Source organism: Garra rufa, chromosome 16 (assembly GCF_049309525.1).
Source record: "Garra rufa chromosome 16, GarRuf1.0, whole genome shotgun sequence".
NCBI lineage: Eukaryota > Metazoa > Chordata > Actinopteri > Cypriniformes > Cyprinidae > Garra > Garra rufa.
Genome location: NC_133376.1, coordinates 19,653,845 through 19,771,444, shown reverse-complemented (window position 1 = coordinate 19,771,444; position 117,600 = coordinate 19,653,845). Strand labels below are relative to the sequence as shown.

At 37.4% G+C, this 117,600-nt stretch overlaps 3 protein-coding genes across 4 annotated transcripts; 2 read left to right on the top strand and 1 right to left on the bottom strand.

Annotated features, from left to right (window-relative positions):
- Nucleotides 1–2,835: 2,835 nt before the first annotated feature.
- ppp2r2ba (protein phosphatase 2, regulatory subunit B, beta a) lies at nt 2,836–85,093 on the top strand. 2 transcript variants are annotated; one of them, XM_073820366.1, is made up of 9 exons: nt 2,836–3,199; nt 67,400–67,497; nt 71,337–71,502; nt 71,981–72,093; nt 76,495–76,672; nt 77,240–77,404; nt 81,314–81,483; nt 83,243–83,334; nt 83,441–85,093. In XM_073820366.1, the coding sequence occupies exons 1-9, from the start codon at nt 3,121–3,123 to the stop codon at nt 83,718–83,720; spliced, it is 1,341 nt and encodes a 446-aa protein (XP_073676467.1). In that variant the 5' UTR covers nt 2,836–3,120; the 3' UTR covers nt 83,721–85,093. The 2 variants fall into 2 exon arrangements, with proteins under 2 accessions (XP_073676467.1, XP_073676468.1); XM_073820367.1 differs by lacking the exon at nt 2,836–3,199 and adding an exon at nt 44,218–44,708.
- Nucleotides 85,094–86,835: 1,742 nt separating this feature from the next.
- On the top strand, nt 86,836–88,662 carry gpr151 (G protein-coupled receptor 151). The gene has a single exon (XM_073821187.1). It carries the CDS (start codon nt 86,933–86,935, stop codon nt 88,214–88,216), a length of 1,284 nt encoding a protein of 427 aa, XP_073677288.1. The 5' UTR covers nt 86,836–86,932; the 3' UTR covers nt 88,217–88,662.
- A 141-nt stretch (nt 88,663–88,803) lies between these two features.
- LOC141288096 (transcription elongation regulator 1-like) lies at nt 88,804–93,943 on the bottom strand. The gene is made up of 8 exons (XM_073820209.1): nt 93,933–93,943; nt 93,682–93,832; nt 92,754–92,918; nt 91,517–91,699; nt 91,226–91,405; nt 91,048–91,131; nt 90,818–90,918; nt 88,804–89,870 (listed from the first exon to the last, which is right to left on the bottom strand). The coding sequence occupies exons 1-8, from the start codon at nt 93,941–93,943 to the stop codon at nt 89,669–89,671; spliced, it is 1,077 nt and encodes a 358-aa protein (XP_073676310.1). The 3' UTR covers nt 88,804–89,668.
- Between the last annotated feature and the right edge of the window lie 23,657 nt (nt 93,944–117,600).

Genomic DNA, 117,600 nt, shown 5'->3' with positions numbered 1-117,600 from the left:
GTGTTTGTGTTAGTGTTTGTTCGGTATCAAAATTTGACATACGTTTCTGTTTACAGTGAAATATGTGACCCTGGACCACAAGGCATATTTGTAGCAATAGTCAAAAATACATTGTATGGGTCAAAATTATCTATTTTTCTTTTATGCAAAAAATCATTAGGATATCCTACCATAAATATATCAAAAATATTTTTTAATTACTAATATGCATTGCTAAGAACTTAATCTGGACAACTTTAAAGGATTTTCTCAATACATTGATTTTTTTGCACCCTCAGATTGCAGATTGTCAAATAGTTGCATCTCAGCCAAATATATATCCAATCATAACCATACATCAATTAAAAGCTTATTTATTCAGCAGCTTTCAGATTATGTATAAATCTCAATTTAAAAAAAATTGACCCTTGACTGGTTTTGTGGGTCACATATTGTAAAAACCTTTTAAGTTGTAACACTGTTGGAAAAAGGTACAAGGTAAAAAGGTGCAAATTTGTGCCATTTAGGTACTAATACGTACACTTTAGATAATAATGTGTACCTTTAAAGTACAAATAGGGGGTACTGTCCCAGTGACAACTTTTGTACCTTTTTTCTGAGAGTGTATAAAATACAAGTCACATTTTAATTTATGGTGGAAAAACAATGTTCCCAAAATGCGAAAAGTCACAGTGATTATGTTTTATTTAAAGTCCAATTTTATTCTTATTTTGTTGTCAGTTGTGTAATAACTGTTAATGTCTTTATGCCATTATATTAGTGTTCTATGATGTTTACGTACAATATAAAAGACCTAGTCAGGTTAGACGCCATCCCAGCTATAACCTTTACTAACCTTTTTTTAAGTTATAGAACTGTTCAGACAAAACATTCTTAGAACAACATTTTCGGAAAGTCCTTATGATTTTTTTAGTGTGTTTTCACGACGAGTCATCAATCAGCCATATTGGCAGCACTGAACATAAAATACCACTGAACTGAATGAAACTCACATATTTAGCTGATTATTGCTGCTGGAAATGGTCAAATATTGTCATATTTTGGATTGTACTAATCGGTCATACTGGGAAAAACATTTGGAGTACTACAGACTGCCAAAAGTTATAACAAACCAAGGACAAGAGTGCAAAAAACTGTCTGAGGAACAAAAGGTGTTTGCGGTTGCCAAACTAACCCAGGGCAAGAATCTTAACAACATTTGTGTTTGTTCTTATTATTTCTGGTCAGATAGGTGAAATATCTTAATTATTACTGCTCATGCTTATCTGTACCACCTATTAACTTTATTTTGTGCCCTTTCATGCTTCTACACATTTTTTCCATGGAGACAGCATAGATGAGCAGAACAACATATGCTGTTGTTTACATCTGAGTATCACCAACATGGCTGTGCATCCAGGTAACTGACCAAACTAAGCTGTAAGTGCAAACCCTCTATGTAAGGGATAATGTACAGGCAGCCGGTAGTTATCGCAGAATAAGCCCCGACAGTGTGATCAGGACCCGACGCGAAGCGGAGGGTCTTGTATCACACTGAAGGGGCTTATTTCGCGATAACTACAGGCTGCCTGTACATTATCCCGCTTATTACACGGCTACTTGCCACATAAGGAAAAAAACTGGAAATGAATATGAATTTGAAACCTTTTATTGGCATATTTGTTTTAAATTAACATTTTTATCCTTCCGCTAAACGATATAGTACCACGTGACTAACATTCAAACTATGTACGTTAGTAAGACACTTTAAATAGATTAATATCGAAATTTTCCATTGTTAATTGTGGTTGTCCAGTGTTTGTCACAAAACGGTAATCTTTGTTGGCACGGAGGGATTTTAAACATACAAGTAGTACCGGCTATGCGTTATTACTTTGGAGCGGTGATTATTTGAAAAGAACGAACCTGCAAATGTCTCAACTGACCAATCAGAATCAAGCATTCCAAAGAGCCGTGTAATAAAGAGAAATAATGAGAAGAATAACAACATGCAGTTAATTTTAAACCTGCTTGCACTAAAAACCAGTGTGTTCATAATTAAGATAATACATTAAAATAATTTGGCAATACACACCAATTTGCAATATCAAGCAGCAAAGCTGTTTTGTACAGCTAAAAGTAGCTGGACGCGATGAGACCGGATTTTACAAATGGCCGCAAAAATAAGGTGCATAACCAAACTAAGACTCGTATTTCCGGCAACGTCCTGAGGTTTAAACAAAACTGCCATGAACAATTAGTTATGCTAATATTGAAAGAAAATGCTCAGAACGTTGTAGGAAACGTTTTGTAACTTTTAAATAACGTTACAATCACGACACGAAAACGGGACAAAAACGTCGACATATTAAAAACATTTCAAAACAATGTCCTTACAATCTAAATTTACCTAGAATATTGAATATTGAATTTAATGCGAAAACGTACATATGACATACATTACAATGGCACACACTATATATATAAAGGTCCTAGTCCAACTCAAACTTTAAAAAAAGTTATCTACTGAGAGGTTTAAAAAAAAAAAAACGTTTCGTCACATGTTTGCTGTTAAAAAACAGTGGATACAATCCATTGAACGCACTCATTCATTGCTGTCAAAAAATAAACATGATAAGCAAACTGATTAAATATTATTACTGAAACTTAGTGTATTTATAATGTATTTATCATGAAAATCATTAGATGGCGCTATTGGACAGCTTTAAATTGAACAGCAAAAAGTTTACAGTCCCTCTCATAAACATGAGGGCGATTTCATGTCATGCTTCGCGCTCATCTAAATAAAGCTTTGTGATCAGTCTGGCAGTGCGCAGTACATTCCTGGTCAGAGAGGGTAAATGTCCATGTAACAGTGTAACTGCCCTCATCATCGCCCCTCCCAACCGAAGCTCAGGAAAATAGCTCAACCCTCCGTCCTTCTGGGAGGAAAACATGATGAACTGTGAGGATGCACAGCACGTCTTTTTGACACACGCGTGAGAAGTGTTTAGGATGCTACCGTAACTCCACACGCATCCAGGGAGCAGCAGCAGCATCCCTCCTCCGGTCCGGATCTGCTGTCATCGCAGCGCGGATGGTGGGAAAAGACCCTCCCAGAGGAAAACAGACGAAAGAAAGATGAAATGTTTCTCCCGGTACCTGCCTTACCTCTTCCGACCTCCGAACACCCTGCTCTCCTCGAGCTGTCACACGGAAGGTAAGAGCCGAGCCGCACAGACAGTTGGACATTGATTTTGCTTGGTCACAGCGTGCTGAAGGGATGCTGCGTAATGACAACTTTCTGTCTGGAAGTGAAAGAGATGATTGTCATAAGCATAGCTTATTTTACAACTCCATGGGGTAGTATGTGATCAACACTGTGTGGAATTTTTTGTTTTATTAATTGAAAACAATAATAATTGGCCTAAAATTATATATATATATATATATATATATTTTTTTTTTTTTCAGGTACATTTAAATTTATGTACAAAATGTGCCCCTGGACAACAAAACATCATAGGGGTCCATTTTTTAAACTGAGATTTATACTATTTATACTTTATATCATCTGAAAGCTGAATAAATTATGTATGGTTAGAATAGGATTATATTCGGCCAACATACAATTATTTGAAAATCTTGAGTGGTGCGAAAAATCAAAATACTGAGAACATCACTTTTAAAGTTGTCTAAATTAAGTTCTTAGCAATGCATATTAATCAAAAAAATATTTTTGATATATTTTACAGTAGGAAATTTACAAAATATCTTCATGACACATGATCTTTACTTAATATTTTAATGTTCCCTTCCGGAGGGAACTCTACACTGCGTCCTGGTTTCAGGACACTTTGGGAACTGCCTTCAGCGTTACCGGCTCTTATAGAACAACGACAATGAACTTGACATTTGCCGGCGCCAACCTATGACGTCATTAACAAGGCACCTACCAGTATAAAAGGGGCGCATGTGAATACATCAACCATCTTTTTGTCTTCAGACTACCGTGTTCTAAGCGTGAGTAAGAATGACGACTCCCGGAGTTAAGCTATTCAGGAAGTGTGTGCATCCATGTCAGAGAAGTCTGACACCGGATGATGCACACAGCCTTTGTGTAATGTGTTTGGGTGAAGAGCACGCGCGCTCTGTTCTTGAGGGAACGGAGTGCGTTCACTGTGAGAGCTTCTCTCTTAAGAAGCTTCGCTCTCGTTTGTCCCTTTTCTCGAGGGAATTGGGACATTCATCTGTCCCACGCGGCTTGGGTCCCGCGGCAGCCGAGGCTGCCCGGCGATTGAGATTGTGGGGTTTGCAGGTGGAGCTCGCTGACGAGTTCAAGAGAGGGGTTTGTCTCTCACGCTCGCCAGCGGCTGACGAGAGCACGCTGCTGGATGAGGATGTACTATCTCTTACATCCTCCGATCCAGCGGCGAGTGCTCTTTTGGCTACAAGCCAGGGCGAGCAGGAAGTGGCTGATATGGACGAAGAGGAATCTTCTGAGTTCCTTTAGCCTGCCTGCCCCGCGTATGAGGAGTTGATGGCCGTCATGGAGCGTGCCGCTGTGTGATTAGATCTGCAGTGGAGGTGCACGCAGGAAGAGGTCGCTCATGGTAGGTTAGATGAGCGATATCTTCCTGGCCATAACAGGCCACCTCCTACGAGCCTCCCATTCCTTTCCGATCTACATAATGAGGTTGAAAAGGCATGGGATAAGCCATACTCAGCCCGCTTTCAAAGACATCAACATGTGAACTATGCTGATGTCGAGGGAATGCGTGAGCATGGGTATGTGTCGATGCCCCCCGTGGAAGATAGCTAGCTATCTTTCAGCGAGGGTAACATCGACGCTTAAGGCTCCGACCCTGCCGTCCAAACCGTTGAAAGAGACGTCACGGTTGAATGGCAGGGCGTACGCGGCTGTGGGTCAGGCTGGTGCCGCTCTGCACACGGTGGCAGTGATGCAGGCGTACCAGGCTGATCTACTAAAAGATCAGGACCGGGGTCTGGGGCTTTCCCCTGACGAGGTGACTGAGCTGCGCCGCACCACTGATCTGTCTCTGAGGGCCACCAAGCAGACTGCGACCGCGGTTGGCCGGGCCATGGCGGCCACAGAGAGACATCTGTGGGTGAACCTGGCGGACATCGGGGAGAAAGAGAAGCTCTTTCTCCTCGATGCGCCGGTTTCGCCTTCCGAATTGTTCGGCACATCCGTTGAGACGATGGTCGATAAATTCAGGGAGGCGAAGGCGCGCTCAACGGCATTTAGATCTTTCATCCCTCGCCAGTCCGCGCTCCCACCCAAACGCAGGGGAAAGCCTGGCACGCCCTGGTCTGAGGGCCAGAGGCAGGGCCAGGCGGCTAGTGTGGCCACTCGAGGCCCTCCTCCGAGTAGGAGTAGGTCTCAGAGGAGACGTGACGTGCGGCGTTGGAGAGGGGATCTTAGGGAAACGATCCAGCGCAGGTGCAGCGGCAGGCCTGGAGCGGGTACCTAGGGTCTCCTCTCCCTTTCCCCTCACGTTCGTTCGGCCGCCTGCCTTTTCCCCCTCCTAAGACTCTGGGGCTGGGCCAATGATAAGATTGATAAGCTCAATCTGATGGCCCGGTACACGAACTGACATATATGGGTGTGTATATATGTATATGTTTGTATGTTTGTTTGTCTACCAGCTCCGCTTGGGTGAGACTTAGTAATGGGCTCCATAACTGAGCCCTACTGTCCCTAAGTGATGAGTGTAGCCAGGTCTCCCCTCGTTTGTGAGATAGTGTTTGAGACCTCCACTTGTATAACTCCTGTAGGAGTTAAGCGTTGTTAGGCTTCCTCTCTTTTTGGAGAGTTATTCTTTGAAGCCTCCGCTGTTTAGAGCTTGGTTTAGGCACTTGTATACCTACATATGCATGTTTACACACCTACTGGGTGTGGCAGACTCCCCGTCCTGGGGTAGAGTCTGCACAGAGACTCCGCTCTTTAAATTAAGTGTAAAACCGCTAGGGTCGGGTTGAGATATCAACCCCTTTCTAAAGAACAGAATGTAAGCAACCTAGGGTTGAGTGTTGTAGGCTGCCTCTCATTTGAGTCAGTGCATTGAAGCCCACGCTCCCCAGGGCTCTCATTCGAATGTTAGATAAGGAAATTTTGGTAAAACCCCCCTGTGAGTAGTTTTTATTCAGGCCTCCTCTCACTGAGAGTTGTGCTGTTGAGACTTCCACTCCTTTAGAGGTTCACGTTTAGGCCGATTTCTCACAGTTCCATCTTGGGCAGTTCTAGTAGCTTGTAGGCTCCTTTGAGCCTCACTATTTATACTAGACGTATTTCTCACAGTGAGATTCGTCTAGCTGCAGCCTTCGCTCTGTAGAGCTCCACTCAGGTAGTTTATGTAGGCTGTGTAGCTTTACTAACTGCCTCTAGTGTTGAAGCCTTACATGTGAGTGTCGTCAGGCCTCCTCTCATTTTAGAGAGTCTTTCTGCTGAAGCCTCCATTCTTAAGTGCTGCTGTTAGGTCCCCTCTCGCCTATGGCGTTTTGCTGTGGACCTTTGCTCTCACATGTCTTCCTTACAGTCTAGACTGAGAGCTGTTAGACCTTTTTCTCATTTGAGAAATCATCTAACTGCAGCCTTTGCTCTTGGGAGCTCCACTTAAGTAGTTCATGTTGGCTCTGTGAGCTTTACCAACTGCTTCTAGTGTTGAGCGTGGCTAAATATCCACTCCTGAGAGCTCTTTCCCTAAGGATTGAGCGTTGTCAGGCCGCCTCTCGTTTAGAGAGTCTTTTTGCTGAAGCCTCCGCTCTCCTTAAGCTCCGCTTCTAGTACATAGGTCTACTGTGAGCCTTGCTACCGTTATGAGACATTGTATGGTGGCCCTCGCTGAGCTTTGGGCCCCTTCTCATTTTCTGAGTTGGTCATAAAGCCTTGGTTTTTCCCAACTTTTGTCTCGGTAGCATAGTGTTTCAGGTCTCCTCTCGTTCCGAGAGTCGTTGTTTTGAGACCTTCACTGTCTAGAGCTCATTTTTAGACCCATTCTCACAGCTGGTAGGCCCTGTTGAGCCTCGCTAACTATCCTTGGTACTGTGCTAAGAGCCCCTCTGCCAAGGCTGAGTGTTGTTAGGCTTTTCTCTCTTTAGAGATTCATTTTCTTGAAGCCTCCACTCTACAGAGTCCTATATGTAGACTCTTAGGTGAGTTTGGTACTTCCTAAGCATTGAGTGTAGCCAGGTCTCCCCTCAGTGAGGGTTATCATCTTGAGACCTCCACTCTTGAGCTTCTCTACAAGTGAATAATAATGCCTCTTGTGAGCAACTGCTACCATCGTAAACATGGTTTCCCACACTAAAAGCCTGGGCACCTCCTCAAATCCACATTAGTGGTGAGTACTCACGTTAAGCTTTGAGCACTCCCTAAAACCCACATGAAGTGGTAAGTGCACACGCAAAGTCTTTGGGCACTTTCTGTAATCCACATGAGTGGTAAAGATTCCCCCCTGAAGGTTGGGTTCTTTTCCAAAATCCTATATGGTATGGGTTACGCAGTATCTCCATTCCCATTCTAGAGTTGGTTCTAAAAACCTCTGTTTTTTTTCCCACTCCATTCTGGTAGCTTGGTGTATCAGGTCTCCTCTCTGTGAGAGTCGTTTGACCGTCACTCTTAGAGCTCACTTATTAGGCCCATTCTCACAGTCATGACAGCTGGTAGGCCCCTTCCTGGCCTCGCTAACTATCCTTGGTGGAGTGCTAATACTACCACTCACCAAGACTGAGTGTTGTCAGGCTTTCTCTCTTCAGAGATTCATTTTGCAGCCTCCACTCTGTAGAGCCCTGCTTTCAGCATGTGAGCTCTCCTGTGAGTCTTGTTACTTCCAAGCGTTGAGTATAGCCAGGTCTCCCCTCACTTAGAGGGTCATCATATTGAGACCTCCACCCTTAAGAGCTTCCCATAGGATGGAGCGTTGTCAGGCTTCCTCTCATTATAGAGAGTCTTCTGTGAAGCCTCCGTTCTCCAGAAGCTCTGCTTCCAGTAATTTCAAAGCGTGAGTGTAGCCAGGTCTCCCCTCACCAAGAGAGTTTATGTTTGAGACCTCCACTCTTACAGAGCTCCGAAGCTCCGCTACCAGGCTTTGCTGAAGCCTGGGATAATGATATGGTGATTCCCTCGCTATGCTCTGGGCACCTCCTCAAATCCACAATAGTGGTGAGTACTCACGTGAAGCTTTGAGCACTCCCTAAAACCCACATGAAGTGGTTAGTGCACACGCAAAGTCCCTGGCACTTTCTGAAATCCACATGAGTGGTAAAGATTCCCCCCTGAAGGTTGGGTTCTTTTCTAAAATCCTATATGGTATGGGTTACGCAGTATCTCCGTTCCCATTCTAGAGTTGGTTCTAAAAACCCCTGGGTTTTTCCAACTCCACTCCAGACAGCATTGTTCATAAGGATCGAGTGTCGCTAGGCGTCCTCTCATCTAGAGAGCCTTTTTTCTGAAGCCTCCATTCTCCTGAGAAACTCCACTTAGGTGGTTCTATTGCTTAGGCTCTGGGAGCCTCATGAATTACCTCCAGTGTCGAGTGTAGTTAGGTCATGGGACCTCCACTCTCAGAGTTTTCCCGCAAGCACAGAGTGTTGCCAGGCTTCCTCTCGTTTAGAGAGTCTTTCTGAAGCCTCCGCTCTTCAGAACCCCGTTTAGTATGAAGACTTAGTGGTAAGCTTCATTACTTTCTGTAGCGGTGAGTGTAGTCAGGTCTCCTCTCGCTTAGAGAATCAGACCTCCACTCTGAGGAGTTCCGTGCTTGGGTAGCCGAGCTAGCTATGACAGACGAAGCTCTGAGCAGACCTAGCAGGTCAGGCTCAGGCTCTTGCCCAAGCGATTCTTGCTGGAAGTAGGGGTGATGTTCCTTCTTGACTCATCATTCAGTCAGTTGATCACTTATCCCTCAGCATGGCAGCGTTAGTATATCGTTCCCAAAGTGTCCTGAAACCAGGACGCAGCGTAGAGTTCCCTCCGGAAGGGAACGTCTCAGGTTACGTATGTAACCCTGGTTCCCTGAGGACAGGGAACGAGACGCTGCGTCTCGTAGCCATGCTTCGAGCCCCACTTACGTCTCCGTCAGACAAAAAGATGGTTGATGTATTCACAAGCGCCCCTTTTATACTGGTAGGCGCCTTGTTAATGACGTCATAGGCTGGTGCCGGCCAATGTCAAGTTCATTGTCGTTGTTCTATAAGAGCTTCAGAGCCGGTAACGCTGAAGGCAGTTCCCAAAGTGTCCTGAAACCAGGACGCAGCGTCTCGTTCCCTGTCCTCAGGGAACCAGGGTTACATACGTAACCTGAGACGATTTTTGGCATAAAAATTGATAATTTTGACCCATACAATGTATTTTGGCTTCTGTGGTCCAGGGTCACATAGTTTCAGACTCTTGGACTAAAATATATCAAAACTTAATTTTTGATTAGTAATATGCATTGCTAAGAATTTCATTTGGACAACTTTAAGGCGATTTTCTCAATATTGAGATTTTTTTTAACTCTCAGATTCCAGATTTTCAAATAGTTGAATCTAAGATTTATTCTTTCAGAGAGCAGAGGAACACATTTTAAGATAAATACAATTATTAAGTATTATTTTATAAGTCCCAATACCTGAGCAAATAAATGACCATGCTGTTCTTCTTACTTAAGGATTCTTTGCTTTTGTGACAGTTTTGTACAACCATAAAAGCAGATTTTATATTGTCTGGTTATGCAACTCTGTGTCATTCTGGCAAATGTGGTAAATTAAAACAGCCTGAGTTCATTTGCATAGAGTCTTATTATCTAGTCCAAGAAACATCCTTGTGAGCACTTGTGTGTATGTGTGAATTTTATGTGCCGGTCAGGCTGCCCTACATCATGTTTACAACACTGTCGAATAGCAGAGCTTGTCGACCATAAAAGTCTGATTTACTTTTGCCCTGTGTTGCTTTTTACCGTTTAAACAGGAAAATATCACTGGCTATTCAAATAATCTTGTATTATTTCTATAGTTACATGTTGTTATTGATCTGCACTGTGTAGGAATGAAAACAGACTCTGAGGCTGCACTTTCTCAGCTTAATACTGTAAATCATTGTTAGATTATTTCTTTGAACACCATTGTCAGATTTAGTACAGCAGAGAGCAAGAAAAACAAAACTGATGCTGTTCAAAAATGATCACCTTCATTGCCCTTATCTGAGAGCAACCTAGTTTCCTGTGAGCAAACAGCCATGTGATGATTTCCCATCCTGATGTGAATATAAAGATGAAAACTGTGAAAGTCTGTGGCACGTTGGCCAGCACGTGTTCATGAGACATAAAGAGTCATTGTGCTTCTTTAAATCCATTTTGCGTCATGTCAAGATCCTATTCCCCTTACCTTCCTGTTTGTTCTTCAGTTTTAATACAATAAAAGGCAAAAAGCCAAAATCAGGACTATAGCAAAGTTCATTCTTTAAAGCACCTGCTGTGTCAAAGTGCACCTCAAACGTTAGCATGTTTCTAGCAGACTAAGCATGAAACTAAGGGGTCAAGGTTTGGCCCGATTAGGATGACAGCATTAGCCAGATGGCATTACTGCAAAGTCTATACACTACATTGTGTATATAATTTCATTCATTCATTTTGTATTTGTTTATTTAACGCATATACTGTATATGGGCCATTCTACAGAATTGGTGCAAACTGCTGTCCGACAACCGAAAAACACATTTAAAAAGCATTTTCAAATCTTAGATGAGTACTAAGATCCTTCTATTATCTATTAAAACCCGCAATAATATTTAAAATATCAGTAAGCTTTATATACAGTCAAGCCTGAAATTATTCATACCCCTGACCAATTCTGACTTAAAGTTACTTTTATTCAACCAGCAAGTTTTTTTTTTTTTTTTTTTTTTGACCGGAAATAAAACAGGCTTCTCTCAGAAGATAATAAGACGATGTACAAGAGGCATTATTGTGGAAAAAACTATCACTCATCTTTTATTTACATTTGAACAAAAAGTGGCATGTCCAAAATTATTCATACCCTTCTCAATAATCAATAAAAAAGCCTTTATTGGCTATTACAGCAATCAAACGCCTCCTATAATTGCTGACCAGCTTTTTGCATGTCTCCACTGGTATTTTTGCCCATTCATCTTTAGCGATGAGCTCCAGCTCTTTCAGGTTGGAGGGTCTCCTTGCCATCACCCTGATCTTTAGCTCCCTCCACAGATTCTCAATTGGATTTAAGTCAGGACTCTGGCTGGGCCACTGCGAAATGTTAATGTTTTTGTCTGCTAACCATTTCTTCACCACTTTTGCTGTGTGTTTTGGGTCATTGTCATGCTGAAATGTCCACTGGTGCCCAAGGCCAAGTTTCTCTGCAGATTGCCTGATGTTGTTGTTGAGAATTTTGATGTATTGCTCCTTTTTCATGGTGCCGTTTACTGTGATTAGGTTCCCTGGTCCACCGGCTGAAAAACACCCCCAAAACATTAGGTTCTCACCACCATGTTTGACAGTGGGGATGGTGTTCTTAGGGTTGAAGGCTTCCCTTTTTACGCCAAATGAAGGCTACATCATTGTGGCCAAACAATTCAATTTTTGTTTCATCTGACCATAAAACAGAAGACCAGAAGTCTTCTTATTTGTCCAGATGAGCATTTCCAAAGGCCAAGTGGGCGTGTGGTGTCCTCCTTGGTCTGCGTCCGTGGAACCCAGTGGAGTGCAGTGTCTGTTGGACTGTCTGCCTTGAGATGTTGCCACCAGCAGAGCCCAGGTTCATCAGAATGGCCTTGGTGGTGATCCTTGGATTCTTTTTTACCTCTCTCACTATCCTCCTGGCCAGCACAGGTGTCACTTTTGGCTTCTGACCACGTCCTCTGAGATTTTTCACAGTGCGTAACGTCTTGTATTTTTTAATAATACTTTGCACTGTAGCCACTGGATCTTCAAAACATTTAGATATGGACTACAGCTTGGACTATTTGGAATGGTATAGAACTTTGGATTTTCCCGTAGACTGTGACAATTTGAAAGGGTATGAATAATTTTGGACATGCCACTTTTTGTTTAAATGTAAATAAAAGCAGAGAAATATTTTTTTTATAATTTTTGGGAGCATATACAGTATATATTATTGTATATCATTGATTATAATATCATTTTCCATTCATTAATTCATCTTCAGAACACAAATTAAGATATTTTTAATGAAATCCGAGAGCTTTCTGGCCCTGCAAAGACAGTAACACAACTATCAGATTCTAAGCCTCAGAAGTCGGTGCCTTGTTTACAAGCAGAGGAATGCACAAACATGCATCAGAAGAGAAGAAATTGTTGAATAAAGTTGTTATTTTGGGGATTTTTGCGCACAAAAAGTATTTTCATAGCTTCATAACATTGTGCTTTCATGAAAATAGTTGCATAGACTATTTTATTGATGTCCTTACTACCTTTCTGGGCCTTAAACTTGTCAGTTGTGTTGCTGTCTATGCAAAGTAAGAAAGCTCTCGAATTTCATCAAAAATATTTTAATTTGTTTTCCAAAGATGAACGAAGGTCTAATGAAAGTATAGACTTCCTTACATAAAACCAGCTACTTTCGAGTTTTTTTTTTTTTTAGTGTGCAGCTTTAAATATGGCACACTATCATCTCATAAGCGTGATGAAATAAACAAGTCACATTAAAGTGAGTCTTCACAGCGATTGTGCAAGATTTAGCTATCATATGCCTCTGTTTAGAACAATGATAGTCACAAATTTATTGGACAGTTTTAAAGATACAACAGCAGATTAATTATTCATCACTGGCTGGCTTTGTTGGCAGTCGTGCCAGCGAGTCTGTTTTAGAGGAGCCTTGAGCTCCTGGTCAGTTTGAAACAGTTGTAACCTCTTCAATCCAGCATTTCATAACAACAAACGGGGTCACGTTGGCTTCCCGGCCCTGACAGACAATTTGAAAGACACTGTATGCTGACCAGCATCAAAAGCTCAGCTGTTGCCTCCAGCAAGCGTGCAGAAAAACTGATGAGTAAATGAGTGCGAGAGCTTGCGGTTGTGTAACAGAGGTCAGAGGCGATGACTCTTGAGGACATGAGCGTGAAACATGGGTGTTATGGATCTTAAAAATGCTTCATCAGGCTAATGAAGTGCACTTTGGCCTTTCCGAGCAAATAAATTGGGAAGGTTGCGAGCCGAACTAAGGACGGTTGGACTGGCATGGTCTGTCAATGCCCAGGGGTCTGGCTGAGCTTTCAGCGTTCAATATCCGGTCGTTCATTAGTGAAATGACCCCGAAGGCCCCGAAGTGAATTTCCTCAGTGCCGCCGCACAAACTTATTTTGAGGATGCTTGTTTGTGTTTGTCGGACTAATGGGTAATGTAATATCAGGGTGTTGGCCTAGAGGCCAGGTAGCAGATCGTTTATTTCAGTATGAAATGGGGCTTGAACTAGAACCGCTGTTACAGCACCTAGCAAACGGGGGCAGAAACCCGAGTGTGTGGCGACTGATAAATTGTTTTTTCCGAAACCCCATTGACTTGAGGAGGAAGCTTAGTCAATGCATGCTTTCCGATGGGTTATTCATGAATGTGTGTGTGTGATGTCTGGACGATCGATAAAGATTGTGATGGATTAACTTTTAAACACGGATGAATTCCACTTTTTTGCTTGTGTCAGGGAAAAACAAGTAGCGGCTTGTCAACATATGTTTCTGCGCACATGCACTTCAGTGAAGCCTCGCTGTTAATAGGAATTATACAACATGAGAGCATGTGTGGCCTGAGCTATAAAGCAGATATCATGATATGAGAGGAAGAGTTGTGAGAGGTTAAGTGGGGGAGGAAATACACCCGAATGAAATAGCAGACTGTAGACACATTACACAGAGAGAGCAGGTCGATCTTTCAAAGTGCTCGCATAACCTCTTAACTAAACAGATTGTAAGACTGTAAGATTATAAGCGAGACAGAGTGTGTGTAATGTTATTGCTCAGAGGATGCTCTTTTATCACTGAAGAGACTGAAGTTATGTTGCAACTTTGTTTCAAATAGAGATCATGATTCTAGGAAACCCGATTCCAAACAATTAGGATAAATAAAGTCAGAATTGTGAGATAAAAACTCGCGATTCTGACTTTTTTCCTCGCAAATGCGAGTTTGTATCTTGCAATTCTTACCTTTTTTTTACAATTGCAAGTTTATATCTCGCAATTCAGATTTTTTACACAGAATTGTGAGATTTAAACTCACAGTTGTTATCAAGTCAGAATTCTGACTTTTTTCCGAGAATTGCATGATATAAACAATTGTGAGAAATAAAGTCAGAATTGCAAGATAAAAACTCGCAATTCAGACTTTTTTTTACACAAAACGGACTTTTTTTTGTGAAATATAAACCGTCAATTGTGAGTTATAAAGTCCAATTTTTAGTGAAAAACTATGTTGTCAGAATTGCAAGTTTATATCTCACAATTCAGACTTTATAACTCGCAATTGTGAGTTTATATCTCACAATTCTGAAAAAAGTCAGAATTGCGAGATGTAAACTCACAATTTCGATAAAAAAAGTCAAAATTGTGTAATAAAAATTACTTTTTTTAAGTGGCGGAAACGGCTTCCATATGATTCTCCCACCATTCTGAACTAAGCAAAATAATAACATGTAAATTACTAGAGGCTGTGACAAAATATTAATCGCTGCAGTCTATTCAAAAACGTTTAATTAATTTGAATGAATTATTTAAAAAATTTTGAAGAAATGATTTAGTGACTCTCATGAATACTTCACTTGTTTCAATACTAATGAATCAGCATTTTTGAACGAATCTCTTGAATGAATGATTCAATGACAAATACCTTTTTTAATAGTCATTTGTCAACACCTAGTGGCGAAACAGTAGCTGCGTTTCCATTACAGATTTGCGCAAAACATTTGCGATGTTTTATAAATGTGGATCAAAAAACTTGTGAAATGACGCCATTTCCATTAACCGATGTTATGCGACTAAACGTAATTTTTTTCTCACACGATAAGTCATGGCGATAGATGTTGGTAGGTTTCCGTATGTTGCAGCCACCGCACTAGCCATTCATTTTAATTGTAGGAGACGTAGGCAACTCTCTTTACAGAAGCAGCGTGAAAAGCCGCTTCTGTGATGCTTTAAAAACAGAAACGAGTCTCTTCGCGCCTGGTATAAACACAAGCATTGACTAGAGTGGCCGCGATCAGTTCCACAGACTTGTGCAGTGTAAATAAGTCCAAGCTTTAAAGGCCAGGAAAGCCCCTGATTCAAGCATTGTGTAGTCAATGCTTGTGTTAGTGGCCACATATGAGGTGTTTTTTTTTTTTTTGAGGTTATAGCACATTAAAGAATGTGCAAGGTGTCCTGTAAATGGGAAAAGCCATTTCCATATTCCGTTTTCGAATTGCCTGAAAAACCACCTCAAGCGAGTGTAAAAACTTTTTTGCAATGTATGGGAGTTTACATGTTTTCGCATATTTTTAATTCACAATTTTAATTTGTGCAACTTGAAGGGAAATGGAAATGCAGCTACTGTAATCAACAAACGTTATTTGAAGCGGCAAATACTTTTAAAAGATGATTTGCTGTATTTTGATCACTACCACAGACATCAGTGTTTATATTACAGTAAAACTATAAATGGTTGAAAAGACTGTTTGTGTAGGTGTTTCATATCTAAACATAACTGCTTATTTTATTTCCATTTTAATTTTAGTGTAAGTTTTAATAATTTTATTATGTGCTTGTTTCTATTTATCTTTAATTTATTTTTATTTTTTAAAGTAATTTTAGTCCTTCAATTGAAACTTATTTTCATCCGATTAGATGCCAAGGCAACATTTTTTAATCCAATATTGATATTTTGTTATATTTCAGCTTCTTTTCAATTAATGAAATTGGATTTTAACAATCTCATTTGGTGACTTTTCTTTCCTATGGGTGTGTGCATGTCCTTGACAGAAATAAGACATGTACCAGGCACCCCAGACAGACCCAGACTCACCCATGGCCTCATGGGAAATGTAGTAAAGTTGAGCTATGACTCTCCTGAGAGGACAGAGTGATCTGTCCAACAGCTGGGGTCCTGTCTGCTTATTTACTCTGTCTAGCTTTTGTTTTTCCAAAATGTGTTTGGACATTTTTAATGCATGAAAGCCTTGTGTTACATAACAGAATATCAAAGAAAATCACATTTATAATAAAAAAAAACCTAGCACAAGCACACTTCCCAAGCAAAATATTTCCCACAAAGGTTTGTAATAGGTTTCAACAGTATAAAGCCTGTAAAAACTGTATAAGTGATCCAAAATCCCAAGGCCTCTAAATTATCAATATGAAACTTGATTTCCTTCTGTCGTTTGATTAATAAAAGTTCATTTTTAAACGTTTTCTGAAGGACCGTGTGAAACTAAGTAATGCTTGATGAAAATTCAGTGTAACATCACAGGAATAAATTACATTTTGAAGTATATTAAAATATAAAATCGATATTTTAAATTGCAATAACATTTTGGAATATTACTGTTTTTTCTGTATTTTTGATCAAATAAATGCACCCTCGATGAGCATAAGAAACTTTTGAACGGCAGTGTACTATTTAAAAAAATAAAAAAGACAAAACAACACTTTTTGATTGCCAGATTTTCAATGTGCTCACTAAATATTGGACCAGTTGGTTAAAAATGACATTCAGACTTTTTTAAGAGTGGCCTACATGCTCAAATATGTTTGGCACCAGTGTAAACGAAACTCTCTCAGAGTAGGCCGTGGTTCATCAGCTCAAAGCTTTCGGATTCTCAGAGCCAGGTGTTTGTGCATTCACACACATGCTCACACACTTTGCCTTTGTCTAAATCCTGCATCAGTTTCCTTTCTAAAGCAGTGGATGCATTAGTCTTCCGTCCACTCTTTCAGCGAGTGAGACGAGAAACCACAGCAGCACAAATCCTGCTTTGTGTTCTCCAGACTGAGGGCAGGTCAGCTGATTCAGATCTGTGAAGAGACTCCAGGAAGAAAGAAAGAGATGGTGGGAGGGGAGCGAGAGAAAGAGACACTCCTCAATGCATTTTACCTATATTTATGCTCGGCTCGCAGACGTTTTCAGGACTGGAGCTTTGCAGTGTTCTCAGATAAGGAGCTCTATTGTCTTGGCTATATTCTGCACATCCAGGAAACACTGAGCAGAAGGGAAGTGGAGCTTTAAAAAGAAACCTGCTGGATCAATTACCTTTTTTCCTTCTGGCACATGACTAAGCAAGGAGAGACAGACAAGGGCCAAATGAGTCAGCACTGTTTCTATATATTTCCTCCTCACATGTTCTGCTATGCTGTGTTGTCGTGCACATTTTTACCTGTCCTTCCTTTCAAAGGGAAGGCAGTGGCATAGACGCCAGGATTTGTTTGAATTATTGATGTAACATACTGTAGGTGAGCGTACGTGCAAGTTGTGTTATTGCATAATGCTGTGTCTGTTCATGCGGGCATACTTGACTAAGTAGGCCAGGAAGATCCATTAGTATGCTATGCAAATAAACATACTTCCTCACTGCCCTCCCGCGCTCCTTAAAATTATTTATACCCAGGATGGCCGTACCAAGTATGCTTTTCTTCACGTTTAATGAAAGTTCTCGGATAGACGCCAGGCTCGTTGTGGCTGATGAATCACGAGCGGCGTGCAGTTTGGAGAAAACAGCGATACCAAACTCCCACACCATTGGAAGTGACAGACTTTAAGGTCATCTCGCTGTACCACCGATCAAACACAGGAAATCTGTCGTACAAGACCCTTCAAAAAGGGCCATATTCTTGCAGAATTTATATATACGGTTGAGGTCAAAAGTTTACATACACCTTGCAGAAATGTTAATTGTTTGACCAAAATAAGAGGGATCATTCAAAATGCATGTTATTTTTTATTTAGTACTGACCTGAATAAGTCATTTCTATGGAAGCCCGTTTCCACCACTGAATAAAAAAATAAAAAAGGTCATTTTTTTTCTCAAAACTGTGAGATAAACTTACAATTGCAAGTTATGAAGTCAGAATTGCAAGATATAAACTCACAATTCTGACTTTTTTTTTCCGCAATTGCGAGTTTGTATCTCGCAATTTTGACTATTTTTCTCACAATGGATATAAATGCAATGGACATAAAGTCCATTTCTGAGAAGAAAAAAAAACTGATATGTTCACAGAACTGCGAGTTTATATCTCACAATTCTGACTTTTTTCTCACAATTGCAAATTTATATCACACAATTCTGACTTTATTTCTGACTTATGTGATATAAACTCGCAATTGCGAGAAAAAAGTCAATTGTGAGATACAAAGTTGCAATTGCGAGTTATAAAGTCAGAATTGCAAGATGTAAACTTGCAATTCTGCAATTTTTCATCATTATTTCCAATAATGACTGTATGATTTTGAGATCACCGTCTTTTCACACTGAGGACAACTGAGGGACTCATATGCAACTATTACAGAAGGTTCAAACCCTCACTGATGCTTCTGAAGGAAACAATGCATTAAGAGGGTAAATGTAACTTATTTAGTCTTCTGGGAAACATGTAGCTTCTGTAGCTGCTTCTGAAGGGCAGTACCAAATGAAAAAAAATATGATATTTAGGCAAAATAAGAAAAATGTACACATTCTGTTCAAAAGTTTTCACCCCCGGCTCTTAATGCATCGTGTTTCCTTCTGGAGCATCAGTGAACATTTGAACCTTTTGTAATAGTTGCATATGAGTCCCTCAGTTGTCCTCAGTGTGATAAAATGGATCTCAACGTCATACAGTCATTGTTGGAAAGGGTTTAAATACAAAAAAAAGTTGAAAAACCAAAGAATTTGTGGAACCTAAAGGATTTTTCTGAAGAACAGCGAGCAGTGTAACTGTTCAGGACAAACAAAGGGACTCATGAACAACTATCACTAAGACAAAAAACAGCTGTGGATCATTCAGGTAACAACACAGTATTAAGAATCAAGTATACGTAAACTTTTGAACAGGGTTATTTTTATAAATTCAACTATTATTCTTTCTTGTGTCTTTTATGTGAAATATCTTATTCAGGTCAGTACTAAATAAAAAATAACATGCATTTTGTATGATTCCTCTTATTTTGGTCAAATAATTAACAATTTGCAGATTCTGCAAGGTGTATGTAAACTTTTGATCTTAACTGTATAACTGGTTAACATCTTTTCGCAAAAGGTAGTCATATGTTAATGTAAACGTGATGATTTCACAACCATGGCTTTTATTTTTGAATGACCCCATTTTTGCAGCTTAGTTTCCAAATGTTCTGTGCGGCCTGGGGATTAGCTTTACATTAGTACATCAAATGGGTTCATTTAAAAAAAAAAAAGCAAGAAAAATCCTGCTTTCTATTAAATATCCACAGTTTCTGGTCAATCAGAACTAAGGACTACATTCATAGCTCAAGCTTGTTCAAACCAGATGCAGAAAGGTGACATATATCAGCACATGTTGCACGTTTGAAGCGTGGAGCTGATCAGACACCTGCTTTTTCATGTCCAATTCATTTGACTAATTGAGCAATGCGACGCAAAAACCTCCATCGGCTCTTTTTATCTAACACGTTTTATGCTAATGACCTTTGGACTGGAGGGCTCAGAATAGATCTAACAGGGCCTTGATGAGAGACCCTCCTCCTCTCTTTCTATCTCTGTGTTAGTGGTGTATGAGTCATAGCCTGGCTGCTGGGGCTAACACACACCAGCACACGAGGGACACAAACACAGCCATGCAGAAACAAATGATTGACAGACGCATGCAGACAGTCCTCAGAGGAGGTTTGGTTTCGCTTTTGGCTTTCTAAACAGAAAAACCACAAACACAAATCTGTCAACAATAAGTCATACAATTTAAATTGGACATAGCATGGATTTATAGACATGCTGTGATGTTCACAAAGTCCATCCAGAACATTGAACCACCTTTTTCTTTAATGCAGAAGTAAGCCTATGGGTGAAACTTTCAGTTCATTATCCATTATAGGGAAATAACGAGAAGAATAACAACGTGCAGTAAACGGTAAAACTGTTTGCACTACAAACCAGTGTGCTTATAATTAAGATAATACATTAAAATAACATGGTAAGACACACCAATTTACAATATCAACAGGGTGAAGATATCACACCAGTGAGGATATTGGCATACAGCCACCCACATTTACACATCAACATCTATTCATTGTTAGGCAAATCGTCCGCCTGCCAATAAATGCTGTTTATTTAAACCAGGAGCCCAACTCCTGTTGCAGAAAACATCCTTCCTTCTCCACCTTTCACTGACTTCTTTACACACTTGGGCTTCAGTCTTGCCTCAGTTTGGCGCCTAACAAGATGTTTCCCATCAGACCCAAATAAATTAAACTTGCTCTCATCACTAAAGTGAACTTTGGACCAGTTCTCTTCTCTTCACACAACATGTTCTTCAGCAAAGATGAGCTTAGTCTTTTGATTCTTTTTGCTGCTGAGATCCTGTCCTGGGACAGATCCTTACCCTGTTCAGCACTGAAGTGGCAAGCAATTCCAGCTGCAGTGTGTTGAACCGAGTTTTTACCTCTGCATTATCCTGTCTTCTCGTGCATTTGTCTTACATGGATGACCAGCCTTTTTGGGGGACTTGAATGAATTAGTGTCATTGTAAATCTGCAATGTTGGAGAAATCACAGATTTGGAATGACCAACTTCTCTTGCAATGGCTGAAAGGTTTGTCCCTTTGGCCTTCATCAGATCAACCTCCTGTCGCAGGGATTTAGTCACCTTAGAAAGGCCCAACATCTCAGAGAAAATTGGAAGAAATGGTGGCAGTAAAAAGGGTTTGTAATATAATGTAGGAAATTAGCACCAATAATGTGGAGGTATCTGTAAGTGTGTAACAATCGGCCCTATTGGTCGAATTACATGGGTTTAAAATGGGGTCAGATTATACTGTGAGAGATTAATAAGTGTTTTAAAAAGATAAGACAATGACAAAAGTAAAGTGAATAAATAAATGTATTTACAATATTCACAAGGAACTAAAACAACACAGTAAAACCAGAATAACTTAGGCTGTTAAAAGCAGATTGTCCATTCAAATCATACCCTAAAACAGTCCTTAAGAATCCTAGTTGGTTGAAAGCTCCAAGTAAAAAGTGTCCACCGGTGTATATACAATCCAAAGAAGTGTAGTCCAATAGAAGTGATGCTGGAATGGTAAGTCCTTAAAAGAAACTCCACAATCCAGTGTTTGGTCAATGACCCTGATTGTTTGACATGCTGCCTCCTTTATACCGTTTAGTTCCTGATTCCTGTCATGTGACTGATCACATGACAGGCAGACCCAGACTCATTTAAAGACATACACACATTAAAATGGTTAAGAGGAATAAAATGGCTAAGACAACATGTAAAACCATTAAAACTCAAATATATAGATATAAGACCATCTTAATATATATTGAGCGGTATAAAACATGTGTCCTTGTGTGACAGTGTCACAAGTGTTCTCTAATTTTATTAAATACTGCCCTTCTACTCTTAATACGATAACTTCAAATAGGACTAAACAGTGACCTTGAAATTAGGGAAATTGTAGGTTGTTCTCTAATATTGATCTCCACTATATATATGCCATTGAAGCTTATCTTCATTTTAATTTATATATTTTTTTAAACATTTTTTACATTTTTGTACTGAAATGTGAATTACAGTTTCTGCAAAAGTACATTTTTGTCACATTTTGTTTTGTTGCAACATTATGTTAAACTGCTTTAAATTAGTTTTCCCCCACATCGATTTACACTCCATACACCATAATAATGACAAAGCAAAAACCAGATTTGCAAATTTTATAAATGTATTAAAAATAAAACACTGAAATAAGTACATTGCATAAGTATTCATTCATACCCTTAACTCAGTACATAGTTGAAGCACCTTTACAGCCTCAAGTCTTTTTGGGTATGATGTGACAAGCTTTGCACATCTGCATTTGGCAATTATCTGCCATTCTTTGCCTCACCTTTTCACCTCTCAAGCTCTGTCAGCTTGGATGGGGGCTGGCAGACATTTTCTAGAGTCCTAGTTGTTCCAATCGTCTTCCATTATGGATAATGCTTCTGTGAACCTTCAATGCAGCAGATTTTTTTCTGAACTCTTCCCTAGATCATTGCCTTAACACAAGTCTGTCACTGAGCTCTACAGGCAGTTATCTTGAGCTCAGGACTTGGTTTTTGCTCTGATATGCATTTTCAGCTGTTAGACCTTTTCTGAGAGGTGTGTGCCTTTCTAAAACATACTCATTCAAATGATTTTGCCACAGTTTAACTCCACTCGAAGTGTAGTAACATCTAGAAGCAATATGAATTTCGAGTGTCCCAGAAAAGGGTATGAATACTTATGCAACGGGATCTTTTCAGTTTTTTATTTTTAAATAATTTGCACAAATGTTAAAAACCTATTTTTTGCTTTGCCATTATGGAGTAGGGAGTGTAGATTGATGTGGGAAAAAAGTAATTTAAAGTAGTTTAACATAAGGCAGCAACATAACAAAATGTGGAGAGAAAAAATGAAGGGGTGTGATTAATTTCGCAAGGCACTGTAGATAAAAAAAAAGTTATTTAAATGTTTGTTTATATATTATTATTATTATTATTATTATTATTGTTATTATTATTAAATTAATACATTTTAATATAATATACCTGGATATAAATTATAATTTAAAAGTATAATTACTTTTGGTCCATGGCCCTCAATCTTCATATTAAAAGGTTTGCAAACCTCTGTTTGTAAAAGTTGTATTTAAATTGTAATATTCCACAATATTTCTGTTTCTACTGTTTTTTGTACTATATTTACATACTGCCTTGGTGAGCATAAGAGACTTCTTTCAAAAACATAAAAAAAATCATATTTATCCACAACTTTTGAACAGAATAGTACACTACCATGATTTGTAATGTAAAGATGTCTCTTCTGCTTACCAAGCCTGCATTTATTTGATACAAATACAGAAAAAATAATACAATTCTGAAATATTTTCACTATTTAAAATACATGTTTTATATTTGAATATATTTTAAAATGTAATTTATTCCTGGGATTTCAAAGCTGAATTTTTAGCAGCATTACTTCAGTCACATGGTCCTTTAGAAATTATTCTAATATTCTGATTTGATTTTCAGAAAACATTTATTATTATTATTATTATTATTATTATTATTATTATTATATTGAAAACAGCTGAGTATAATTTTTCAAGTTTCTTTGATTAATAGAAGGTTCAGAAGAACAGCATTTATCTGAAACAGAAATCTTTTGTAACATTAAATGTTTTTACAATTACTTTTGATAAATTTAAAGATCCTTGCTAAATAAAAGTAATATTTTTTATAATTTATTTTCCCTCCCAAAAATTATACTGACATTTGAATGATATAGTGTATAATGTTACAAATGCTTTTTATTTCGGATAAATTCTGATCTGTGGATCTTTCTATTCATCAAAGAATCCTGAAAAAATGTAACTGTTTTAAATATTGATAATAATATAAAATATTACTTGAACAGCAAATCAGCATATTACAATGATTTCTGAAGGATCATGTGACACTGAAGACTGGAGTAATGATGATGATAATTCAGCTTTGATCACAGAAATAAATTACATTTTAAAATATATTTACTTAGTTACTTTAAACAGTAAAAATATTTCACAATATTACTGCTTTTGCAATATTTTGGATCAAATAAATGCAGGTTTGGTAAGCAGAAGAGACTTCTTTAATAAAAATTAAAAATCTTACTGTTCAAAAACTTTTGACTGGTAGTGTATACAGTATATTTCTAATCATATACTGTATCAGATTGGACAACATAAAAAAGCATGTCACATCATATTATATATTGTAGTGTATTATGTTTCATATATAGTGGCGTATCATATATCACAGACTATATCATATCTTATACACATTTTGTAGTACATCATATATCATATTATATAAAAAAGTAAATCAATGGCTAAAATAAGGTTGTTTTGCTGGAAGTAACAGTCCTACCACACAACTGCTGATTTCTAACCCAATTTTTTTTAGCTCATTTCCACTGGGTCAGACAATGCTGTTTGTCTATTAATCGATTTCAATGCGTGTCAACAGAGATATACTTGTCTGCGTACTGAGGTCGCTTCTTTCCTTCAGAGATTACATTTGTTCAGAAAATGTCAATGTTTGTGTTTTGATATGGAAATCTGGTTTTGGGAAGTGTTTTACATGCAAGGCTTTTACATGCGTCTGATAATCCCCCCCTTTGACTCACCACTTTGCGTGATTTCCCTTCGGCTAGTGGGATTAGGGACTTGAGGATTGTCTTCGCATGATTGAATGGAATCTCTGGGATCAGGAAGAAATGCACATCTGGGTCATGCACTTCCAGGTCAAAGAGCCTAAAACGTTTACACACACATGTACAGAGATAAAAAGAGACATGATGAATTGAGGCAACTCGGCTCTGGTGGTGACGTTCTGAGTCTTATGCTTATATGATATTCATCTCTGCAAACATTGCTTTGTCTGCCTCAGGGTGCTTGTCACATTCATATTTTGGTGTAGTTATGTTATACAGAAACAGAAACAGGGTAAGCAAAAGAAACAAGGCAGAGGAAACCGGGTAGAGCTTTTTTAAAAAGAGGACTACGCTTGTACTTTTTTATAAGGAATAACATGCATTTTGTATGATCCCTCTTATTTTGGTAAAATGATTTACATTTTGCAGATTCTGCAAGGTGTATGTAAACTTTTGACCTCAACTGTATGTACTTGTCAACATGAACCACAATTTTACTTCCATAAGAAATGGAAGAATGAGAATTGATTTCATCAGAAAAGTAAAAAGTGTGAGTGAGAGTGTTCTTTTTTTACCAGAATGAATCGTGAATGTGAGTTTGCAGAGGATGCAAATGTTGTCCCAGGAATCAGGCCATGTTTATTTGAGCCTCCACCTGCTGGGAACAGAGATAGAGACCAGGACAAGATGAAACAGGATATTGAGGCTTAAAGTCAAGTTCACCCTCCAGAGCATCCCCAAAAGATAACACTTCATTTTCTAATCGATGCTGTAATTGTCATTACAATAACTAGCATTACATTACTGTTCATTCATATTATAACTCAGCTCTCTTTAATGCTTAATTCTGATTGGTCAGTCACAGCATTTAGTGATCAGATACTTGACTATTCTGGGTAACTAAAACCGAGGCAGAGTAAAAAAAGACGTCAAAAACATTACAACAATCCAGCGTTATTATGGGTTATGGACTCTTAATTTGTCCAAAAGCGATGGTTTAAAAAGATAGTACAATCGTGGCCAAAAGTTTTGAGAATGACACAACTATTAGTTTTCACAAAGTTTGCTGCTAAACTGCTTTTAGATCTTTGTTTCAGTTGTTTCTGTGACGTACTGAAATATAATTACAAGCACTTCATACGTTTCAAAGGCTTTTATCGACAATTACATGACATTTATGCAAAGAGTCAGTATTTGCAGTGTTGGCCCTTCTTTTTCAGGACCTCTGCAATTTGACTGGGCATGCTCTCGATCAACTTCTGGGCCAAATCCTGACTGATAGCAACCCATTCTTTCATAATCACTTCTTGGAGTTTGTCAGAATTAGTGGGTTTTTGTTTGTCCACCCACCTCTTGAGGATTGACCACAAGTTCTCAATGGGATTAAGATCTGGGGAGTTTCCAGGCCATGGACCCAAAATTTCAACGTTTTGGTCCCCGAGCCACTTAGTTATCACTTTTGCCTTATGGCACGGTGCTCCATCGTGCTGGAAAATGCATTGTTCTTCACCAAACTGTTGTTGGATTGTTGGAAGAAGTTGCTGTTGGAGGGTGTTTTGGTACCATTCTTTATTCATGGCTGTGTTTTTGGGCAAAATTGTGAGTGAGCCCACTCCCTTGGATGAGAAGCAACCCCACACATGAATGGTCTCAGGATGCTTTACTGTTGGCATGACACAGGACTGATGGTAGCGCTCACCTTTTCTTCTCCGGACAAGCCTTTTTCCAGATGCCCCAAACAATCGGAAAGAGGCTTCATTGAAGAATATGACTTTGCCCCAGTCCTCAGCAGTCCATTTGCAGATCAATCTGTCTCGGATGTTTTTTTTTGGAGAGAAGTGGCTTCTTTGCTGCCCTTCTTGACACCAGGCCATCTTCCAAAAGTCTTGGCCTCACTGTGTGTGCAGATGCACTCACACCTGCCTGCTGCCATTCCTGAGCAAGCTCTGCACTGGTGGCACTCCGATCCCGCAGCTGAATCCTCTTTAGGAGACGATCCTGGCGCTTGCTGGACTTTCTTGGACGCCCTAAAGCCTTCTTAACAATGCAGTGGAAAGTTTTTTTTGGGATTAAGTTAATTTTCATGGCAAAGAAGGACTATGCAATTCATCTGATCACTCTTCATAATATTCTGGAGTATATGCAAATTGCTATTATAAAAACTTAAGCAGCAACTTTTCCAATTTCCAATATTTATGTAATTCTCAAAACTTTTGGCCACCACTGTACACTCAAAAATGAAAATTCTGTCAATTACTCACCCTCATGTCGTTCCAAAGTTGTAAGACCTTCATCTTTAGAACACAAATTAAGATATTTTTGATAAAATCCGAGAGCTTTCTGACCCTGCATAAACAGCAACGCAACTGACACGTTTTAGGCCCAGAAAGGTAGTAATGACATTGTTAAAATCGTCCATGTGACAATAATGGTTCAACCGTAATGTTATAAAGCTATGTAAATATTTTCAAGCACAAAGAAAACAAAAGTAACCAGTTTATTCAACAATATCTTCTCTTCCCTGTCAGTCTTCAACAAGGCCAGTAAGGTCTTACGGGTTTGGAATGACATTAGGGTGAGTAAATAATGACAGAATTTTAATTTTGGGGTGAACTAACCCTATAAAGTTAAATACCTTGACGAGTTTGTTTCTTACAAATACGCAGCTTTTCACTTCACTAGACATAAACTGATCGACTGGAGTCATGTGGATTATTGTGATGTTTTTATCAGCTGTTTGGACTCTCATTCTGACGGCACCCATTCACAGCAAATCCATTTGGTGAGCAAGTGATTAAATACCAAATTTCTCAGAATCTGTTCCAATGAAGAAACATTTTCATTGTGGGGTCAACTATTCTAAGAAAGTAACCTGTGTCAGTTTTAATTTCGTCTTGACTTTAAGAGGCATGTTTCTCTTTGTAGTAGCACGGGTTGTCATAGAGACACCGTAATTCTGCTGGTATTGATCAAAGAGGAACAAAATGCCCTTGCCCCATTAGTGCTTATTTACACAGCTAATGAGCACTTTTCCTCTTTTAACCTCAATAACACACCATATCTCCCCCAGCCTGGGCTTTTGTTCTCAGATTAATACATCCGATATATCTCTTCAACAGCACGAGAGTTATGGGCCACTTCTCGTGTCATGAACTCCGTGAGAGGGCTCTAATTTTAAGGTAATTACCTCTCGCTTTTGGTTTTGGCTCAGGCAGGTAATTGGACTGAGGTATCTGAACCCGAGTCCTGCTGTTCTGGTTTATAAAAAATAGTCTTTTTAGATAAAGAGTTCTCTCTTTCAGCGCTCCATCAAAGGTTGAACATCAAAACACTCAAGGTTGGAGGAAGCTGGTTTTGAAATATGTGTAGTACTTATATGTATAGCTGATATATGGAAAAGAGTTATTCAAACAGCAAATGTTATAAAATGAAAAGTAAGCTTTTTACTGTCATTCAAATACTGTCATACTTAAAAACCAACATTTAAAGACTTTCAAGTATATGCACAAAGAGGAATTAAAGAAGTCTGTGTAAGGAACAGAAGTTCAGAATCAATATGCAGCTCTTTAAAGAACTTCACAACTACCTGATTTGTTCCTTTAAAAGGAGTCCTGTAATGAGAAGTCATTTGAGTTCAGTGTGTAACACTTAAAGAGCTCAACACTTCCTCCACAGTCCAAAAAGATTGAAAATAAGCTGCAAAAATGCTTCAATAACATGACCACCCATATTTACATGTCAATGGTGCCTTTTTGGAACATAAGAAGCCACATTTTTGCAGATTTACGCTTATAGCTTTAGGTGAAGCACTGACAAAATGAAGGAGGTTTTAGCAAACATTTTGCATTCAAAGCAGGTAAAAAAAAAAGCAGCTGCAAACAAAATATTAGCGAAAAATCAAAGTAATAGCAAGTACCAGTTAAATAGGTTTAAATATGTTTTCTTACTCTGCTGATGACTATTTGTGAGGTTTTTGAGGAAAATATTCCAGGATTTTTCTCCATATAGTGGACTTCTGGGGGGGCCAATGGGTTGAAGGTCCAAAATGCCGTTTCAATGCAGCTTCAAAGGGCTCTACACTATCCCAGAGGAGCATTTGTGGTTAAAAAGTATATAAATTCAACTTTTTTTAGAAATTGGCAGATCGTTTCACTAGATACACTGTGAAAAAAATCTGTAAAATTTACGGTAAAAAATACGGTAGCAACGTTTTACATTTTAAGATTTTCACATAAATTTACAGGTAAATACCGTAATTTCATACTAAAAACCGTAACTCATATAATGGTAATGTACCAACTTTTTGAAGCACTGAAATCTGTTTTGTAATACAATTATAACCACCAAAAGCAGGTGGTGATGACAACTACATCACATGAACCAAAGCCCATCACAAGAAGATTTTAAATAATAAATTATATAGAAGGTGCACAGTGTCATTCACACAAACATTAAACACCATCATGGTAACACACATAAAACTGAAATAATGCAAAGAACATTAATTTAACAACATTAGATGTAACATACAACCCTAATGTACAAAACTGCCAAGAAAAAACTAAGAAGAAAAAGTTATTTTAACAAAAAAACATCAAATAAAGAAAAATGAAACACAGGGAATTCTGGGAATGTCAATTTACGGTTATTCACTGTAAATTTTACGTTCTTTTTCCACTTCCAAAAATGTTAAAAATGGTATACTACCATAAAACTACATGCACAGTTTTTCACCGTATATAGAAGGGGAACTTACCGTTAACCATTTCACAGATTTTTACCGTAGCATTTTTTTACCGTTAAATTCACTGTCATTTTTTACAGTGAAGACCCTTATTCCTCGGTTTGGATCGTGTAGAGCTCTTTGAATCTGCAGTGAAACTGCAACCCGCTGATCCCCATTGAAGTCCACTATATGGAGAAAAATCCTGGAATGTTTTCCTTCAGGGTTTGTACAAGGTGCTTGCAAAGTGCTTGAAGTACTTGAATTTGACTTTTTGAAATTTAAGACCTGGAAACCCTTAAAAAAAAAAAACAATATCCCTAAAGAGGTACTTGAAAAGTTCTTGAATTATTGAAAGCCAATGTATCTATGATTAATTTTTTCAGAAAGCAAAATTAACGCAATTTAAAAAACATATTTTTTTCGATTATTTCAGTTAATGTCATAGCAGTACTGACAATTCTCTGAGAAAATGGTAAAACGCTTTTCTCAGAGCTTTTGAAGATGCAAAAAGAGGAACAGATGAACCAAATCAATTGAATCATTTATGCTGGAACCACTTCAGTTGATTCAAACTCGTGACTTTGATCATACATTTCAAGGGATTCACTAGAAAAATCTAATTAAAAGAGCCATTCATTTTGAAATTTCGACATGATTTTAAAAAGCAAGTAGTGATGGGTGAAACAAAGCTTTTCAAAACTGAGTTTAACCAATGCGTTGCAAAATGATTTCGAAGCATCATTTGCTTCAGATTGGGACTTAAAATTGTGTATCGCAAAATAATTTGTTTCAGATCGGGACTTTAGATCACGTATTACTTATCATTTCATTTGGATCGAGACTTCAGAGCGGGTTAACGAATCATTTTATTTAGAACGGAACTTCACGTGTTGTGAATTACTTGATTTAGATTGGGAATTCAAATTGCGTATCGTGAATAATTTGATTTAGATCGGGACTTCAAATCATGTATCGTGAATCATTTTACTTAAAATGGAACTTTGCGTATCATGAATCATTTGATTTATACTTTAGAGTGTGTATCCAAAATCATTTGATTTAGAACATTTTGTGAATCATTTTGCGAACTGAATGATTCAAATTAAATGATTTTCCGATACGCAATTTGAAGTACTGATCTAAATCAAATGATCCGCATTCAGTATTCGGATCAGGACTTTGGAGCGTGGATCTTGAATCATTTGATTTCAATCGGAACTTTGGAGCGTGGAGCACAAATAATTTGATTCAGTTTGGGACTCCGGAGTGCATATGGCGAATCATTTCTTTCAAGGATTTCGGAGCGGTTTCACAAATCTTTTTTTATGATTTTCTTTTTTCTTAAACAGTAGAAAACATCAAACAATGAAGGCAGTACAGTTTAAAAAAAACACACAAAAGCAAAATGAACCATGGTTTTACTATAGTAAAAGTGTAGTATACTTTAGTAGTAATACTTTGCACATGCTTCACTTTGTTTTTGCCATTTTGTTTTATTAGTAAATTTATATTATTAGTATATTTTTTCATTGAATAGAATACAATAGAATAGAATTATTATTATTATTATTTTTTTAATTTGAAAGACAAGACCTTGTAAAGTGAGATCTCTGATTAAAAAATAATGCTTGAAAATCTTGGATGACATGGGGATGAGTAAATTATCTGGAAATGTTTTAATTCTGGAAGTGGATAGAGGACTTAAAAGTGTCTTAATGATAAATGTATTACAAACACACAGCTTTTCGCTTCATTTATTCGCTTCTCATTATTGGATGGTCAATTTTTTAAGTTTAGAGAGGGTGGAAAATGAAAAATTATACAGGTAAGTAAAACATTATAATTAGACTTTAGTACAAAAAAAATGAAACCTTTAAGATGGCCAGTTAAAAAAGGTGCATGGATGAATTTGCTGGAGGGAAGTGTGTTTGTGGAAAGGAAAGACATAAAAGGGGAAATGTTGATATAGACGGGAATCTCCCATCTTTACTAAAACTAAACCTTTCTAAAACTAAATCTGTAATAGATTCTGCACTTAATAAGAAACCATCTGCGCTGGACGTGCGCACTGGTCCACCACATGCCAACTTGGCTTTTATCAGCAAAACAAAAGAGATTCAATGTCATCTCTGACGTTTGTGGGTATCTCCGGTACAGAGAGAGTTTTTGATGTTGCTCTGATGCAGTTTAGTGTGGAACAGTTGGAGCCTCAGGACTGCAAACAGTCCTACAGCAGAGCATTGATCCAGCTCTGTTTCCTCTCAAAAGCTCACGCTCCAGGCACTCATGCCCCCGACTGGGGACACAGTCTTGTCTTTTTGTCTAATATGACATAAAATGGGTGTATTTGGAGTTCAGTGCTAGTGTGCATATATATGTGAGAGTATGTGTCTCAAAGAGAGAAAGATTGCTGGTTTGTTTGGGCTTGTTTTAGTTTTTTAGACAGTGAAAACCACATTTGCACAAGCGGGAATGAGCTTAAAACCATCAATGGCCATGTGAGGGGTATGGGCTCTTTAACATCTTAATTGTTTCTGCTAGACAGACTGCATGAAAATCAAATAGAGGTTTCCACCTGAGAACAAGATCCCTGCTTTAGTTTTGAAAGAGATCTCAACAGTGTCTTATGTGCTTGGAATTGCCAAAAAACTAAATTTGGCTATTTGTTTGGCTTCTGGCTATTTATATGTGACCCTGGACCACAAAACTAGTCATATAAGGGTCAGTTTTTTGAAATTGAGATTCATGCATTATCTGAAAGTTGAATAAATAAGCTTTCTAATAAAGCATTGATGTATGGTTTGTTAGGATAGGACAATCTGGAATCTGAGGGTGCAAAAATATCAAAATATAAGTTGTCCAAATGAAGTTCTTAGCGATACATATTACTAATCAAAAATTAAGTTTTGATATATTTACGGTAGGAAATTTACAAAATATCTTCATGGAACATGCTCTTTACTTAATATCCTAATGATTTTTGGCATCAAATAAAAAATGATCATTTTGACCCATACAATGTATTTTCCCGTATGTGTATGTGTTGTATGGCACAGTAAATGTGTTTTGTTTTGTTTTGACCTTTGACTCAAACTGTGAGAACTGTACCAAACTGTACCAGCAGGTGATGGAGATAAATATAGCAGCACTTTTTGAACTCTATTTATATGTGCTCTTAAAATGAAGTGACCTGGAGTGGACTGTAATGTATTTTATTGTGTTACAGCACTCTCTGCTGCTCAGTCTAGGGAATTGATTTTTATTTCCAGGACAAGAGAAAAGGGCTGCTCTACTAGGAATGAGCACTGTGTTTCTGTTTTGTTTTTGTTTGTTGTTTTGTACATGGTAATGCCATGGGTTTTAAAATAGGTACCATGGTAATACCATTGTTTTGTACATGCAGATAGTAGTGCTATAGTATTCTTTGAAGTGCCTAACCGTAGTATTTAAATACCATACCATGCAATATGAATATTAAATAAATAAAACCATAAGTACCATGGCAATACAATCCGCAGCCATTACTGTACCATGGTATCTCCACAACATTGCTGTGTGGAGATCAAACCAGCAGATGGTGCTGTGACATTATATCATCAACCAAGAGCGTTCTGAGAATGCATTATCTGGCTAAAAAAAAATCCCAAAACAGGTAACAAAATAAGTCATTCATTTTTGCTTTTACATACAGTTGAAGTCAAAAGCGTACATACACCTTGCAGAATCTGCAAAATGTTAATTATTTGACCGAAATAATATAAATCATAAAAAAATGCATGTTATTTTTTAATTTAGTACTGACCTGAATAAGATATTTCCCATAAAAGGTCTTTACATATAGTCCACCAGAGAAATATAATAGTTGAATTTATAAAAATGACCCCGTTCAAAAGTTTACATACGCTTGATTCTTAATACTGTGTTGTTACCTGAATGATCCACAGCTGTTTTTTATTTTTTAGTGATAGTTGTTCACGAGTCCCTTGTTTGTCCTGAACAGTTAAACAAATTCTTTCGTTTTTTGGGACTTATAACTGAGGGACTCATATGCAACTATTACATAAGGTTCAAACACTCAGTGATGCTTCATAAGGAATTTGAGGATCAGGGTAAATTTATCTTATTTTATCTTCTGGTAAACATTTAAGTATCTTCTGTAGCTTCTGAAGGCCAGTACTAAATAAAAAATATGATATTTAGGCAAAATAAGAAAAAACACATTCATTCTTTTCAAAAGTTTACACCCCCGGTTTAATGCATCCTTCTGGAGAATAAGTGAGCATTTGAACCTTCTGTAATAGTTGCTTATGAGTCCCTCAGTTGTCCTCAGTGTGAAAAGATAGATCTCAAAATCATATAGTCATTGCTGGAAGGGGTTCAAAAATACACAAAAGTGCTAAAAAAAAACAAAGAATTTGTGGGACCTGAAGGATTTTTTTTCTGAAGAACAGTGGGCAGTTTAACTGTTCAGGACAAACAAGGGACACACAACTATTAAAAATAAAAATAATAATAATAAAAAAACAGCTGTGGATCAATCATGTTTCAATATTAAGAATCAAGTGTATGTAAACTTTTAAACGGGGTCATTTTCATAAATTCAACTATTATTTTCTATTGTGCAATATCTCATTCAGGTCAGTACTAAATATAAAATTACATGCATTTTGTATGATCCCTCTTATTTTGGTAAGATAATTAACATTTTGCAGATTCTGCAAGGTGTATGTAAACTTTTGACTTCAACTGTATTTTGCTAAAGCATGGAAAAATTTCATATTTGAATTTCAGTCAACCATTTTAAATAAACCATGTGCCCATTTTATTATCTACTAGGCAAAAATCAGACAGATTGCTTAAAAAATAATTCACAACTGTTCATGGCAGGGTGAGTTTATGGGTTGAATTATCTATATGATGAAAGTAAATTAGATTGTACAATGGGAATTCATTTACATGCAAAATATGGTTTGAAATAGGCTTAAATCTCTCTCACGCTCAGGTCTGTCTCAGTATAAATGACAGGATTGTGTCTCTGACTGCCACATGGCCATCACCATATGTTACCGGCCCATCCTATCAGCCAGACTCGCTGTAGCGTGCAAAGCCTGCTTTCTCTGGAGCACCTGTATCCTCCTCATGCTCTGCTGTCACAAGCAGCTCAATGTCTCTCACAACTGATAAATTACACACAGTGTGTGATCAAAACCATGCAGCATACACTGAGCAGATTACTGGGTCAATGTATTGATGTGACCTTCAGAGAAATCAATAATAGCCTCGCTGAATTACTTGAAACATGCTCTGTAAAGAAACTATTATTATTATTATTATTATTTACACAGACATAAAATTTATTACAATTCTATATATGAGAAAAATGCATGTGACAACCTGGGTTAAATTTGGCTTAAATTCTACACTGTTTAAAATATTTCTTTCATCTTTTTTTCTATAATAATAATGATAATAATAAAATTAATAATATTGAATTAAGGAATTATTATTATTATTATTATTATTTACACACACACACATATATAAAAAACAGTAAAAATTGTTTAAAAAACAAATAAACAAACTGTAAATATATATATTTAGGCATGTGACAACCTACCCCAACCTGACATATGGTTACATTTAGGTTAAAATCTACACTGTAAAAAAATATATTTTTTTTGATATTGCAATTTAAACAAATATTACTGGAGTATGTTTTACAGAGAAAAAAAATATATTATTATTATTTACACACACACATTTACATATAAAACTGTAAAAAAAAAAGAAGTAAAAATTGTAAAAAAATAAAAATAAATAAATAAATAAATAAATAAATAAATTTAAAAAACTGTACACAAACTATAAAACAAACTTAAAAAAGATCTTGTTGGTATAGAGCAGAGATGCTGAGTAATGGTGCAAAAAAATGGTACAAAAAATGTAAAAATATATTTTCAGAAATTAAAGAAAGAAATTAAAAATTAAAAAAAATTAAATTAAAAAATGTAAAATTATATTTAAAAAAATGTGCACAAACTGTAAAACAGAAAAATAAAAATGTATCTTGTTGGTATATAGATGCTAGGTGATGGTGCAAAAAAATAAAAAAACAAAAAATGTAAAAATATATTTTAAGAAATTAAAGGTTTAGGTTCAAATGTACACTGTAAAAACAATATATATTTTTCGATTTAGCAATTTAAACAGATATTACTGGAGTATGCTTTACAAAAGCTACTAGTTTTTCTGCTTCAAAATTGTACATTTAATTTACTTGCGTTCTAATTAAAGTATTTGTCAAATTTTGTCAAAACACACAGAAGAGATGATTCTTACTTTGAACAAGATCTTTCACAGAATTTTACTATAATTCATTTCATAAATCCATAGAATCTCTGTCATAAATATAATTTTTTGTCAAACCACAACCCCACTGAGTCCAATTTCTTGTGTGATTCACTTCGGTCAGTGTTTTCTCCGCATATAATGGCTCTGTCATCACACTATCAGACGCAAAGCCTAGATCTGTGCCAGAGTGCAGGGACAGTAAAGAAGTCTACAGTCCTAAAGCGCCCCTGGGTACAGAAGCGTGAAAGGGGGGAAGGGGACGTGAATACGTGAGAGTGAGAGATTTGAAGACCAAGAGAGAGAGAGGACAGAGTGATTGAAGAAGACAGGCAGAGAAAAAGTGGGAAAACAGAGCGGGTGGCCCATGTCGGGCTCTCCGTGGACAGCTTGGCATCCCCGCGGGGGAAGACTGCTGCAGCCTGCCTGCGATCAGTCCTGGCAGCTGCTCGGCCAAATGGGATTGTCCTGCAGATTAAGGGTCTGTGTTGGGGCAGAGAAGAAGGGAGGGGCCCGGAAGGGAGGGGAGGGGCTCCGGCTGTGTAAAAAACCTGCCGGTAACTCTAGTGGGGCTTGTTAGGGCTCTGGCAGAGCACGCTTGTTGAGACAGACTCAAGAGATCTAAACCCCTGTTCTCTCCCAGTCTCTATTAAAATATTCATCATTGGAGTAGAGTTATTCCAGTCATGCCAGACAGAAAACCCTGGAGACTGACTGCCAACATGAAGAGCTATGCTTTTTATACCGTAATTGGCTGACCGAAAAATAGATCCTGTTGGTATAGAGCAGAGACGCCGCGTGATGGTGCAGCCATTGTAGATAATTACTACAGGCCACAATTAAATGATTACACATAATTACTATTATGGCGCAAATTTGGACATCATTCAGACAGGAAAGAAAAAAAATCTGACCTATAAGCCTAGTTTACGCTCTTATCTCAGCTCAAGGCTATTTTTCACTATTATTTTTTATTTCTTTTTTCCAGCGGCGCAGATTTGTAATGGTCACTGTGGACCAATTACAAGTCTAGATGACAATAAAAAAGAGACAAGAGCAGTTTCCAGGTCTGCACTAAATGAGTCACTTGGATGGTTGTATCTCCTTGTAGTTTAAAAAAAACAGTGCATCAAATAGTCTCGACTAATCCTTAATGTGATTAGCGAAATCATATTACTCTACATATACTGTAGTAAATCAGTTCTTCACCTAAAACAGGTAATTTCAGCGCTCATTCTTGTTTGGGCGATTAACCTTCATGTTAGGCGTGCTTGAACTACATTAGAGCAGCTATGGTTTAAATTATGACGTTTAGGATTTTTAATGATCCAATTATACAGACAGCTGTTGTGCTGCATAGCAATGTTTTGTTCCATAAGCAGTTTCCTAGCAACCGGTATGATGGTAAAGGATTGAACGGCTATGCTTTTCTTCCTTTCAGTCGTAACAACTGTGAATGGCTGTGGGGGTTTTTGTATTCTTATTCTGGGATTTATAGTATTACATTCCCTTGGAAATGAGTGGAAATGTGGGCTTGGGTTACTGGGGTGCAAACACATCATATTTGCACACGTCTTTTGAGATCAGCACACATGCTTGTGTTTGCTCTTTTCTTTTCTTTCTTTTCTTTTACTTTCGTTTTTGCTCTTCCATTTATCTTCCAGTTTAAACATAATATGTGACCCTGGACCACAAAACCAGTCATAAGGTCAAATTTTTTGAAATTGAGATGTATACGTCTTCTAAAAGTTGAATAAAGAAGCTTTCCATTGATGTATGGTTTGTTACGATAGGACATTTGGAAAATCTGGAATCTGAGGGTGCAAAAAAATCTAATTATTGAAAAAATCGCCTAAAAATTGTCCAAATGAAGTTCTTAGCATGCATATTACACGGGAGGATCTTTTCGATGATCTCAAGGCAGCTGGGACCATAGTCACCAAGAAAACAATTGGTAACACACTACGCCATGAAGGACTGAAATCCTGCAGCACCCGCAAGGACCAAAATCAAGCTTTTTGCCATCAGCTCAACTCGCTGTGTTTGGAGGAGGAGGAATGCTGCCTATAACCCCAAGAACACCATCCCCACTGTCAGTCATGGAGGTGGAAACATGCTTTGGGGGTGTTTTCTGCTAAGGGGACAGAACAACTGCACCGCATCAAAGGGACGATGGACAGAGCCATGTACCATCAAATCTTGGGTGAGAACAATTGAAAATGGGTTGTGGATAGGTATTCCAGCATGACAATGACGCAAAACACACAGCCAAGGCAACAAAGGAGTGTCTCAAGAAGAAGCACATTAAGGTCTTGGAATGGCCTAGCCAGACTCCAGACCTTAACCCCCAAAGAAAATCTGTGGAGGGAGCTGAAGGTTCGAGTTGCCAAACATCAGCCTCGAAACCTTAATGACTCGGAGAGGATCTGCAAAGAGAAGTGGGACAAAATCCCTCCTGAGATTTGGCAAACCTGGTGACCAACTACAAGAAACATCTGACCTCTGTGATTCCCAAAAAGGGTTTTGCCATCAAGTACTAAGTCATGTTTTGCAAAGGCGTCAAATATTTATTTCATTCATTAAAATGCAAATCAATTTATAACTTTTTTGAAATGCGTTTTTCTAGTTTTTTTGTTGTTGTTGTTGTTGTTGTTGTTGTTGTTATGTCTCTTACTGTTCAAATAAACCTACCATTAAAAGTATAGACTGATCATTTCCTTGTCAGTGGGCAAACGTACAAAATCAGAAGGGGATCAAATCATTTTTCCCTCACTGTATAAATGATTTTAAATGATAGAAATATTAAGCAACACAACTATTTTCAACATTGAATATAATTAGAAATATTTCTTAAGCTGTAAATCCGCACCTTATAATGATTTCTGAAGGATGTGAAGACACTGAAGACTGCATGCAAGAATTGACATGTTTGAATGAATCAGTTGAATCAATGAGTCACCGATTCACTCATTTGTCGCCACCTCAGAGTTCCTCTGAAACCCTCCACCCCCCCAGCTCTACCTGTATAGATCTGCTATGGGTTATTATATTTGCTACTTGTGCAGCAGCAGTATGTCTTAAATACTCACAGCACCGTATCTGCATATGTACTGGCAGTAGCAAGTTCCTGTACTTGCTTTGCAGCAATAGTCTACAAGAATAGCAATAATCGTAATTTAGCAGCATAGCAGATCTATTCCGCCAAGACCAAATACATTAACATTGTCCATTACCAATCCATTACCATGCTAAAATCTTCCAAGAGGCATGATAGAAATGCTCTACCCAGCATGCGAGTCTTTGTGTCAGTGTGTTACACGCAGTGATGGAGTGAGAAACATGTAAACTGGCCAGAGAAAGATGCTTGCCTCTGGGCTGGCTTTAAAACGTTCAGCCCAAAGTATGCATCCATCTGGTTGTCTCTCCCAACCCCCCTCTTTTTCTCTTGCACTGTCTCTTTCACTCTTTTTACAATCACTTCCAATGATGATCTTATTTTCTTTGTTTATAACATGTGTCACCTCTGTTTATGCTGATAAATGTTACAGCTGGTTTATACTTATTATACTGTATGTTCATGAATACAGGTAGCACATATTAGATATAAAGGTCATGTTGAGTCAGCTACTCTTATATGGATCTCAGTCAGTAGCGGTTAGTCCAGACTTTTAACAGGTGGATCCATTAAATCTCTAAAACTACAGCTGAAATGAACTTGTTTCATGAGCTCTACACAGTTATTGAACTGAACTGAATCAACATTGAATCTGCATTGTATAAAGCTATATAAAAATAAATGTGACTTGACTTCGGTATAATTTTTATTAACTGAAAATGCCATTTGATTTATTGCTACTTATTGATTTTGATACTCTAATCACAGTCCACAACTAATCTTAAATCATTTCTGCAGGACGTACGATTGAGGTTCAAGGATCAATAGCGATGTATTGATTAACCATTGTGAAATTACCATGACTGTTCTCTGTTACGAATTCAGTGATTGGTCTGTAGCGCTGCAGGCATTCAAGGACCGGCGTCCTCAGGCCAACACAATTACTGCACATCAGTGCAAGCAATTGGCCATGAAGATATCACAGCATTGTAATTATCTTCATGTTTTGTGTTGTAGCCTTGATGCACACCATTGCATGGACTAAGCTGCAAGAGAAAGCCCCAGGCCTTGAGTGCTTTAAATAGCTGTTCATACATCTCTGTGAGACCAAAGGTCTTCCACAGGCACAAAAAGAAGTTCATTTCTGAGAGAACATATTGATCTTACCATATTTGATACTGCAGACATGCGATTCAAGAAGCAAAGACCAAAACTGACATCATTCACATTTAAAAATGCAGGGTGAAAGAGATTCTCAGGTGGCCTTGAAGAGACATGCACAGGCAGGCAATACTACAGCTTTTCTTAAAGTGATATTCACCCAAAAAGGTGATTTTTTTTATTATTTACTCACTGTTATGTTATTTTAAAAGCCATCCAAGTGCCAGCGCTGCCATTTATAACGTCAATGTCAAAGACTTCCGATGTCATCTCCATCCAGTTGTTTTATACTATAATATTTAATACTAAAACAACACTGATATAGACTACAATTCTTTTGTCCTTTTTGACAGATATGGTCACTATGATTTTGTATAGTATAGGGTGTGTAAATAATAACAATAATAACAATAATTTTTTGGTGCCACTATTTCTTTAAGTCGGTGGTACAGAGATATGGAAAGTCAGAACGGCAAGACTTTAATTAAAGCACCACCATTGATCTTTAAGCAGACTGCTGATGCTGTTGGCAATGTGCAGCTCTCACTCTAATTATACTGTAACAGTCTGTCCCACTCGACTGTCTCCCTCTTTTTTTATTAATGCATCTCTGTCTTTCCCCCCATATCTCTCGCCCCCTCGGTCCCTCTGACTGACAGATAGCTGCTCTCCCTGTTGATCTTTAAAAGATGCCAACTGGAATTTGTCATCGTCCTGGTCCTCCCTCTCCCCTGACAGAAAATCATTGATTTTTGTCGCCCTGTTGGAATAATGATAAGGATTGTTGTCAGGGGAGAGGAACGGCATGCAGGTTTGGGGCTTAGATGCTTCAGATACGTTCAGTGGGGTGGAAAGGTTTGAAAATCACATGAAAACAGGTGCAATGCAATATGCCTGATTACAGCTCGCCCAGACATGCTGCACACATGCATTCTAATGGAAACGAATGGGTGATTAAGTGGAAAATGGCATGTAATGATGGACTATACTTATGAAATTGTCTGAAAGGGCCGATAGACCGATTTTATCTGCAAATTGGCTTTTGGGAATTAAATGCCTGATGCATTTAGGATCCTTGGCACGTTTATTATGCCTCTGTTTTGGTTTTGAATTTTAAACCAGATTTGTTTTAAAGTGGTATCAGGTAGATTACAGTGGAAAATATGCTTAAAGTCAGAATCAGAGTAGCAGGGGAATGTCCCTGCAGAGTTTCATATTAAAATCAGCATGTAAATCAAATCTATCCAAAATGAACGTGCCAGCGGCTAGACTCTAATCGAATTAATCATCGTCTGGTCTGCACACTTAAGGAGAATGAGACCCTAAAGGGATCTGACTAGAATCCAGTGTGACAGATTTGCGAATCCTCTGTGCACGTATCACTTATCCAAATCAAGAGGCTTGTTTTCAGATTTCAAACTGAACTAGATTTGCATTTCCTCAAGGAAATATCAGTGATTCAAGCCAAGGATAGTGTTAAAAGTAACTGCTGAAAGGAAGAAAGCAAGGGAGAAAGTGACTAATAGTAAAATGCTGTCAATATTTCCTTTAACATCAAAATGTTAACTTGCAAAGTGGATTTCTGTTCATCTATTCATCCCCTTATTTTTTTACATATTTTGTTATGTTGAAGCCTTAAGTTAAACTGCTTTAAATTACTTTTTTCACATCAGTTTACACTCCATAAACCATAATGACAAAGCACAAAATAGGTTTGTAACAACTTTGCAAATTTATTAGAAATAAAAAACTGAACTGATTCCATTGCATAAGTATTCATACACTTGGAATTTACCTTAGGAACATTCATATTGCTTGTAGATGTTACTACACTTTGAGTGGAGTTAACCTGTGGGAAATGAATTTGAATCAGTATGATTTGTAAAGTCTGAAAACGCATATCAGAGCAAAAAACAAGCCCTCAGGTCAAAATAACTGCCTGTAGAGCTCAGAGAGAGGATTGCGTCAAGGCACAGATCTGGGGAAGAAGGTTCACAGAAGCATGTAGCCTTCGTTATCCATAATGGAAGAAGTTTGGAACAACTAGGACTCTTCCTAGAGCTGACTTCCTGGCTAAACTGAGCAATTGATGGAAAAGGGCCTTGGTTAGACTGGTGACCAAGAAGCTGATGGTCACTCTAGTTGAGCTCCATGATCATATATGCACATGGGAGAAACTTACAAAAGGACAAACATCACTGCAACACTCCACCGATCTGGTCTTTATGGCGATGTAGTCAAACTCAATCCTCTCCGCAGTGAACACACATAGAATGTGCAACAAAGCACCTACAGTAAATAACTCAAAGATGGTGAGAAACAAAATTCTGATGAACCTCAATTCCAAGCATCAAGTTTGGAGGAAACCAGGCACTGCTCATCACCTTCACTGTACCATCCCAACAGTAAAGTGTACTGGTAGCAGCCTCATGCTGTGGGGCTGTTTTTCAGTGGCAGGGGCTGAGGGACTCATCAGAGTAGAAGAAAAGCTCAACAAAGTAAAATATTGAGATAGCCTTAATGAACCAGAGCATCAGAACCTCAGACTGAGCAGAAGATTCACCTTCTAAAAGGATAATGACCCTCAGCGCACAGCAAGAGTGGCTTATAGACAACTCTGTGAATGTCTTTGAGTGGCCCAGCCGCAGCCTGGGCTTGAACTCAATCAAACATTTATGAAGAAATCTAAAAATATCTGCCAGCCCCATCCAAACTGACAGAGCTTGAGAGGTGAAGAGGTGAGAAGAATGTCAGATAATTGTTAAATGCAGATATGCAAAACTTGTCACATTATACCCAAAAAGACTTAAGGCTGTAAAGGTGCTTCAACTAAGTACTGAGTTTAGGGTATGAATACTTATGCAGTGTACTTATTTCAATGTTTTATTTTTAATAATTTTGTACAGTTGTCACAAATCTGTTTAGTGCTTTGTCATTATGGTGTATGGAGTGTAGATTAGTGTGAAAAAGCTATTTTAAGCTGTACAAAAAACATTGTTTAACATAAGGCTGCAACATAACTAAACGTGAAAAAATGAAGGGGTATGAATACTTTTACAAGGCACTGCAAGAAAATGTAGTAGTCATTTTAGAGAGAGACAAACTCTTCTGGTTCATCTCTCAGCATCATTAACTAACAGTAATTAAAGTTGTTTAAACAATGCCACTGAACCGAATGAAACTCGCAAATTTGGTGATTGTTGCTGCTGAAAATGGTCAATTATCGTCATGTTTTGGGCTGTACTAATCGGTCGGAACAGGAAAAACACTTGGAGTACTATTGACTGCCAAAAGTTAAGTTAACAAATCAAGGAGAAGAGTGAAAATAAAAAGAATAAAAAGGTGTTTGTGGTTGGCCAAACTGAACCAGGATTTCCAGGGCAAGAATCCTGACAACATTTGTGTTTGTTCTTTTTCATTTCCGGGCAGGTAGCTTAAATATTAGTATAAAATCTTAATTGATACTGCTCATATGTATCTTTACCACCTGTTAATTTTAGTTTGTCAAAATAATGCGCCATTTCCTGCTTACTAACTCCTTCTCTACATGATTTATCATCTTTCACACGTTTTGTCCGTGGTTTAAACAGCAAATATTAGCAGAACAGCATATTTAGTAGTATGTTATAACCATGCAATCAATGCTGTTGTTTACAATCGAGCATCGCCAATATGGCCATGTATACAGGTAACTGACCAAATCGTAACATAAGTGCAATAAGAAGAATAAAAACGTGCAGTAAACGGTAAAAGTGTTTGCACTACAAACCAGTGTGCTCATAATTATTACATCACATTAAAATAATATGGTAAGGTACACCAATTTGCAATATAAAGCAGAAAAATTTGCTGTTCTGTACAGCTAAAAATAACTGGGCATGGATGAGACCGGAAGCCAGAATCATAAAATTTACAAATGGCCGTGCCTGCTCTAACGTGAAGAAAAAGGTGGATAATAAAATGACAAATCTTGGCAGGACTTACGTTTGTCAATGTACTGCCTGATAGGGTTCCAACGGCGCATGCGCTCTCTGTTCACGCGCGTCAATCCTCATACGTCTTGCGGCTGTAAATGAAATGTTGTTTGTAAAACCTGGTAAAACGAACATATTTTGTGTAAAATAATATATATTAAAATCCCCAAGTCTGTTTTGATTTTTCCTTATTGGCCCCTCTGCAGTCAGTCAACTATACGTACATACGTAGGCTATACATCTCAATAGAAGACAAACGGGGAACTTCATTCATGGTACATGGTTTCAATGGCTGTAAAAATACAACCAAAGACATTTAATACAAATTTCGTAAAATGAGTAGCAGTTATCGTGTTTACGTCATTTGTTCGCTGTCATTCGTATTGACACGTGCTGTGATTTCAGCACTGGACAGCGCCTGTGTGAATGGGAGGAGCTCAGGCAGAACTTCTAACGACAGAACCCTATGAAACTACGAAACAGACTGTATGTCCTCAGCAGCAAACCAAGATCTCGACAGAGAGTGAGAGAGAGAGAGAGAGAGAGAGGTGGACGGATCGAGCACTTGACGCATAACCCCGCCTCCTCGGCTCAGAAGGTGGAAATCCTGCTCTGGTTTACCACATTCAGCGCACCTCGTTTACCAGGGTACTAGGTTTACGCATTAGTCATCCATTCAGCCTTTAAAGATTTCAAGAAGGTGATCTTCTAAACGGATTCACGAGTACACCTGTTTTAAGAAGTGCTTCTTCACATGCGCTAAGTATGAACTGCTGAGGGATTTTTCTCGCCAGTCTTGCTCCAGCTGTATCACCCCGGGCATCAGATCATCCGTCACGTTCATGAGAGGGGCGACAGACACCGCGATGGACCCGCAAACCGCATGCTGATGTTCAGGGTCCACCATGGATTCCTGCGTGTCTACTTTAACATTCCCATATAACGGAATCATAAATGGAGGAGGAGAGTGACAGCCGCAAAATTAACAACAGCTTCCTTCGGGACCACAACTATGCAACCGAAGGTATTTGGAAAATCGAATTGAATTCGATTCTCACTTATATTAATGACGGTGGGGGTGGGTGAGGGGGGTTCTCTCCTCATGTATGTGAATGTGCATTGGGCGTTAGTGCTGTTGGTGCATTGATGATTTTCAGACTTGGTGATCTGAAGTCTCACATTCATGCAGTGTGCATTGGATCATTGGCTTTATGTGAGGTGCATTGTGCTTTAGATAGCATGATTTTGCAAGACATCTTGAAAAAAGATGATTGTCCTGTTTTTATAGGCTTAGGACTATATATAGACCTTGCATTAATCTGAGCTCTGGTTTTAGGTGTTACTATGGGGCAGTGGCCATTGAGGTGTGACGTGTACAATGAGTCAGATATGACTGGCATAAGGCAGACATTTTTTTGTGAGTGATTATTAAAAGGCAATTCAACACACTACAGTTGGAAAATTTCAGCATTAAATAAACAAATACATAAATACTCCTAAATCATAATAAAAAATGTAATGTAAAAAATTACATACACTAGAAAATGATCAATAAGTCATCAAAATAATTATTAACCAATATACATTACCAGTCAAAGGGTTTTAAATGTTTTTTAAATAGTCTCTTCTGCTCACCAAGCCTGCATTTATTGATCCAAAGTGCAGCAAAAACAATAAAATATTTTTACTATTTAAAATTACTGTTTTCTATTTGAAAATATTTTCACATTCAATTTATTCCTGTGATCAGAGCTACATTTTCAGCATCATTACTCCAGTCTTCAGTGTCACATGATCCTACAGAAATCATTCTAATCTTCTGATTTGCTGTTCAGAAACTTATGATTATAAATATTTAAAACAGTTGAGTACATGTTTTCTGAATTCTTTAATGAATAGAAAGATCCAAAGATCAGAATTTATCTAAAATAAAAAGCTTTTGTAACATTATACACTATACCATTCAAAAGCATGAAGTCAGTATAATTTGTTGGGGGAAAATAAATTATAGAAATGAATGCTTTAATTTAGCAAGGATGCTTTAAATTGATCAAAAGTGATGATAAAGACATTTATAATGTTACAAAGGTTTCTGTTTCAGATATACACTGAAACTTTCAATTAATCAAAGAACCCTGAAAAAAATTCAACACAATAATAATAATAATAATAATAAATGTTTTTTGAGCAGCAAATCAGAATATTAGAATGATTTCTGAATTATCAAGTGACTGGAGTGATGATGCTAAAAATTCAGCTTTGAAATCACAGGAATAAATTACTTTTTAAAATATATTCAAATAGAAAACGGGTTATTTTAAAGAGTAAAAATAATTCAAAATGTTACTATTTTTGCTGTACTTTGGATCAAATAAATGCAGATGAGAAGAGACAGAAGAGACGTTTTTAAACATTTTTTTAAAAATCTTACTGTTTAAAACTTTTAACTGGGAGTGTATATATATATATATATATATATATATATATATATATATATATATATATATATATATATATATATATATATAAAGTCTAATCTTAGGATTCTGCAATTCACCATAAAGCAATTCCTCAATTTCTTGAGGAAGGAAAATTGATTATTGTTAGGTTCCCAGCTAATAATGCAAACCTGTACTTTATTAGGAATGCAATTATACTGGGAGGTTGTGGTATGAAAAGTGAGGGTGTGTCTAAGAATAGCTTTATAATATATAATATCATCTACAGTAACACTTAAAAATCAATGAAAGAAGCAATAGACTGAGTTGACTAGCAACACTTAAGAAGATTGCTTTCACACCACACTGGAAGTTATACATACTCAAAAGTTTCCATACAGAAATTTGTACATGCAATGACTCCATTTTCAGTCTATTTTCAAACCACATTTAAAATGCCGGAGTAGTTACCCATTTTATGCAAACACACTCCAGCGCAGGTTTCAGGTGAGCAATCTCTTGTCATGTTTGGAGAGTATATCTACAGTAGAGAAGCAAGCTCTGGGTGTGGCAGCAGTGGGTATCTTTCTGGGTGGTGATTAATGGCTGTGGGAGGTTTTGCAAAACAGATCTAATGAGCAGAATAAATCTGTAGCTGTTGGACTCAAATGCCCCTGGTCTCCTTGGTTTATGACCTGTCTTATGCCAACCCGGCTTCTCTGTAAATCACAGTAGCAGTGAAGCATTTCCTCTCACACACACACACACATACAGACACAGCATAAGCTGCAGAGCATCTTTCATTGGCAAATTTGGCCCTCAATGTCTCTCTGTGCGGCTCAAAAAGAGTGTGGCCGAGTGCGTTCTGCTTGCATTTATACCTGCAATCATAAGCAGTTTAAGTTAGTTATAAACAATTTGGCATTTGTCTTACACAGTATGTATGAATTAGGTTTTAAAATGCTGTCTCAAAGCATTCATTAAAGACACTATCAGTCAATGAAGATCTGTTCTCTTTGCAGCATAGTGACATGTGGTTCCACTCAACATTTCCAGCTGTTTTCAGTGCTGTTCTCAGATGTGTTACTGTTGTTTGAGAAAAGAGCTATTTGATGAATGTAATATCTGTTCTAATTACACAAACTCACAGTTGTCGCTTTAGAGCTGCATGATTATGGATACAAGCCAGGATATAACCAAATTTTCAAGACTGGGAGAGACTAAAGTTACTTGCAGTTGAAAAACTCTGCATTCTGAGTAAATGAAAGGATGCATGTCACATAATGACTGCGTTCACCTGCACATGAATAATAAGTAAAATTTGGTACGTTTTTGGTCATATGGACCCTTTTCACAAGACTGTGATGATGCGATTCAACGGTCATCGGCATCATAAATCATCGAAAGTTTTGTTATATTTAGATTTTTTTTTAAATGTATGTGCATTTATAACACTATACCTATATTATATCACCTTTCCATCAAATTACAAAAAACTTTAGTTTCTAATGCAGCATCTATGGGAGGGACAGTAAATTTGAGATTGTTCTCTCATCTGAATGCCATTATCAGCCTCTATTTTTTTTTTTTTTTTTTTTGAAAATTGTGAAAACACTATCGTGGAGATTTCCTTTTGCTATTTGAGCAAGTGGGAATGCAAAAATATATATTTGTGGTAGCCTCCCTATCACTGTTCTCAAAGTTAACCCAACTATGATGACATCCATTGCTAAGAAACCCAGAAAAGTGAAAAAGGTCCATTCTGATTAGATATACGTAGTAATATTCCAATAGCTAAAGAGCATGAGATAGTGATTTAGAGAAAAAAAGAATTCGTCATTTAAAGGTATAGTTCACCTAAAAATTAAAATTCTGTCATTAATTACTCATCCCTCATGTTGTTCTAAACCTGTTAGACCTTCGTTCATCTTCAGAACCCAAATTAAGATATTTTTATGAAATCCAAGAGCTTTCGGACCCTTCATAGACTGCAACGCAACTACCACGTTCAAGGCCTAGAAAGGTAGTAAGAACATCGCTAAAATGCACAAGGAAAACAAAAATAACAACTTTATTCAACAACTTTATTCAACAATTTCTTCACATGCGTATAACGACACAATAAAGTCCTTATTTTTGTTTTCTTTGCACACAAAAAGTATTCTTACAGCTTCATAACATTACAGTTGAACCACTGATGTCACATGGACGATTTTATCAATGTCCTTACTACCATTCTCGGCCTTGAACGTGTCAGTTGCTTTGCTGTCTATGCAGGGTCAGAAAGCTCTCAGATTTTGTCAAAAATATCTTACTTTCTGTTTCAAAGATGAACAAAGGTCTTACAGGAGAGTGACTTGAGGGTGAGTAATGACAGAATTTCATTTTTGGGTCAACTATCCCTTTAGTTGTAAAATAAGTGCATGTAAACATGCTCTTTGTCTGTGTTTTTTTTTTACAATTTTGGGTTTAAGCCACATAGGTAGACTGTTTTTAAAATTCCATTCCAAACGTATTTGCATTTAAGTGTTACAGTCAAGGTTGCTGTAGTCTAGACTGAATGAATGTGTGTCGTTCACCCCGCCCCCTCTCCACATACCCATACTGCCTTGCTCACGTGATGCAGTAGATGATGGTGGTATTTCCCCACTGCAGACATCCTCAGAGGCGTGATTGAGGTCTGGGGTTACTCTCGCTCCGTGTTGCTCTCCCGCAGGCTGTGGAGGCTGATAGACAGAGTTTAATAACACAGCACTATAACCTTTACTTCCGTCTATAGACACAAATAGAAAATGGCCATCTGAGTTTAGAGTGGTTGCAATTCTCCATTGGGAGCACTAATGTGTGTTGATTCACATTCCAGGCATGGTTTGATTTTGATTATCGAGTGCACTCTTTTCTGAAACAACCAATGCTGTCTGCCCTTTGACCTGGCAACGTGACCTATCAAAGGACCTCTTCTTTTCCCCAATTTGTCTAATTTACTAAAGTGCCATGGTGGTCGTAATTGGATTTCGCTGGGGTAACTTCGTAGTCCCAGTAGTGGCTTGTTAGGTCCCAAACCTAATAAAGCCCTGACAGATAGGTGATAGAGGGGTGTTTCTGAAACACCCAATATTGGCATCCCCTTTCTTAAGCTAAAGAGAAATATCAAATTACGCCATGAGGGTTCATAAAGACCTTTTAGGTGTGGAGTTAATATCTCAGGAATGCAATAAAAATGCTGTTGATTCATGCATAGCTGGCCTGGATATTAGTTTTTTTAATACCTTCTTGTATATTGCGTTTTTCCAAACGATATCCACGGGAGTCGTGTTCGCTCACACTTGGGGAGCATTGACGGCGTAGTTTCATTTGCACAGGGAATCCCAGCATTTCACACCTTTCCTGCATTGAAACACAAGTTATGCAGTGATAGACGTCTTCTCTTGTGGAATAAAATGAAATAAATGAAATTTAGTTTCATTAGCATAACACAGATGCTTTGGGGTTGACAGCACTAATAGCTGCAGGATGGATGCGGCCATGCTGAGACAGAGAAAGAGATTCGGTTTTTGTCTTCATTTGTGTTGCATGGGTGTAATTGACCAGAACGCTCCCCCCTACATGCTTACACATCAGTCTATTCCACCACCCACGCTACACAACACACTAATGAATGAGAAAACGCCCTGAAACACTGACAAGATCATCAATCGCTGCGAGCTAGCAAAGTAGCTGAGCTCTTAAACTCATAGGGAGAGAGAAAGATAAAATATTGCCTGGCAGAGAAAAAGCTTTGCGGTACTCCAATCTGCACTGCAGGGCCCGGAGCCAGCAGAACTTAGCCTGGATAGACAGTAATGGCCTCACGGTATTGCGCAGGCAGCTGGCCCAGGCTCAGTTACATTACTGCTTGTGTAGGCACTCGTGCACTAAAAGGAGGAGATTGCAGTATTAAGATTTAAGGTTACCTCATTCTAGGCCAATCTTATCTTAGTCTAATATAGTCTAACCTCACCACAGCCTTACCTCATTCTTACCTCACCACCAGAAGACCTCACCGCATTGTAATACAAGATTACCTCAGGTAGGGATGTTGAGAGTAACAGATGCATTGTTCACAACAGACACTGTCTTGATATTAAGGAGTTGAATGTGTTAGAAAAACACTGCATTGATGCTATAATGGCGATTCTTGACCAGAGGTACATGTACTCCAGCTGGTTCAAGTGGGTTCTTAGTGTTTACACTAGTGCGTTTTTGTTTTAAAACTGCGTTTTAAAATGAAAATTATTCTCGTCTACACTGCGTTTTAACTGCATTTCAGAAATGATCTCCGTCTAAACTACACAACCGAAAACGCATTTCACATGACCATTCAGGCTGCATATGTTATTTTGCATTTTGACATTTCGACATAGGAAGTGCTCAAAAATACCATATACTGTATCAGGCATTGTTAGATGAGTACAGGCTAGAAAGGGAACATCAAGAAAGAGAGGAGAACAGATGTAAAGTGTAAACAACAGGCATAACCGAATGAACCGAATGAAAACGTACTAGTGTTGATGTAGCCTGAGATAAACTCAATAAAAGTTTTTCATTGGCATCTATGGTTCCATGAAAAACCTTTAACATCCATCTTTAGACCCTGTTTACACTAGTGCATTTTCGTTTTTAAAACTTTTTTTGCGATTTCGCCTTTCATTTACACTACTCCAGCGTTTTCGACCCTCGAAAACTGAGACTTTTGAAAACACTGCAGACCCTGTTTTAGTTTGAAATCTCCAAAACAGAGATTTTTTGAAAATGGTGGCGTGGCTGCCCAGATTCGCTCTGCATATCCTTGAGGACCGTGTAAACAATAGATATAGTATAGATAGATTTCCTATTCGACTGCTTCAAGCACATAAACGAGTCTGCCATCTAAATAATAGGGCATCTGCCTATACATATCTATGGTTGTACCTTGATTGAATAGTCAGGTAACATGCGTTTTCAGTTATCTGGATATGTACCTCCCCCTTTTTTAAATAGCCAATAGCGTTTCATTTATATCACAGCTTGGGCCAGAGCTGTTGAGTTGCGTAAAGTCAAATTTGACAGCGAATGACCACCAGAATCTCATCCATATCACATTATCTATGTATAAAATAGCATTCTGTGTAGAATTTAAATGTGTCCAATAAGTTTTGTCTGCCCCGACTTGCGCATATGATCCTCTCCATGCTTTCGTGTCTCTGGACCGGAGCAGACTATGCACGCTGTGGCACTTCACGTGACAATGCGAAACCAGACTTCATTCGCCCCAATGGAAAACATATTTACATTGTCTTAATCTTACCCTATCCCCTATACTAATAAATACTAATTCTGTGAACAAGTAAAAAATTTCAGCTGCAGCTTCAGCATCTTTTTTTAATGCAGGAGGCGGGACTTTTCAGACTCTAGAGAAAGTTTGATGAGAAGCTGAAGTGCTGGGTGATCATGTCATTATTGTCTATTAAACAGTGCCACCTCGAGCAATAAAGGTGAATTGCATGTATTGAGTCATCAGATATTTGAATATTTTTGCTCCAAAAAATATAATTACACATTTACATACCTCGGGTCTCTAGGGACCCTATACACTTTTTATAAAAAAATTAAACACAGACATTCTTTAAAAAAAAAAAATCTTGTTATATTGTTTATAATGAATAGATTGAGGAATACTAAGAACGTGAAGAAAAATGAAGGAGGGAGAGGGCTGCTGAAGACCCGAGGTATGCATTTAACATATTCATACTAAAAGCCAAAAAACTTAATTTTTGATTTCATGGGGACTTTAAGAATTGATCACTGAAAGGTTCTTTGGGGAACCCAAAAATGGTTCTTCCATTGGCATCACTATGAAAACCCTTTTGGAATATTTATTTTTAAGCATGTACAAAACAAAAAATGATGACTCAATGAAAATTCAGGGCTCTCAATAAATTAAATTAATTTCTAATAATCAACAAGACAAGCTCAAATGTTTCAATAACAGGAGTGGAAGCTACTTGATGAGACTTTTCACTAACAATACTGGGTGTTTTATTTTAGAAAGCGAATCATAATTCCAGTAAAGGAACACAGTTGCTGTTGAAGGGGTATTTGAACCTTATGGGGCAGATAAGACGGGGGGAAAATGTTGGGAAACACTCTGCTTTTAGGCAGATGAATTTAGAGGCTCTATTTTTGTATTGGGTTTTTGCCATGTTGACAGTTTAACAGTTAGCAGCCCACTGTCAGCACAACAAAGCAGTTTCTGAAAACAGTTTCTTCAGTCTGTAACCTCCCTCTCTTTGAATGGATAGTTCACCCAAAAATGAAAATTACCCCATGATTTACTCACCCTCAAGCCATCATAGATGTATATGGCTTTCTTCTTTCAGACGAATACAATCGGAGTTATATTAAAAAATGTCCTGGCTCTTCCAAGCGTTATAATGTGTGAATGGGTGCTGAGATTTAAGTCTAATAAAGTGCATCCATCCATCATAAAAAGTGCTCCACACAGGGTTAATAAAGGCCTTCTGAAGTGAATTGATGCGTTTGTGTAAGAAAATTATCCATATCCTCCCCTGTAGCCACGTGGAGTACTTTTTTATGATTGATGGATGCACTTTCTTGGACTTCAAAAAATCAACAGCCATTCACTGCCATTATAAAGTTTAGAAGAGCCAGGACATTTTTTAAATATAACTCTGACTGTATGTGTCTGAAAGAAGAAAGTCATAAACACCTAGGATGGTTTGAGGGTGAGTAAATCATCCCTATCCCTTTTAAGTATCACAGCTGAAAATATTCAAGCTAAAATCCTAAAATATCTAGATAAACTCACTAGTCAGTCCCACTAATCCATTAAAGCCTCATTGCAATCTCCCCAGACTGCCATATAGTTAATGGAATTGCTGTGTGTTGAAATTGGTGGCGTGAACAGTATATTTCAATGCCTCAGCGAGGGAATTAAATGGCCAAAAAAAGGTTATTATAACTATAATCCTTATAACTATACATTCTGCCTTGAGGGCATCTAATCCCATTTCCTTTTCTATGTGTTCTCAAATCTTTGTTTCTACATTGTACCACGTGTTATTCTTTCCTCAAACGGTTCATAGACCTCTCTGCTGCTGCCTTGTAATGTCCTTGTTTAAAATAGCTGTGCAGTTCATCAGTAGGGAGGACGCAGCATAGAGCGACCCAGCGGGGGTGACCCTGCCACTCTAACCCCTACAACACAATTTACACCCCCATGCTCTCACATCGGGGATAATGACATGCACCACCCCACACGGGCCCGGTGCTATTATTCAAGAGACAGAGAGAGTGACAGACAGACAGACAGACTGCATCAGCAGCGGTTGCCAACACAAACGGCCCCAGGCTACACTTTAAGACTTTAATCATAAAGAGAAATATTTCTCCAGCCCAAAGGGCCCCATTTATAATTCAGAGGGAAACAGTGAGGCACTAATGTTGTTCCCCGGCGTCAGGCTGAGTGCAAGAGGAGGACAAACAGCGAGGGGCCGGTCGCATTAAACATTCAACTGCTGTCAAACTCAGATTGAGGTTTTTATTGAGGGATTTAGTCAATGAAACATGAGGAGAAATTTAAACTCATCACCTAAAGAATGACTTAGGCTTAATCTGTATAGACAACCTTAGAAAAGTATTAGTCAGGTTCTTTAACACTTGGAACAATATTCACATTAATGTGAACACACAATCGCTCTGTTTAAAACCTAGTTAGCTAACTTGCTGTCTACTGCCTACATCGTCTAAGACAGCATTCTAAATAAAATGGAACTTGATTTGGAATTATAGCACATATGTGACCATGGACCACAAAAGCAGTCATAAGGGTCCATTTTCCACTGAGGTACGGTTTTTTAGTACAGTACAATATTTGGCCGTGATACAACTATTTGAAAAAAATGAAATCTCAGGGTGCAAAAAAAAAATAAAAAAAATACTGAGAAAATAGCCATTAAAGTTGTCCAAATTAAGTTCTTAGCAATGCATTTTAATAATTAAATATATTTACGGTAGAAAATTTACAAAATATCTTCATGAAACATGATCTTTATTTAATATCCTAACGAGTTTTGGCATAAAAAAAAAAATTTGACCTATACAATGTATTTTTGGCTATTGCTACAAATATACCCGTGCTACTTAAGACACAGCACAATATTTGCTGTGCCTACACGCAAATATTGAGTAAAATAATCATCTTTTCTTGTCAAATATGTCAAAATTGCTCCTGCTTTCTCCACCCAGTTTCTATTTTTGAAACAAATTAATACTTTTATTAGGTAAGGACACATTATATTGATAAAAAATAACATATAATGTTACACAAAGTTTTCTATTTCAAATAAATGCTGTTAGTTTGAACTTTTTATTCAACATAAAACTGAAAAAATCCTGATTTCCACAAAAATACTAACCAGTAAATGCTAAATAAGTTAAAAATTATAAGAAATGGTTCTTAAAGGAGTAGTTCACTTTCTGAACAAAAATTTACAGATAATGTACTCACCCCCTTGTTATCCAAGATGTTCATGTCTTTCTTTCTTCAGTCGTAAGGAAATTATGTTTTTTGAGTAAAACATTTCACAATTTCTCTCCATATCATAGACTTCTATGGTGCCCCCAAGTTTGAACTTCCAAAATGTAGCTTCAAAGGGCTCTGAACAATCACAGCCGAGGAAAGAAGGCTCTTATCTAGCAAAACGATGGGTTATTTTCTAAAAAAAAAAAAAAAAAAAAAAAAAAATTAAATTTTATATACTTTTTGACCTCAAATGCTCACCTTGTCTAGACGAGCATTTGAGATTAAAAAGTACATAAGTTGTAAATGTTTTTAGAAAATAACCAATCGTTTCGCTAAATAAGACACTTCTTCCTCGGCTGGGATCATTTAGAGCCCTTTGAAGCTGCATTTAAACTGTATTTTGGAAGTTCAAACTCGGGGGCACCATAGAAGTCCATTATATGGAGAGAAATCCTGAAATGTTTTCCTCAAAAAGCACCATTTCTTTACGACTGAAGAAAGAAAGTCATGAACATCTTGGATGACGGGGTGAGTATATTATCTGTAAATTTTCGTTCTGAAAGTGAACTACTCCTTTAAGCAGCAATCAGCATATTAGAATAATTTCTAAATGATCATGTGACATTTTAAATTGCAAAAATATTTCACAATAATACTTTTTTTATTGTATTTTTAATCAAATAAATACAGCTTTGGTGAGCATATTCATATTTTATCTGAATGTGCTGTTTTATATTATCTTGGCAAATAGACGCACTAAATGTAAATGAGATCCTGTAAACACACACACAGCCTGTCTCTTTTCTTATGTTCTCTGTGGTGTCCTACAGCTTGAGTTCTACACATCTGTAGTTAAATTATGTATCTGTTAATGATGTGTGAAATTCAAACCAGTTTCCCCCGCTCGAAGTTCAGCCCCCTACATGCGGCCTTTCTCTCTGCTCTTTCTCTCAGATACACGCACAACACATATTCACCCTCCCCTTCCAGTCCCTGGAGGCCTGCGCCACCTCTATCTCCCATTTCCACAGGGCATTTTTCCAAGAAATGAGGTTAATTAGCTTTTTTTTGGTCTCAGTCTCAGTCTCTGCGCTGTGGTTGGATGCAGGCAGAGCCATGACTGTGTGTATCAGAGAGTCACTGACATTGTTGTCTATCAGCAGGTGGTCAAGCTTATTATAACCAGCTCAAATCACACCCATGTCTGGTGAAATTGGTCCAGACCTGCATCATTCAGCAGCGGGCCAAAGGCAAGTCTTTATTCCACTGCCTTTAAAACCACCAGACATTGACTTAAAGCAAGTCGATGGAGTTATCAAAACAGCGCTAACAAAACAGCAGGCGCTGTATACCTCATGTTGTTTTGTTTGCTGCTCTGGCTGTAAAGTATAGATTTATCAATCAATATGATTTGATTTTCATGCTGAATGATCAAAAGAAAAATAAGGAACATCAAAACTGCCTGTGTTTGCTATTTGATATTAATTTAACAGTAAATCTGGGCTGTACAGTGTATGGTTCGTTGTCACATAAGGACCCTGTTGGAATCATTCTACACAGCTTTTGGCCAGAAGTTTAATCTACGGTCTAAATAACAAGGCAGCAATGCATGGAGAGTGAATATGGGGAATTATCTGGACACAGATCCATGAAAATTTAATTATAAAAACAGATCTGGGCACACTTGAGCAGTCTCGCATGCAGTCTTTCATTTGCGGGGGAAGTTCAGTGTGCATGTTATACAGTGTAGAAGAAATTTAAAGAAACAGTGCATCCAAAAATTCAAATTCTGGCATTGTTTTTTTACTGAGCCTCACTGATGATCAATCTTGCATGGTTTTTCTCCTTAGGTAAAATTAAAAATTAAAGTGAATGGTAATCTTCAGCTTTAAAAATACATAGAAGCGTCATAAATAAACATCACATGAATAAAAATGAGTGATTACTGTATATGAATGATCATTCATAACTATTTTTATATCTATATGTGACCCTGGACCACAAAGCCAGTCATAAGGTTAAATTTTACAAAACTGAGATGTATACATCATATGAAAGCTCAATAAATAAGCTTTCTATTGATATATGGTTTGTTAGGAGATACATCTACTTGAAAATCTGGAATCTGAGGGTGCAAAAAAATCAAAACACTGAGAAAATCACCTTTAAATTTTTCCAAATTAAGTTCTTAACATGCATATTACTAATCAAAAATTACATTTTGATATATTTATAGTAGGAATTTTACAAAAAGTCTTCATGGAACATGATCGTTACTTAATTTCCTAATGATTTTTGGCATAAAAGAAAAATCAATCATTTTGACCCATACAATGTATTTTTGGCTATTGCTACAAATATACCCCAGCGACTTAAGACTGGTTTTGTGGTCCAGGGTCACATATTTAATTGATAAAAATACAATGACATTTTATGTTTTTTAATTGATAAAAATACAATGACATAATGACATTTTATGTTTTTATCTTAAGTTTTTGTCTACACTATTGTTTAAAAAATTGGGATCTGTACAATTTTATTGTTTTGAAAGAAATCTTAGAATACAAAAAAGTAATATTGTGAAATATTATTACAACTTAAAATAACTGTTTTCTATTTAAATATATATTTTAAAATGTAATTATTTCTGTGATGAAAACACTGAATTTTCCGCCATTACAGTCTTCAATGTCACATGATTCTTCAAAAATCATTGCTTTCCAATACAGGATAAATCATCATTTGCTGCCCAAGAAACATTTATTTGCAATCTTGTGAACAGTTGTGCTGATTAATATTTTTCTAGAAATTGTGATACATGTTTTAAGGATTATACGGATTAGTTAGGATAAATTACCATTTGTGTAACATATTTAGCCTTTACATTGTTGACGTCAAACTTGGTGTAACCTTGTGTCTACACTTTTTTTTCGTAAGTGTATTTATGTATGTAAAGAATTAAGAGCTGTGGTGGATATTTTTCAGTAAATAATGACTTAAACGTGTCTATTTATCTACTCTGTTGTATGTTTATGTGTGGAATACTTTGTGGGGGTTTTTGAGTCTGATGGAAGCCTGTTTCTATCACTGAATAAAAAAAAGTAATTTTGCCTTTTAGCTAACAATTTTGAGAATTCTCACAATGTTGAGATATAAACTTGCAGTTGTGTTATAAAGTCAGTACTGTTTGATAATAAAGTCACAATTCTGAGAAATACAGTTGTAAGTCTGAGAAAGAAAGTCACAATTCTGACATTGATATTTCTCAGATAAAAACTCACAATTCTGACATATAACTCGAAATTGTGAGTTTATATCTCACAATTCTAAAAAAAAAGAGTTTGTTTTGGTAATTCTAAGAAAAAGTCTGAATTGCGAGATGTAAACTCACAATTGTGAGAAAAAAGTGTTTTTTTAACAAAACATTTAAAGAAGAAAAGTCAGAACTGCAAGAATTCTGAAAAATATCAATATCAGAATTGCGAAAAACTTTTTTATAACTCACAATTGTAAGTTTATATCTCACAATTCTGAAAAAAGTCTCAATTGCGATTTTGTATTTGGTAATTCCAAGAAAAAAGTCTCACAACTGTGAGAAAAAAATTTTAATTCTGAGAAGGAAAGTCAGAACTGCAAGATATTCTGAGAAATAAAGTCGCAATTTTGAGAAATTAAGTTGTAATTCTAAGAAAGAAAAGTGCAATTATGAAAAATATCAATGTAAGAATTGCGAGATAAACAATTCTGACTTTATAACTCACAATTGTGAGTTTATATCTCACAATTCTGAAAAAACTCTGAATTGCGAGTTTGTATTTGGTAATTCTAAGAAAAAAGTGAACTGCGAGATGTAAACTCACAATTGTGAGGAAAAAAAGTCAAAATTCTGAGAAGGAAAGTTAGAACTGCAAGATATTCTGAGAAATAAAGTCACAATTCTGAGAAATAAACTCGTAATTCTGAGAAAGTCACAATTCTGAAAAATATCAATGTCAGAATTGCAAGATAAAAACTCGCAATTGTGAGTTTATATCTCACAATTCTGAAAAAAAAAATTCTGAATTGCGAGTTTGTATTTGGTAATTCTAAGAAAAAAGAATTGCGAGATGTAAACTTACAACTGTCAGAAAAATAAAAAAAATCTGTGAAGAAAAGTTAGAACTGCAAGATATTCTGAGAAAGAAAGTCGCAATTCTGAAAAATTAATGTCAGAATTGCAAGATAAAAACTCACAATTCTGACTTTTTTTTCTCACAATTCTGACTTTATAACTCACAATTGTGAGTTTATATCTCACAATTCTGAAACAAGTCTGAATTACAGGTTTGTTTTGGTAATTCTAAGAAAATTAGTCGGAATTGCGAGACGTAAACTCACAATTGTGAGAAAAAAAAGTCTAAATTCTGAGAAGGAAAGTCAGAATTGCAAGATATTCTGAGAAATAAACTCGCAATTCTGAGAAAGTGTTAAAAGAATCTCACAATTCTGACTATTTTCTCTGAATTGCAGGTTTATATCTCACAATTCTGACTTTATAACTCGCAATTGCGAGTTTATATATCAGGATTCTGAGGAAAAGGTCTGTAAACTCGCAATTGTGAGAAAAAAGTCTCAATTCTAAGAAAGTCAGAATCGCAAGATATAAACTGACAATTCTTATTTTTTCTCAGAATTGATTGAATCTGAATATTCAGAGAAAAAGAAGTCTGAATTGCAAGTTTGCATTCTAATTCTAAAAAAAATAGTCAGAATTGCAAGATGTTTTTTATTTTTTATTCAGTAGTGGAAACGGGCTTCCACAGATACCATCTGTTCCCATTCTCTTAATATAGAAAAGAACAGCACGATCATTTCATATAAAGAAAGTCATATGTGTGGGGTGAACTAACCCTTTAATCTGTCCCATACAATGTTTTCGCACACTGTTTTGCTCACCAAAGCAATCTAGCAGTCTGAATAGATGTAAAACATTTCTGAGAACAGATACGTTAAGGCAGCTGTAATCTTCTTTTACGGGTTGATCCTTTGAGGTGCTGAACTCAGCAAAAGGGCTGTAATCTCACAGACAGTCTAACTGTGCATTACAACACAGTGCTCTATCAGGTCCTGTGATAACTGCAGATTCCATGCAGACATGCTTCCACACAGGATTTACACACGATTTCATTTCATTTTGGCTGAACTTCAAAACAGGCATTGATTTTGTGTTTGGGAAATGATTGGATGTTCTTTAGCCCGAGACGGGCTCGGCAGACTCTGGCTGACCTACTTTTCCATGAACCAGCCTCTCTCTTATGTTTCAGACAGCTGTGCTACACTCAAACCTCAATGAGATCTTGACTGTTCGTGAGGGCTACACTTCAAAATGGATTCTACTTGTTTTTCCTCCCAATCTTTGTTGACCTGCTGTCACCTTTCAACGCATAGTGACATTTAATGTCTTGATATGCGACATCTTCTTGATCTCATTCTCATTTTGTCTGTGCAAAGGCACAGAAAATCAATGTGCAAATCAATATAAGCTAAGTGTGACTATATTAGACTTTGTTCTGCCGATGTTGTTAGTATGCTCTGAACAGTAGGATATTACACACCGACTGTGTTCAGAATGGAATAATAGCATACTGCAGAGAGCTTAGGTTTTGCTGAAAATAGCATGTGAAACTATATATTGTATAATGCTAAACATTTCAATATACTACACTATAAAAACTGAATGGAAATTTACAAGATTTCACATTTAATTCAATTTTTTGTGAAATTTAGTAATTTGTGAGTGAATTTTCAGCGCACATTGTCACATTTTTAATTCAGCGAGTGAACTGCATTTGCCATCATTGATTATTTCTTCTATAATCCAAATTTGTGTAAAAAAACAATATTTTACTCAAAATAAAAATGTTAAAAATTGTGGTTTATGTTAAAAAAGAAAATATACATGCATATTGTTGAATTGGTATGGGTAGTATGCTAATATCCCATTCCGAACATTATATTTTTGGGATTTCCCATGATGCCTTTGTGATGGGGAAGCCATGATCATACATGCTCAAGAGCTGACGGGGCTGCTGGGATTAGACAGGTTGGCACGGTAACCCACTTTGTGGCGTGTGAGTAATGAGAGCGGCTGCAAATTACAGCATGAGAGAGATCGGTCCTTTCCCAGAAGCACTCTGGGTATATGAGACCCTGACCTTTGACCCTGCTGTTGCAGACATGGGTGCCCGCAGGATTTATTGACTGCACTCTGTAATGCATTGCCCACTTTATTTGTCATAGGCAGCTAAGCATAAAGACATTCAAAATAGATGACTAACCTGTAGGACGTCAGACATGAAATCCGATTTCCTCTGAATCTCACAAAATGAACATGTCTGGATCATGAGTCACCCTAAATAAAAGAAATAAAAAATATATATTTTGTTTAAAGAAATGAAGCCTTGTTTGGAAAAATTCAATTGTTTTACTGTATAAAATCCAGACATTTTTGGGGCTGATTTCTATTAGATTTTAAGTTGGAGGGGGAAAATTTGAATTTTTAATAAATTTAATTAGTATAATTTAATTTAAATATGAAAAAGTATAAATTAAAAGCTATTATTCGCTTCACAGTAATAACGGTATTGAGAAATTGTCATGAAAATAATGTTGCAGTGCAAAAATTCCTCTATGGGTCATTCTACAGAATTGGTTCAAAGTCAGAGTTGGGAACGTCTTTTTTCCACAAATTTTGTATGTATTCAAATTGTATAATATCTAAAGTACACATTTATAGTAATTCTGCAGTTTTGAAAATTTTTTGAATATTTGTCCTCTCCCAAATTTGTCACTACTGATACAGTAATATGTAATTCAATAAGAAGGGTTATATTGACCTATTAAGATTTTGCTTACATCTTCCTTGTATAATATAACTTTTTCTATTTTATTAAAAGGTAAATCAATAACAATTACAATTTGAACAATATTTTAATTTATGAGATTTGTTGTATTTGGAATCAAGTTTTTCTTTGTAAAAGGCAAAATGTTGATCACACTTAATTATTCATTAGTTGGAATTTACATTGAACCAAACGCTATCATAACATCTTAGTTGATAATTCAGTATACTTTATTTTTGACAAAGCATCCCATGTTTCGGTCGTGACTGCACATTTTCGGTAGTGACAGTAATGTTTTGGTAGCGACCACATCACATTACAGAATTTTATCCCACTAAAACATACTAAAATACTAAAAAAAAAAATGCATAACTGTACTAAAATTTAGTTTATTTCCCTCAAAATAAAGGATTATGTGTTCCTTACTGATATGTTAATTATTATTGTGGGTTTCAATAAATAATAAAAGGATCTTAGTAAACACCTAAGATTTGAATGCTTTTTAAATGTGTTTTTTGGTTGTGTGACAGCAGTTTGCACCAATTCTGTACAATGCCCTATATACATCACTATATACTATAGAGTATACTATACCCTAAAATAGGCTTCATTTTCCTAAAATAGGCTTTTTTTTTCAGATTCACCCACCCCTACTGTTCTTCCAAGTCACTGAAGTAAGCTAAATAGGAATATCAAATTGTGAAATCCCCTTTCCCTGGATATTTACTTGTCAAACGCAAGGGAACGCTGGACCACAGGGCCTTGAAATTGCTTTTATGAATTCTCTCTCTCTTTCCGAGTCAACAGATGCTTTGATTATAGGACACCCCCCACTCTCATCTCTCTGTTTTCCCTTTCCTTCTCTGCTGTCCCATTTATCCTTGAGTGTAAGATGAGGAATAGCATGTCTGTAATTGAGCAAACTCATTAAAACATTGTCATCAGTTTTCTCCCTGTCTCAGACTGCAGTGTGCTAATGTGTTTATAATGAGAGAAAGGCCTGCGTTATTGCCAAGCAGAGAGTGTACGGTCAGGTGCACCTCAGCGATTGATGAAACGTTGCTACATCCCAGAACTGCTTCTGTATCATCACCTTATGTGGCATCCAGCTCTTCAGGCAGCTTTGCTGAGACTTTATAAAAGCCGCTCACTGTTGAGAAACAAAGAACAGAAAGCTAATCAGTAAAGGAATAAAATGCGGTGTGGTCTTGACTGTAATGATTTTGTTCTCTAAGTCACCCTCCCTCAAGAAGCAGGGGGTTTCGTAGTCTTGCTCTGTGCATGCGAAGATAAGAAATACAGAATTCAGATCAATGGGCTTAGACATTGAATATCTGCTTTATTTTGGCAAGGGAATGTCCAAATCCTCCTAAGATTTAGTAGCAAGATTCTCCGGATGTCCCACCCTTCATCACTAGACCCTGAAAGAAAACACATTCATGCAGTTAATACAATACAATGCAACATTATACTGGAAAACAGGAAGCATCAAGCAGTAGGAAAGAATGTGCTATTGTGAGCAAATCTTGCTCCTCAGCTATTTGTAACCATATTTCAAAACTGTGTATATTAGCATTCAGCAGCCATGTTCAAAAATAGACTGTTTTCTCTGTCTCTCCCCCACTGTGCCATTGACCGGCATCAGACGAAGTAAACCACGCATTCAGGCTGTTTAAGATACGCAGCAAAGTCTTTCAGTCAAATGTAGCACAAGAGTAATGGAAAGAGGTCTCCATGGCAACCACTTCCTCCCATTTTCAATTCAGCAAGCAATAAATCCATTGAGGGTGTGTGGGTTCTCAAAAAAAAACAAAAAAATTGAAGCACGTTTTCCTACTTGTTACATCTCAACCCTTCGTCTTTCATAAACGGATTCCACTAAAGACGCAACATCTATGAAAGCAAGTCTGTTGATTTCAACTGAACAATACAGAAAATTCAAGCAATGTGATCTGCTGTTTAGAGCTCATCAGCCTTCAAACAAATGCATCTTTTTGAGGAAGATAAAAGACGATTTCTTAAAGGTAGGAAACCCTCCTACTGATGCAGAAACATTTGGTTGAATCCAATCAATCACATTTGTGGTGTTTTGATTGCTATTGCTCATTTTTGTATCGTACGCCTAGAAAAGATAAAAGACTGTTTTTTTGACAAATGAATTAGCTTCTTTTTCTCTGTGTACCAGCATTATAATCAGTCTTTCTGGACTGATTTATTAGATGTCTGGAGTTAATCCTGTCGTATGTAAATTGCGTGGCGGTTTCTGTCCTCGGCGGCGAATCCCGTGGATTTAGTGTTGAACGTGAAGGATGTTGTGTATTTCTGTGTCAGATGATAATGAATGGAAGGAAAATCGTAGTCGGAGGAGGGGAGCGTCAGCTCTCTGTGGAGGGGCGGAGAATTCGGAGCTGTTCATGCTGCGGGAATGGCAGCTTTATCTGTTTAAGTGCACTGAATGCTTTTTCAGCCTTTTGGTTTGATCCAGGGATGATTTTGAAGGATTATTGCATGTATTTGTATGCACAAAAACTTCAGTGCTTCTACCTAAGTCTCTTTTAACCTATTTTCTTACAAATGTGGGGCAGTAGAACACCTTTCTTCCGATTGGTATTGACAGAGGCAGGTTTTAAGCATGTGCATGCTTTTAACATATGCAGATGGCGGACTAATTGTTGTTTTCCTGCAAATCACATGTTGTTTGACAAACAGATGCATTTATGGAAGCTTTTAATCCTGCTGTGATTAATTAAGACAAAGCATATTATTTATTGTGTTCTGGTATTGCAAAACACAATGTCCCCAGCCTATATTTCATATATATCCCTAAAACTATCTTGTTATAAGAATAGTATGGAACAGACCTGAGAATAACTGTCCTATGAGTTTATATTCTTCTGGCATTACAGTCTTAAAAATAAAGGTTTCAAAAGAGTGTTTTTGCAGTGGTGCCATAGAAGAACCATTTTTGTTCCCTACAAAGAACCTTTTAGTGAACAGTTTATAAAAGAACCATTTTGAAAAACATTTAAACCTTTTTCGACTATAAAGAACCTTTTCTGCATTTAAAAGGTTCCATGGGTGTTCAAGGTTTTTCATGGAACCATTGATGCCAATAAAGAACCTTTATGTTTAAGAGTATAATGTAAAATTAAAGAAATAATTCACTGAAAAATCTATTACTTACCTTCATGTCTTTCCAAACCTGTGTGACTTTCTTTCTTCCACATATGAAGTTTAGCAGAATGTTCAGGCTGCCAAAGCTTTGTGAAGAAAAAGAGAGATTTAAAATGTTAGAAATTGATCATCTTTTCTTTCATTGCAACTTTTAAATGTCATTGGTATTCATGTTTCAGTCAAGGCATTTTTATTTGTTCAGCCCTTTTTTTAAAACTATCTATGCAGTTACTAGAGCTGGGTAAATACTGATTTATCGATTTTAATTTATTTTCATTTTTACGAAACAATATAGATTCTTAAATCACAAGATTTAGTCTAGCCTGTTTTCAGTTAATGAACGGAACATTATAGTGCACCTCCCATCCAATAAATTGTAATAAGCTTTGTGCTTTGTTACTTTTGAAATGAAACAAAGTCTCCAATTTCAAATTCTGTCCATTTTAATTACAATATTCAAACAATAAATGGCTTTTTGGCACTGTTTAATGTGGAGTGACAGATCGCTGTAGTGCCTTAGTTCAACAGAAGTGCTTCGTATTCATTCATTTTTTATTATGTGCTACAACTGAATTAAAGCGAAGGAGACATTAAAGGAGAAGTTCACTTCATAACAAAAATTTACAGATAATTTACTCACTCCCTTGTCATCCAAGATGTTCAAGTCTTTCTTTCTTCAGTCGTAAAGAAATTATGTTTTTTTTAAGGAAAACATTTCAGGATTTCTTTCCATATAGTGGACTTCTGTGGTGCTCTAAGTTTGAACTTCCAAAATGCAGTTTAAATGCAGCTTCAAAGGGCTCTAAATGATCCCAGTCAAGGAAAAAGGGTCTTATCGTTCTTAAAAAATTGACAAGTTATATACTTTTTAACCTTAAATGCTCATCTTGTCTAGCTATGAGTGTACTCTGTGTATTCTGGTTTAAGACAGTTAGGGTATGTCAGAAAACTCCTATATCATTTTCTCCTCCATCTTCAAAATTATCCATCACTGCAGAAGTACCAACCAAGTGTTTACAAAGTGAACGTGCAAAGAAGATCAAACGGCCTTCACAAAAGAAGGTAAAACAGCGATGTAGGTTGATAGAGATGGGAGTAAGAAAATGAGAAAATGAGATGAGAGATTTTGCTGTTTCTATTTCGACACCCTAACTGTCTTGAACCGGAATACACAGAGTACACATAAAGCTAGACAAGATGAGCATTTGTGGTTAAAAAGTATATCAATTGTATTTTTTTTTTTATAAAGATAAGATGTTTTGCTAGATAAGACTCTTCTTCCTAAGCTGTGATCGTTTAGAGCCATTTTGGAGCTGCATTTAAACTGTATTTTGGAAGTTCAAACTAATGGGCACCTTAGAAGTCTACTACATGGAGAGAAATCCTGTTTTACTCAAAAAACATAATCTCTTTATGACTGAAGAAAGAAAGACATGAACATCTTGGAAGACATGGGAGTGAGTAAATTATCAGTAAATTTTTGTTCTGTAAGTGAACTTCTCCTTTAATGTCTCCTCTGCGTTAATTCAGTTACAGCATGAAATAAACATGAATGAACATCCGAAAGAGTATATCTTACTAAAATCCGTATTCTGTCTCATGTAATTGTTCTATCATTGTTTTAACCACGCAAAAACTTCAGTATAACAGCTTGTAGATAATAGCAATATTTCCATCACCCTGTTTTTATTGACATTTTGAAGTATCGCATCAGAAACAAGTGATGTAAATCCCAAAATTTTACACTTGCTTGAGGTGGTTTTTGAATTGTGCAAAAAAGGGTAATGCAAATAATGGGAGACGGAAATGCATTTTGCTAATAAATTCCTGCCTCCCAGAACTGTCACAACTGCATTCCCAAATTTTCGGCTGGCAACGGCCTCCGAAACCAGTGACCACATTTATTGTGTTTTGTCTGCTCTCTCTGAGGCACAAGTAATTTATTTTAGCTATATACAAATTATTATATTCAGTGGCTTCTCCTACATTTTTTTTGTGATATTTAGTGCCATTTTATCCAGAAGTGATGATTTTGTTCTTTGTTCTCACTTATTTGCAAATGTTTTATGTGATATTCCAATTTTGTGCATAAGTTAAATTCACACTTTGGAAAAAAACCCAGCTAATGTCAAGTTTTGTCTCATTTATCGCAGAAAAACATATTTGATGACCATAAACTCAGTAGTCAGCCAGAAAAATGAACTCTAGAGAGGAGCATTTTGCCAAATATATGCACCATAAATGCACGTTTTTGTCATGAGATCAGGTACCAATCAACGAAGCTTATTATGCAGTCTTACTTAATTCTAATTAAGCAAGCATTTTGTGGTTAAATATTTTTTATGATGCTAAACTGTACAACTGACCTACCTAGTTTCATCTTTCCTATTACTCCACAGTCTTTTTCTTGTTATATGACAAAATAATTTACACTCAAATTAATATTTCATGTCCATTTATTAGTTTAGTAAGTAGCTGTGTAAGAAGAGGCATAATGTTCAGCGAGCTGGTTATTAACCTCCAAATAACCCTCTTCAGAGAGATACATGATAAACTTGTTGTGGTTTATTTTACGATAATGACCAGCTGACCGTACATTATCCCTTAAAACAAGTGGTAAGTCTTGTATACATAAACGCTCTTTTGTGTTGTGTTGCAGCTGACATCATCTCTACTGTGGAGTTCAACTCTACTGGAGAGCTCTTGGCCACGGGAGACAAGGGAGGAAGAGTTGTGGTTTTTCAAAGGGAGCAAGAGGTAAGATAAAACCATCAATTCTTTCATATGCATTCATTCCTGTAAACAAGAGCGCCACACAGCATGACAGCAGGTCAATAAACTCACTGCTTTTCTTACTGTGCGAGCAAAAACCACAGAGCCGCACCCTGTAACACAACTTCCTGTGGCCTTTAATATGGTTTCAGTTGACACACAATGGTAACACAGGTGAGGTCTCTATAAACCTCAGGTGCACATGCTCAGACGTGAAGCTTTTTTTCATGTGTTTGTTCATAAGCAGTTTTGTGGAAGCTTAGAAATTAGCTACACTGCTGGATAGTAACAATACTGTATTAACTAAACTGAAACAACTTAAAGGGATAGTTCAACAAAAATAGACAATTCTGTGGAACATAAAAAGTGGGGGTTTTTATACAGTGGAAGTCAGTAGTAACCAAAACTGCTTGGTTAAATGTTTCATCCAATAATATTTATTTAATAAGAAGAAACACAATTACTTTTTTTTTTATATAAATTCACCTCAGGGTGATAGCATCTTAAACAGAAACTTAAATGGAAAAATGTGCACATACACAACCAAACAAATACGAAAGCAGACCACACCTAATTGATTTAAAAACAGAGTAGTAATTAGGGGTTGATCGATTATCGGCCTGACCAATTATCTCCACCAATATTAAGCATTTTTATATTTAAAAATTTTATATTTAAAAATCGGTATCGGTTATTTTCAAAACCAATTTGCCGATAAAATAATTTAAAAGCGCTTAAAGAAAGTTTTTGTCAAAGCCCTTGTTATTCTTCATTTTGACATTAATTTTCATTTTTAGACTGGACACATATATTGGTTAAAAATATTGTTTTTTGTCAGAATTTTTAGACCAGACACATATATCAATTCCAAATATAGTTTTTGTCACAGTTTTTCTCAGAGCCCTTGTTATTCTTAATTTTAACATTCATTTTCATGTTTAGACCACACATATCGGTTCATAATATCGGTTATTGGTTTACTTGATCTGTAATAATCCGTATCGGTATCAATCGGTCATTTTCAACACAGATTTGCCAATAAAATAATTTTAAAGTATTTTAAGAAAGTTTTTTGTCAAAACCATTGTTATTCTTAATTTTGATATTCATTTTCATTTTCAGACCAAACACATATATCGGTTTAAACTCTAATTTTTTGTCAGAATTTTTAGTCCAGATTATTTTTAAACCAAACACATACATGAGTTCAAAATATCGTTTTTTTGTCAGAATTTTTAGACTATACAGATATATCAGTTCAAAAAATTGTTTTTTTGTCAAAGTTTTTGTCAGAACCCTTTGTAATTCTTAATTTTGACATTAATTTTCATTTTTAGACCAGACACATTTATCAGTTCAAAATATCGTTTAATGTCAGAATTTTTAGATCAGTTCAAAATATTGTTTTTGTCACAGTTTTTGTCAGAGCCCTTGTTATTCTTAATTTTGACATTCATTTTTAGATGAGACACATATATGAGTTCAAAATATTGTTTTTTTTGTCAGAATTTTTAGACCAGACATATATATCAGTTCAAAATACTGTTTTTTTTAGAGCTCTTGTTATTCTTAATTTGACATTAATTTTCATTTTTAGACCATACCATATATTGTTACAAAATATCGGTTATTGATCTACTTGATCTGTAATACTCAGTATCAACATCAGCCCTGAAAAACACACAGCGGTCAACCCCTAGTAGTAATAAACAGCATTTCAATTCATCCTAAATTAGTATGGTTACTGATGTAGTTATTTGAATGACATTTAGAAAACATTGCCAGTGACAGATGATCAGAGAGAATGTCCTGTACCAACCTGAAATATTCAGCTTTAAATAGTCTAAAATTTAGAGTCTCAAATCACTGAATCCTTTTTGAATCTGTTCATTTACAGAAACAGGGACCAGATTTACTAAAATAAACTGGACTTTCCAACATACTATATGAGAGAGAGCCATTTAGTAAAGCTGTGAGTAATACAATGTATTGGTGTTTGGTCACGCTGCACTGCTACACATTGGAAAAAGTAGCTTGTAATTGGAAAACTGTCAGTTCTAAACTACTGTAACATTACATATTTTGGGTAGTTACACCATTTATGCAGGATTTTCTGTTGAATTCAGTTTATTCTTCCTCTAAAATAGATGCTATGCTGTCAGCCAACGCTGCTACTTCACACAGATGGACTCTTACAGTCCTCTCTAGAGAGGGACTCCTTTCTGTTTACTTTAATTTAACTGCATGAGTGGTTTACACAATTATTGATTTTGATGGTTCTCAATGTGAAAACTTCCTTATTTCCATGCTGCCATTGATTGCGAATGCATTAACGTAATAGTCCAACTGTGACCAGGAAACCTGCAATTAGCTGTTAACAAGATCAGCAGCACATTGTGGGATATTCACAGGCACAAAGCTCTGTGGATTTCCATTGATCTCAATGCTCATTATTTACAAAGTTCTACACATTCTCCATCCCTTGCGTGTTCATTTATTATATATTTTTGAGTAATTTGATTATGCTTTCCATTACCACTTAGAATGTAGTTATTTTGCCACAGATTTCCCTCGACATATAGTTGCTACAGTTGAGGTCAAACATTTACATACACATTACATACACCTACCAAAATAAGAGGGATCATACAAAATGCATGTTATTTTTTATTTAGTACTGACCCGAATAAGATATTTTACATAAAAGACATGTACATATAGTCCACAAGAAAAAATAATAGTTGAATTTATAAAAATGACCCAGTTCAAAAGTTTACCTACATATGATTCTTTATACTGTGTTGTTACCTGAATGATCCACAGCTGTGTTTTTTCTGTTTGTTTTTGTTCAGTAATAGTTGTTCGTGAGTCTCTTGTTTGTCCTGAACAGTTAAACTGCCGGCTGTTCTTCAGAAAAATCCTTCAGGGACCACTAATTCTTTGGTTTTTCAGCATTTTTGTGTATTTGAACTCTTTCCAACAATGATTGTGTGATTTTTAAGATCCATCTTTTCACACTGAGGACAACTGAGAGACTTATATGCAGCTATAACAGAGGGTTCAAACACTCACTGATGCTCCAGAAAGGAAAACAATGCATTAAGTGCCTGGGGGTGAAAACTTTTGAACATAATAAAGATGTATTTTTTTTGCCTAAATGTCATATGTTTTCATTTAGTTCTGCCCTTCAGAAGCTACAAAAGATACTTATGTTTCCCAGAAGACAAAATAAGGTAAATTTACCCTGATAGCATCAGTGAGCATTTTAACCTTCTGTAATAGTTGTCAGTTGTCCTAAGTGTGAAAAGATGAATCTCAAAATCATACAGTCATTGTTGGAAAGGTTTCAATTACACAAAAATGCTGAAAAACCAAAGAATTTATGTGACCTTAAGGATTTTACTGAAGAACAGCGGGCAGTTTAACTTTTGAGGACAAACAAGGGACTACGAACAACTATCACTAAACAAAAAAAAAAAAAAAACAGTTGTGGATCATTCAGGCATCAACACAGTATTAAGAATCAAGTTTATGTAAATATATGAACGGGGTAATTTTTATAAACGTAGCTATTATTTTCTCTTGTGGACTATATGTAAATGTCTTTTATGTGAATATCTTATTCAAGTCAGTACTAAATAAAAAATAGCATGCAGTTTGTATATTCCCTCTTCTTTTGATAAAATAATTAACATTTCGCAGATTCTGCAAGGTGTATGTACACTTTTGACCTCAACTGTATGTACAAGCATAACACAACATATGCTAGTAATGAGCTACACAGCTGAACTTAGAGGATGGCATTTCTCTCCTTTTTCCCATAGAGCAAGAACCAGCCTCACAGACGTGGGGAGTATAATGTTTACAGCACGTTTCAGAGTCACGAGCCAGAGTTTGACTACCTGAAGAGTTTAGAGATCGAGGAGAAGATAAATAAGATACGCTGGCTGCCTCAGCAGAATGCTGCCTACTTCCTGCTCTCCACCAATGGTGAGTCCACATTTGAGATCTCAATGCAGTTGGAGGAAAAATTTACCCATAAAAGAACATTCTGTCATCATGTACTCATCTTCACATTGCTCCAAATGTGTGACTGACTTTCTTCTGTCGAACACAAAAGGTCCAAGCAAAATCAGACTGCATTAGACCGCAAACTCTTAATGTGAGCTATTATGTATATGTGATAGCTGCTGTCATTTCAACAAAAGATTGTTGGAACAGTAAGGGAACAGTCAAGTCTTCCAATGACATCATACATCTCCCCACGTTCAGATGGTATGGCTACGGTTTACATTCTCTGTCGGTGCTGGATCTTTTCCAGCCGTGTGCCAGATTGTGTCCCACAGACTGCAAAATTTCCCACTGCCCACCTTATTTTCTTCTTTCTCTCAATTTTTCTTTTCATCATGCTTTGCCTGCTTCCAAATGGTATAATGAAGCTGCACTGTGTGTAATGGTCTATTTTCAGATAAAACTGTGAAACTGTGGAAGATCAGTGAGAGGGATAAGAGACCGGAGGGATATAACCTGAAGGACGAAGATGGAAGAATCAGAGACCCGGCCACCATCACCTCATTACGGGTTAGCTCGCTTGTCTTATCACCACCTGCAAATACACAATAAAGACAAGTAAATTACATCTGTTCACTAGATATGTCAGAAGCATTTCAGATATTCTGACATATCTAGTAAACAAAGAAAATAAAAAAATACATATTTTGCATAAATAACATGAAGCCTGTTTCTAAGAGCATTAATAACATTTGCTTTGTGACATTATTTTTATGACAATTAATTACCATAATTTTCATTATCATTAAATTCTCATTAGGGCAGTATAATGTTTTTATTTAATTCAGCACAAATTAAGCTTTGACAAAAAATACTACAATGAATATTTTATTAATGTATTTATTTTGCATTACAATAACAATTAAAATGTCCTTAATTGTCATGAAAATTGCCACACAATACAAGAAAATATGAATAGTCTTTAAAACATGCTTCATTTTCTTTAAGCATAATCTAATTTACCTTCCAAGGTTTTGTGAGAATCATTCCTACAACCCATGTGTATGTTTTGAGTGGTTTAGCTGACAGTAATGCATGCTGAAATATGTAGTTTGCTCTGTTTTTTGGAGAAGCTGAAATGGCAGACAGTTGAACAGTTAGATCTCATCCTCCACTGAAGTACATCTATTTCAATATCATACCTGGAAGTCAGAGGTTTATTATAAATCTGCTGGTGCGTGTTCTCATTAATGCTTTGAGAAGTAGCTGCTGTTCGCCTCACATTCTCACATGAAAATCTCATTCTCTGTGTCAGTGTTCAGCACCGATGCTGACAAATGATGAGCTGTCAGCGACCAAAAGGCATTCATTCATAATCAAACAGCAAGGACAAAGACAGACGATAATGTGCAGTGAAGGGGCTCGCAATCATTCCTCCCTCTGCTCTCCTTCTCACTCGTTCTCCACTCATCCCTCCAAATTGAATACAGATACAAAAGAGGGCGCGACTCCGAGTACCCATTAATGTTTGGTGTGGTGTCTGTTTTCTGCTCCACGGCCTAATGGATTAAAGCACTCCACTCCTCCACCATTGTCTGTCCGGGCAGAAGATTAGCCTGACACCGGGGTGATGGCACAGAGCGGGCGGCAATCCCATTTGGACCGTGAAATGTATGTGCGGTGGAGATGCGGAGACGAGTTTATCGTGGAGCTCCGGTAGTGATGGAGGAGGGGAGGGATGAGACACACGTCATGTGTTCTGGCAGTCTCTAGTGCCAGCGCTGTGATCTTACTCTTGTCTCAGTATGCAATTTTACCCCTAAGGTTTGCTATGGTCTAGTTTCTGAAGTCCATGAGCTGACGTGATACAAGATGTGACCGGCGTGCCATTTAAAGTCAGCGGATACCTGACCTTTTATAACAATACAGCAAATCAAAAAGGTGTCCTGTGATATTTAACCTACTAATGCTGTCTGTGCCGTAAAAACTGAAAGCAAGGTGTTGGCCAATCCCCCATCCCCCTGCCCATCTCAGTGGTAGATAATAAATGCATTTTCTTATCTATTCCATGGTCTTTCGCTCCCTCCTTTCCTCCTGCGTGATCTGTTTGCTCTTTGAACTAATGTGGGACTGCTGAATTTGGCACAGGAGGTTATTTCCCCTCAAGAGACATTAAAAACAGAGGGACATCCTCAGATTCCATAGTTATTTTATATGTAAAAAGGAGAGATTCCTGTAGCCATATTTCTAAATACACTCTTAAAAATAAAGTTTCTTTATTGGCATTGATGGTTCCATGAAGAACGTTTAACATTAATGGAAACTTCGCACTAAGAAAAAAAATATAATTTTAAGAATTGTTCACTGAAAGGTTCTTAGGGAACCCATTGTTCTTCTATGGAATCACAGTGAAAACTTCCTTTTGGAAGCTTTATTCGTAAATTGTTAGTTCTGTTTTACTGACAGTTAATGCTGTTTTATAGCAATAACTCCTAAACTATTAGTTGCATGTTCAAATGCCTTATATTGTTGGAATCCTTGGCCCATGATGGTCAAAACACCACATTTTCGCTTAACGCTTCATTTCGGGTATTTTCAATTTTTTTTAAAAACCTACTTTTGCAAACTAGTCCTAGGTTTTTCACCAAATCAGAATCAAAACCAGTGCAGTAAGATTCTCTGTGACAGTGAATATCAATAATTATTAAAAAAGGTTTCGACTCACCGTTGTGACGGGAATGCAAAAATGTTCGAAAGGGGTGGAGCAGCTTTTACTAACACCCACATTGAACAGAAATAGATATTTTTGCCAAACTCAGAACAACTCAGAGCTCAATCTGAGGTCACAGTAAAAAAAACATGGAGGTTGGCCACTTGGTGGCACTATAACAACATAAAAAGGCTATAACTACGCACACGTTAGACCAATCAGCTTGAAAATTGGTATGCCGTGTAGGGCTGACAACGATTAGTCGACATTATTGACAACATCAACAATAAAAAGCAATGTGGATGTTTGCACGATTAATCGACGATTAGTTAATTAATCGTTCTAAAAATCGTTAGATTAATCGATTATTAAAATAATCGTTTGTTGCAGCTCTAATGCCATTTCTATGTCCAATGTACCAAGTGTCTATGAGGACATTTATGTATCTCAAAAAACATGAAAAAAATTACTTTTAAGCATCTATTAGACAAGGTTAATGAAAACTTAGTGGCCCTAGAGGTCTGTAAGACTTTTAAAAGAAATCAGGCACTAGGCGGTGCTAACGTAAATGTAAAATGTAAAATGTAATGTAAAAAACTACTTTTATGAACTAGTCCTAGGTTTTTTACTCAACCTCAACATAAGCACTGCAGCAAGATTCTCTGGCCTCTCTACATTAATACCCTCTGGGTAGCTATAACAGGAACGTTTAGAAAAGAGGGGTGGCCAAATATACCCAAAAGCCTATAAATCCTAAACAAAAACTCAAAACTTCACGAAACGTGACAAATGATTCTGAACAAGTATGCAAAGTTTTATGCAAATTCAACCATAGGTGTTAAAGTGCTAAAAATAAGTGTTAAAATGAATCATATTTCTATGGTAAATAATCTAGATTTGCCAAAATTATTTTTTAAATCACTGATTTAGGTGGTTACAGGCTTGCTAAATAATACTTTTTTTTCATATGTGCTTAAATGCCTTAAAGAGCTTGAACCCTGTTAATCGCTGCTTGCAGCTATATTTTAAAGTCTTAATTATTAATATGATTAATATTATGATAGTAAAAACAATCTAATGTAATTCAATTGCTCAAAACACATATAACCAAGACAAAAATAAATTAATATTTCTTTTTTCACTAACAATAACTATTGAACTACATACAGTTCTTGAAACTTCTGGAATCACAAATGAATAGTGTTAAAAATATACAAAGTGTTATTACTCAGAATACTACAGAATCCTGCTCATAGATTTACTTCAAACTAGGTGCCTCCTCTTTCAAACTATTGATGGCAACATGGCTAATCCATTGACTAGTTTTTCTTAAAAGACATATATTGTACCCCTATGAAAATATCAGATGCTTATGAAAGCATCAGATGGTCAGTGAATAAACTGTGGGTGGTCCATGGGTGTGCCATCTTATGCTGAGACTAATAAATGGACGACATATAAATCTGTCAGCATGATAAACAAACAGCACATGAAATGCTAATGTGTGCACTTGGGCGTGCACAACTAAACCAAAACAACCTGATATACATATTCCTCTTTAAAAGCTCACTGCAGTCATCCTCTGCATCCGAAAGCAGCTGATACATTACAATAGTGGTTTAAAAGCCTAAAAGGGTAATTTTACAGCTAAGGACTGATTTAAATGCCTCTCACATAAGGCAGAGGTGCTTCTGTGATGTGGTAATGAGTGATTCTCTTTTTGGAGGCATGCGCTGCCTCTAAACATCAGCGTCAGTTAAACAGGCCTCATCTGCATACTGCAATTAAGACCTGCGGGTGGGGCATTGGTGCTGTTCTGGGCATCAGCTCACAGCAGGACGTTTAGTTCAGTGGACTTTTATAAAATGTGTCCCGCTGGATGGTCCCAGCCCACAAAATGCCAAATGCATGTTGAGCGCCATCATAATGGTCATTAGCCCCAATTAGATGTGAGGTGCCAAATATAGAACTCTAAAAAAAGGTTAATCGTGCATTTTTAATCAGTTCTACCAATTATTAAAGACCCCATGATATGGTTTGAGGAGCTAGTTTTTTCTCCCTGTGTTTCTCCCTGCTGCTTAATTCAGCATTCTTTAAATAGAGTTATGGTTTGTTATGTATGTCCCAGTTTTTGCTGATGAATGACAAGAGGGTCCCTAGTGGTGATATGACCAACAATCTTTGGATAAAGGATGACTGTGTTGTGGTTGTTGCAATTGTTGCAGCACATTCTGAACTTTTTATGTCTCGTCTTCTCTCAGGTGCCAGTACTGCGGCCCATGGACCTCATGGTTGACGCCACACCTAGGAGAGTGTTTTCCAATGCGCACACATACCACATCAACTCCATCTCTGTCAACAGCGACTATGAGACCTTCATGTCCACCGATGACTTGAGGATCAACCTTTGGAACCTGGAGATCACAAACAGAAGCTTCAGTATCCTTTAAATCTGACAAAAAATGTTTTGGAAAAGAAAGTTTACCTTCAGTACTGGGCCCAACAGAATTGACCCTTTGCAGTAAGTTTGATTGGCAGGTGATCTGACCAATTGTAGTGCCGAATCTGACATTTTTGTCTGAAAATACAAACCAGACATTAGATTATATTAACGTTGATGGACTTGAACTTGAAATGGTGTTTTGAGTCTTTCCATGGTTGAAACAAAACACCTTCTGATGTTCATTCATGTTTATTTCATGCTATAACTAGTAAAGAGGAAAAGATGATTGATTAACATGCCACTTGAAATGAGACACATTAAAAAGCCACAAAACTGTATTTATTGTTTGAATTTCTTAAAAAATGGCCAAATTTGAAAGCGGAGACTTTGTTTCATACCTAAGTAACGTGCTCTGTCTTGTCTGTCGGAGCCTTGTCAAATTTCTCTTTGCTCCGTGATGTGTTTTTTTACTGTGTGAGAACATGATGTGTGGCTTAAGAGCTTCATGTTTCTACTACAATTAAACCTACAAGGTGATGCGTTTTCCTGAGCTGCTTTTTCAGACATTGTAGACATTAAGCCAGCAAACATGGAGGAGCTGACGGAGGTGATAACGGCAGCAGAGTTTCATCCTCACCAGTGCAACACCTTCGTCTACAGTAGCAGTAAAGGCTCTATACGGCTGTGTGACATGAGGGCGTCAGCGCTTTGTGACAACCACTCAAAATGTAAGTCAGTGTAACCCTAGTAGAGAAAAAAAGACATACATGAGCCAACATTACACTATCGTTCAAAAGTTTTGCGGTCATATTTATCAAAGAAACTTAAAAAATAATGAACAGCAATATCAGGTGTTTTCTTGAACACTAGATCAGCATATTAGAAAGAAATTCAACAGAAAGAAACTAACGGTGTGTTCACACGGGGCGTCAGCGTCAATGCTTGACGGAAGGCGTGGCTGAAGTTTGGCACTGACGCCATGGTCATAGCAGCGTCAGCCAATGAAATTAGACCGTTTGCTGCTCTTGAACAGGACGAACGTGATTGGCTGTCGCCTGGCTACTATATTTGCATAGAGCGATCCTGATTGGCTGACGCTTCCGTCGGCGGCGCTTCACTGGCGTTGCTCTCGGCAGAAGTTGAAAAATTCTCAACTTCTGCCGCAAGCAACGCAAGTGAAGCGCCGCCGACGGATCCACAATTCTTTTCGGCAACGCTTGACGTCACCCATTCAAAGTCAACGGGAAGCGTTGACGCTGACGCCCCGTGTGAACACACTGTAAGGCTTATAGCTTAGAAAAGTACAGTATTGTGCAAATGTTTAAGGCCACTAGTATTTTCACCTACAAAAAAATGGTTTTAAGTCAGTTATTGCTATCTTTTGCTGTAGTGTGTCAGTAGGAAATATTCCTTTTCCATTTACATTTACATTTACCATTAACTGTAATAATCCAGTAAGATTTTGGTTTGCACAAGGAATCTGACAACAGCCAGTGCTCCAAACAGAGATCTGATCTCATCATCATCCAGTCTGTCTGAAATGACATGAAGAAACAGAACAAACTGAGACAGACTAAATCCAGAAGAACTGTGGCAATGTCTCCAAGATGCTTCAAGAAACCTACCTCCAAAGCTACCTGAAAAACTATGCGCAAATGTAGGGCAGAAGCTCCTTTAAAAAAAAGAATGGTCACTTTAAATGTTGATTTAATTTAGTTAAGAGAAGTTAACTGATAAAGAAAATCTATTTATGACATTCTTTTTGACAGCATTGTCATTTGACATCATTTTTACACAAGTGAATAAAACTTTTACCAGTACTGTAGCTTTGCCGGTAGGTTTCTTGAAGCATCTTGGAGACATTGCCACAGTTCTTCCGGATTTAGTCTGTCTCAGTTTGTTCTGTTTCTTCATGTCATTCCAGACAGACTGGATGATGATGATGATGAGATCAGATCTCTGTGTGGAGCACTGGCTGTTGTCAGACTCTATGTGCAAACAAAAATCTTACTGGATTATTACATTTAATGGCAAAACGAATGTTTGGGAATTTAAACTGATATTTCCTACTGACACACTATAGTAAAAGATAGAAATAACGGACTTAAACCCTTTTTTTAGCTGGTGAAAATACTAGTGGCTTTAAACTTTTGCACAGTACTGTATAGCACAGCATTTGCTTACCAAACTGTAGGATTTGAGGTATTATTCATGTCTCTAGTTCATGGTTTGTTAGGATTAGACATACAACTATTTGAAACCTTTAAAGTTGTCCAAAAATAAGTTCTTAGCAATGCATATTACGGCATATTACAGTGTATTTTTGGCTATTGCTACAAATATACCCGTGCTACTTAAGACTGGTTTTGTGGTCCAGGGTCACAAATAGTGCAGGATGAGTTATTATGCATCATCGTAGGGATTTGAACAAAGCCCCAATAGGTAATAGTGATGCTTGCCTTAGCAAACACCAATAATAATCTTTATAGTCGTTAACATATTGTACACCTTTTTAAATGGGTCCTTACTGCATTATTGTAACATTACAAATGCAAGGGCTAGTACAGCTTCAGAAACACCATTGTCTCTAGAGAGCAAAGCCACTACATACGCCATGACAGGGATTAGCCTCTCTTCCACCTAGGGCGAGGGCTTTGGAGGTGAGGATTATGCAAATTTTTTATATGATTGCGTCTCCTTGAGCTTAACTGGCTAATTTCATTTGGGGATTGGACACAATGCAGACTGATGAACCTGTACTGGTGCTACAGTGGCATCCCTTTTGGCTGCACATGGCTGAATTGATAACCACAAATTGACACATTTCCATTTCCAGTTTAGTGTGGGAGTCCTGGATGTGCATTTGATGATCAGATTGAATGCATTGACATTTAAGCTTGGCATAAAAATCAATGCTCAAGGGCAGATAGCTGTGCCTATAGTTTTCACACCGCTGAAAGAATTTGGTCATTTCCTTGGTTTTATCGACGTGCTCACTGGTCCATGTGTTCACATCCTGTTGAATAGATATTTACATACTGCCGCTGAATTTTAAAAGGCCAGATTTGCTGGAGGGGGTAACAACTGTGAGGGCTTCGGTTTTAGCCGCCTTGGTTTATATCTCCAGCACCATACTGACCTAAATTATACACACATCTGTCAATTTTTTCCTTGGTACATGATCTCACAGCAGGCGGATGTGCCAGTCTGCCTCAGGAAAGACCTCCTCAGTATCTTCTATATTGCGTAGTGTGTGCATGTGTGTGTTGCTCCTTCCATCCACACTAATAAATCTTCTAGGCGTCCCAGAGAATATTCTTAAAAATCAATCTGCGGTGTCAGGCGGGGGAGGCTAACCAAGCCCAGCAGGGCTCAGAGCAGCAGCGGAGGCCCATAGCCCTACACATCACTCCCCAGAGGACTCATTAGCCCCCTCTGAATGACACCCAGCAAGACTGCAGGTGGACAGGCTCACAATGTGACACGGCACACTCATGACAAACACCTGCAGTCCACCAGTGCCCAAATATCCCTGCAAGCATTGATCTGTTTCCTCCCCCTCTGTCTGTGTTTTTTTATCCGCCTGCAGATAAATCACAGGATAATCCACAACTGAGTCAACAAAACAGTGAGGGGATAATCGATAGTGGATGATAAATATCTGTTTCTCTATTCTGACAGGTGTATTATTTCCCTGGCGAGCCAGGCAGATTTATGACGTGTTGGGAAGCAAACAGTGAAAGTGATTTAGAAAAACTTTCTTTGGAAAGTTGGTTTGTTTTTAAGGCCAACATGAAATGGCACTCTCAATCTGTGATGTATTTTGAAGTGCCCTTCCAAAAGTTTGGGATCAAAATTAATGTTTTTTTTAAAAAAGTACTTTCTACTTATCAAGGCTGATTACAAATACAGAAAAAACTGTAATATTGTGAAATATCATTGCAATTTAAAATAGTGGTTTTCTATTTTATTATACTTTAAAATATAATTTATTCATGTGATAAAAAGCTGAATTTTCAGCACTATTCCTCCAGTCTTCAGTGTCACATGATCCTTCAGAAATCTAATATGCTGATTTATTATCAATGTTGGAAACATTTGTGCTGCTTAATTAAATTTTTTTTTGAATGTGTGATACTTTTTTCAGGATGTTTCTTTGATGTCAAAAAGAACAGCATTTATTTGAAATAGAAATCTTTTGTAACAATATACAACACCGTTTAAAGTTTGGGGTAGTACATTTGGGCAGCACTTTTTTTTCTTTCTTTCTTTGAAAGAAATTAATACTTTTATTCAGCAAGGATGTGTTAAAAAGTGATAGTAAAGACTTGCGTTGTTAGAAAAGATTTCTGTAATAAATCAGCATATTAAAATGATTTTTAAAGGATGATGTGACACTGAATGCCGGAGTAATGATGCTAAAAAATTAAATAAATAAAAAAAACTGTTATTTTAAATAATAATATTTCATAGTATTACTTCTTTTTTCTGTATTGCAACTTTGAAGGGACTTCTTTAAAAAACATTAACAGTCTTAAGGCAGTGCACTTCTAAAGGAGATGGGATATTCAATGAAGACGGGACATGTTTTATTCTAATTTTAACATTTCTATATTTGATTTCTCATTCTCTTCTAGTTTTCGAGGAGCCAGAAGACCCAAGCAATCGCTCATTTTTCTCTGAAATCATCTCATCCATCTCTGACGTTAAGTTCAGCCACAGTGGGCGATACCTGATGACACGTGACTACCTGACAGTGAAGGTCTGGGATCTCAATATGGAAAGCAAACCACTGGAAACCTATCAGGTACATGAAACATGAAATGCATTAAACATTATATGTCGTGAATGAACTGCAGGGGGGTTTGAGTTTAATGAAAACCTAATAATAAATTAAATCATAAAAAAAGTTACATTAAAATAAACATTTCAAAATCAATCAATCAAAAAAAAAACAAATGAAATATTTTTAATATGTTTTCTATAACCAATGTCAGAAAACCAATGAACATGCAAATGTGATACTTAATTATTCAAATATTTATTTTAAAATCTCAGGGGTACTTTAAGTATATAAATTAGGCGAAAGAGAATCAGATGACAAAAAGTTTGTAAATCAGTGGTCAAATGCTGCGTCACGACCTGACTAATGACTGATCTTTGTGTGAATGTCCACAAAACTGGAGGACTTTCTGAATGTATATAAGCAGTAGGCTATTTTAGAAAGGAAGATGTAAAAGATGATAAAGAGGAATTAGGGAGAATCACAAAAATTAGAACTAATGTATTGCTATCGTGTAAATAATATGTAACTATGTAATCAATAAAAAGTAACTGTAGTCTGATTATGAGTATTTTAAAATGTAATTCAGTCGAATTACAATTACTTAATTTTTGATTACTACCCAGCTCTGACTGAAGACTAATGCTTAATTTAAAGGGCTCCATTAAATTATATTTGGCTTTTTTGGCTTTTAATCCATGTCTGTTAGCTTCAACGCTATGCTGGCACACTCCTAAAAGAAGATTTGAGGAATCAGACCAAAAATATTACATTATACAAATGTTCCCCAATAAAATGCTCTATATAATGAGAACATTCAATCCCCTGAATTAAAAATACCACTTACCTCAATCATGATTTGCAGATATCGTTGGTTTCTCAAACAGTCATACTTTACTTCATAAGACTGTTAGGCACATATCAGTTTCAAATCATTTTCCACCAATGTTCTAGAAAATACAACAACACAGGAAATGCTCATTAAATTATATGTTGGGGTATTTAAAAGTCACACACTGTCTAAAAAGAGATTTATTTTCAGTGTTTACTAGGAGTGTGTTCACACTTGTCATGTTTGGTTCAATCAAAACAAACTCTGGTGCAATTGCTCTGTTAGTGCGGTTCATTTGAGTAAGTGTGAATGCTGCCATTCGAACCCTGGTGCGCACCAAACAAGCAGACCGAGACCGCTAAAAAGATGGGTCTCCGTCCACTTCCAAACTCTGGTATGAAACATGGACCAAATACTTCTAAACAAACCAAAAACAGGAAGTAATGACAAGATGCGACGCTATGCGACGTGATTTCACGAAGGAAACAAGAGGTGTAAAATGAGCAGGGGGAAAACGTGGAGCAACAAGGAGGTAAAGTGCCTTTTATGAACTCTTTGTGAGTTCGCAGGTGGTAAAAATAAAATGATTGTGCTTAGTCCAGTATACGGCATTAGGTGTTTTCGACTTAAAACAGCGCTGAGCAGATAGATCAGTGAATGGTTACTTTGATGTCATACACCGGCAGTGCCGCTTTAAGTCCATTTTTTGTGAGTTCCGTCACGAAATATACGTCATTCAACCAGACCAATCAGGTTGTGAATGTATCACTATGCCTTTAGGTTCGGTATCTTTAGGTTCACTGTCAAAAATGCCAGTGTAAAACGAATCAGGACCAAATGCATCATTTTCCGTTTTGGTCCGAACCAAATGAACCAAACGAACAGAACTACAAGTGTGAACACACCCTGAATTAACAATTAATTAACAATCGTCACTGTTTCATCCACCAGGTACACGATTATCTAAGAAGTAAGCTGTGCTCGCTGTATGAGAATGACTGCATCTTCGACAAATTTGAATGTGTTTGGAATGGTTCAGACAGGTCAGTGTATTAATTTATTGTAATAAACATACTGGGTCAAATTGTGAATGATAAATAAATACAATAATGATCTAAAAATGAATATTGTTGATGTTTCGCTTTCTAGTGTGATCATGACTGGTTCTTACAACAACTTCTTCCGAATGTTTGACCGTAATACGAAGCGGGACGTGACACTGGAGGCGTCCCGGGAGAACAGCAAGCCTCGGGCGATCCTGAAACCGCGTAAGGTGTGTGTGGGCGGCAAGCGTCGCAAAGATGAAATCAGTGTGGACAGCCTGGACTTTAGCAAGAAAATTCTCCACACCGCCTGGCATCCTTCCGAGAACATCATCGCTGTGGCAGCCACCAATAACCTTTACATATTCCAGGATAAGGTCAACTAGCACAACTGTACCACCTCCACACGTAGCTGAAAAGAGAGAGAAAGAGGAACAAAATGCTGCAGCTCAGCAGGATATTGCAAGGTGTCATTTGTGATGAGAAACAGGAAGTTGCCTATGATGTAGGGAGAAGTGTGGACAGATAACGCTGGCCATGTGCAGGGATGCTGCCAGACTTTCAGCATCCTGCCCCGCACAATCATTCTTCCTCTATTAAGTATCTGCATTTCCTCTTCCGTAAACTTGGTTATTTATCGTATTTATTCATTTCTCTGCTGGAAGGAAATGCCTGACTCTTTAAATCTGGACAAATGTGCATTTTCACTGCAATGATATGAAGAAACAGTGAAAAAGACAGGCCTTCGCTGACATCCTGGCATCGGAAACAAAGGGGTGCCTTTACAAAAACAATGGATTTTCATTCCCTTTGAAACACAATGCCCTCCAACTTCCTCTGAAATGTCTGACTGATCCGTAATAGACTAAGAATGTGATCTGCACTGATTGTAGTGTCGAAACAAACAATCTGTGAACGGAATCACAGTCTCTTGCGACCTGATTATTCCTCTTGAAAGGAGCTCTAAAGTAAAAGTCAATCCCATTGGTTCTGTTTTGTCATTTCATGTTGTCCTCTTATTTTGATGTAACCATTAATAAGCTGTGGTGCCTTCTTTTCGTATGTGGGTACTTGGGGGGCAGACGGGGTGGAGGGTGGGAGGGTTTTCGGACGGGTGGTATTTGGGTTGTGAAGTGTGAATGTTTTTACAAGCAATGTGAAAAATAGCTTTGTGTAAGAAGGGAAAAGAATTGCAGCGACATGGATTTTCAGTACACGGAATTGAAGTACTTGAATTTTGAATTATAGTCTCCACTTTATCTCAGTATGCTCATAACTTTACAGTATACCCCGTTTTTTTTTTTTTATTCTTCAGTGCCGTGCTGGGTGAAAAAAGTATTATTGCATGCAACATGTCATCTATAATGAGCCAATGAAGAAAATACCTGTTCCGTACCAATCGAATGAACCTGTAACAATCAGATGTCATCTTTTTCCATCGTTTCCGCTGCATTTGTCCGAGACTGTTAAAACGTCATCGTTCAGTTACGTCACTCTGGCCTGAGGATGACAGGAAAACCGGTATCATGATGTAGCCTATACATGACGTGAAGGTTAAATGATATCAGGGAATTTTATTATGTACAAATGAACCAGTAATGTTCTCTTCTGAAGAAAAAAAAACACTTCAGATGTAAACTTCTTAATGAAACAAAGTTTTATAGCTCAGAATGTATCTACATGCAATTATTTGCCATGCAGTCTTTATGCTTAATGGAATTCGTTGAAAATAAAAAGAAATGAGAAGTTGAAATAAAAATGTTTCTTGCTCGCCTTTTCACTACACGTAAATTAAACAATGGCGCCCTCATGTGACAGTTTAATGAGCAGACATACTGTCTAAATTAGCCTTTCGTGCAAAATCAAAGAATTAAAATGCATGTAATTTTCTCACCTCATGTTGTTCCAAACCCATATGATTTTCTTACCTATGCAAAAAAAAATATATATATATTTGGCAGAATATTAGGGACTGACACCTTCAATCACTATCCACTTCAATTGCAATTATAGACTCCACTGAAATTTAAAGACAGAAAACACCATATAAATAAAATAAAATAAAAGACAGAAGAGGGCAGATTCCAAGATTCCATACTAATTTATTATGATTTTACAGTTGGAGCAGTAATTGTCGTAAATATACTCTAATACACAATGCAATGAAATGCAAAATTTAAAATACAGGTAAAACACTAGACAGATAGATAGATACAGTTAAGCTCAAAAGTTTACATACACCTTGCAGAATCTGCAAAAATGTTAATTATTTGACCAAAATAATAGGGATCATACAAAATGCATGTTATTTTTTATTTAGTACTGACCTGAATGAGATATTTCACATATATAACGTCTATATATAGCCTACATGAGAAAATAATAGCTGAATTCATTAAAATGACCCTGTTCAAAGTTTACATAGGCCTACACTTGATTCTGTGTTGTTACCTGAATGATCCACAGCTGTTTTTTTTTTTTTTGTTTTTTTGATAGTTGTTAATCCCTTCTTTGTCCTGAACAGTTAAACTGCCTGCTGTTCTTCAGAAAAATCCCACAAATTATTTGGGTTTTCATCATTTTTGTTTATTTGAACCCTTTCCAACAATAACTGTATGACTTTGAGATCCATCTTTTCACACTGAGGACAACTGAGGGACAGACAAGGGACTTATAAACAACTATCACTTAAAAAAAAAAACTGAATCATTCACATAACAACAGAGTATTAAGAATCAAGTATATGTAAACTTTTTTTTTAATTTCAACTATTATGTTCTCGTGTGGACTACATGTCTTCCATATGAAATATCTTATTCAGGTCAATACTAAATAAAAAATAACATGCATTTTGTATGATCCTCTTATTTTGGTAAAATATTTAACATTTTTGCAGATTCTGCAAGGTGTATGTAAACTTTGACCTCAACTGCACAAGTTTTTTTTTTTTTTTTGTGGCTTGAACTAAATGTGTTTATAATTCAAATATACAAACCTACCATGAGAAAAACTCAAGTCCCGTTATGTCCTATTTGGATATGAATACACGATACAGGCTATAAATACGGGAAACATTATAAAAGCTACAAATAACTTATTATAAAGTGCCATCATGGCATTAAATGTGTCATAAAGTATGCTAACATACATTACTTGAGTCCGAGGAAAGAAAGTCTACGCTACTGAGGTAAAATCTCTCATCAAAATTCATTCACATTCCTACTTCTTCATATTTCCATTTGCAATCACCAAGCCTTTGTCTTCGACAGGAAATAAAAAAATCCATCATTTCCAGTGACAATAGAAGCAATAAGTTTAACTCAGTGTGTAGCCGTCAGTGCTTATTACCCGAAATCATTTTAATTGGCCTCGGGAGGATCGCGACAGGCGAAATTAAACGCTGTCAGTCAGCTGGGGACGGCACCTGTCAATCAAAACGTCCGTTATAAAGTCGCTCTGCTTTCTCGCCGTCTAGTCAAACGCGGGAAGAGAGCGCGGGGACTCATCGATTCCACAAGTGCGCGGAGTGAGAGAAAATTTCGTTCTCTCTGCACATACTGCCGAATTTGTCTTCATTTTCTAATTAACCACAGAGGAAATGGATAAATTACCTGCTATGAATATCAGCGCTGGAAACAGTTCCGTGGATAGACGCTCGTTTCTAGAGAGAAGCGGATATCAGCACCTAGATCACGGAGATCTGAGGGTTTTGATTCCAGTGGTGCTAGGAGTCATCTGCGTCCTGGGTTTCACCGGGAATGTAACGGCTATAGGGGTCCTGATCACCAACGCGCGTAAAAGTAAGCTGTCCATAATCAACGCTCTCATCCTCAACCTCATGCTAGCTGATGGTCTGGTCCTGGCTTTTGCTGTTCCCTTCAAAGCCACTGCTTATTCTCGTGCCAGCTGGACCCTGGGATTGTTTGTCTGCAAGACCTGCGACTGGTTCTTGCACTCCTGCATGGCTGCAAAGAGCTTTACCGTGGCCATCATGGCCAAAGCTTGCTACAGGTATGTCAGTAACCCCACCAAGCAGGTAAGCATCCGTTTGAAGACTATCCTGGTAGTCCTACTCTTTACATGGCTCATGGCGTGCGTGGTCCCCATTCCACAGTGGCTTTTTTCCACCCTGCAACGAGAAGCCAACGGAATGATTTGTGTTCAAGCTGTTCCAGTCGATGCCCATGACTTCATGTCCGTGTATGTCAAAGCATACCCTCTCCTGGCCTACTGCACACCTCTGAGTTTCGCCCTGCTTTATTTCTGGAAGGCATATGGACGATGCCAACGCAGGTGTAGCAAAACCCAAAACCTGCGGACGCAGATTCGATCTCGCAAACTCACCCTGATGCTGTTCAGCCTGACAGTGGCCATGGCCACCATGTGGCTCCCACAATGGGTGTCCTGGGTTTGGATGCGGCACGCGTTTGAGACTGATGGTGCCTTCCCTCCAGTCCTCTTCACTCTCTCCGCCCAGCTCCTCATGTTCTCCATCTCTCTGGTCAACCCTCTCATCGTTCTCGCCCTCTCTGAAGAGTTCAGGGAGGGCTACATTGGCTTGTGGCGAAGACTAACTCTGCGCAAACAACAGCCGAAACAACACAAGCCAGGTCCGCACACCCCAACTGCCCCAAAGTCACCCACCCCAAGACCTGAAACTTCAGCCCACCTTCCTCCACACCAGCCTGGGCGAACAGAGGAGCAAACGCCTGAGAAGCAACCAGACCAGAGTGGAGGACAGCAGGAAAGCCCGACCAACAAAGATGGAATAGTACTGCAAGATGTAGAGCAGTTCTGGCAGGAGAGAGAAACCGCCTCCCAGTCACAGGAAAATGATCCTGTGCCCTGGGAACATCAGGATCCGAAGGAGGGAAAACAGTAAGGAAGTGATAATCCCTATTCTTTTACATTTCATCAATGTGGAAGAATAAAAAAAAAAAAACACAACAGATCAGACCTCACCTGAACTTGGTCCCCTTATTGTGACTAATCAATGATGGATATGGTTTTAATTTGTTTTTGTGTTTGTGTTTAACTCTTCTTAACATGATAAAAAGTGCTAAAGCTGGTTTGATATCATTTATCAGTATATGGAAATGTTTTGTATTGTATTATGTATGTATTATATATTAAAATGAGTAGCGGTAACACTAAAGAAACTAGTGTGTGGTGATGTCATGTGCGTACAGATTCACCAAGACAATAAAAATGCCGAAAAGCTGTGAATAGCTCTCTCCTGCCTATGGTATTGTTAAAAATAGATGTTGACATCAACTTTTATTAATATAGATTTGCCCCTTTTTACACATTTATGGAAATGAAAATGAATAAATATGCTATAAAGAAAGTATTTGTGTAAAATAAATGTATATATAGATTACCTACAACGGAGCAGTGTTGTTTTTGTGGTCTGCTTTGAGCTGTTATACATTTCACACATCTGTAAAATGTAAAACCGAATCAGAGGAGTAAAAAAATGGTTGCTTTTATTCAACTTCAGCTGTACATAAAGCAAGTCCAAAAAACCAGATCTTTTTTTAAGAAACATCTGAACAATTAAATTAAACCGTAAGACCAGTTGACATGGCCAACTGCCAGTGCTCATACGGTCAGTTGTAACACATTGTAAACAAACTAATGAATACATATCCATATATATTCATCATCTAGAAACATCTTACATGTTAACCCAACAGTCAGTTAAAATTACATATACACAGAGAGGCTTTCATCATTTTTGAATATCCCTGTGGGTGACTAAAGTCACCAAAATATGTTCACAAAACTGGGAGGTTCTCCCAATTTCAGCAAATCACAGTTTGGAGCAAAAGATGGGACACATGAAATGGGATGTTCGCCATCTGAGACTGTAGCAGAGCTCTGGAGGACAAAAAAAAGGATTGGCAGGCACCAGGTGGTCTTACCTCCAAAAAACCGTTCAGGACAGTTACCCAAACACAAGACAGACTGTCTACAATCACCACTGAGCATCTAATGTGGCTTCAACCCTCAAATGGACGGATAAAGAGTTAAAGAACATGAAAATACTGGCTCCTCATGGAGATGACCTAGAAATGCATCATACAAAAACACTTCCAGTTGGTCCGAATACTTATTCTGTGTCTTACACTTAGCTAAATTGATTGGTCGTTATCCCATTATGTTCTTTGTGGCATGAGCTTAGTGGGGAAGTGGGTGTGTACCGTTCACTTTGAAAGGTTTGACATGTAGAACTTTCGACCTGGAGTGATTTACCGTTTCTGTAAGTCTATCATGAACGGTGGTAGTGTGGGCCCAAGGAGTGGGAAAAAAATTATCTGGGAGGTGTGTGATATCATTTAGTGGAGCGTCGAGCAGGTTCAAAGGCAGTGGGAGGAGGAGGTGGTCCCCTGCGGTCTAGCTCTTCCACATATGCCATGAGGAGTTTGTGCCTCTCTTCTGACATGCAGTCCAGAACCAGGTACCTTTTATCCTTTTGCAAGATCTTCTCTATGTCTGACAAGTGCTGCTCTGACTCCTGCATCAACTTACGTGATCTGAAGATAAAAAAAAGACATGCAATTAGAAATTTTTTGTAACTTTATCATCACTTTATCAATTCAAATCATCATTGCTAAATAAAAGTATTAATTACTATAACCCATCTTAAAAAAATCTAAATAAAAAAATTATACTGACTCCAAGCTTTTAAATGGTAGTGTATAATGTTACAAAAGCTTTTCATTTGAGATAAACACTGATCTTTTGATCTTTCTATTAAAAGAATCCTGAAAAATGAAACATAATGATTTCTGAAGGATCGATCATGTGGCAATGAAGACTAGAGTAATGATGCTGAAATTTAGCTTTGTTCATAGAAATAAGTTACATTTTAAATATATTTTTCAAAAATATGTCCAGATTTTAGTTTTTTTTTTTTCTGTACTTAGGTTCAAATAAATGCAGGTTTGATGAGCAGAAGAGACTTCTTTAAAAACATTACCAGTCCAAAGTTTTTTTTTTAACAGTAAGTATGTATATAACCCTAAGTATTAAATAAGAGTTTTAGCTGGTGGGTGGCCTAGCAGCCTATTCAGAAAAAGTAAAAATGTAGTTCTATTAATTAAAAAATAATGGCATAATAGCACGAAAATACTGTAATAATGTAATTACAATAATTATAGGGATAGTTTATCCAAAAATAAAAATTACCCAATGAATTACTCACCCTCAAGGCATTCTAGGAGTATATGACTTTCTTCTTTCAGACTAACACAATCAGAGTTAAATGTAAAAATGTCCTGGCTGTTCCAAGATTTATAATGGTAGTGAATGGGTGTTATTTTTCAATAGTCCATAAGAAGTCCAAAAAAGTGCATTCATTCATCATAAAAAGATTCCCACAAGGCTACAGGAGTGCTGTTTTCCTTTACTAAAGAATTGTATTTATATAGGGTAGAATTAGAATCTGGAGTTGTATAATCACAGATTTGAAGCTTCTCACTTGTAGGTGATGAACTTGGTCTCTTTCAGAAGAGTTCGGAAGTCCGCTTTGGCTGTGATATACTTGTCTTTGATGTAATCACCAAACTCCCTCTGTCTTTTCTATGGTGAACAGCAAGAACAGTTAGAGAAGACTTACTAAATAGCTGTAACAAAGACATGACATTTTGACAAGAGTGCAACACATACTTGTTTTTGAAAAATTTATCAAGAGGCAAAGACAGGTCTTACTCTGTCACTGCTGGAAAACTTGATGCATCTTGGATCTTCTTTAATGAGTTTCTTCACTTCCTTCCAAGATGTCATCAAATTGATCTGAAGTAGAGGAAGGAATTTGAGTCAGATTAACAACAGACAACAAGCAGAGTTAGACATATGACCCAGGTAATGGAATCAGGGCACTATGTACCGAGATAGTCTCATCCAGAAGTTGGCGAAAATGCTCCTTTTTCTTCTTTGCGAGGGCCTCAATGTGCTCGTTGAAAAGCCTCTCTTTCTCATCCCTCTCCAGTAGTGAGGACGACTCCCAGCGGTGATCCTTCCTCAGGGTCCGACGCGTCTCCGACCAGTTTGCATCAGACGACTTCACCTGTCACACGCAAAAAACAATTGAGAATGACAATTTTACAATTTTAGATTAAGGCTCAAGACTGAGATATGGCATTGTGTTAAGAAGCCATACTTGAACTATGTCTATTACCATATCAGACATGAGTGCTTTAAAATTCTGGACAGCCTCCTCCCTCTTGTGCTGTTCTCTTTCACGGTCAATCTCTTTGGTCTGCTCCGAGCGGAATCTCTGCACCATCCGCTCTCTTTCCCTTAGACTGGCCTCTATCCGGGCCTGTTTCTCTAGCTCCTTCTCTTTCTCAGAGTTTGGATTCTGGAGCGGTATCAAGAAAAGCTGAGTAGTTAATACATGTTTGTCTTTACATTTCTCTTTTATTCATTCTGTAAAAGTACAGTTGAGGTTTTCATACACCTCGCAGAATTAGCAAAATGTTAATTATTTTACCAAAACAGGAGGGATCATACAAAATGCATGTTATTTTTTTATTTAGTATTGACCTGAATTAGATATTTCACACAAGAGATGTTTAATTATAAAACGGTTAGTTCCATTCCTCAATTCTGATTGGTCAGCAGCTGTGTTTTATTCACGATACAGCACAGCTACGACCGCTTCACTCAACATTCGGTGTATCATTGAACCTCCTTAGCAACCACCCTTAGCAACGTAAACAAAGCTTTAGCAGTTAGGAACTACTTTTTACAGCGGAAGGCAGTTAATGATTTTACTTTATGAAAACGTACAACTTAATATATATATAAATTAATATATATTTTTGGATTTTAATATTTTTATTGTGTGGTAACCGTTTTATAAAAGCAATAAGGTACGAGAGGCCGTGCTGTATCATGAATAAATCACGGCTGAAGGGCGTTGTTATTTGATTTATAGAACAGAAGATTTATAGAACAGAAGACAAAATAATAGTTGAATTTATAAAAATGACCTAATTCAAATTTCACATATGCTTGATTCCTAATAATGTGTTGTTGCCTGAATGATCCACAATGATTTTTTTGTCCTGAACAGTTTTATCCCACAGTTTTATCCCACAAATTATTCATTTCTGTGTATTTAAAACCTATCCAACAATGACTGCGAATGATCGAATGCGATATTAAGCTCGATATGGCGTAGCTTGTCAGAGATTTACGTCTCTGTGTATCAATTGCCGCTACAGCGGAACCTGAGCGGAACGCACGTGATGGAGATTTACTACTAATCAAAGCACCGGCTTCATTGACTAAACGCGCCTCACAATATCGTTCGATATATTGCCCAGCCCTACCTCAACTGCATTTATCATCTAAATATTTTTATGCATTTCTGAATGGTATTTATCACTTGTTGAAGCAGCTTCACTAACCTTGGCAAGACGTTCCACATAGTTCTTAAAGAGTTCCTCTCGAGCTGCCGAGGTTTCCACAGCCTTGTATCGAGGGTCAGTCTCCATTTTTTCCTTCACTTTGCTCCAGCGTTGCTGACCATCCACATGGTAATCCGACAGGAGCTCAAAAAAGTCTTGCTTTACCTTAAAGCAAACAACAGCATCATAAATCTATAGGGTATTGGTTCTTAATGGTTAAAGTTCAAGGGATAAAAAGTTAAAAGGCAAGTTAAATGATTAGTTACTTATATTGTTGGATTCTGTGACAATGTTTCTTCACTTCTGACTATACATTTACAGTCATATATGTCTAAAGCCAATGATTAATGAATCACTACTCTCACTGGCTATTGCAACAGTTCAAAAATGTGACTAAAACACCTAATCGTTGTTAATACGGTTTGATTATCACGGAATTAGACGGGCATCCTCTGGTGAACCCCACCTGGTGAACACTCCCTCCTAACCTATGGCCCCCCCACACAGGTGACATTTCACTGGCATTAATGTTTGATGGCTGACCTTTAGCTGCCAAAGGCAATCAGCCCAGACGCTCTGCACTTAACCCTAACCACAGAGACAGCGAGTGTGTGGACCAAACGGCAGGGCAGATTACAGCTCAAGAACAGACAGTAGCAGTGTCTTAGTCTTAGTCTGCAAGTGTATTCGTCTGTGAACAAGCAGTGTATTATGTGACAATGAATGTGGAGCATTTTAAAAAGTTAGCAAGAGCTATCCAATGTATAATAATGTCTGGGTAGGGGGTCCTGGTACCTATTGAGCACTTGCTTCTATTGTATTAAATGTCAGTTAAATAACAAGCAGCACCTCCCAAAGTTTAATAGGATTGACATCTCAACTTGTGTTAAAGTAAGGTAACAGCTTTGTATAAACTTAATTTCCTCACCTTCTCCCCGCGATTCTTTGAGTTCTCTTTCTCCTTCTTTTTGAAGGCCGTCATATATTCAATAAAAATGGCTTCTCTGTCTTTCATCTTTTCAACAGCCTTAAAGCGTGAATCCTTGGCGTGTTTGGCAGCAAACTCACTGAATGTTGTTCTGTGAAGACAACAAAGTCGGTTGTTAGATTATGCATTTAGCATATTTACATTTACTGCAATGCAAAAGGAGGACAGGTTTTTTTTTTTATCTCCATTACCTATACTTCATATACAGTATTTTTTTTTCTTGCTACAGTCACCTTTACTCATAGAGGGTTTTAAGATATGATTTTTTTCAGAGGGTTTCCCAAGTTGCTTTGAAATATCATAGTTTGTGAATAGAACTACAAAATAAACATGACTTGACTTTGATGTTGTGAAAACTGAGACCCTGTCAGGTTATCACTGAATCAGGGATGTCAATTTAAAAGTAAAAAATTATAATTGTCACGCCAGGCCAGCAGAGGGAGCCCTTACCCCCACTGACTGTTGCTGCTCCCTCTGCTGCCTCTATGGTTACTTCCTGTTTATCAGACATAAAAGCCAGCTCATCACACACACACATCGCGAAGTATTGTTTTGCTCCAGCGGACTCTACCAAGCGTTTTCCTTTGCTCTCAGGTTTCCTAGTCTCCTTGTTGTTCCCTAGCCATAGTTCTGTTTTTGTTTTCCCAGTCTTAGTCTTAGTTTTCTAGTTTCTTGTTTTCATTTCATTGTTTCATTTGGACTGCCCACTTGGATTTTGACCCACGCTTGTTTATTGGATTACGCTATTGGATTGTCTTCGCTGTTCATGTTTGCTGGTGTTTTCGACCCTGTCTGTCTGACTACGATCTGCTTAATAAAGCCTTGCATTTGGATCCTCACTCTTGGTCGTCCCGTTTGTGACAGAATACTTCGCCATACCCCGGATCCAGCGGCTTTACCCACCAGCAGTACAACCCACCAAGAATGGATTCAGCAGGAAGTTTGTCCAACCCCGTAAGTCTGCTTTGCTCCATCTTTCAAAATGGCCGTCCCATCGAGCATTATGTGGAGGAGTTTCTTACATATTGTTTTTTGGCACCTTGTGATGAGACCATGTTGAAAGAATGCTTCTGGAGTGGACTTGATCCAGAGATCAGTTTTAATTTGCCTGATGAAGACCCCAGTTGGACTCTCGCACAGTTCATCAATTTTGTCTTGTTGTTTTGCAATACTCCGGTAACTGTGGGTGATTTAGATGTGCCACAGTGCAAAATGTCTGCTAGCCCAGAGCCTCAGCATAAGATGTCTGCCAGCTTAAAGCCACAGCACAAGATGTCTGCTAGCCCAGAGCCTCAGCACAAGATGTCTGCCAGCTTAAAGCCACAGCACAAGATGTCTGCTAGCCCAGAGCCTCAGCACAAGATGTCTGCCAGCCTAGAGCTACAGCACAAGATGGCCACCAACCCAAAGCCTGTTCACAAGATGGCTACCTTTCATGAACCTGTTCACAAGATGGCTACCTTTCCTGAACCTGCTCACAAAATGGCTGCCTTTCCAGAATCTGCTTTCGGAATGACTATTCTTCCTGAGTCCGCGTTCAAGATGGTCACCCAATTGGACTCAGCTCACCAGAAATCTACCACGTCTGACTTCTCTCGCAAGATGGCTGCCACCCCAAGGCCCGATCACAAGATGGCCGCCATCCCCAAGCCTGTTCACAAGATGGCTGCCACCCCCAAGCCTGTTCACAAGATGGCCGCCATCCCCGAACCTGATCACAAGATGGCTGCTGTTCCTGAGCCAATTCCCAAGATGGCCGCCCTTCCCGAGTCTGTTCACAAGAAGGCCACCGTCCCAAAGCCCGTTCACAAGATGGCTCCCGTTCCTGAGTTCCTGGTCAAGATGGCCACCACGCCAGAGCCTGCTGCAAAAATGGCTGCCACGCCAGAGCCTGCTGCAAAGATGGCCGCCACGCCAGAGCCTGCTGCAAAGATGGCCGCCACACCAGAGCTACCACGTCAAGCCATAATCCTGATGCCAACGCCTGCTAATGCTACGTCAGCCAAGCCAGCGCCTGCTCACGCCACATCAGCCAAGCCAGCGCCTGCTAACACCACATCAGCCGAGCCAGCATCTGCTAACGCCACGTCAACCAAACCATCGCCTGTTAACGCCATGTCTGCTGCTCCTGTACAGTCAAGTCACGACACAGCTCCTGTTCTTGTCAAGTCAAGTCACATCGTGGCTGCTGCCTCTGCAAGGTCAAGTCAAGTTACAGCTAATGCTCCTGTCAAGTCAAGTCAAGTTACAGCAGTTGTTCCTCCTGAGCCAAGTCAAGCAGCACTTCCTGAGTCAAGTCAAACAGCACTTCCTGAACCAAATCAAGCAGCACTTCCTGAACCAAATCAAGCAGCACTTCCTGAGCCAAGTCAAGCAGCACATCCTGAGTCAAGGCAAGACACCCCAACACTTCCAGAATATAAGCAAGTTACCACAGTGCTTACAGAGTCACATCAAGACACAGCAGTACCTCCTGAATCATGTCCAGCCGCCGCTGTCCCAGCAGAGCCAACTCAAGTCACAACCACTCCCTCAAAGCCATGTCAAGTCACAGCTGCTCCTGTCACGCCAAATCAAGTCACAGCTGCTCCTGTCACGCCAAGTCAAGTCACAGCTGCTCCTGTTACGCCGAGTCAAGTTACAGTTGTTCCTCTCACGCCAAGCCAAGTCACAGCTGTTCCTGTCATCCCAAGTCAAGTCACTGCTATTCCTGTCACGCCCAATCAAGTCACAGCAGTTCCTTCCAGGCCAAGTCACGTCTCGCCCGAACATCCAGAGCCGGGACATGTTTCGTCTGATCTGCCAGAGCCTTCGCTCCCAAGCCACGCAGAGCCTTCACTCCCAAGCCACGCAGAGCCAACGCTCCCAAGCCATGCAGAGCCAACGCTCCCAAGCCATGCAGAGCCAACGCTCCCAAGCCATGCAGAGCCAACGCTCCCACGTCACGCAGAGCCAACGCTCCCAAGCCTCACGCCCACTGACCCGGAGGGCATTCCTCTGCCAACTGCGCTACCTGCTATGGCAATCGCCATTTTGAGTGTGTGGGCTGCACACTGCGCCCCAGTTGCCTCTTCGGCCCATGAGTCTGCCCACAAGTTTGTTCTGGAGACCTCATCTACAGGCATGTCCGCTGCGCCTATACCTCTTTCGGAGGTGGCGTACATAGCGGAACTTCACGCTCTGCCCGCTCCGCCAAGGCTTCACGCTCTGCCCGCTCCGCCAAGGCTTCACGCTCTGCCCGCTCAGCCAAGGCTTCACGCTCTGCCCGCATCGCCTGTGCTCCCTGCTCTGCCAGCACCGCCAGTGCTCCCTGCTCTGCCAGCACCGCCAGGGTTCCCTGCTATATCTGCTCCGCCAGGACTCCTTGCTCTACCTGCTCCGCCAAGGTTCCTTGCTCTGCCTGTTCCGCCAAGACTCCTTGCTCTGTCTGCTCCGCCAAGGTCCCTTGCTCTGTCTGCTCCGCCAAGGTCCCTTGCTCTGTCTGCCCCGCCAAGACTCCCTGCTCTGCCTGCACCGCCTAGGTTCCCTGTCATCTCTGTCTTGGCGTCTGGGGCCGTTCCAGAAGTCTCTGTCTGCCCAGGAACTGCCACGAAAGTCGTTCCTGAAGTTCTCGTCTGCCTGGTCACGGCTATGGAGGCCACGTTCTCCCATGAACTCTCTACTTCTCTCCTTGCTCTGTCTGCCTCCTCTATCTCTGTTCTCCCCAGGTCCCAGTCCATAATGCGGCCTCCTGTTCCGCCCTGGAGGGCTTCTACGCCTCCTGTTCCGCCCTGGAGGGCCCCTGCGCCTCCTGTTCTGCCCTGGAGGGCTCCTGCGCCTCCTGTTCCGCCCTGGAGGGCTCCTGCGCCTCCTGATTCGCCCTGGAGGGCTCCTGCGCCTCCTGCTCCGCCCTGGAGGGCTCCTGCGCCTCCTGTTCTGCCCTGGAGGGCTCCTGCGCCTCCTGTTCCGCCCTGGAGGGCTCCTGCGCCTCCTGATTCGCCCTGGAGGGCTCCTGCGCCTCCTGCTCCGCCCTGGAGGGCTCCTGCGCCTTCTGCTCCGCCCTGGAGGGTTCCTGCGCCTCCTGCTCCGCCCTGGAGGGCTCCTGCGCCTCCTGCTCTGCCCTGGAGGGCCGCTCCGCCTCCTGCTCCGCCCTGGAGGGTTCCTAAACCCCTTGCTCCGCCTTCGGCTCCGCCCTGGAGGGCTTCTACGCTTCCTGCTCTGCCCCGGAGGGTCGCTAAGCCTCCTGCTCCGCCCTGGAGGGCTCCTAAGACTCTTGCTCCACCTCAAAGGACTGCTCTGCCTCCAGCCCTGCCCTGGAGGGCTCCTGAATCTCCTGCCCTGCTCTGGAGGGCCTTTGCCCAACCTGTTCTGCCTCAGTCTCCTGGCCCCCCCACCGCTCCCCTGGACTGTTTCCTCCTGTTGTTTTTTGGAGCGTCTGGAAGCCGCTCCTTGGGGGGGGGCTATGTCACGCCAGGCCAGCAGAGGGAGCCCTTACCCCCACTGACTGTTGCTGCTCCCTCTGCTGCCTCTATGGTTACTTCCTGTTTATCAGACATAAAAGCCAGCTCATCACACACACACATCGCGAAGTATTGTTTTGCTCCAGCGGACTCTACCAAGCGTTTTCCTTTGCTCTCAGGTTTCCTAGTCTCCTTGTTGTTCCCTAGCCATAGTTCTGTTTTTGTTTTCCCAGTCTTAGTCTTAGTTTTCTAGTTTCTTGTTTTCATTTCATTGTTTCATTTGGACTGCCCACTTGGATTTTGACCCACGCTTGTTTATTGGATTACGCTATTGGATTGTCTTCGCTGTTCATGTTTGCTGGTGTTTTCGACCCTGTCTGTCTGACTACGATCTGCTTAATAAAGCCTTGCATTTGGATCCTCACTCTTGGTCGTCCCGTTTGTGACATTAACATTTGTGTCCCTGGACGACAAAACTAGTCTTAAGTAGCACAGGTATATTTGTAGCAATAGCCAAAAATACATTGTATATAGGTAAAAATGATTGATTTTTCTTTTATGCCAAAAAACATTAGGATATTAAGTAAAGATCATGTTTCATTAAGATTGTAAATTTCCTACCATAAATATATCAAAACTTAATTTTTGATTAGTAATATGCATTGCTAAGAACTTCAGTTGGACAATTTTATAGGCGATTTTCTCAATATTTTGATTTTTTTGCACCCTCAGATTCCAGATTTTCAAATTGTTATAATTCGGTCAAATATTGTTCTATTATAACAAACCGTACATCAATGGAAAGCTTATTTACTCATGATGTATACATCTCAATAAAAAAAAAATCACCCTGGTTTTGTGATCAAGGGTCACATTTATTAATATGTTCAATAAATGAACATTGATTAATAAGTTAAATTAATAATAATGAACTAATAAACATTTTTTAAACTGTGTAACAAATGTTCATGTTTTTGATTATTGCTAATGCTTCTAATAATTGTGTGTGATTTTTAATTTAAAGCCTTTTGGGTTCATTTTAACCCAGCCATACAGTAATTATGTAGAGTTAAATAAAAAAACATTTAACCCAACTGTTGGGTTTTGTCCATATTTCACCCAGCGCTGGGTTGTATTTAATGCAGAATTCTTTTGAGTGAACTCACCTTCAGGTTATCCAATATGTAGGAAATTTTGGAAAAATTCTGCATTAAATCACTTGCTCACCAATGGATCCTCTGCAGTGAAAGGATGCCGTCAGAATGAGAATACAAACAGCTGATAAAAACATCACAATAATACACAAGCAATCCACATGACTCCAGTTCATCAATTAACATCTTGTGATTTGAAAAGCTGCTCTTTACAACAAATCCACAATTAAGACTTTTGTTTAACTTAAAAATGTCAATAATCCATATTAACACTTCCTCCAGTTAAAAAATCTATCCCTTCTTGTTCTCTCACATCAAAATCCACTGACATATGTGACCCAGGACCACAAAACCAGTCATAAGTGTCAATTTATCCATCAATCGAATAAATAAGCTTTCCATGTTTGTTAGGTTAAGATGCAACTATTTAAAAGTCTAAAATCTGAGGATGCAAAAACAAATCGCCTTTAAAGTTGTTTAAATAAAGTTCTTAACAATGCATATTACTAATCAAAAATTAGGTTTTGATATATTTATGGGAGGAAATTTACAAAATATCTTCATGGAACATGATCTTACTTAACAGTCTAATGATTTTTGGAATAAAAAAAAAAATCGATCATTTTGACCCATACAATGTATAGTTGGCTATTGCTACAAATATACCGGTACTACTTAAGACTGGTTTTGTGGTCCAGGGTCACATATTTGTTTAAAACTGTTTGGGTCTTTTTAAGCAGTGCTTGATCTGGTCATATTTCTCTCTTGATTCAGACAAGACAACTTTTTCAGTTGAGCTGCACTGAGTTTATGACTTGGTTTAAATGTATACTATTTGATTTGTATGAAAACAAATGATTTTTAGAAACTTAAATATCTTTAAGTCTACCCCCCACTCCTGAAGCAAACCTTACTAAGCAGATTGTAAAAATTAGGTTTTACAAATCACCAGCAGTTATTCAAAAAGTAAAATACTTTGTGTGTTGGATTTGGCTCCATAAGACAGAAAAAGGTTGGGAAACACTAGAATAGAGTAGAAAAAATGAATTCTCAAAACCTAATATAAAATAAAGTGCAGTATGTATGTACGTATGTATGTATTTATTGCAACCCAGTCTCATAAAAATATGTACCTCTGGGTACTTTTTAGCAGCACCGTTTTTACGTACCTTACTGCACGTTTCGCGCAAGTTTCAAAAAGAAATAGCTAAAGCACAGGTTCAATGTGTGAACCATGGTACGTTTTTATTATGTTGATATAGGTATTGCTGTATTTTTATTACGTTGCTTCAGGTACATATTGCGGGAGTTCAGAGTTCAAATATCCGGGGACTGTTGCTAAAAGTTAATGCTGTATCGTGTTGGAAATATGTCCTACACCATAGCCAACCCTAAACCTACTCAATAATGTTAACAAATGCAAAACCGATATAAAAAGACATTTGCTGACACCATTTAAATCTTCCTTGTGTGTACATTTGAACTCGTTTATCAAACCATAGTAACATGGGATTCGAACCAGAGCTCTTCACCTCCGTACTTCCGTACTGCGTGAGCTACTGAACAAACCTACCGTCTATGAAAAAGTAATTGTGCGAAAATTACGCACCATCAAACTCTGTAAATCATACTTTGTGTGAAAAGGAACAAAATGTTTAGGTCAGAGTTTTAGTTTCACTAGTCTGCCTCTAGTGTTCATTTCTTTTGGATACTGCTGTGATATATACTTATTAGTATGAGACCAGGTAGCTTTATTTGGCATTGTTAAAAATTGTCAGCATTGCAAAATGTTGTGATGAAATAGAATCATCCAATGCTCTCTTGGCAAAACTGATGGACTGAACACACTGCTTCCTGTGGTTAGGCACAACATTTATTTTTCCCCAGGAAGTATGTTGCATTGGTGACACAACTTGTTATAACTTGTTATAATTTCAAAACCATTAAAGTGTCATAACACAGGTAGACCAGCTGTCTTTTAGCACACAATATAATTTCAGATCTGATTTATTTCATCCATCATAGAGTGTGTTTTATATACTACTTGTATTATCTAAAAACATCTTTTTTAATTTTGATTAGCTGGTTTTTAAAAATCAGCATTATAGTTTATTGCTCCAATCATAAAATAAAGATCTGTCTGGCAGATCAAGACACCAAGAGAATTTGAGTGGACTCTAATTGTGGTCCTTACTTGCGCATTAAATCAAACACAGTTTCATGTTTCTTCAAATGAAGTCCCAGTGCTTGGCAGCAGAAAGTCTAATCAGAAGAATAAACTCTGCTTTACTTCAATTTAAAAGAGCTCTGGTCCGCTAAGCAGTGCTGCGCATCCCAATAAATAGCAAAGGCTTCTTACACACACAAATCACAGCTTCTCTTAATCACTTCATGCTTTCTGATAATCACAACAACCTAGATTCAGATTGTTAGTGTCAGGATTTACTAAACAGACACGATGAATGATGGACTTGTATTAGTCAAAGTAAAATGCAAATGTATACATTTTTATGTTTAAATTCTAAATCGAGATATAAAAATTATATCTGTGATACACAAATAAATAAATAATGACCGAAAGGAACGGATTTCTTCAACAGCTGCATAGAAGAGGCAGCCAAATCCTTTAGTCAGTTAAATCACAGACTGTCAATATTGCAAATAAAATAAAAGTGACTTCTCCAGAACCTACACAATCCATGTTATCGGTCTAAGCATGCATTTTGGTGAAACCACAATCGTTATTCATCAGGCAGGCGCTGCTTTAAGACCTCCTCAATTAAAGAACTGTCACTTTCAATTAGAGCCCTTTCTACGCTGCCTCACAGGGGAGTGAGGTGTAAACAAAGGAAAGTTTCTAAACATCAATTCTGAGAGGCGCGCTGACTGCAGTGTCCCAGAGAGAACGCTCTTGACTGCACTAGTGGCTGAAGAATTAGCTTCTGGAGGACAAACTGCTGAAAAAAAGGACAGACGGTGTTAATGTCTTTTTCCCCTTGGAACGAAAGTGATGTAGCCCCCGCTAGGTGCTCGGAGATGAGACACATTTAAATTTAAATAGCCCCTCACAAGCCACCAGCCTCCTCAGCCTCACTTAATTGATTGAGGATCGCCATTGGAGGAGAACAACCACATTTGACCCCCTGTATTTGTGATTTAAATCTCTGACATTGGCATATTTGCAAGAGCAACACTCAATGATTTGCCTGTAGACCAAAAATATCTGTTTGTTGACTGTATACCCGGACACAGATGTACTGACAAGTTGTTTATTTTTTGATATCCACAGATATATTTCGAGTGACCCACATTCTAAAATTTAAAGGCAGCTGTATGTATTATGTTGTTCCTAAAATTAATTGGCTTCGAAATATAATACTCAGATGTAAACAACAGAATGGATTTCCTAGCTAATGTACTACTGCATATCTTGTTCTGCTAATTTATGCTGTCTAAACTTTAGACAAAATGTGTGGAAGCTGCTCAATCATATAGAGAAGGACTTAGTAAGCAGAAAAGGGCACAGTATTTTGACAAACTAAAGTTAATAGGTGGTAAAGATACGTACTAACAGTATTTATTAAGGTATTATCCTAATATTTCAACTAACCTGACTAAAAATGATAAGAACAAACATGAATGTTGTCAAGATACTTCTCTAACATTTAATTTAACACACTCTTCACTAACAGCAGTGCATATACTTACTTGTCGGCAACCCCGCCAAAATAAAAGCTTGCTGATTTTAAGTTAGAAAATTATGAAAAGTCATAGTTAAAAAAATTTAATATTAGCATTTTATTTTTAAGTTTACTATACAATAATTGTATTTTTATTTAATACTTCCTTTTTATTTTAAAATACAATAGTATTATATCACACTTTATTAAGGCGAGACACTGCAGGTAAATAGGGTAAAAAAATAACTAATAGTTATCGCCTTACTTACTTGGTTTATTGATTGCATTGATAATTGCAAACATTTTTTGTATTACAGGTTTTCTAAAATGTCAGGTTGTAATATGCAAATGATGCATTATTTAATGAAATATGCGCTAATTTGCATACATTTCTAGCACTAAAATCTAAACACTGAATTAAGTCAGTTTCAAAATTCTTGTTTCATTTTTTTTTTTTTTTTACATATTAGAGCCAAATGTTTTTACAGAAGGAATTTTGGGTATCTAATTTTGTTACTCCATAATTCAGAAAATACTTAGAACAGGCAGAAAACACTATATTTTTTTTACAGTTTTTTGGGGAATAAAATGTTGTATAAAATCAAGCAAATTATATATGAACAAATCTCTCTGTAAATACCTGCAGAATATAGACAGAAATAAAAATGTAAAGTTTGGTGTGTTATTGAAGTGGAGATTTATGGCTCAGTGTAGAAGAAAAAACTAATTTTGAGAAAACGGGCTTTAAAAATATGTATTGTAACTGAAATCTATTGACACAAGAAGATAAAGTTCTATAAAAGAAACACTTAACATTGTCTTTTGGATGTTTTCTTTCCACTAGTCTGAAAAACCAAAAAACCAAAATCTCAAACTTGACAGGTGCATGAAAAAACTGTTCTTGCCTGCAGTGTCTCCCCTTAATTTGATAAAGTGCAATAATATTATTATCATTAATTTTTATAGTTACATTTAATGGATCCAGGACCAAACCAAATCTCCAGGTGCTCTTATGAGAACCAGGCTGAAATTCGTATATGCACACCCTAATATATAATATAATATAATATAAAATAATTTTTAAAGGTTGTTATATTAATAAAATAAATACAAAAACTAGTGCTGTCCAAACAAAATAACTGAGTAATTTTATGATTTTTGACTAGTTTTAGAAAGTGAAAAGAAACAATAATAATATCAAATCAAATAATATCATTAAATAATTTAATGTCCTATTTAACAGCCCTAAAAACTAATGTTGCTTTGCAAAAATAAAAATGCGAGTATCAAATGTGATGCATCAGGTTTTTGTTTATTTGTACATATCTCAGTTATCATTCTATTGCATTGCATTGTATATTTTGTGATCATTTATATTTATATGCATTTTATGTAAGTAGCACTGATTTACATTACAAGCTGCCAGAATTTCATCTTACGTTTGGCAATGTAAATATCAGCAACTGCACCAAACTGCATATTTTTGCTCACTTCGGGCCTTGAGAAATCAAGCATTTCAGAAAATGACACAAATTTTCACTAATCTCTTAGTGGGTGATAGGAAATAACATACATGCAGTATAAATGTTGTTGTTTTTTTGTTGTTGTTGTTTTTAGGATAAATCACATCTGTTATACCGATTATAGATATCTGCAATAATTGTGAAGCCCATCTCTAGTGGTAGTAGAGATGCAACCCTCATTTCTGAGTCCTTTTAGTAAATCTTTATATCCTATTTTATTAAAAATTTGGTTGCACTATTTTACAGTACACTCTTAAAAATAAAGGTGCTTCACGATGCCATGGAAGAACGTTTTTTGCCTAAATGGTTCCATAAAGAACCTTAAACATCTGAAGAACCTCTCTGTTTCACAAAAGGTTCTTTGTGGCGAAAGAAAGTTCTTCAGATTATAAAAAGGTAAGAAAGAGATGGTTCTTTAAAGAACCTTAAACTGAATGGTTCGTTGTGAAACCAAAAATGGTTCTTCTATGGCATCTCTGTGAAGCACCTTTATTTTTTAAGAGTGTACAGTGTACTTACCATGTACTTACCTAAGAAAGTACTGGTAATATAAAGTAACTACATGGGGTAGGGTAAGGTTTAAGGGTAGATTCAGACTTATTACCTAGTTATTACCTAGTTATTGTAATTAATATAATAAGTATGTAGTATGTACATGAGAAACAGGACTGTAAAATAAAGTGCTACCAAAATTTTGCTTGTATACTCTGTTCTAACTCAAACTTTGTGGCTTCTTATAGACACAATAAATTACATGTACCAAGCATATTTAGAATTGCAGCATCTTTGTGCCTCAAAGTATCAGACATTTCAGCAAGGCCGAGAGCGAAAATGCAAATCAAGCAAGATATCAACAAAGTACAGATTAAAATGAGCAATTTGTGAAAAACACATTTGTCTGATGGTTTTGTTTATTGGATCTAGTGAAAAGCCTTAACTACACTCTTAAAAAATAAAGGTGCTTCACGATGCCATAGAAGAACCTTTTTGTCGAAATGGTTCCATAAAGAACCTTTAACATCTGAAGAAACTTTCTGTTTCACAAAAGGTTCTTTGTGGCAAATAAGAAATTCAGATTATAAAAGGGTAAGCAAGAAATGGTTCTTTAAAGAACCTTTGACTAAATGGTTCTTCTATGGCATTGCTTGAAGAACCTTTTGAAGCACCTTTATTTTTAAGAGTAAATCCTAATTGTGAGTTTCTAAAAGCATTTGTCTCACTCTGCAATGGGAAAATGTTAAAAACAAGTCCAGGAGTTTAAGATTTGTTTGTGGTTAGTGAATTGGGGAATAGAGTAATTCTAAAACGGCACATTATGAGTGAAATAGTCTTTTGCTACAATATCAATATTAATTCTTAAGTAAATAAAAGGGCTGATGTTTTCTCAGGCCTCTTTGCCCATACGCTGCACTCTGGCCTGATTCGCTTCCTAATTGCTTGTAAATAAATCATTAACTTGAAAGCAAAACAAATCTAACAGCAACAAAAAGAAAGAGCACAAGAGAGAGAGAGAGCAGGAGATGAACTTCCCGATTCTTAGAGGAGGCAGCGAGGCAAGTGTTAAGCACAGATCTCATTTGAAGTCGCTCGGCTATAGACGAGAGGGGCACTTAACACTGTGGCATTTATTATTGCGGGATGTGTATTTCTTGCTCTTGTTTGAACTGGGATTCACAAAACCAGCCTAAAAGCCTGTTTCAATTTATCAGTGGGAATGTTTTGAATAAACCAGCGCGCTTTCTTCTTCTCTTTCATAGAGGAACCTATTTGACAACCTGAGCGCCCTATGATAAACGAAAAACCTTTGACTTTTCTTTATGTTTTTCTTTCTGCTTTTTTTCTGCCGTCATTCAAATAAGAAATACAATTACACTGGTCCGGACTTCTTTGGTGGGATTTTAAGTGCCGCCCTCCTTTACAGAATGACTTGAAATAATGAGGAGGCTTTCTTTCATGATTAGATGTGGCTGCACTGGCAACCTCAGCTCCCAGATAGACTCAAGAAGGCACTTAAATGAAAAGGCATCCTCTTCAGTGCTTTCTGCATTGGCCCTGTGCTGCATTGTACATTCACCCTTAATTACAGAATATAGAGAAATCCTGCCCGCAAAAAGAAAGTGGCACGAGCGTTCATTACGTCACAGCTGTGCACCTGCCGCTGAGTGATTGTGTGGGGACTCAAGGATCCGGTCAATGGAGCCTATCAAAACAGCAGCATTCACCGGCAGCGTCACCGCCACATAAAGGTTATTTTTGATCATAATGTAACAAACATCACTCTGATCAAGAGAAAGCATGAGTAATGCACAATGGCAAAGGCAAAGGGATGTACTGATGCCAATAAGCCGACTGGAAACGGGAGCTTTTCTGAAGCTGTTAATGGGATGCCTTGTGTACTTTTCGCTACATGTCATATATCAATTATTTCTTAGCTTTGCTTCAATAAACATCTATTGGAGAAAAGCAAGTGTGCTTTTCCATGGTTGCTTTGATGGTCTTTTAAGGCACTGTATAGCTCTGTGAATCCCTACACGTGTCTGTTTATAGGGGCTGCCCTGTCTTCATTTCACCCAGCCAATTTTCTGATAAATTACTCTAACGAACTGAACACAGATCAGCCCAATTAAGCCTCTAACTACTTGACAGACTCCTTGCTGAAGTGGTCCATACCACCAAAAGTGAGGTAGAGTGGGTGTTTATCTATAGCAATAGTGCAGAATGGACTCCATTTAAGAGAAAAGCAGCAATGCCATTACACAGGATTGTTGTGATCATCCTTAGTCACAGGAAATGTCTGATCACGATTGTGCTTGCACAAAAAGCTTTATGATGTTACTGATGTCCCGGGAGTTTTATTGTATGATGGTCACATTAAAATAGTGTTTAAAACCTTTTGCTGTAAGATGCATTTTTTTAGTTTATAGATTGGTGTGGGACGAATGTGACAACATCCTAAAATATGAAAAAGCATCATATAAAATACATTTTAAAAACAAAATGCTAACTAAAATAATGAATGAAATATTCCATGTCATTTTTTGTCATTTAATGTTCAATATTTTATATCAGTGTTGGCCCAAATGACAAACGATGACATCAAATAAAATTTTTTGCAATTACTAATGAGTGAATTGTCTTACTATATTGTCTTAAATTAAGCCAACATATTTTTTTAACATAATGAAAACAAAGAATTAAACATTCAGTTTCAATATTTATATTTCAGTATTAAAGCGATATTTCAATTCAGTTAATTCAATATGTATAGCAGTTGCACAAATTGCAGCTGTCCTCAAAATGAGTCTGTAATATTTTTTTCTTAAAACATTGTGCACTTATTTACCAAGAGGAGGAACATGCATCATGTCTAAAGTTAAATTTGAGAGTAAAATATATTTGTAAATATATGTCACTTGTAAACTAAATATTTGCTAGTTGTAATTTTGTCAGTATAGATTGTTTCACCCTTGTCCCACACCATAAAATATGACAATTCATCATGCTTTTTAAAAAACAAATGCTGACTAAAACTATGAAATATCCAATGTTGTGTCGATATACAGTATCTGTATTTTAATGTTCAATATTTAAAAGCAATGTTTGCACAAATGATAATGGTCTTCAAATTAACTAAATGATAATTAAATGTATTATAATTTCTACATCAAATACAATTTATTTTTGCCTTTATTAATGTTTTTTTCAAAAATTAGTGAACTTACTGTCTTACTATTGTCTTAAATTAAGCCATCATATTTTTTTATCTATTTAAAAAATATAATTAAATATTCAAATTAAATATTCAGTTTCAATATTTATATTTCAGTATTAATGCAATATTTAAATTCAATTAATTCAATATGTATAGCAGTTACATAAATTGCAACTGTTCTCAAATTTGGTTGTATCATGTTATTTGTATTTATATTTCATGACAGTTTTTTTTTACTCAAAACTTTAAGTGAAAGTTAAATATCACTTGTAAACAAAAAAAATATATATTGTCCAAACTAGTTGTAATTTTGTCAATATAGATTGTTTTAGTTGGCATTTGTTTTTAAGATTAGTAATTTTTAGTGATGAATGTTCATATTTTAAGATTGGTGTGGGACAAGGGTGAAACAATGAATAAAATATTAATGTATAATGTTGTTTCGATATACAGTTTATCTGTATTATTTTAACATTCAATATTTAATAGTCATGTTTGCACAAATGACAATGGTCCTCAAGTGAACTAACAATGATTAAATGTATCATCATTTCCACTTCAAATATATATATATATATTTTTTTGCTTTTATTAATAATTTTTTTTGAATTAGTGTACTTACTATTGTCTTAAATAAAGTCATATTTTTATCTAAACTATGAATACATATTCTGTTTCAATATTTATATTTCAGTATTAATGCAATATTTCAATTCAGTTAATTCAATGTATAGCAGTTACACAAATTCAGTTGTATTTATATTTATGTTTTATGATTAAAATAAAATTGCCTTTTGTTCTTACTTACCAAGAAGGGGAATACATATAATGTCTGAAAATAAATTTAAGAATAAAATATATTAATATAAATATATTTACAAATGTGAAAGGTAAATATCACTTGTAAGCGAAGTATTTTTATGTCCAATCAAGTTGTAATTTTGTCAATTTAAATAAAAAAAGTGTGAAAAAAAGATTTAACTGTGTATATTTAAGATATGCCATGAAATGAGCCTTAGCTCAGACGCAGAATATTGGCTATTTTATTCCAAATGCTGTTTGCACTGCTGTGATTTCCATCACAAAATGTTAAACATAATACATCATTTGAGATTTGGTGGAAATGGGACTGTGGTGGAACAGTTCATGATGTTCCAATAAAAAGAGACCAAAATGACAGAATTCATTCACTGTTGAACATTCTTAGTAGATGAATTAAATATAGTATTATTAGTGTGAAAAGTGTGCTTTAAGAGAGTGTATTGTCCAAGTCCACAGGGCCAAAAGTGCCTATAGTTGAAGAAACGCCTTATAATAATTATTTCTCTAGTACACCTTGAAGTTTAAGGAAAAGAGAATGGAGAGAGGCAGGGAAAGAAAGACAGAAAGAGAGTTAGCGGAGGGCTGGATGTTTAGGAGTCAGCAGGTGGATGAACAGAAGAAGATGGCAGGCTATTTGAATACTGATATGGCCCACCGTTTCTCCTATTTCCATTAATGACATGCTCATCAAGGGCAAACAAGAGAAGCCACCGCCGCCCCATTCCATCCACGCCTGTCACTGCACGGTGACGGCCCGCTTTTTGTATGTGTGTGTGTGCGCCTTTCAGTGTCTGTCTGAGGCCTGAGCTCAGCGCCCTACACAATAAAGTGTGAGACTGCCCCTCTCTGTCACAGTGGACAGGCGGTTCCGGGCTGAGACAAGCTCTATTCCCTCACCGTAAACCATCCCAAAGTATCCTCTACCTGAGGACGCCGCTATATACTGTGACACGGCCAAATTAACAGGCCGTTCATGTCACCTCTTCTGATGTCCCACCAGGAGGCCAGGAAATCAAGCTGTCACATCAGGCCAGTGAGACTGCACATCTCTTCAACGCTTCTCCGTAATAGCCTGTGCCACAAACTAGACAGGCCACATTCTCCAGTTTATTCTGGGATGCTATCAGGTGTCTCATTATTGCTTCTTGCTGGTTCAAAGAGATTGTAAATTGGGCTCCTGTGGTGATGATTGGTGTGGCGTAGATTGCTCCACTAGATATTTTCTTTTAGATCCCATTTTAAAGACGTTCTAGGGGACAATTAGCATCTAAAATTGGCCTTCTGTGTAAATGCTGATTAACCTTTCTGGTATCCTGCATTTGATTGCTCACAATGATTTAATATGAAGTATATACTCATTTACAAAGTCGCAAATGTCATCTTTGCAACTTTGACACAAGAGACTTTAAGGGCATGACTAAGTTAAGATCATAAAACATCTCAAAAAGCACTAAAAAAAGCTCCAGCATTCCCGTTTCTCTCTTCAGATAAAGATGACGGAAAGGTATAAGGGCTTGCCTGGTCATAGCTGATTCATCGCTGTCAATTTACTCTTTATGAATGCATAAAAGTTATAGTTTCAGCCAAGCCCTGAGATAATGCACATAAAACTGAGACTAACTCTGCTGTAATAGTTGCCATAAACCAGTGAGAGAATCTTTTAAGTTGCCTGCCATTTTCATGCTAATACTCATAAAGCTTACATGCACCTCGCCATTCAAGAAATGTCAAGACTTTGGCTGAAACTGAACTGATTTGCTGCTCAGTAAGTCAAACTGCTTAACAGACAGCAATCTGTAGACTTCTAATGCACCTTAACATCAGTAAATTACACCAATTTCAATTCATTTTAAAACATTTTTTGGTAGAAATACACTCTGTCCAAATGGTAGTAATCATAATTATATGGTTCTAATGCAAACTGTGGTTTGTATGCATACAAATCTAAAACGGTTCATACATTTTATGCATGAACATACAAAAACATATACACTTTTATGAATTGTTTAAGATTGTTAGGGCCACATTTCCTACTTCCCTATTCTAGAGTTGTAGGGTACAACGGGGCTAATGGTGCCCTGGGGTAAAAGGTGCCTTTGATATTACTTTCCTCTAAACCACTGTGAAAAATGTGCTGTAGCACTGTCCAAAACATCTACTTTTCAAGATACACATGCAAATTTGGCTGATGCTTAAAGCGATTGCGGCAGCAGCGCAAAGTTGATTCTGTACTTACTTAATCTAATATTTGATGGTTTTCTTTTTAAATGTTGTAGATTTAAGTAGCAACTGAGAATTGCTAAAATTCTTGAACATATCTTGACACAAAGGTCTTCTTAATGATTTTCAGTTTTGTTTAAGATAATTAAAGCAACAGTTTTAAATAACGAAAGAATATATAAAAGAATGGTATTTGGGGTAAAAAGCACCCCTGCTGTTGGGGCTAAAAGGCACAATATTAACATTATAATGAATAGAAGGCTGACTTTTCCATTTGTTGACATGACATTGTCAGATGATAAATATCATGTTGGTGTCCATCTTAGTGATAATCACCATTTTAGAATGAAACCATCATATCTAAAAACATGCTATTAATCATATCACATAATAAAATATCTGGCTGAGGGCAAAATCTTATCACGTTATATTTTATGTAACGTAAATATCAGAGCGCTGCCTTTGTACTTTTGACTGAATTGAACTGAACTTTTGAATTATCAAAGAAATATTAAGCAGCATAGCTATTTTCATAATAATAATTCATTTTACTTGAGCACCAAATCATCATATTAGTGTGATTTCTGAATGATCATGTGATGCTGAAAACTGCTGAAACCTCAGCTTTGTCATCAAAGGAATAAATTACATTTTAAAATATATTCAATTAGAAAACAGGTATTTCAAACTAATAATATTTCACAATATTACAGTTTTTGTTGTATTTTAACAAACAAATGCAGCCTTGGTGAGCATAGGAAACGTATTTCAAAAAAATTAAAAAAGAAATCCCTACTGACCCCAAATGTCTGAAAGTTAGTGTACTTTTTTTTAACATTAACAACAAGTGTGAGGTTAATACTTTACTTTATCTGTTCTCAAGAAAATTTAGACTTATGAGACTTTTAATATGATTTCCTCTGTTAAAAATGTATATTGCAGTTGAGGTCTCCTGAAACCCCAGATACAGTTTGTGAATAAATACAATACATTTTCACATAATGAAAATGTCTGACACAGTTTAAATAGATTTTTGTCACTTTATTTATTTATTTATTTATTTTAATTTCTCTACAGTGTTATTACTTCTGTCAAGAAACATTGAACATTGAACTACAGAACAACAATACACTACCAGTCACTTGAATGCTGTATATTAGAGCGCTGCCTTTGTATTTTTGACTCAATTGCCTAGCAACTTTTATGATGGCTGTTGATGTTTATTAACTCTTATTCAATAAATAATATTTTATATAAATAATAGTAGCATTTAATAATAGTATTTAGCATTGTGTGTTTGTGATGGTGATTATAGTTACGCTGTTCTGCCATTAATTGGCAACAAGAGACTGTTTTTATGAGTGAGAAAGCAGTCAAGACTTTTTTATTGAAAGAGACAGAAACAGGGTTGTAGACTAGAAAGTTATTTTTACTTTCAACAACACCTTGTAAGACGCAGCCAACAAATGCACTAAGCAGCGCTGTCATCATAAATCACCCTTAACAAATGAACCGATAGTCCGACAAAGATATCGCTTTCCTCTGCGGACATTCAAACTCGCACAGACCATCTCTCCCTCTGATAATACTCTACATAACACAGTGAGCTTTTAATACATTTACACAATAAGCTTTCGGTGTAGCAACTCAACGTTCCTATGTTAATAGTTTTAAAGTGATGTTTTCAAATTAGTAACAGAGGCTTGGGTTTAGCTGTTAAACTGTCAAACTAAGATTTGAATCAGTCGGAAGTAGTTCTGCACAAAAGAGAGTTTTTAAAGACACTGTGTTGTTTCTAATGTATTTACACACATGTGCCGTCAAACTGTTGTATAAACACAATGTCACACTGGTAGCCATGTGATCATATAACGGTGCGCTGTGATTACCTTTTGGCCGACGAAATAATAAATACTTCACATATTATACTAAAAACACTCTAAAATACACTATAATATAAAGAATAATCAATATTTTAAAATTTCTAAAGCTGTACGTACTTTTATGTTTTAGATGCTAATGTCAACACACCCATTTTCGAATAAATCCAAAGATATATGTATAAATAGTTACAAATTCTTTGTAGATCAGACTGGGTCGTACTCTGAGACACTTTGCTGCATGGGCTGTTGGGTAATAGTGTGGAGTCCACACTCCGCACCAATGTAGGTTTGGCAAAAGGGTGCACTGAGGGTGAAAAATGACACCCTACAGCCTTGTGTGTGAGCGAAGGGCACAAGAATGCCATTTTTCAGCTTTCATACACAGCTTCATTTTCGCTTTGTGGAAGGCTAATGTTTTTCCCCATAAATCCTTTGACTACATAGCAAATGACTGTAATTTACCATCCTTTATGTCATTTGGAACCATGTGGTTTACACTAACATCAGTGTTAAAGTGAAAATGATGTGTTGGGGTTGTCTGAATGTGTCACAATATCAGAGATAAAGACCCTGTGTATGCTTTAACGGCACCTTCCAAAGCACACATAACTCATTCATTCCCCGATTCTCCTCACTCTCCCAGGTTATGGCAGGGGGTAATAAAGGTATAATGACTGAACAACCCCGAACGCATTTTATCTCTGCACGTTCAGCGTTGCCCGTGAAGGATTCGGCCATTAGTCCGAATGACAAGCCCGCCTGTGACTCCTCTCCTCTGATTTATTGACACAAATGTAAACTTTAACGCCACTCCACAGCCCCTCACTTTTAAATACCCAAAGTTGACAGAAAGGGATTCTTCATCTGTATTTAAAAACGTCCAGCAGTGCAGCGTCATTACGTTGTGGATGGTATCAGGGCAGTGTTGAAGTCCTGGTAAGTACGGAGGGGATTGATGGGGTGGAATGACTTCCCTGAGCACTAGGTGATGGATGGGAAGGGGGCTAGGCTGACAGATGATCTAACAGGTGTTCATAACCAGTTTGTAAGAGCTTTTTATTTATGAGGGGCCACAGACAGCCCTGCTGTGGAGCAGCCACACCAGCTGCAGTCGCAGGCACCTCAGAGGCCAGATGCAGCGTTAGCCACCCTCAAATTCTGTCCAGAATCGTAATTAGCCAATCATTTGCCAGGAGGGGTCACATGGGTGGCAGATGAAGAGAAGGGAGGGGTGGAATAGTTGGAGCGGTGGCATGCTGTCTGTTAATAATCAAAGGCGTGCAATGGTGCCTATGGCAGATTGCAGCCCCATGACACAAAGAACTAATGCCATTGGGTCTGGAGCATATTGTCTTGATATGAATACTAAACAGAAACAAATTCTGCACAAACACCTTGTTTTGCATGATCTCAGGCTTGCTGCATGCTAACTAATCTAACCCAAATGTTCTGCTTCAGTTTGAGACAAAAAGCTACAAAAAAAAATACACTGTCATTCAAATTGGATCTCTTTGGAGTCTTTTTTTTATTATTAATTCAGCAAGGATGCATTAAGTTGATCAAACGTAACATCAAAAATTTCAATTATATAAATGGTGTTATGTTGACCTTTTGAATTATCAAAGAAATATTATACATATTCATTATACATTTTTCTTGAGCACCAAATCATCATATTAGAGTGATTTCTGAAGGATCATGTGACATGAGCCCAAACGTCTGAAAGTTAGTGTACTTTTTGAACATTTAACAATTTATACTTTTATACTTTTATAGTTTATTCTTTTACTTTAGCTAATCTCAAGAAAACTTTTAATGTGATTTGCTCTTTTAAAAATGTATATTGCAGTTGAGGTCTCCTAAAACCCCAGATACAGTTTGTGAATAAATACAATACATTTTCATATAATGAAAATTTCTGATAGTTTTATTTTTATAGTTTAATAGTTATTACTTCTGTTAAGAAACATTGAACATTAAACTACAGAAATATTGTCACTAGAATACACTACCAGTCAAAAGATTTGTAATGTTTTCTTAAAGAAGTCTCTTTTGTTCACCAAGCCTGCATTTATTTGATCCAAAGTATAGCAAAAAAGTATAGCAAAGTATAGCAGAAAAATTTAAAAATATATATTTTTACTATTTAAAATAACTGTTTTCTATTTGAATATATTTAAAATGAATTTTTTCCCTGTGAGCAAAGCTACTTTTTCAGCATTTATCTGAAATAAAAAGCTTTTGTAACATTATACACTATACCATTCAAAAGCTTGGAGTCAGTATATATTTTTTTGTAATTATAGAAATTAATACTTTTATTTAGCAAGGATGCTTTAAATTGATCAAAAGTGATGATAAAGACATTTATAATGTTACAAAAGATTCCTATTTCAGATAAATGCTGATCTTCATTCATTCATCAAAGAAGCCTGAAAGAAATTCTACTCTGTTTTCAACATGATAATAATAATAACAATAATAAATGTTTTTTGAGCAGCAAATCAGAGTATTTCTGAAGAACTATGTGACTGGAGTAATGATGCTAAAAATTCAGCTATGAAATCACAGGAATAAATGACATTTTGAAAAATATTCAAATAGAAAACAGTTATTTTAAATAGTAAAAATATTCCAAAATTTTTCGCTGCACTTTGGATTAAATAAAAAATATTACAAATCTTACTGTTCAAAAACTTTTGACTGGTAGTGTACATTGCTAAATACACCACAGAATAGTCACATTTTTTAAAAGCCCACATGGTCTAAGGTATTCGTCTTCAAAAATAGCTTCCTGCTTGGTTTTGATTTATTCAGGGCAACAGATTAGGAAAGTTAATTTCAAAATGACTAAACCCAAACATTAAACAGTCATGTTAAACGACACAGAACATAAGGGTTAAAGAAGAAATTAGCATCGGTGTATGATAGCTTCACTAGATCACATTCTCAGTTTCATATTGCAGATGAAAAACCGCTTGCAATCCCTCCACAGCCGGGCTACAGGTACTGCGTGGGGATATTCATGAAGCTCTAATGCATAGCACAGGAAAATGGATGACTGCACGGCCCGTGGTGACGTGTTTGTTCTATAAAGCATAGCCTGGAGGTGAGGGAGCGGAGGAGAGAGGGTGTCATGGGCGTGATGAATGGCCGGCTGGTAACATCTTCACTCTTGACCCCTGGCACGTTTGAATAAGCAGTGCATTAAAATGGAGATCTCTGGACCGCTTTTGTTTGTCGAGTAAAAGCATCCATGTTCAGAAGACACAGAGAGCGATGCTGGTAATTGAGATGCCAGGGCATGCGGTGAAGAATATTATACAGAGCTATTTTTATTATGTATACACAGCAGATTATTAGGTGAATCTTGATGATATTGTTAAATGCTAAAGAAAATTTGTTCGTACAAAAACTTTCATACGTATGGTGTCCTTTTGTACTTAGCTTGCCTCATAACAATGTCTGTAACATAGGAGGACATGCTACAAGTATTTTGAAATGCAAACTGTATCCAGACATATAAAGTACTATATATACAGTCAAACCAAAATTTATTCAGACACCTTCAACATTTCTCACATTAACTCAGTTCATTTTCTATAGTTTAGAAAATGGTAATAAAATATGACAAGAAATCAAGAGTTAAACTGTGTCAGAACAAAGTCATCTTGATAATTTTAAATAACTTTGATAGAAAGGTACGTAACAAAACATGGTCAGGTCAAAGTGTCAAATAAAATTTCTGGTCCTAAATTTTTATCAATTTTACTGTTAGTCCACTGAATATTTGGGTATAATATGTCACAGTTTACTTTCTTTTGCTATACTCACTTACATAAATGAACTATGTGTCCTGCACCCACTAGTAAAAATATATCAAAAATGATATCTAGTGTCTGAAGAATTTTTAGTTTGACTGTATTAAAAAGATAGTCTAATAAACAATTGAAAAATTGTGGTAACATTTAATCAATTTATTTTTATAAAATACTATTTACAAAACTCCTAATATGCATTCAATTCGTGTATATTTCTATATGCTTTTTGCAATAGATATCATTTCAAAGCAGCTTTACAGAAAAAAAAACATCTTCAAGTACACGTTGTTATATGACCAATCAACCATTAACGACGCTTATTTACTCTCACAGTTCTAAAGGAGAAGTTCACTTTCAGAACAAAAATGTACAGATCATTTACTCACCCCCTTGTCATCCAAGATGTTCATGTCTTTCTTTCTTCTGTCGCAAAGAAATTAAGCTTTTTGAGGAAAACATTTCAGAGTTTTGAGTTTTCCAACGGATTGAAGGTTAAAAATGCCGTTTCAATGTAGCTTCAAAGGGCTCTACACAATCCCATTCAAGGAATAAGGGTCTTATCTAGCAAAATGATTGGTTATTTTCTTTTTAACCTCAAATGCTCG

Bases quoted from the DNA above. Each gene is read 5' to 3' on its own strand.
- ppp2r2ba (XM_073820366.1), top strand. From the start codon at position 3,121: ATGAAATGTTTCTCCCGGTACCTGCCTTACCTCTTCCGACCTCCGAAC. The intron at 67,498-71,336 runs GTAAGATAAAAC...TTTTTCCCATAG, and splicing joins TTTTTCAAAGGGAGCAAGAG to AGCAAGAACCAGCCTCACAG. The intron at 83,335-83,440 runs GTCAGTGTATTA...TTCGCTTTCTAG, and splicing joins GTTTGGAATGGTTCAGACAG to TGTGATCATGACTGGTTCTT.
- gpr151 (XM_073821187.1), top strand. From the start codon at position 86,933: ATGGATAAATTACCTGCTATGAATATCAGCGCTGGAAACAGTTCCGTG.
- LOC141288096 (XM_073820209.1), bottom strand. The intron at 91,406-91,516 runs GTAATAGACATA...TGCGTGTGACAG, and splicing joins AAGCACTCATGTCTGATATG to GTGAAGTCGTCTGATGCAAA. The intron at 90,919-91,047 runs GTAAGACCTGTC...TGTTCACCATAG, and splicing joins AGTTTTCCAGCAGTGACAGA to AAAAGACAGAGGGAGTTTGG.